Raw genomic sequence first — 118,111 nt, 5'->3', positions numbered from 1 at the left:
ATAGTATCAACTGAAGGGACGTCCTTTCATAAGTGGGCCCAAATTCTTCGTAAGCGGACTCAAATTCATTCTTGTTACACACCTCTAAAATGCGCAACTCCATTTCGGGCATCCAGGTGCTGCCTAAATCCTGAATCACTCAATTCTGGGGAGTCAACTCCGTTATATCGAGTTTCCGATAGTCAGGCCCAGGAGAGCTCACCGCCTCGTTATCCTATTCTACTGCTGTCCATGCTTCTTCAGCTATGAATATCCAGTCATAAGTCATAAGGTTGTATAATTATGAAAATTGCAAGCTGAATATGAGGCACGTTTTTATGATGCACGTTTGGCATTGCAAACGTCTCACCTTCTGAACCTTCTCAAAAAACAAAAAAAAAACAACTATGACGGCGGATGTCAAGCAGCGCCAAATAGAAGTCTTCGCTCACTGGAGTGCTGCAGTGACGTAAAATTCAAGTGCAAGAAAAAAGAAACGCCAGGCCTGCGCTGAAACCGCAGCACAGTCACAGCGAAAGCTGGAAGAGCGGCGTTTCTAGAGCCGATTGTAAGCTACTAATACAAGTAGCTTCAACGCCATAAATACAAGCAAGATACGCACTACGCCATAAATCACAATTTTTGTAAAGTTGGGAAGCACCTACTAAGCCATTATTCGTCATTCTGCGGAGAAGCGAGGCACCAGCTACACGTCTGTAAGGCATTATGCGCACTTTGTTGACGCGACGACTGATGACAATGAAGAATTATGGCGCAGCCCTTTGTAATGGGTTGGAAGCTTTAAACGGCCCAACAGTTATGCAATTTGCATTGGGTGAGGCCCAGTCGTTATTTCCTTCTCCCGTCATGCTGTATAACATACGTTGACGTGGGAGCGTGAGGGGGGGGGGGGGGGCGAACTTTACTGAGACCCCGAGGAAATGAATCATGCGCTTATGGGCTTCCTTGGCAACCAATACAAGTGAACTTGCGAGGAACCCACTACGCTATAAATCAATATCATTTTTGAAAAGTAGGGAAGCAGGCACTATGCCATTTTTCGTCATTCCACGGAGAGCCGTGGTGCCTGCTAAACGCATGTAAGGCATTATGCGCTTTGTTGATGCTGTGCCTGATGGCGATGAAGCATTATAGCGGAGCCCTTTGTAATGGGTTGGAAGCATTCAACAACCTACTCGTTGCACAATTCACATTGTATGACGCCTGGTTACAGAATTCGCGTTGTGCGACGCTTGGTGCTTATTTTACTCTTCTACCACATTTTATTGCATATGTTAATGTGGTTCCTTCCCGACATGAAGCCTGTATAGGACCTTTTTGCAAAGCAGTTTCAAGGACCGGCATGGCTCAGAGGTTGAATGCTGGGTTCCCACGCAGAGGGCCCAGGTTCGAACCTCGTTCCATCCTGGAATTTTTTTCTTATTTATTTCGAGCGACAGTGGTTACGGACACCGGCGGCGGCGGCGGCGGCGGTGGCGGACAACTACGGCGCCAAAAACGGCCGCTGAAATAATCTCTTAACAGCTTTCGTTGTAAAAAATGAGTTCCTTTCTCGTCACAGTGTCCAACTGTTATTTCTTGACGCTACATCTATAGCTGTATTTTCTATCACAAGTGCATCTCTTCATCGCCGTAGCCCATGCAGTAAATGTGTTCCCCGAACCATCTCTTTTCACTCCTATCTAACAATGCTCCCTTTAAGCGTTGACGAAAGCCTCTTGGCTTCTCGAAGGTTTCTATTGTTTGGCCCCTCTATGAACAGTCTGAAAACCATAGCAATCTCGCCGATACCACATTGATAGATAACTCCAGACCACTCTACACCGTCTCTCAACAACACAATTGCCTCGGCGAAAACAACGGTCGCACTTCATGATTAAGGGCCCCTACCAGTCCGTGCTTGTCCCAAACTCCAGCGTGTATTGAAGTGTTGAGGACGCGAGTGCGAAGTTTGCAAGATGAAACTTGACGCGGGAAGCTACTTGAAGTACAACCATTATCCCAGCCAATTAGACGACGACGTCTTACGCAAAACGCGCTTCCAAAATCCCTTGACCAAGGATCAGCAAGTCCTGGAGGTTGGGTGCGGTACCGGACACTTCGCACGGCAGTACCTTCTACCTCACTGCCACCCATGCAGAAGGATAGTGGCCACAGATCTGCAGCCAGACATGGTCGAGGTTGCGAAGGAGCACTTTTCGCACGACGACATCGTCCACGACGTCCTAGACATCACCACTGCCAACTTGACTCCGTTCTTGGAAAAGTACGGAAAGTTCGACAGGGTCTTCTCGTTCTTGGTGTTCCACATGATTCGGGACCAAAAGGCAGCCTACACGAACATCGCCAAGTTGCTGAACCACGATGGCGAATGCCTGGTGGTCGCTTACTGCAGCTTCGATTTCGCGGACGTGTGGGACGCGGTGTACAAGACGCCCAAATGGACAGGCCGTATACCGGTAAGTTAATCACCCGATAGAAACCTTAGCTGACAGTAGCACACGTCTGAACGACTACAATGCAAGACTCGAAAATTTAACGTTGCGCAAAACACACGAGGACTAGAAAGGAGCACTTGAACAGACAAGCACTTGTCTGTTTAAGTGTTCCTTTCTAGTTCTCGTGTGTTTTGCGCAACGTTAAATTTTCCAGTATGCTACACCAACTCGCCCACATCGAGCTCCTTCTACAATGTAGGAACCTATTTGACCTATTTTTTAACTACTACGGCGTCCCTCATAATCATAGGGGCTTTTAGCTTGTAGGTATACTTTTATACGTTACCGTGTTACCGGATACCGAATGGAATCTACGCATGCCCGGGCCTTTACGGAACGTAGACGTGCTATCACGGAACGTGAACTACTCGCCGGATACGTTTATAGTTTGCGACCATAGCTCGCGAATTCACTTTCGTTCTTGGCTACACGCGATACCCACTTTTTGGAGACTCCAGCCGCCGAGTCGAAGACCGACCACGTTGTTTGATCCGGATTACCGAAGCTAGCGCGACCTAGAATACCGAAGCCGTAAATGTGAGAAACCTCAAACCTCTTAGAGGGCGGATAGGTGGTCCCATCTAGCGGGGCCGCGATGTACCAGGCAACCGCAAAATTCCCTCTAGTTAGTGCAGGCAGCTCTAGAAGAAAAGCTGTACCGAAAGAGTGCCGACCACAAGAACGCCATTACTCAACCGATGTCATTGTTACCTCCGCAATTATTTACAGATCGGCTACAACTGGCGCTATTCAGTGTTAGTAATACTGGCAATATAAATCAAACACGGGCAGTTTGACATATTAGAAACATGCAGGCAGTGTTTACTGTTCATTCAGAAGATTTCTCGGAAAGATTCAAGGCCATTCAGGCGGTTTACTGTGCGCCGAACTCGCGGCGCAGGAAAATGCGTTTGCAGGCACTATTGCTAGGTGGCGCCACATTATCCACCTGAGTTCGAGATCGTGGCCGATAACACGCCTTTGGACAGAGTTGTGACAAGGTATATGTAAACTGGTCACGAAACTTCCATAGATGCCCATGTGTCAAGCAGTTGGCAGCTCGTTGCCACCGTCGTCATCTACGCATCGCGGGGACAACTAACAGCAAGCAAAAAATAAAAAAATATGACGTCACAACAGGAAGCGGTAGCGACGTGGCTCATTTGCAATACATGGCGCGAAATTAATTTTTTTTAATGCTGACCTTTTACATGCTTTTGTTATCTACGCGATTTTATTGCGTCATTATGGCTCGCCAATTGCGTGTGCCAGAGAAAAAGAAGAAAACGAAGCCAATAATGTCCTGTACTTAGAGGCAAGATTGCCCTCTCTTTTGTGCAGATTTAGGATACTAACGGTACAAACTTTTCTAAAGATGTACGAATATCGTATAAAACTAAAAATTATTTTCATGTCTCACCCAGCGTTATTTTTTCAATCTTACTGGCCTCGGTTTCATACACCACAGGTGGGTTACGTACAAGCACTTATTGGACCCTTAGATGTTAAACTGAGTGAAGTTCCTTCCATTGACAAGGAAAGGCACAACCTTAAAATCATTTTTGACACTATATATCCAAATCATGCCAAAAATTTGTCTTACCAGATATTAAACGGCCTACTACAAAGGCATTTAGAGGGGATACATGCGACAAATATCATAGCTACAGATGCCTCACAATCCGAAGAAAAATCTGGCATTGGTATTTTCTCTGAGACCTTCAAGTGGTCATTTTCGTTAAGACTTCCTGATTTCTTAACAGTATCTTTGGCGGAATTTCTAGCGGTAATTATGGCTTTACGAAAGCTGACCCCATCAACCTCAAGAGTTGCAATAATTACAGATTCATTATCTTTGTGTTCAGCACTCGCTGCAAATAGCGAATCTCAATTATCACGTACTTTTCATTTTCTTGTTCCCACCCACGTAACTTTAATTAGATTAATCTGGGCACCGGGACACAAAGGGATAAAAATGAATGAAATGGCGGACTCTCTGGCGAAAGCCGCTCTCAGTGATCCCATATTCTCAATTATTCCCATAAGAGCACTCATAATTCGTGACAGATTTAGAAGGCGTGCCATAATTCAAGACTCCGGCAAAACATTAATCACTCATCTAAACGAATATCGACACCTCTTGTTCCCTTGGCCTAGGAATTTCTGTTCAACAAGAAAAGATGAAGTTATTTTTACTAAATTACGATGTCGCGTTCCAAAACTAAACTTTTATATGCATAGATCTGGTCTGGCTCCCTCCCCTCTTTGCTCGTTTTGTAACCAGGACGAAACAGTTGAACATTATTTCTTATCATGTAACCGTTTCAATTTACTAAGGAAAAACATTCTCAAAGCAGCGTTTAATCGAATTAGATTGGATTTCATTACTTCTAATATTCTATCCTTGGGAGCCTCCTCATTAGGTCATTGTCACCGGGATGTCTGTTCCGCTGTACAAAAATTCTTAATTGAATCAGGGCGGTTTTAATCCTGAATTTTAAATTAGCATTATGCATTTTTTCTAACTACTCTATATTTCATTAGTCATAGAAATCGTATGTGGCCACTTCTACCTAAAATTAATCGTTTCTTGGCCAATCCCCCAGAGTGGGTGTGAGCCATGCATAAAGGAAATCATCATCATCATCATCAAGATGGGGGAAGTAAGCTTGTTTTATTAGCCAAATAGTGTACTTGAATGTACACCAAAATACTTTGCGGATGAAGAAATTATGATGCAATGGCTCACGAGCACAATAGCACAATAGTTCCAAAACTCACGTTGCTCAATCGAGGAAAACCACTGGAGCGAGACCGCAGTCTTGAAAGTATCACTATGGCAACCTTACAGTACAGCATATCTTCTTAGCGTGCCGCATTCACCGCTCCGAAAGGCGAGGACACGCCGGCCGTGCGCAAGCGAAAGCAGTCTGCAGTCACAGGAATGGTTATCTACACATTCTGTGAGCTAGCTTAGCTTCTCTGAAGTATCACGCCAGTAAACAACACATAAAAAAATAAAAAAACGTATGGAAGATACGCATGAAACCACCGCGCAAAAGTGAGCGATGCCTCGTTCACCCGACACTGCGCAGAACTGAACTAAAGCCCACGTAGCAGACTGCTCGCATACGCCCCCCATTCATGGCACTCGACCAAAAAAAATGAGGCAATCAACTATTTAGCCAAGTGTCAGATAAGCCGTAAAGTATATTTCTAGTTTATGTTGGCATATATAAAATTAGGAGTATTCGAAAAAAATTCAACTGAGTTCTTGTTTTCCTTGTTCGTCCCCTCCTCACCTAGTAGCTCTTCAATCGCACAGCGGGCGTTGATGACTGTGGCAAGAGGTTTTCGTTCCAAGTTTCGCGACCCATATAATTTGATCATGGTTGTGAGTCGCAGTGCGTCGTCGTCTGCGCTTTCTGTTGACACGTACTTACAGCTCTGCTTCACGAGAGTCCACTTTCTCTAATTACAATGAAAATTAAATAGCACTGTCAAGTCTAGCGTGTGCTTCAGGTTCTGATAACGCTCGCATCCTTGGGTGATGGCAGCGTCCATGTGGTCAGAGATTCTAATGACTCTATGGAAGATTGTTCCTGTAGAAACGTGGTGCATTCTACTTCTGGTGTAAATGCCTTGAAGTGGCGTAATTACGATTGAATTGCCTTTTTATTTTGTTTTTCCCTGGAAAACGCTAGGCGAAAACAAACGTGTTCATGATTGTGGTTGCATGAAGCATCACAAGATGTCGACACCGTCGTTCGGTAACCCAGTATTTCTACACCCTTTTGCGTATACCGGGATACCGTACACGCTAAAAACCTCTATATTGCGATCTTGCGCAGCGGTGATTGAATCTTATCTAAATTAAATATAGTTTGAATGCAGTTATCATCACCATTTATTGGTTTGCGCAAACGTAAAGGTATACGTTCCCTTACGGAAACGTTTACCTAGGTACGCAAACGTATACCTTTAGGCTTGCGCACCTAGGTAAACGTTTCCGTACGGGAAGCTAAAACTTTGCTAAAACATGGGTTCCGGCAACACGGTAAACGCAATCTGGTAATAGGGTAATACGGTAACGTTAAAAAACATACGGACAAACTAAAAGCTCCTCATATCATGGTTGTGGGACGTTACACCCCAAAAATTATTATTATTAAGGCGATAGCCTTATATGCCCCCTCCCAAAACACGAAATTCGACCGTCGACGTTCCGCGTCGTCGGCGGCGTCTCGCGTCCTACGACGTCGGGGACGAGTGGTGCAAGAAATCACCATCATCACGTAATGACGTCATCACGACGTCACCGATCGCGAAAGTTAGGTACGTCATCATGACGTCACAAAATCTAGCGTGACGTCGTATGACGTAACGCCACATAATGCCGTTGTAGCGCCCTCATTTGTGAGGCGAACAAAGCCGGAGAGCGCACGACCTCAAGGGAAGAAAATAAAGACGCCGCTTAGCAGTGGCACGTGAAGCCACGGCTCGTCTTTCCTGCTGGCGTCAATTCTGGTTCAGCCGTCTCGTTCCTTCGCTCCGGTGGCATAAGCCTACACCATCATCACATGACAGCTTAGCTTGGTCAAAGGTGGGCTGATCACGGAGGCATGCTAAACCACGTGAGGTGCCTCCGATCCTGGAGGCAGTGCGAAACTACGCTAGGTGCACAAGGCTTTCAGAGGGTGGCGGGGCAGGGTAAATATATCTAGGGAGCCTACATGACCGGCTATTCATGTAGGCTCCTAATACAGCGACTGAGAAAAAAATGGCTTTCGCCTTCGAGTCGTCTTAGGTGAATGCACAAGGGACCCTGTGATTTTTATTATGAATATTTTTCACGTAAATTGAAAGCCTCAATGAGAAAATCGGTCTTTATGTGTAGATAAAGACACTGTTGCCATCACCTCGACGTTATATTATTTTTATTTCTTACTTGTCATTACTTCATCATGATGAAGGTTACAGCACTTTGACTTATGTGTTGTTGGTCTCAGAACACCCCTCCCCCCCACCTTGGTTGCGCCAGTGATGTTAGCCAAGACGTCTATTCAGCTGATGCCACTCTCCCCGCTAGTGAGATTGGGTCCGATTGAAGTTCATGCGATGGCACTTCGGCAATCCTCATAACCACTTAATTGTGGGGTCATTTACAATTTTTTTTCTCGTACAAATAACAAAGTTAACAGGTTTCTAGACATTCGATGGACTTCGAATATCGTGTACCACATCCTTGCGCCTCAGCGAAAGCATGCCATTCTTTGACACCTTAGCTGTATGTATACATCTACATGCAGGATCCGCGAATGGTTGCCAACTCTTCCTTCGACTTCAATCGCACCAAGTCGGCAGACCAGGTTGAAGCCGAAGTCAGGAACACATTATGTGGAACTGGGTTGCAATGTATCTCTTGCGAAGTTCGTGAGTCCTCGTGGAAGTTCGACAACATGGACACTCTTCTTGGTAAGTTGCGCTTCACGACGTACATAAAGAGATATGCATGTGACAGATGCAAAAAGTTCTCCAGTGAATGCCGGTGATGTTTGCCTGGCCACGCACGTAGCATCGTTCTCAAAACGAGTATATGAAAAAAAATCAAACAGTATAAACAGTTCACCAAAGATGTAGAACATGCACAAGACACAACTACAATGCTCGTCAAATTGTGCGCTCGAAGAGACCCGGACGTTTAAAAGCACCTTCGTTGCATGAAATGCACAGTTAATACAAAGATACAGCAAGTGTCCCCTACAGTTCTCTTAGCTTCATTGTCTGTTCGTTTCATCTGGAGGTGTCTAACTTCTCTTTGTGTTTTTTTTTTTCCTGTTCGCTCCTCTTTCCAGACATGCTCCTAACGATCGCTCCCTTCAGGGCAACCGTACCCGCCGAAGATTGGCCGGACTTTGTCGATTTGTGGGCGGAACTGATGCACCGGAAGCTGTCAACGCCACCGGGAGAGCCATTGGCATTGAAATTCGTCCTCTACGTCGTGCACGCCCGTCGCAATGCGGTTTGAAATAAAACGAGCACCACGAACAGCAGTCATCAAGAATAAACATATAATTCCCTAATGCACAGTACCAATAGGTGGCGTACTTTCTGGGCTATTTGTTTTGGACCTCACACGACCTTGTAACATATACATTTAAGGCTTTCACCTTGAAACATGTCACTGCATATGCTAGATGAGATACAGGAGTCAGAACCACCTGAAGGCGCCCAGTCGTATGTTGGACAGACTGGCCGCTGTCCTAAAGAGGCGCTGACATCGATTTTCGAAGGCCAGTTTACTCTGCCATAAAAATCTCGTGTAAACAGGGACGGCTCTGTGCAAGTGTGAAGCTCAGTGAACTCTGATCAGATAATTTATTTCGGCATTAAAGTGTATTTGCGTATGGCGCACCTATTGATATCAACACTATCGTGACGTCAGGCTACGGTGTCAATCCTGGTGACTTCACGCGCTAGATGGCTAGTTGTGAAAACGTCATGCACTAAAACATTCAAAATGGCGGCTTGTGCGTCACCAGTGAAACAACGGAGTGGAGCGGAGGTGGAAATGTCACATCTTGCACGAGCACGGGACGAGAAGCTCAGACCTTGTTGTGACATCAGGGTACAGTATGAACCCTAACTAGTTTTTAAAAACATACTTTGTTCAGTCATTCATGGTGCCCTCACACTTAGCAGTACAATTTCGAGGCTCTTGAGGACTCGGCCTTTCATTTGACGCAAAAAAATGAAAATGTTCGTGTCAGTACCTTTTTTAACCAACGAACCGGAAAACATCATCTAGATCTAAAGAACGAAAATTACATCCAAAAACACTACTGATGCACGTGAGTATGGGAAACCAATAATACTAAGAGACATTAAGTCGGCATTCTACATTGTCTTACATCCTGATGTACTCCTTTGTAATTTCTCACGAAAAGAAAGGCATCAAAACTGGATGATCCGTTACTCTTAAAACTTCTTTTTAAACTATGAAAAAGATGCATTTCGGAAGTTTATAAGTACTGTGATGAAGATGAGTACACCATCGCACAGACAGCAGCATCGAGCTTGCAGCAGAGGCTCGATGCTGCTGCAGTCAATGATTCAGTCAATCAAGGGTCTTCAACATAGGGTTCTTCAACATAGGGCGCAGGGTTCTCTAGTTCGCGTTGGTTGAGTTCGAACGAAAGGGAGCTTCCTAATGGATGCAAAAATGAAAATGAACCGATGAAATGCTTCTCGCACGCTTGCCTTTCGTATCCGGCTTTCTGGCCTGCCTTTCGTCCCCTTCTTCTCGGGTGTAACGCTACGAAGTGAACAGGTCTTCGAATGCAACAAAGCTCTTCAGCCACCATTATCGCCAAAAATCTGTGTGGCACCATTATCGCCAAAGATCTGTGCCGCCCCCCCCCCCTTAAACCTGCCCTTTAAAGGAACACTAAAGAGAAAAAGAATATTACTCTTTCACAATTCCAAAACTGCGCTTGCCGCGAGAAGTCGCTAGGTCAGCGACAAAACGTACAAAAAGAAATGCTGGTGGCGACGCCACGTTCACATTCCCACAGCAAACGTCGTGACGCCATAGATTTTGGAGGCATCTCCTAGGTGCCACGTAATTCCTAATGAGTAAAAATGGACTTCACGCACCAAGATTCAGGGAATTTCGTTGAGCCAATGTCACCAAAGTACGAAAAATGCACCTTGAAATCCGTGCAGTCGCGAGCGGCGATATCGGTAGGAAACTTAAAAACGAAGCTTTCGTCTTGATTTTACCCTCTATTAATCTTATGATAGCGCAATTCGCGACATTAGAGTTATCAGAGCGCAATTTATCAATCTAAACAGATTCAGTGTTTCACTTTAGTGTTCCTTAAAAAATGACAGGACAGGTAAGACAGAGTCAAGGTATGGAGCAGACTTCGCGGCTCCCTGAGATGACTAGGGGTGGGGCCGCCCCCCCCCCCGCCTTTCATGTGTGTGCACCTATGGCCTTGAAAGAATACAACACACTTTAGGCTTCGCATTATTTCTGTTAAAGCGAAAGCTTTAGATGCCTCATCAAAGGCGCAAAGTGACCGTCGGCGTCGGGAATAGCATGAGTGATGCAAAAAATCGTCATGACAGGATGACGTCCCCATATGACGTCATCATAGCATCACAGATCCAAAAATGTGTGCCGTCATCGTGACATCACACATTCTGGCGTGACGTCACGTGACGTCACCACATGACATCGTAGCTTCCTCAAAGGTGTACCGATCCCGGAGGCAGTGCGAAACCAGGTGAGGCGCCTCCGATCCTGGGGGCAGTGCAAAATCACGGTAGGTGCACAAAGCTATCAGAGGGTGGCGGGGCAGGATCAATGCATCGTGTAAGAAGAAAAGGAAGACGGCTTTCGCCTTTGAGACGTCTTAGGTGAACGCACAAGTGACCCTGTGAGTTTTTTTTGTTTATTAGTACTCTCCAGCAGCGCGCATGCTGACGATCAGAAACACTCTTATCTGGAGACTCAGCAATTCTCCTTGGCCACACACTTGTTGTCGCTCTTCCTTCGGTAGAGTTGACCATTGCAGAAGCATGCAAACACGAAGTCTTGGTGCAAGGCTTGAATCCGCTCTTGGGGTCTCCGCATTTCTTCTCGCCACAGCTGCTGCTCACACCGACCTTCCAGACCTCACCCGTACCGCATTTTTTCCCTTCTGAACGACGAACCACGTAAACCACGTACACGTTCTCATACTTGACAGCTTATCTTACAGATGGCTTGCACTGACGTCACAGAAACAGCCACGTTGGAGCACCAACATGGTGGGACGCGAACTTTGTGATGTCACGTTAGCGTTATCAGTACATGACATGCAGGTTCCTTCGTTATTCGTGCACAGAGGCCTAATAACGCTCTAGCGACGTCGTTATCACCCTGAAGCCGGTTAATCGCCGCGTGCTTAGAATGCCTCAGCGTCATCTAAGCCGCCATGTTGGAGCCATATGCGTCCATGACGTCACGTGCAATCTATGAATGCTCCGTTTCATACATCACATGCAACGCCATGTAAGCTAGCGAGACTTGAGGCTGACGCATTCTCGCGCTATCTCACCTTTCCGAGCAAGTATTTGCCAGCAGTTCATCGTGATCATCATCAGCCTGCTGCCGTACACCTACTGCAGTGCAAAGACATATCCCGTGTTTCTCCTATCAGCACCGTCCAGTATTTGCTGTGGCCTCTTTATCGCCGCTAACTTGTTAGTCTCATCTCCCCACTTAACAGTTTGCCTCGTCCTGGCGCGCTTGCCTTCTCTTGGAATAAAGTCTGTTACTCTCATTGACCGGTGGTTATCTTGCCTTCGCGCTACATGCCCTGCACATGTCCATTTGTTTTATCGCGATAGCAAGTATATGGAAAGTCTCGACGGGCTTTAGCGGTCGCCGTAATGTCCCGTTTAAAGTCCAAATTGATTAGATCCCCCCTCGCATCGCACGTTCTACCGCGGGTAAAAGCACGCGAGCGGGGCCGACGAACACGGCCGAAGCAGAGATCAAACAAGTCGGCCCATTTCCGTCGCTCGGAGGGCGCGTGCGATAACATCACCCCCCTCGGGAGGCCTGCCTTCGAAGTAGAGAGGAAGCGCCCCACCCGTCTAAAACGAGCATGAAAAGACGCGAGCGAGGGGGGGGGGTCGCGCGAGCAGCAACTTTGAACTTTGATTCTAAACGTGCGGCCGCGATCGCGGGCGCGCGCGCTATCTCGACAGCCGTTACAGCTGGAGGCTTGTAACCCATTCTACGTCATTCAACTTCACTTGCACACGCGCTGCACTTTTCCGCTTGTATTGTAAAGAGCCTTCTTTTTTTTATAAACCGATAAGCCCTGGCACGGCCTTGTTCATGCATACTAGTGTGACAGGTAATTTTGTTCCAAAGGTGCATTGCAAGCAGATTGTGATTTTGATTTACGTAACACGAAATATGTCGGTACATGCGCTGAGAATTTCGCGCCAGGGGCTCACACAAGAATGCGTCTGTCAGCGATTATCTTTCGATTTAATAGAGCCCACACCTTTCCGCGCCATGCATTCCTACTCATATCGCTTCTAATCAGGAATGCGGTTGAAATAAGGAGGAAATCATTATTAAAGGCACACTAAAGCGAAAAAATGAATCGATTTGGATTGATAAATTGTGTTCTGAAAATAATAATCGCGTTAATTTCACCATCATAGGTTTATTAATGGGGAGAGAAAAATCGAGGTCGACGATTCATTTTCGAATTTCGCGCCGTAATATTTACGCGTGACGTCAAAATTTTCAAAATGTATTTTTCGCGTTCTGGCGACAATGGCTCAACGAGATTTTCCGAACCTTGGTATGGTAAATATCTGGCCCTCTCAGAAGACAATGCACTGCGTTTTTGACGGTAAGAACTTACGTAGGCACTAGTAGACTCCCTCAAAGTCTATGACGTCACGGCGATTGGTGCAGGAATTTGAAGGTGGCGTCGCCACTCACATTTTATTTTTATTTTTTCGCTATTTCTTGCTTACTAAGCACATTCTCGCGCCAATATTGTGAAAGAGTAACTTACTAATAGGAAAAAAGTTGTTTTTCTCTTTGTGTCCCTTAAAGCTTCATGTAACTGTCTGGCTGCATCTGAGAAGCCAGTTTACTAATTCAGTTATTTAGTTAATCAGTAAACTAATTTGGCAGCTATGTTTCAACGACAGGAATGTGGACGTTTTCGCACGAATGTTCTTCACGTGATGAGTAAATCGCAGTAGTGTAAAGTAATTGTATAATACCCATTGCAGATTTGACGCAGAAGCAGACAACGCCTTATGAAGTGCAACTTTCATTAGGCTTTGTATCATTTTTAGGCGATAGCCTTAGATGCCTTATAAAACGCGAAAATTGAACGTCGGCGGCGTCCTCGGCATCGGTGGATTCAGCGTCCTGCGGCGTTGGCGTCAACACGAATGATGAAAATATATCATCACGTGATGACGTCACCACATGACGTCATCATGATGTCACAGATCGACAAAATATGCTATGTCGTTATGACGTCACTTTGACGTCATCAAATGACGCCGTCGCTTGGTGAAGCGTGGGCCGATCAGCGAGGCATTGCTATACTAGGGGAGGGGGAGAAAGCGTGCGATGCCTCCAGTCCTGGGGGCAGTGTAAAAGCGCGTTAGGTGCAGAAAGCTTTCGGAAGAGGGCAGGCGAGGATCAATACATCGACTGAGAAGAAAAAGAAGATGACTTTCGCGTTCGAGTCATATTAGGTGAATGCCAAGAGACACTGTGAGGTTTGTTTTGTTCTTTATTGGTACTCTTCAGCAGCCCGCACGTTGACGAGGAGTAACACCGCTACCTGGAACAGCGTCGTGACTCAGCATTCCTGCAAGCGCACGCACTTCCTGTCGCTAGCTCTCCGGAAGAGGTGGGGCTGGCAAAAGCACGCGCTGGTGTAGTCCAGGGTGCAAGGCCTCAGTACGGTCACTTGCTGTCCACACTTGTTCTCAGCACAGCTGCTGCTCTGACCAGTCTTCCAGACCTCGCCCTCGCCACATATACCCGTTCTGAAACACGGACCACTTTAGCCTACACACTATCACACTTGACAGGTTATCTTGGTTCTTGTAAAGAGTTGCACCGTCAAAGACAGGTACAGAGTAACAAGAAATAGTGTAGTAGGCAAGGCAGGGCAGAAGCCGCACCCGCGTTTCTCTGATTAAGCAGGTTCTCTGCTTTCTGCGACCACGTTATGCCCGCAAACTCTTTAATCTCATCTGCGCACTTAACTTCCTGCCTCCCCCTCGCGCGCTTGCCGTCTCTTGGAATTCAGTCTGTTACCATCAAATACCAGTAGTTATCTGGTCTTGGAAGCGCGTATGCTTGGGCATGCTGGTAATTCATATTCACTAAAAAAGTGCACAGGGTTGCCCGGCTTTCTTGCTACATGCCCTGCCCATACCCACCTAAACTTCTCGATTTCGACTAAGATGTCCTTAACATGCTAGTGGTACTGTGCGAGCATATACGGTAGGCTTCTCGCATCATGCTTCACACAAACTCTCACACTTCTGCTAACAACATGTACGATAACCAACTTGTCCAAATGTACATGCTTTTCATATTTCTAATCGCTTAGTGCATGGGTCGGCAACCTGCGGCTCACGGAGCAGTACTACACCGCCCCCGACACGACGTCAACCACCCTCCCCCTCTTCCCTTATCACTTCCTATCTGAAGGCCGGCATGGCAGTTTTGACCTAAAATGGGATTTTCACTTGTAACTTATGTCTAATTGTAACATTGTGACATGCGTACTGAAAATAAACATGATTTCTAAGCTATAGTTTTGTAAGTTATTATCAATTCGCTGAATTCTTGCTATTTGCCTGACAAGCACCCCCTCCCTCCATCCCCCTTCGATTTGCCGTCCGGTCCCCCGCTGTGTCGGCTTCATGCAACTTGTCCCTCCGCCTGAATAGGTCGCCGACTCCTGACTTAGTGCATATTCCGTCTTGGTTATAGCTTCACGTAATAATTTTCATTTACTAGTTCATATCACAACTTATACAAATCCCCAAATGTTCTCCTTTTATTCTGTCCGAGAAACGGTCCTAAGAAATCCCCATTTACTTCCGATATAATGCTTCGCGTGCATTAGCATCTAAAACCGCAAGAAAAAGTGAGCTATCAAACTTTACAAATGATGGAGTATCTTACGGGCGAAGACGGTCTGCAGGACGGCAAGCGCCATTGCGCAAAGCAGAACGGCCTTCATGGTAACGTCGTCCAAATTGGAATAACACGTTTCTTTAACACGTTTCTTCGGTACTTCCTCGCAAAGCTCTCTGATCATATGCCGCTAGTGGAGCGCCGAGTTGGGTCTGTTGGAGAGAGCTCATCTGCGCACGTGCTGTGCCGTACCTCTTCTATTGTAAACAACTTTACCTCAGTTCTTGGCAGCGCGAACAGTCATGAAGCCGTGCCAACTAGCCCCTATAGCAGCTTTACTTAAATGTAAGCAGCCTTTATTTTTTAAAAAACATAAACCGACCTTGGCATGGCCTTGTTCAGCATACCAGTGTGGCAGGTAATTTCGTTCCAACGTGGCATTGCAAGCGGATTCCGAGAGTGATTTATGTAACATGAAATATGTCACTACGTGCACTGAACATTTCAGCGCACCTAAATATAAGCGCGTCAGGGGATCATGTGTTGTTCGTTTCTTCGTGTGCCCCTTTGTTTACGCTGCTTCTTACCTTCCAACGTACTCATACAAGAATGCGCGTGCCAGCAATTATCTTTAAATATCATGGAAGCCACTCTTTTCAGCCTCACGCATTTCTGTCCGTATCGTTTCTAACCGAAAATGCAGTTCAGATAAGGAAGAACTCATTATATTTCACGTCACTGTCTGGCTACATCTGATAAGCAATATCATTATCCAGTTATTCAGTTATCATATGAAGTATTTAGCTGTTACATTGCAACTAGACGAATAAGGACGTTTCGTACGGACGTCATTCACGGGATGACCATAAAGCAGCAGTCGGAGCTGTTTATTTAATACAAATAGCAGATGTGATACACAAGCGGACAGCCTTATAAAGTACTGACGTTAGGACAAAAATAGCTACCTGCACAAGATACAACAATGCAACTCACCTGAGTGCTGCTGTGTCATAAAAATGAGTATGTAGGTCACATTCTTCTGGAATGTGTAAAGTACGCAAATGGAAGTAGAAAGTTAGAAAAGACTAGCGAGTTTGAACGAACGCCCCTTCGCATTAAAGAAATTACTTGGACCGTGGCATGAAAAGCATCTTCAGGAAAACATCTTTCTAAAGGACTTCCTAGTGGACACTGAACTACATAAACGCTTGTGATGAGCAGTCATTTGCAGCAATACATGAAGTGATGTGTCATTCCGTATGCTCTGGGTAGAACATGGACAGAAATGTGTGCGTGTGAACGTTCTATTTAAAAGTGAACTCCTGCAAGTGAACTGGTCATTGTCGTGTTATTTTATTTATTTGTTTCCATTCCCTGCACATATTTTCTTTACTTGATCATTTTTGTTTTCGGGTAACGCTTCCTGTTTTTTTTTTTTATTCGAGCTGCAGAGCGTAGTGAAATTTAGTATTCGAGGTATTATACGTCAACCTCTCCACAGCAAGCAAGTTAGAACAGAACAGAACAAGACGCGAAGCAAATAAGCGAACTGTCAACATTATATCCGAAAATATTCGAGTAGGTGTACAAGTCTGAGCATGTTAGACAGGTTTTGATGTGGCGGGTCCCAGGCCGTACAGTCGTACTTATAGATGGCTATGTTAGGTGGCTAAATTTGACAACGACCATTCATGACCAAGTTTACTTCCATATTGCGTTTGCCCATCGATTGAAGTATGCCACGATGACCCGAACCGAACGCATCGATGTACCAAATGTTCATGTGCGTTGGCTTTATATTCTGTCGTTATTGTTGCAATAGTAGATTATATTTTTTTGCAAATTGCTCTTAATTTTCACTGTTATTAGTGATACGTAACAGAGCGTAAATGATACGTACCAAAGCAGTGTAAGTGTAACAAAGTGCTACGTAACAAAGTGTAACAAAGCGTGATACGCAACAAAGCAGCACCCTCGTTCGACGGCTCCTTTTCACTGGAAAGGGTAAACGTGTTCATACACTACAAACTCAGGGAATTGTGCCATTGATGCAGGTGTATAAAGGAAGCTATAAGAGTGAGCAGCATTACGTGTAGTGTTATAGTGTAGAGCACCCTTCGGGAAAGCTTGCGCGAACATAAATGCAAGAACATCGCAGATGCATATTTTTTCACTTGAGATAGTTTTAGAAATTGAATAAGTTGTATTTTATAATGTTACAACACTGTTACCAACCTCAGGCAACGCTGCTATAGACGGGCAAATACGGTAACTGAATTAGATCAAAACTGAGTTACTCCATTTTACTGATTGCGAATACAAAAGGACTAAGAGGACATTCCCTTCAACTTCTCCAGCAGGTAGTTGAAAGAGTGAACCGCGGTCAATTTGTTGCCCATCGGTTTAGCAATATTATTCAGCAATTTAGCAATATATTTAGCAGTAATTTAGCAATATTATTCAGAAACTGCTGTTCACGATGTTAAGCCCCTTGAATTGAACAATCAGTGGTCCTGAAAGTATACAAAACCTCTTCGGATCAGTGCTTTTTCAGTAAGGCGAAAGCCTCAGATGACTCATCAAACATGAAAATTGACCATCAGCGTGGGCGGTGTCAACACGAATGATGCAAGGCATCATAGTTTGATGACATCATCATGGCGCCGCAGGTCACCAAACTTGCGACGTCATCATGACGTCGCCATGACGTCACATCGTGTCGTTATCACACGACATCGTCGCTTGGTCATGGTGGGCCGATCCCGGAGTCACTGCAATACTAGGTGAGCTGCAAGAAGCTTCCAATGCTTCCGATCCCGGAGGCCACACAAAACCACGTTAGGTGCAGAAAGCATTCGGGGATTGGGAGGTGGATCAATACATCGCCTTAGAAAAAAAAAAGATGATGGATTTCGCCTTCCAGTCGTCTTAGGCAAATGCATCAGTGAGCGTGTGAGCTTTTATTGTTTATTGGTATTCTTCAGCAGCCCAGCATACTGACGATGATACACACGGCTATCTGGGACAACGTCAGGACTCAGCATTCCTCCTTAGGCACGCACTTGTTGTCGCTGCTCCTTCGGTAGAGGCTGTCCTCGCAGAAGCATCGGCTCACGTAGTCCATGGTGCAAGGCTTGAATCCGTCCTCTGGGTCGCCGCACTTGTTCTCACCGCAGCTGCTGCTCTGACCAGTCTTCCAAACCTCGCCCTCGCCGCACTCCTTATTTTCTGAAATATGAACCACGTTAAGCTACACGTTATCATACTTGGAAGCTTATCTTAGCTCTTGTAGAGAGCTGCATCCTCGAAGACTGGGACAAGGCAAAGCACAAAGAAACAACGAAATGTATCTGAAAGTCCCACATTAGCAGTACGTTCACGACTCGGCCAACAACTCTAATACTAGTTCCAATAGCAAGCGTCATTGCTATTAGTGACTCCGGTACCTTCTATTATACATGCGATTCTGTAATTCCACAATTCGGAAGGTGTCATTTTGGAAAAAAACTAAGTGCCTTATCTGGTAACGCATCCAAATAAATTTCGCTCCATTTCTTTCCATATTTCTCTGTCAGGGAAGAATTATTTCAGTTCCCGAATCTAAACGGAGAGGTAAAAATAAATAACGTGAATGAAAACAAGAAATTTGAAGCAGTGAATTTTCTTGCGCCATCGCTCACTTCTCAGAGACACAAGAAACTGCGCTAACGCTATGAACGCAATTATTGACCGCAAGCTCGCTTTCTACACTCCTAAAAGAATCGCTAAGAATATCACAGACGTGCAGAAATCATCCCCTGTATACAATGAAGCTGAATGCAAGCTAGAAAACTTAATTCCGGGAATTGAGCAGTAACAGAGATAAAATGTTGAATTCTTATTGAAGACTAATGATCTTCCCTAGTCTACCGCTTTTTATGTTACTCCACGTTATCGGAGGCACCTGGAAAAAATATACACAACTAATAGTTGGAGAACTTAAGTGGCATTGAAAGAATTTGCGGCGAATTAAGGGGAACTATCCTATATGTAGTCTTTGAAGCAATTAGTAGCGCCAGGCGGAGACGTAGTACTATCTTTAAGTAGAATGAAAAACTAATGCGTGCATTAAGAAAGGGAAATGGACAACCACCCGTTTGTAGCGCGAAGTCACAAGGAAATCCATACGGATACCTCAGAAAGAAACCTTCTTAGTCGCCGAAAAATTCGTTCTGCTCCGGGGATCGAACCCAGGACCAACGCCTTTCCGCGGCGGGAAACAAACTGGTGGTTGTCAGTTTCTCTTAACACTTCCGCCACTTTGCGAGATTCCGCAGAACCGATTTGTAATGCATGTATTATTTCACCGCATGGTCATCAGAGCGCATGCTATACTATGCTTTGCATTAACAGTCATTGCAGTGGCCGATTAAACTGTACAAATGGAAAAATATCTTACGGGCAAAGCTGATCTGGAGAACGGCGAGTCCCACTGCGCAAAGCAAAACAGCCTTCATAGCCATGTTGTCGATGCAGCTCTTCTTCGCACAGCTCTGGGAATACAAATCGGCAGCCCTGGCATGGTCTTTTTTATGCGGGCCGGCGTGACAGGTATTTTCGTTCCAACGGCGCACTACAAGCGGATGTGACTGATTTACGCAAAAAAAAAAAGTAGTTCCGTACACTGAACCTGCAAGAGCAACTAAAATAGGAGCTCTCTTGGCGTCAGTGGCTAAAACAAGAGTACATCGGCCAGCAACTATCTTTAAATAGATTGGAACACTGACTTTACTGAGCCAGTTATATATGCGTGTCTCATTCCCAATCAAGAATACGTTCTAAATAAGAACACATTATTAAGTTTCATTTCACTGCATGGGTGCATATGATAAACGCTATTACTTATCTAGTTCTCCAGTTAATTAACAAACTGTTTAACGGTTGTATTTGAACGGCACTAGCAAAATGTTGTGTAAGAATGTTATCAACATGAAGAGCAAATCATAGTCATCAAAGTTAGTTAACTAATACACACTGTTGCATGATAATTGATGGTAGCGCAGGCCAAAGACACGGACAAAAGAAGGCACATGAGACACAGCGCTTCAATAGCGCTGTGGTGTCTCATGTGCCTTCTTTTGTCCGTGTCTTTGGCCTGCGCTACCATCAATTATCATGCAACCATACCAACAAGCCCAAATCGCCACCCTCATTAATACACACTGTTGACTCGAGGTTCAAGTAGACAGTGCCTTAACACGATAGCGTTAAAAAGCTCGTTTCGCAGAAATTCCTGTGTCGGCGTCGGTGTCGGTGTCATTGGCTGTGAGCGAAAAATCAGCGTTGTCCTCGACCAAAAAGTCGAAAAAGGTGCAAATGAAGTGAATAATACAAACATTCGGTTCAAGCGAGAATCGAACCCCGGTCTTCTGTGTGGCAAGCAGATGTTCTAACACAGAGCCACCTCATTGCTTGAAACATATCCGGAAAAAAACACCATATTAATGTCATGTAGTGGGAGGAGTAGTGATGCGGAACTATCGGTAAACTGACTATCGATAGCATCGATAGTTTCTTTCAAACTATCGATAGTGTAAACAAACTGTCGATAGTGCTACTATCGATAAACTATCGATAGTCGAATCTGTACTACCATCGGTAATATTACTAGTGATATTACTGCCATGCGTGTTTATTGCTTTGTTTTGGTGTGTTCGGGTTTCACCCACAGACTGTTAGCAGCATTTCACGGTGACCGCGCCGCAATGTTTGAGAACCTTCGCGATTGTTTGACATTTTAAGATTACGCAGCCGGACGCGAATATTCAAGTTTATTCGCGAGCTTACATGAGCACCTAGCGATAACGCTGCAAGATTTGATGACTGATGCATAAAAGGCGAAGCATACCACCGATTATCAGATTACTCAATGGCCGGCGACTGTTCTCGCCGCTATCAGTGCGCAGCGTGTATCGCTTGTATTCTGAGTTTTGATTTTCTGGGCACAAGTTCGACCAAATAAAAAGCTTCGTATTTCCCAGTCTTGCTGCAGCATTCTCCACCGTCACAACCACGTGTCGAACTATCCATAGTGGTGCGAATAACGATGCTCTTGCTGGCTGGCCAAATTGCCAAAATATTCGCGATAGCCTACCATCAGCTTCGCTTAATTTATGAGCAATTTTTTGGCGAGAGAAATTATTTGCGCAGTGAAAAAAATGGCGGCATATGTCCATCAATAAGTTCACATTTAAAAGCAACCAGTTCCACCTTAAATTAACAAACTTATTTCTCGATAATTTTTTAAATTTTTAAATCATAAAATGCAATATAAATCTGAAGCCACGCAGTTCCACCCCATGTAACGCCTTCCTTTCCGCTACAGCTGAACAGTTTGACTTTATGATCGTGGGTCAGCGAAGCACTGGTGAAGAACAATGGCATGTTTACTTTCTTGCCCTTCAGCCTGCTACTACGTCTCCACTATGTACCACGCGCGCGGGGAACCAAGTTTATACTGCAATGTGTTCGCGCTGTTGATTTTAAACTATCGATAGCGCTATCGATAGTATCTTTTACCATCGATAGTTCAATAGTGACTCAGCTATCGATAGTATCGATAGTACCATCGATAGTTCTGCATCACTAGGGAGGAGTCTCCTGAACGCGTGTAATATTGCGTGGAAGAAGCATAGGTTCACGCCAGGCGTCAAAATATGTGAACTGCGCAACGAGTGGGGGTCTTAAAGGCCCACCCATTACAAAACGTTCAGACATATTTAATCGACATCAGCAGCAAAAGTATCAATAACGTGAGCAGCTGCGTAGGTTCGCATGTTGCCACGGACGTGTAGTGGGCCTTTAGCTGATTAGCAAAAGGAAGAATTATGCCACAGGGGCACTGCGCAGCTGTTCATTTTAGGATAGTTTCAAACGGCCAATGTTACGAGCACAGATGTTCGTTTCCTTGCGACATGGTTTAGGCATGCACCGAGAACCGAAGCGAGGCTAGCAGTTGAGAAGGCGATGAGCACGAGGCCCGATTACGCTATCGCGTTCTGCAGAATAAGCAAATAAGCAAGCTGCCAACACCATGACCGAAAATGTTAGCGGTAAGTGCTTGCAGTGATGTTTGACATGTTGAAGAGAAAAGTCGCTGTTTCGCGTCAATGGCGAAGCAACTAATGAGATAACAAGAAATTGGAATGTCAAAGAAAGAACGACAAGCTGCTACAAACTTGTTGCGCGCTGCTCAAGCACAAAGGATGCAGGAAAAGAAAACACACAAGGTGAGTGCGAACCAAAAACTGTCATAGCTCGACACTTGCAGCGCGCTCCTCCAACACAAAGAAAGAGGCACGAAAAGAACGCACATGTATACAGAGGACAAGCGCGAACTGTCACAGTTGTTACTTCGACTAACCGCCACTTTGGCTCTTCTAGCTATCAGATCACTCCTTTCGCAAACGCGGCCGCTGCAGCGAGGAGTGTGACCTTCGTATGGTCTATAGCTTCACGCAAACTTTGCGGTGAAAGCACAAAACGTACAAAACTCGCCCTCAAGAAATAATTGCGCGAGCACGGTGGACCACGCCCTGCATGTCAAAGTACAAGTCGAAGGCGTACATCCCAACTCCGGCGAAACACTAGACTGTTTTAGAGTTAGGGACCCAAGAAATTTGCGAGCCGCCAGGACGCATGCGCACAACGCAATCCACTCTCGGACTCTGGCGCTCGCGTTGTCCCAAGACCCTGCAGCTGCTTCCTTTAGGCGGCAACAAAACCGCAGAGCGCACGACCTCAAGAAAAGACAATAGAGACGGCGGTTGGCAGTGGCACGTAAAGCCACGGCTCGCGTTCCCTGCAGGCGTAGATTCTGGTCACTAAGATAAATCTTCATTTGGCTCTAGTTGGTTCATATTCCTGAGGCTAAAATTACAGCGCAAATCCACTTCTTTGTCCTTCTTACTTCTTCTTTACTTCTTTGTCCCTGCACCCATCTGAGCATACCTTCATGTCTCCGTGTATCTAATACAGTATCATCCTTGTTACACGTTTTGGTTTAGAGCTATTGTTGTGCGCACATGTGCGGTAAGTTTCCCTTGGCCATATATATGCGTTGGTTACGAAAGAATAAAGCAGTTCCTAGTCAGCGCTCGGGTCGTACGTTTCTTTTCTTCGTGGGTGTCTTGTTCGTTGGCGCTGTAAAAAATGCCTCATGATTCTGGTCATGGTGTAACATATATACTGTGATTCTGATTCAGCCGTCTCGTTTCTTCCCTCATGTGGCGTAGGTCTACAAGAGCCAAAGCGATCCCACTAGCTCGCGCCACCACGATCCACGAGACGCTCTTCTTTTTCCCTGGCCGACAAGCCACGAGTGGCGTGTCACTACAACCCCAAAATGGAAAACTAGCGTGGGTCGCCAGCAATACGACGCACACGCAGCGCCGGCGACGATGCAGCATGGCCCGCGACTCGCATAATTTTATTTTCGCCATATGTGGGGTCCCGTGCATTTCACCCAACGCCGCGTGCGCTTGTATTATGCCGTTGGTATTCCGGAGAATGATGTGCGCGGTTCGCAGCAATAACAGGTCATCTTTCCATGAACTAAAGAAAAAAAATGAGGCATGGCGTAATTGTCAAGGGCAGCGAGCTGCGGAGCAAGGGGTCGCAGGTTCAAAACCTCGGTCGAGCGCTTCGGACTTTCTTTCTTCTGAATTATTTTTATTTCTATATATTTTTATTAATATACAAATACATATACATATCCGGTGCATGACGGCGACGGCAAATGTCAGCCGAGAGTGTCCATATAATTGCTATCGCAATAAAACCGACGACGCATCAATCATGGCACACCCGTCAAACAAGTCCAAGAGGAAACTTGTCGATGCAGAGTCACAAAGGGGATGAGCGCCTGATTGTTTATTCTCGTCCGGTCTGGTGTGTTCTCGTCCGGACTTTTTTTCCTTTTCTTTTTCTTCTTTTTTCCGCGCTGTTACGTCATGAGAAGCTACACTCGTCCAAAACTGTTAGGGGACAGTTCCGCAAGGACGAGCTGTGCTCGCCCAAAACGGGGAAGGGGATCAAGAGGCCCTAAAAATTTTTGCCAAGTAATCGTTGAATGGCCTCAGTATCGGAGTTTGTTGCCTTTCGAATCAATTGCCGAGAAAACTCGTATACATCAAAAACGAGCGAGTTACGGGATTTGCGGCACGCTCTACAGCACTTTCTCTCTTGTCTCATTCCGACGAGCGCGCTGGAAGTTGCACAGGGAAGAAAGGCAGGGGGAGAGAAGTTAGCGAGAGTCACGACCTTGGACGCGCGTGATGAAACGCGATCGCTCTCTCCCGTTGTGATTCCTGCGCGCGAGTGGGGCTACTCTAATGTTAACCGACTATAGCGACACCGGCACGTGGCGGCACCCCGTGGCAAGAAACGCATCTGATCCAAACGCCGTTCTTTATTTACGTAGGATGTTGGCTAATGTCATGTTATCTGTTGTGTGGCGTTAAACAGCAGGCGCCGGCATCTCTGAATAAAGTGAGCACAGGAATCCGTATCAAAATAGGGCGTCTGCGAAAATGGCAACTTCGCACTCCGCTTCTAAACGTTCCGTCTCGCGCACGACTGGCTGAGCTGTTCATAGCAGTGTCTGCTTTCTCAGAATGTGTTTTTATTGAGAAAGCAATTGTATCGGTGCTCCCGGCGGGTTTTTGTCATTGCCTTTGGCGTTGCTGTCGCCGTCACGTTCCATATAAAGTCAAAATCGATAACATTCCCCCCGCGCATCATATGCTCTCCTGCGGGTAAAAGCGCGCGAGCGGGAGCGATAAACGCGGCTGAAGCCGAGATGAAACGAGCCCACCCATCTCCGTCGCACGAAGGGCGCATGCGATAACATCCTCCCTCGTGTGAGTCCTGCCGTCGATTGCTGCTCAAGCAGAGAGAAAACTCCCGGCACCTTTCGTTCGAAGGAGCATGAAGGAACATAGACGCGGAGGCGGGCGAGGGGGGTGCATGTTTCGCTCGAGTAGCAAATTTGAATTTTGATTATAAGGGCGCGGTCGCAGTCGCTGGCGCGCGCGCTATCTGGGCAGACATTCGCAGACGGCTCGTACGTGTTGTGCTCTAAGCGCAATGAGACTGCGAAAACCGCTTCTCTCTCTGAAGTGGCTGTATTCTCTTACACCAGCGTTTTGTAGAGTTGCGCGAGACCGCATCAAAAAGAGTTAGCTCCCAGCTTTACTTCGTATAACATTACAATTTGTTGCTATCGCATTCATTGTTTCGCACTTGTGGTGAAACTGTGATTTTCCCACCAAGCTCGAGGATTGGTTCATGACCCTGTGATTCAACAGCAAATTCTCTTGAAAGAAAGCAAGACTATTTCGCTTTTGTGTTGTTTTTCCTGTTTATTGGTGTATTTTCTTCAGCAGCCTTCGTGCTGGCAGTCAAAAGATGGCTGTCTGGAACAATATCTTGCCTTATTAGCACTCCTCCTTGGGCACACATTTTTGTAAGTCCCAGCTTCGGTACAGGTTCTCCTTGCAAAAGCATCCCTCGACGAAAATGATGGGGCAAATCCTGGGTTCATTCTCCGGCTCGCCGCACCTGTGCTCGCCGCAGTTGCCGTGCTGATCGTACTTGTACACCTCCCCATCGTTGCATCCTTCATCGTCTTCTGAAACATCAAACCTCACCGAGCCACAGGACCTCGTGCTCGGCAATTCATCGTACTACTAGTATATACTTATTTGCGATAAGAGCTCCCATATAAGTCGTCATCACCACCTCCACAAACTCGACCCAGACATGCACGTCAAGATACTGGCAATCATGATTCATGAAAATGTGCAGTAAGAGCTTAGTACCCAGATGACGACTAGGCGTGGCGTTTACTCGTCACTACCTACACCTCACAGGCCGTGCAGACAGTCCGAACTGCGAGGTATGTGGCACTCCTGAGAACACTGAACACCTCTCGAGCGTCTGCACGCGATATACCACACAAAGAAAATTGATCGCCACCTTCTTGTTGAAATCTGTCAAGCAACAAGTATCAGAAAAAATTGGCTACGCATCTACGTGCTTCGCTGCAAATGTCATCGAAAGACGATAGTCTTGTGCCGTCCGTACTACACGAGTCATCCTCCTCTATGTTGAACCGCTGCATCTGGCTCATAGCGTCGCATTTTCAGCGCAACCTAAGAAACATTAGGGTCTTTCGAATTACTTATCTATGTATTTTCTAGTAAAGGAACACACCACCTAATACTTACGTATTGATGTTGCGTCTCAGATATGCGTAATATTTGTTTTTTGATCGACAATGTTCACAAGTATGAACGGCGGTACCAGCTCAAGAGATGGCTGGCCGTTCAGAAAGTGGTTAAACTTTGGCCGGGTGGCTCAATCGGGTGACAGACAGACAAACAGAAAGAAGGACTGACAGACAGACAGACCAAAATTTCTGCGTTTAAGTTCCCCAAGAAAGACTATCGTCATTAAAAGTTCCGTTAGAACCTCCACCTCGTCATCAGCGCAATATTCTGAACGCACTGAACAAGTTTTTGTGCGAGACAGAACTAGACAAGAGAATGTAAATAGCTTTTGGACATTCAAGCTTTTGTTTCATCGCGGCCTTCCTCCTCATCATCATCAACACCTTCTCTCTCCTCTCTTTTCAACCTCTTCTCCTTTCGTAACGCTCAGTAACAGGCCAAGAAATTGATTCAGGCCGACCTCTTAGCTTTCAACTCACAGTAAACCTCTCTCTCTCCCATTTAAGTTAGCGACGTAGAGGCATCTTTACGGGCATTTATTTTGTGTACGCTCCAGGCCCGAGGGCATTACAGAGGGGAGAGGTAAACGGGACAACAATAGAGTAGTAATACTACACAGCAACAAAGTAAAACGGTCGTGTAGTAAAACAACACATCAGTAAAGACTATATATACAACGTAGTTAAGTGATACTCTGCGCAAATGGTTGTAAGTACAAATGTGAAGAAACGAGGTAACAAGATAGTAATTCTTGTATATACAATATTAGTGAATGTGTGCTGAAGAACTAACAGCAAAACGATGAATATAACATGGTAAAATTTCCTAGTTATGCAGTGCTATCTAGAGCCTTGCGAAAAAGTTTGTCATCATTGATGGCGACGATGTCATTAGGAAGCTGGTTCTACTGCCGGGATGTTCTGGCGCAAAGGGAATGACTGCAAGAGTTAATATTTCATGCTTGAATTCTGACATTGCGGCGATGGTCGAACCGGTGCGTTAAGTAATCAGGCTGTGAAATGAAGTCATTTTGAAGAGGTGGATGATGACAGAACATGGGAAACAAGGTTAGGCGTGCTATTTGCCTACGATATGCTAGCGATGGAAAGCAAGAGAATCGTTGAAAAAGCAAGCTTGCTTCAGATTCTTTTCTTGTTTAATATTACATCAAGGTCCTAGAACCACGTGCTAATGCGCTCCGAAGTTGTGCGACAAAAAGCAGAAAATTTGCCACAATTAGTTCAAGGTTTTTTTTAATCAAAAAATTAAGAGCCCTACCCCTATCGCAAAAATATGGGCAAGCGAAGCTTGGCGTGAACGTGACTGACATACTTACTTTCTTTCTTTCTTTCTTTCTTTCTTTCTTTCTTTCTTTCTTTCTTTCTTTCTTTCTTTCTTTCTTTCTTTCTTTCTGTCGCACTGCGCAATGCTCCCTCCTGACTCTCTCCTTCCTTCATGCCGGTTATTGGACCTTCACCAATGCACTTAACAGAGCAACACTTCTTTTGGTAAAGTCAGCAATGACGGTAATGCGTGAAACAATGAAACACAACCATGAAAGGCCGCAATGGAATGTGGCAGCGGGAAATGCCAAGTGGCCTCGATAAAAGATTAGATTGCCACATCAGCAGATCGCCGACGAGCGCACGATCCAGAGAGCACCAGTTGTGGGAAAACGGGGCACGCACACACGTGTGCCTCCAGCGCACTTTAGGGGCCCTGATTTGTGCACACCCGCATTTCGGTTCGCTCGTTGGCTTCGTGCATTTCACGAATTATGCCTCCGCCGACACCGAAATCTGCAGTTCATGGGAGCTCCACTCAAAAAAATACTCTTTTTTATATGTGGGCATCTTGCATCCGTGGTGCAAGGCGGGACTATATATATATATATATATATATATATATATATATATTCTTATTCATGTACGTGCAACAACTACTATGAATATAATGGCAATTGGACTAGTTGGTAAGTAATCACTTCTACTAACCGTGCCACAGAATTAGGCGAAAACATGGTTTCCTTGTTTGCATAACCGCGTGTGATTATATGAATGCGTTGCTGATAAGTATAAACACCGGTTATTCTGTGGTCCCTCGCCGAAGAAACGAACAATAAACTTCAACAATAAACTTGGACTTCCAATCGAAGTGGCTCAATGCTTCGATCGTTTAATGCCTGACAGTGCATTCAGGAGTGTGTAGGAGTCGTATATTATTAACAAAACCTTGTAAAAAACCTCCGGCTAAGTTCAATGCACACTGATAGACGTTGCAGTCCCTAAACAAGCTTGCATAGCGAAAAACAACCAGCTGCGTTATTTCAAATCGGACTTTCAGCTTATTATAGCCCGTCGCAACCTCCCCTCGAGCCCCCGATGTCAAACTGTTCGAGCGTTGACCCATAACAGCTTTGTCGGCGCATGACATGAAAACACATATGTGCTAGGAGTAAAAACACGTGCTGGCTTTATCTTGCACCTGCTTTCGGAGCATAGGTTTTCCCAGCAGAGTTGAAACTAAGCGAACGTCTGATGCATTTGAAACACACTGGCAATCAACTCACACCTGGTCTTCGTTTTCTGCGTTTCTGCAAGCCCTGCAAGTTCGAGTTTATTGTTCTTTCCCATAACCTCACGTTTTTCAGTGGTTGGTGCTACGTTGAATTACCGAACTGACATTATTTGCCAAGCTGCGTAAGTCTGCGCGGGTAACAACAACACGTCGTCTGCCTGCCCACCCGACTGCGACATGAAGTGGAAACCACTGCCCTACTCCAGGAACGACGACCATCGAAGTCAACTGAGCGAGGCAGCCCTGAAGAAAGTGCGCTTCCAGAATGAGTTAACCGAGGAAAGACAAGTGATAGAGATAGGAGGCGGCACGGGATACTTTGCCCGGCAGTTCCTGCTACCTCACTGCCGACCCTGCAGAAGACTCGTGGCTACGGACTTGGACCCGGAGATGGTAGAGTTCGCGACTGAACATTTCTCCCACCAGGACATCGTACGCGACGTCCTGGACATCGTAACGCCTGACTTGACACCGTTCTTGGAGAAGTACGGCAAGTTCCAGAGGGCTTTTGCCTTCCTGGTATTCCACGTGATCCAAGACCAGAGAGCTGCCTACGAAAACATCGCGAAGCTGCTGACCGACGATGGTGAATGTCTCGTCGTAGCATACTCCAGCTTTGACCTAGTGGACTTGTGGAAGGATGTTTACGACATTGGCAAATGGAAAGGAGTTATACCGGTGAGCACATCGCATCCATCGTTCCATACTGGACCTCCGTTTCCTGCCATCTTTCGTCTTAATATCTTGCATGGTTACTCATTTTCTAAGTACTATGCCCGGCGAGCCCAAGCTTGCGTTCTGTTGCAAACACAGTTACGCAAAGAATTGTTAGCAATTGAGCGAGTGTTTTTTGCGATCCAGCTTTCCGATGTGAGCAAAGAGACACCTCCTTAGTTAATGGTGGCGTTCTAGCGCCTGCTGTGCTATAGCGCTACGGAAGTTCAGCTACCTGAGCACCTTTGCATTCCGCCATACTAGGACTCGGAACCATGACCTCGTGTTCATATTTATTCAGTGATTCTGTGCACCTCATTTTACAGCGAAAGCTGTTATGAGATCATTTCACCGGCTGTTTTTGGCGCCGTAGTTGTCCGCCGCCGCCGCCGCCGCCGCCACCGGTGTCCGTAACCAGTATCCCTCGAAATAAGAAAAAAAAACGAAATAAGAAAAAAACTCCACCATAGAACGAGGTGCGAACCTGGGCCCTCTGCGTGGAAGCCCAGTATTCAACCTCTGAGCCATGCCGGTTCTTGAAACTGCTTTGTAAAAAGGTCCTGTACAGGCTTCATGTCGGGAAAGAACCACATTAGCAAATGCAATATAGCGTGTAGAAGAGTAAAATAAGCACCAAGCGTCGCACAACGCGAATTCTGTAACCAGGTGTCACACAATGCGAATTGCGCAAGGAGTAGGTTGTTGAATGCTTCCAACCCATTACAAAGGGATCTGCCATAATTCTTCATCGTCATCAGGCACAGCATCAATAAAGTGCGCATAATGCCTTACATGCGTTTAGCAGGTACCAACGCTCTCCGTAGAATGACGAAAAATGGCACAGCGCCTGCTGCCCTACTTCTCAAAAATTACAGTGATTTATAGCGTAGTGGTTTCCTCGCAAGTGCACTTGTATTGGTTGCCAAGGAAGCCCATAAGCGCATGATCCATTTCCTCGGGGTCTCAGTAAAGTTCTTCACCCCCGTCTCTCTCCCACGTCAACCAATGTTATACAGCATGACGGGAGAGGGAAATAGCGACCGGGCGTCACCCAATGCAAATTACATAACTGGTGGGCCGTTTAAAGCTTCCAACCTATTACAAAGGGCTGAGCCATAATTCTTCATCGTTATCAGTCGTCGCGTCAACAAAGTGCACATAATGCCTTACAGACGGGTAGCTGGTGCCTCGCTTCTGCGTAGAATGACAAATAATGGCTTAGAAGGTGCTTCCCAACTTCACAAAAATTGTGATTTATGGCGTAGTGGGTACCTTTCTAGTGTACTTGTATTGTAGCCCCAAGAGAGCTTAAAACGGGCTCTAGAAACGCCGCTCTTCCAGCTTTCGCTGTGACTGTGCTGCGGTTTCAGCGCAGGCCTGGCGTTATTTTTTTTTATTGGCGCCAGTATGACCTGCAGCGTAAGTTAAATAAAAAGAAAGAGTTCAGTTTCGCGGATAAAGGCCAGGAGCGGTCGATGCAAAGGCCCGTGCGTCCAGCGCGTTAAGTCAGTGAGTACGAAATGAGTCCCAGAATTTGCTGGCGTGACGTTATGCGCTGCATGGAGCAGAGCTGTCGTCTTCTACCAAAGTTTCGGCCGCTGCAAATTGTTCAATTTCAATGCCAAGCTGAAGAAGCCTGAAATGGCCCGATCGCACGTGCAGCTGACCACGGTACTAAATCGTTCGCCGGAACGCAGATGTTCGAGCAGTAAGCAGCTTGTTACGTCACGGATCGCGAGTGCGCTAGTGTTGCCCGACTCTCAGGCCACTTGCGTCTTTATAAAAATATTCAATTATAAATTAAGTGCTAAATGCGCTGAAATTTCGCCATCTCGTTTGTGAACGCACAAGGATTAACTCACATAACACAGATTATGATCGAAAACTGGGCATCATGGCCCTTTTGACCAGCTCATGGTGAATTTCATTGGCACTCAGGCAGTGAGCTCGCTGTCTTGTGTTTGGGTTGCCATCTACCTAGCGTTCACCTTACATCATCTGTCTTGCTGTATCCATCTCCCTGTGAACTTGTTCATTGCGGTAAACCATCGCTGCTTTCCTTGCTAGCTTAAAGAAACAGATCACGCATGGGACAGAATACCGCCACTGATGAATTCAATGTATTTCATGTGACTGAATGCTGTCGTTGCCATCTAACCCTCACGCTCCTCCTAGTGGCAGATGCATTACCATTGTCAGATCTATCGCTGCTACTGCCGTCAGTGCTATCGAAGATGAAGACATCAATACTGTCGCTGACGTCACACAACATTACGTGACTTAGTCGCTGTCTACATGCAGAATACACGCTATCGGCGATGTTACACTCGCCATTTCACTTATTACGCTGACATCCTTAGCATTAACGTAGCTTCGTCTTCTATAAATTCGGCGATCTGCTCACTCGCAGGACCCGAGAAGCGTTCTCAACGCCTCTTTCAACTTCAACCAAATCAAGACGACGGCTCAAGTCGAATCCGAAGCCAGAGACACAGTACGTGGTACCGGGTTGGAGTGTATTTCCTGCGAGGTGTACGACACTCTCTGGAAGTACGACAGCCTGGACACCGCCGTTGGTCAGTGCTCTCGCCGAAACAAAGACACGTTTTTTTTTTTAATGACTGAAGGCCGTGTTCTCACGGGTCGTTCTGCAAAGGGCTGTTTAAAAAAGTAATACACAACTCACACAATTTAGTCATTTTACTTAAATGAAGCGAATGTTTCCGTTGTAAAGCGGATTCAGCCAACATTAGTTAACAGTATGATCAACCACACCGCAACTACCGAAGCAAGGCTGATGAGAACAAGGGTGAATAAGGCGCTAACTTACAACTGGTTTATTTTGTTCAGAAATGAGCACATATTATTTATTTATTATTTATTTATTTATTTATTTATTTATTTATTTATTTATTTATTTATTTATTTATTTATTTATTTATTTATTTATTTATTTATAGAATACTGCGGCCAAAAAGTCCAAGCAGGGTGAGCATACATGATACACACTAAATAACAGAATGAAACAAGGTTGCAAAGCGTCTTTTACACAATTTTTTTGGACATAAGACGGAGGGTTACGACTTCAAAAAAAAAGAACAATTGAACAACTTGGTCATAATGCAATTCTAAGGAAGTCATGGAAGAAGAGTATTTACACAAATGGTCAAAGGCGTTGGGGAAATACTTCGGTTAGTTTATTCCAATCAGCTATTGTTTGTAGAAAAAAGGAGTACCGAAAAGTGTCAGTCTTTGCGGAGATTGGCGTTAGGGAATGAGGATAGTGGTGCCGAGTGAGTCTGCTTAACAAGGGGGATACGTATGCTGCGGTGTCTAAGGATAGCCTCTGGTTTACTATGTCTGAAAGAAACTGTAGCCGACTTTTTTTTCTTCGAACTTGCAATAGTTCTATACCATTTGCCGTTAGTAATGCAGTAGGGGAGTCGGTTGACATAAATTTACTATAAATAAATAGTACTGCTTTTCTTTGAATTCTTTTAATTCTTTCTAGGTTTTGAACGTTAATTTTTGTGTGGGGATCCCAAACTATGGAGGCGTACTCAAGTTTTGGCCTAATTAGGGAAAAGTAGGAGAGGAGTTTAACACAAGGCTGGGCAGTCTTGAGCTTGTGGCGGAGAAGACATAATTCACGGAAAGCGGCAGAGCAGATGTTATTTATGTGCAAATTCCAGGATAAGGTACTTGTTAACGTTAGGCCTAAGTATTTATAGGAGGCTACTTTAAGTAAAGGTGATTCAGCTAAATTGTATGCGTACTCTAATGGGACTTTTTGCGCGTTATGGGAAGATAGACACATTTATTTGCATTAAGAAGCATTCCCCATTGTCCACACCATTTTGACACATTGCCTAAGTTAGTATTAAGGTCACATTGGTCACTAAGGCAGGATACATCTCTAAGCCAAACACAATCGTCAGCAAATAGACGAATTTGTACCGGGGTGTTAATTACATCGACAATGTCATTAATGTAGACCAGAAACAGAAGGGGGCCTAGTACGCTCCGCTGCGGAACGCCAGAAGTCACCGGAAGTGTGAGCGTCACCGCTCACACCGAGAGAAATCGCGGTGTCACCGAGAGAAAAAATACAAAATGGCAACAAACGAAACGGAGAAACCACATATTAAACCAGTAAAAGAGGAAGCCAAGCCATTAACCGTTATCGGTCCACGCATTGTTAAGATAGTTTAACTCTTTCTTGCTGAATGCTATTGATGTCATGCTTACACTCACCAAGAAAGAGTGAAGCTGTTTCATAAGAGCACGGGTCGACAACGGTTAGTGCTTGGCTTGATCTTGTGCGGGTTTATCATTAGGTTTCGGTGTTGTTGTTCTTGTTGTTGTTGTTGTTGTTGTTGTTGTTGCTGCTGTTGTTGTTGTTGTTGCTGTTGTTGTTGTTGTTGTTGTTGTTGTTGTTGTTGTTGTTGTTGTTGTTGTTGTTGTGTTGTTGTTGTTGTTGTTGTTGTTGTTGTTGTTGTTGTTGTTGTTTTCTTCGGGGCCGCTTATATATGCGCGTTTCTGAAGAAAATCAGTTGTAAGACAGCGCCCTGTTCGTTCTCCTTCTTATCGGTCTTGTCTGAGTAGTTGCGCTGTGGTTCATCGCGCATCACCGACTCGCACAACTTTTGACGTTACTTAGTTAACAGAAACCAGCACTCGCCACTACAAGCCCACACGCAAGTTTAATGAGTGTGGCTTTGTCTTCAGAGTCCTGTGTAGAAATTAGCGGCGTCTGTTAATGCTGTTTCGCTTTATTTCACTTTCAGATATGTTCCTAACCGTCGTTCCTTTCAAGGACACTGTCCCCGCTGAGGAGTGGGAAGAATTCCGGAACCTGTGGCTGAAAATTGCACGCCGAAAGATGTCCCCTATCCCGGGAAAGCCTGTGGAAGTGAAGCACCAGCTCTGCGCCGTTCACACTCGTCGCTCCAATACAGACACGGAGTAAATTGTAATAAGTGATAGCTTCTTGAGCAGAGCTCATGGTTGATAACTACTATAGCAACCAGGGCAGGACAGTATCGTGATACAAGAGTATCGCGATAGCATCTGAGAGATGCTTTTGAGTATCTGTATTTCTGTATCGAGATACATTTGAAGAATGTATTTGTATATCAGTAGTTAAATACTTTTGCGAAGTATGGATTATATCGCGGTACTTTGCAGGACACGGGTATGTCGTTACTTTTTCAACGCGACAGTGCTTGATGCCGGGGTCCACCACGGCTTCACTGACGTATTTCCGTCACGGAAGTGAGTCGGTAAAACGCACACGAACAGATGGCGAAGAAAAACGAGACGAAAAGTCTAGTTCAATTGGATCACCTGGGAGTCTAACCCACAACCTCTCGGTCGGCGACGATAGGCGCTCTCCCCACTGTACCACCGACGCACGTGCACGAGGCTTCACAAACGCGCCTTATATCTCTCACACCTTCTCCCTCTCACAGTAGCCTTGATTGGTTAGAGCGCTGTCCCCGTATGGGAGTGGTGAAGTAAAATACTGCATGATGACCCTAACGAGCGCCGACAGGGAGCGCTTCGGTAGTTTCCGCGCAACGATGGCTCTTTGTGCATGATTGAAATGCACTGGACTCCCGACCTTTTTCGGATGAGAAGCTTTTGGGTGCTTGGGAGCATGCAGACCAGGCCCAACGAAGTTTAAAGTGCCTGTTGAGATTTCTAAGTGATACAGGTTTAGATACTCGTCTTTAGAGGAGGAGGTGGAAAAATCTTTATTAGAGGTATATACTGGGAGTAAGCGACATGTGCGGCATAAAGACTTTTGCGCGTGCCCTGTCCCCGTGCAAAACAGTGTGTACAGTGACTCATTTGCCATACCATCGTCGCCTATCATCCCACCTCCCTCTTTCTCTTTCTTTCCCCTTTCCTCTTACCTCCCTGAGGAGTAGCAGGCTAGAAACCCGCTTTCCAGGCCGACCTCTCCTCCTTCTTCTCATTAAAAGCATCTTCTTCTTCTTGAAATGCGATAGCACATACTAAAAAATTACACCATCTCCCGCTAAAGGGGACCATGAGTAGATGCGAAGCCGGAGCACTTGCACGATCGCGTTCCGTTGGCGTTCGTTGGGCATGCTACCGAGCTCGCGTCGGGGAACGCGAAGAGCGACGCTACGCGCGTCGTATCTTCCATCTAGCCTTGCCGTTAATTCTCACAGGGCGAGCGGGCAATGCGGTCGACAGGCGGGCGAGAGGGGGCAGCGTAGGAGAGGAGAGAGAAGGGGAGGGGACGCGCATGCGCTCGAGCTCATCGCGGCGTAGCGCAGGAGAGAATTTCGGCATGTCTAGCCCGCGTTTCAGAGGAAGAGTGGAAAGGGGGAGGGGAGAGGGGAAGTGGAGAGGGGTGTGGGAGAGGGAAAGCGGAGGCGAAGGGGAGAGGGTGAGTGGAGAGGGGAAATGGGAGAGGGTAGATGACCGGGGGAATGGTGAGGGGGAGTGGAGAGGAGGTGTGTGGAGAGGGCATGCGCATGCGCAGTAAGGGTGGTCACGCCGCACACCACCACCGGATTGAGCTCCGCCTTAAGATACTTCGCATCTAATAAAACTGCTGCAATAAGCGCCACAGAAAGGCAACGACGTCGACGGGCGAATGTCGCGCAGTCAGTGCTTTGGTGCAGCGGGAGACACGCCAGTGGGATGTTGAACGCCTTCGCGCGTGCACTGCTCAAGCTACAAACCCTGCCTCTCGCGTTCCTGGAGTGGTGTGTGTTATATGCGTGAGCACAGGCGTAGGTTACCCTATTACTGGTGAGCGCACACCTTGGCGTTTCTCTCGTCAAATGACGACGCTTTTAATGAGTGCATATCAACTACCAGTGCTTATTACGTACTTGATGATTCCATCTTTGCGCGGGATTCAGCGTTTGCTGTGTCCACGTGTAGGTCAACTACTTCAGCTACCACAAGGATTGAATCATGATCGCGAACGTTAGTCGTCGGGATGGAGATGTACCACTAGGCTTCAACGTGGGTGCATCCACGTCAAACAGTGCTATAGCTGCAAAACACCAATACCCACTGTGCAAGCTCTCATATAGCAACACTGTACAATAAACAGTCAACTACTCCTGTGAAGGGAATTGAGCCCCCAACCCCCTCTGGCTATTCCAGTCGCACCAACACTCATTGATTTTGGTATAGGTACTATGCGGTGGCGCTGTCTATGAGCTTTCTTGTTTTGTTTTTTGGCCCATAAAAATACATGCAACCAGGAGGTTTGCGGTTTAATTTTTCATAACGTAGCATAGTTATTAATTCCATAATGTGTGAGCAATTCCATTTGCATCTTACAGCAACATTTCAAGCCAGATATATTTCTAAAAAGGATGTATAGCTGTAGGAGCATGCAACCAGTACGCCCCCTCATTGAGCTGACTTCATAATTCAAGGACATTTCATATATATTTTAAGAATGACAGACAAGGCAGCCATCCCGTCAAAAGCTGCGCAGCGCATGTCTTAGAAACTTTTAGGGTATATCAACTTTAGGACAGCTGATGGGGGGGAGGGGTGATGTCACAACACTTTTAGTTGGTATAGGGACTAACGGAGCAGAACATGAGTCAGCGCGTTGCGTCATATAATATGTGAATAGCGCCTAATTCCTGGCGCTATTCGCCAGAAATTGGGCGCAGCACCACTCTACAGGAGTCTGTGCTCCTGTAGTCGTATTATTCACAGGGCGGAGCACCACACACAAAAGAACGACATATCACTTGTGAAACCATTTTTATTCGACCTTGTTTTTCAAGACACTGAGGCAGGTGTCGAGCGCTTCTTCTTTACCACTCTAGACATAGATATTCTTGAGAATTATTAACACTACGCCAAACCACAAAAAGGCTTTGTACCGTGGACCATCCCCGGTAACGCACCCCCAGCCCCCACCCTCCCCAACTCTAGCCACACCAACGAGCTTTTAAAGAGAGCCTAGGCCAGCTCCAACCTCAACGATCTTAAGGCTGGTCTCGAAGACCCAGGACACGGCCCGAGCTCAAGGCTTCCTGGGCTAATGAAGCCTCTCCTGAGCTCTCTTCTGAAAAATGAAGTTGTTCATTTTTGCTCTCTCTCTCTGTCTCATGATAGCCTGCATGCTTCAAGGTTAAAGGGGTACTGACACGAAGTTGCCATCTTCTTGCGTCAAATGAAAAGCCAAGCCCTCAATAGCCTATAAAATGTACTGCTAAGCGTGAGTGCACCCTGGAAAAGTATTTACAGTGTGCTTTTAAAAGATAGTTTCGGTTCCTAATGTACCCTGACGTCACAACACGGTATGAGCTTCTCATCACCTGCTCGCGCAAGATGCCGTGACGTCTCCACGGCCGCTCCGCTCCGTTGCTCTGTTGGTGACGCACGAGCGGCCATTTTGAATGTTTAGGTGACGCACAAGCGGCCATCTTGTTGGCCGCTTGTGCGGCCATCATGTTGTAGGTGGATTCATCCTTTATGCTCTAGCACATGCTGGCTGCGGGCAAACACGAATGCGCGGCCAAGCACAGCACGCGCGCGAGCGCACCCGACCAAAAAAAAAAAAAAAAACGGCGCGCGGCATGGGAGAGGAGAAAAAAACCAGCGCGCAAAAAAAGGCACGTGGAGTGGGAGGGACCGGGGGCGAGAAGCGAGCGGCTGTTGTTACTGTTGCCCCGACGACGTAAGCAACGTAATCGCTACTTCATCGCCGCCATTGCCCGGCGGCCTTCCGCAAGGGCCGTAACTCAATGGGGATTTTGGCGCTCTTGGCGGAGCGTTTGAATTTCGCGTCCCTGCGGGAGGTATGCGAAGAGACCCACCCTTTATGACGTCGCCATATGACGTCATCATGACTTCATAAATAACTTCAAAATTTGCTGCGTCGTCATGACGTCAATGTGACGTCAGGTAACATGGCATCACATGATGACGTCAACAGATGACTACGTCGCTTCGTCAAAGGTGGGTCGATCACGGAGGCCGTGCGAAACCAGGTGAGGTGAAGAACGCTTGCAATGCCTCCGTTGCTGGAGGCGGTGCAGAGCCACGTTAGATGCAGAAATCTTTCGGATTGGGACGGGGAAGGATCTCTAGATCGACTGAGAAGGAAAAGAAGGAGATGGCTTTCGCCTTCGGATCGTCTTAGGCGAATGCAAGGCACCCGGTGGGTTTTATTGCCGTTCTTCAGCAAGTGCATGCTGACGGGGAAAAAGGGTTTTCCGGAGCAGAGTCATGGCTCGTTTTAGCACTCCTCCTTGGGCACGCACTTTCCGTCACTGCTCCTTCGGTAGAGGTTGTCCTGGCAGAAGCATCGACTCACTAAGTCGAAGGTGCAGGACTTGATTCCGTCCTCTGGGTCGCCGCACCTGTGCTCGCCGCAGGTGCTGCTCTGACCTTCCTTGTACACCTCGCCTTCACCGCATTTCTTGCCTTCTGAAAGATTAAACCCTGTTCAGATAATGTCATCATGGTCAACCATACACGGTTACAAACAAAAAAAAAGAAAGACAATCTTGGAGGACGTTTGAGCTTGGCCTTCAAGAGAAGAACGCGATAGCGTAACCGGGCCCCGTGCTCATCTCCTTCTTAATTGCTAGCCTGGCTTCGGCCCTCGGTGTATGCCTCAATCGTGCCCTAAGGAAACGAACGACTGTGCGCGTAGCATTGACCGTTTCGAGCAATCCTGGAATGCCTACTGCAAGTATGCTTGTTAAGTGCCCACTACGCGATAATTCTTCGTTTTGAAAATTGGCCATCTACCCACTACGCGTCCGTAAGGTGCCACGCACACCCTCGCAGCTGCACACTTTGTAATAGGTGGGCAGCTTTAAACCACCCACTCGTTGCGCAATTCACAAGTTTTGACGCCTGGCGCGATTCTACGCTCCTGTCAAGCAATATTACATGCGTTGAGACTCCTTCCACTACATGATATTCATATAGTGTTTTTCTTTTTTTTTCGAAGCACTTGCAAGCAATAACGTGGCTTTGTGGTAGAACACCTGCTTGCCACGCAGACGGCCTGAGTTCAATTCTTACTCGAACCTACGATTTCTATTGTTTATTTATTTGCATCTTTCTTGAATTTTCGATCACGAACAAGATGATTATTTTTTGCTCACAACCAGTGACCCCGACACCGACGCCGGAATTTCTGTGAAACGGGCGCTTTAACGCTATCGCGTTGAAATCTAAGCTCCACCCAAACAACTGCGGTGCACCTGCCATTCACTTGTCAAAGACAGTCGTAATAATGTTGGGGTTTAACGTCCCGAAACCACGATTTCATTATGAGAGACGTCGTAGTGGAGAGCTCCGGAAATTTCGACCACCTATAGCTTTTTTAACGTGCACTTAAATCTAAGTACACGGGCCTCAAGCATTCTCGCCTCCCATTTCATTCAACTAACTCCTAGTCATTCTGTAGCATTTTCATTACATGATGCTCAATTTCGAGCATTGTTGTACCGTTTCAAAACTCAGCCGCTTATAGCGCGATCGGGACGTCATCAACCTTTCCGACTCATTTTCAGCCGAGCGCTGAATACAACCATCCGATATATCTGTCAGAGGCAAAATTTAATTATATACCTAGCTAATGGTATTCGGTACATGGGAGGTAATTACATTTTGTCTGACCCTGCACAGCACGAACTAATGGCTTTGGCGTGTAATAACGATGAAGATGCGTGAAAAGTATGAAATAATGGCACGTGGAGAACCGACGCGTAAATGCATTACTTATAGTTGTGCTAGTTGGTGAAACATAGCTATTAAAAGAAAGGCTGCATAATACGCCATATGTCCTAATGTTCGCAACTAATTTAATAGCTGTACTGCAGTGCTTATAATCAATCTACTATTTGCATGCATATAGGAGTACGTCTATATAAATCATGCGAGACAAGACATCATGTGAAACCTTGAATAGATGAAATCTGTTAACATTACTCTCGTGTCCCGGCTACAGAGATTAGCTCGTTGCAAAGACGTGCAGCGAAATCCCGCAACGTGGCAGAAGGGTTATGAAAGGGAAAATTGAAATCTGGCATGAAGTTACAAGGAAATCCTTGTGGATTTCTCAGAAAGGGAAGCTTCTAACTGCAGAAAAATTGGTCCTGGTCCGGGGATGAAATTTCTAGCATCCTGGTTGGCTCATTTGGTAGAGCACCCGCCATGGTGGGCTCGTGGTTATGGTGCTCGACTGCTGACCCGAAGGTCGCGGGATCGAATCCCGGCCGCGGCTGCCGCATCTGTGATGGAGGCGAAAATGCTAGAGGCCCGTTTACTTAGATTTAGGTGAACGTTACAGAAGACCGAATGCTCCAAATTTCCGCAGCCCTCCACGACGGCATCCCTCAAAATCATGTCGTTGTTTCGGTACTTAAAACCTCAACAATTATTATTGTCAATTGGTAGAGCAACCATCTCGGAAAGGCGTTGGTCCCGACTTCGATCCCCAGACCAGGACGAATTTTTCTTCAACTAGAATCCTTCCTTTCTGAAAAATCCACAGGGATTACCTTGGGATTTCCTGCTACAAACGGGTGGTTGTCAAGTGTCCCTTTCATAGTAACAGGTTGTCTTTGGAATATGCAAGTAAATTTAACAGAACATTCATGCGTAATGTCAGCGCGAACAAGTAAACAAGGCATAGAGTTTCCTAAAATTAACTAGAGGGAACTCTGGCGCTGCGATCGTTCAGCCACCATGGGAATGATGGGTAGTACACGGATTTGCCTAGTCTTCGTGCTTGTGGGCTTCGAACGCACTTGTGGCTTTGTTTATTGCTATGTTTTGGTTTTCTTTCGGATAAAAGAATCGATCGTTGTGAACTTCGTGACCAGATTTGAATCGGTGAGCCAGCCTAAAGAAGTTAAAGTGGTGAAGTGAAACTGCTGATTTTTGCTGAACTTTGTTTTGCGACAAAACAGATGCAGGCGACGCGGAGCCAAACGGAGCCGAAAGAACGAAGTTTAGACAAATCCGTGTACTACCCATGATTCCCATGCTGGCTGAAGCGCGATGCATTGCAGCTCCCATAGACACTAGCGCCAGAGTTCCCTCTAGTAAGTATTGTAGGAAACTCTATGAAACAAGGGGCACGTAAAAGGCAGACAACTTGAATCGGTCAAGGGCAGTCAAACAAGGGAAGTCACTGGCGCAGGCAGCCCTGCCTCAAGTATTTACTATTTTCAACTAAGTTTTATGTCTTTATAAGTTACGTATGTGGTAATAAATAGGGTGTTGATTTGACGATGGATCAAGCGGCAATTCTTACGTCGTTAACACAGGGAATTTCGACGATTCAGTCGAAACAAAATCAACTGTTTCGATGCCAGATAACAAGACACCGTTTCTTCCCTAAGACTAGAAAGTGCAGCAAAAAGTGAAGAAGGGTGTTCTCGGAGTCTTAAAACCAGTCAACAATATAAAAAACGAGACCAACTCACGGGCAGAACTAGCGTGAAGAACCGCCAGCACTACTGCGGCCACCAGAACCGTGTTCATGTTCGTCCTAAGCGATATTCTGTCTGGCAAGATGGTTTTCCTTTTCCGTATATGCTGGACGTCGGGCTTCTTAACAGGCACTGGTGACATACTCTTCCTTTTTTTTTTCTTTTTCTTACGAATGTGTGTATGCAGACTTCATACAGCTGCAGTTTCTTGTTATTACGACAGACTACATCCGGAGGGAGCGAGAGCGATACCTAGCACCACCACTATTTTTTTTTTTTGCCTCTTGTCGCCGTACGAGTTGGAGGCAAAAAAAAAATGGGCCAGACCACAGCAGCCAGTCAGTTACTAGGAAGCCTCGTCACGCAAGCCTACGCAGACCTCAAGAGCACGTGTCTACAATGACTTTCTTTAGCACTTGTAATCCGAGAAGCATCTTGCAGCTGCATGACGTTAGATTCGCTCCTACACTCACAGCTGCGATGGAATTACATTCTCAGATGAAACCGCCAAATAAATATATGCGTTAAAGAAATCAAGGAAAGAACGCGTTCATACCGACTAAATTGCAACTGGGGAGTCTGTATGAAAAGTGTGAGGAATGCAAGTTCCGCGCTTAGAAGGCACATTTTAGCTTGGTCGGGAGCGCATTACGTTTGGTTGGTTCAACGTGGAGTAAGTGCAACAGTATGCGGCACAGTGTTGGTCGTTTATGAGTTTGTATATCATTGGCGCGAGAATATGTAGCTATTCCATTTCTTGTTTAATTCCAGCCGCGTTGCGTAAAACTTACCTAACCACAAGCGCAAACGTGGACGGGAACCGATGGAACTTGGTACAATCTTTTGCAATCTTGAGAGTCACCCCGTGTCAAATACTCTCTTCCTTTACAGGATGTCCATTTTGCTTCGTTTCAAAGTGAATACCATTGTCTAATGTGATTACTTTTTTTATCTGGTGGGATGGAAAGAGGCGGAAATTAAACGTCCGTTAACCAGTTTAGTAATTACTAAGGTTAAAGTTGGTGTGAAAGCAGAGATCGTCATCACGACTTTAAATATCGTGGTATGTGATACAGTTGTCAGTGAATTGTCGCATTCTAGAGAAAATTTCTGTAAGGTTTGTCGTTATTGTAAATTATAAAAATTAAACGTATAGTGCACCACCTTGCTGTAAACCGGATGTGACGTAGTAAAAGGACGAAGCGAAATTATGTGCTACGTTGACCTTAAAAGCCCCCTAACCGCATACAGGGGTTCCAACACGCTTTTCGAAAAACACAGGTAAGCCAAGACGACACAGAAACCACCGACAGCAGGGTAGCACCCACCACCTCCGTTTTTGTCAAAAGATAGCTAGTTACAAAACTATGACCGCATTAGGGAGACTAATGACAGAGCAAAAAGTTTAGGTATGAGGCGGCGAGGAGCAATGCGATCGAATGCTTTGCAGTAGTCTATAAAAATGCACTCAACTTGAAGGTTTTTATTCATAGTAATGTGAAATGCAGCGGCGCATGCTAGTAAATGCGCACATCGCAAAAAGCTTTTTCAAAAGCCATGTTGAATAATAATGTTTACTTGACCCGAGGTAACTGTAAACTTTAGATGTAGTAATGTGTTCCAGAGCAGCAGCAGTAGCTTTGCAGGTTGTTCTTAAACAGTCGGCACCCACTCCAGGAGTGTAGCCAAGGGGGGGGGGGGGGGTTCAAACCCCCCTCGAAATTTTTCAGTTTTGCTTGCGTATATACTATACACGCACACATACAAACGCACGCACGAACATACATAAAGTATTGCTGAACCCCCCCCCCCCCGGAAAAAATTTCTGGCTACGTCCTTGACCCACTCTAATGCAGCAGATTGTTCTTATTAATTCGATGAATCCTCTATCGAATCTCCCTGTGATCTGTGATGTCGACGTGAGCTAAACCAGTGTTTCGTAGGAAGAAACGGGGGTACAACGCAAAACAAATAGCAACATTCGCACCCCTCTGGACTTATATGTAGCCCAGTCAACTACCTTCACAGCTGCACTTATTGACGACTCTCTTGTGCAAATAAGCAGTGAGGCGACTAAAGGTACCTTATCCTCAGCAAAACAAACACACGTGATAAAGAGCTGAATTTCTTTAATAAAGCAATGCACTGCAGAACTCCTTTCTCAAGTTCCTGTTTTGGTGCTTCTCCGGTCTCTCATCAGTGAAGTGTCATTCAGTAAAGCACTGCCTCCAGGACATTCATCGCCCCACAGTTTCTCATCGCTTCGAGCCTCTATGTTCGCTTAAACTTCTGTCTCGTTGATTGCCGCAATAAGGAGTTTCTTTCCTCAATTTATTGTCGGCGTTTCCGAGGTTTCGTGGTCCCCAAAGCAACCAAGTGATGACCAAGAACATCTGCAATCTGTATGATTGAAACGCACCGGGATGATATGTTCACGTAGTGCCATGCTTTTGTCCGTGGGCGTGCGCCAGGGACAGAAGTTCTTAGTCCCTGGCCTTAGTCCCTGGGCTCAGTCCGTGGTTTTTTTCCCTGGGCTCAGACCATGGGCTTAGCCCCGGGTCTTAGTCCTTGGGCTTAGTCCCTGGGCTTAGTTCCTGGGATTAGTCCGTGGTCTTTGTCCCAGGGCTCAGTCCATGGGCTTAGTCCGGGGGCTTAGTCCGTGGCCTTTGGCCCTGGGCTCTGTCCATGGGCTTAGTCCCTGGGCTTAGTCCATGGTCTTTGCCCTGGGCTCAGTCCATGGGCTTAGTCTGTTGTCTTTGGCCCTGTGCTTAGTGCATGGGCTTAGTCCATGGTTTTTGTCCCTAGGCTTAGTCCCTGTACTTAGTCCTTGAGCTTAGTCCCTGGGTTTGTCGCACCGCGCGAGAGGCACGCAAATGCCCAGGCTGTTTCTGTACAGGCCGCGGTCGCAGAAGCACTGGTAGGCACAGTCGCGCGTGCACTCGTCCGTTGGTTCGGGCTGCGAGCAGGACAGCTCGCCGCAGGACGAGCTCTCGCACTCCTTGAACACCTCGCCAGGTCCGCATTCAGGAAACGTTCCTCCTCCGCTGCTTTCATCTGCGGCTGAGAATATTTCATTATTGTTTGATATGTTGAGTTGAGTCGAATGAACTTTATTTTCCCAACGGTTGTTATCGTGCCCGGGGCTAGGCTGCCACACAAACATACAAAGAAACAAAGGAAATAGGAAGAACGCAGGCTAAGAACATGATAATGGGTACGTAACTCAATGATTGTATTGGCATATATTGGGGCACAGAACCTCCAGAAGCATTCGAAACTTATCGTCAAGTAATTGAGACAGAAGAATAAAGGAAAAGGCAGGGAGGTATTAATATCTTGCTTCCTACCGTGCTCTGTGGAAAGAGAAAAAAACAGACCAAAGGATAAAGGAAAAGTAACAGATAGTGGAAGTCGATCAAGGAGTAGAAAACAGGTGCAGTAAAGCAAAGACACGTACATGTGTGCACCCGTACACCCAAGCAGTTTTCTGATACGTTAGCGCGATTTCTTTTTTGTCCTCATAATCGGACACACCACCTCTGGAATTTCTGGACATGGATTTACGGTAGTTCGCGAATAATTCCTCTGCTCCAGCAATGCCAGGTGTGTATTCATTGAGTCCAGCACATCGGAGGCGCCAATTACGGGGTAGGCAAGGGTGCGTTCGTCCGCTTTGAACATGAGCGTTTCTGGAAGGTGGACGCCTACTACGGATCTAGCTGGGGGAGAGCATCTAGGCATTTCATTATGGGGGCTCTTCGATTTTCGGACTTCTGGCAGTTCTCTGGCAGCCAGAGATAGCCAGAGGGTCAGTCAGCAAGTTCCGGTCGGGACAGGAAGCAGCGTCTTGGTCACATGTGTGGGAAACCCGAGACAACCCGAAGCTGCCCCAAGATTACAAAATCGAACGCTGGGACAGCCAGCGTAAACGTAAACAAACGCTACCGCCGTGGCAGCAAACGAAACTTTGCGCCGCGTGCGCTTTCGTTTTTCTGCATTGCCCGCTTGAAAATATGTTGCTAGGTTTGCTGAAGAGCTGCAGTGATATTCTCGAGCATACGGATTTGAGATACGATCACGTACGTTCGCAAAATCGTGCGCAACTCGCCCCGTCCGCGAACAAAACAGCCAGCTGGCGCACGGCGCCACGAAAGCGATGCAAGGTGAGCTACCGCGCCGCTAACGGCTTAACCAGCTCACGTCTGCTTAGTACGTGTAACAGTCGCTGCACAACACGACGCTAAAATCTCGCGAAAGTGATCGTGTCCCCAAAAGAGCTCGAGGATCTATCGCGTACTACGTCGCACACACGCGTTGACCAGCTTTTTTTCAATTGCGTTTTGTCATAACTTGAGACATGCGGCGGTATGGGTACCACGAGTGCGCGTTATATCTAAAATAAACTTCTGTGTGACGCGTCTTCGACTCGTTTTGGCAGATGTTGCCTGAGCCTCTTTTGCAATCCTAAGTGGCACTCCAAAAATCTTATGTACTAGCTCAGCTTTTATTTGAGCTACTAGGTGATAACCGCGTACATACTTCATGGAATTATTACTAAGAGGTGGAAAAAGACAAAGCCGACGATGAAATAAGCAACAAAAGGATGTATACATTTCTTAATTCATCTTCGTTTTTTCACATCGACGCGTCGTAGCATAACATAATACCGTAGATCGAAGTACGCTCGCACGCCGTTCGCGACCAACGAGGATCACACAAAAAACAATGTCGCGATCGCTTTTATTCGATCAGTGCATTTTATCAACATCGAAGACCTAGTTGAAATAGTTAAGTTCTTACGGGGTTCACGCACACAAACATACGACGGAGCGAAATAGGTAGTTCGATCACAATCGTCTCAGCTAAATGCACATAAAGCAGACACGACACCACAATCGAATACTACCACGAAAAAATAAATTCGAAAGGAGTCTCCATGCGTTCGCACGAACGTGTACATAACTTTTGGGACATGTGCACGACGCAGTTAGAATGGTTAGAACGCGACAGTTCGCCGCGTTGTTCACGGAAGGAAACTTCACGGGACACATAAGAAAAGCAATAAACATTAGCTCCAAATGCTCGCCTCCACTCGTAATCGTGCCATCTCGCACGGCGAAACGGCGCCGAGCGGCCCGAGCGTAAGGACAAGCAAAGGTGTAGTCCGCAAGCGCCCGCATTGCAATCCGTCGAGTCCTCACAAAGATGGCCGCGAGCGCGTATCGTCTCTTTTCGGCGTCTGCTAGCCCGAAACCTTCCAGACAGCTTCCTCAACTAAATTGTCCTGGAAGGTTCTGGCGACCCTCGGGCTCCCCGCGGGTCGCCAGAACCGTCCAACCCGAGAAAAACGAACGCCAACCGGAAGTGCACCGCGGGGGGGTCGGAGCAACCCGAGAAAAACGAGCGCGCTCTGGCTGGCTCTGGCAGCCCGCGGGTAGCCAGAAGTGGAAAATCGAAGAGCCCCATGGTTTGATGAGTAGTTTGGGCGGATTTAAACGATGTGTCTAAAACTTCCGCAAGATTTTTTTTAACATTAACGAAACCAATTTTGTTGCAAAATATTTGTCAAGGCTGTATACCTACAATTTTCGCACGTCATTTTTTTAGAGGAGCACAGGGATTCCGTAAGAACGTGCCTTATTAAAGTGAATAACTATATTCTCGCTTCTGCATGAAAAACATATATGTACGATTTCTTAATGACATGCATCTTCCTTTTTCCAGGCATTTCTACACAGACATAGACTAACAACACTGAGTGAAACTTATTGTCCGCAATGTCCTACCAGACAGCGTCAGCAGCTGCTACAAGGGTATCTATAGACTTTCTGATGAGTAATGCGCTGGACACTAGGCTTCAAGGAATCCACGGTGTTGCGTGTTATTGTACATACGCATCACGTCTTCCTGCCCTCATCATCATCTTCGTCACTCTTTCTCCCCTTTTTCTTCTCCCCTGTGCAGAGTGGCAGCCCAGAGCGCGCAAGCCCAAGCCGACCCCTCTGCCATCTTCTAATAAATGCTCTCTCTCTATATAGGCAAACAACAGCATTACCAGCATTCCACTCCAAACATGTGGAATCGGCACGCGGCCACACAGCTTAAGCAATTTCCACTACCCTACTACTTAGCTAGAGGACACTGGTTCGATCACGCACACTGCGACCGCATTTCGATGGGGACAAAACGGGAAAACACCTGCGTGCTTACATTGAGGGTCACCTTAAAGAACCCCAGGTGAAATTAATCTGCAGTCGCCCAATACGGCGCACTCCATAACCATGTTGTGTTTCTAGCCCGTGAAATGCCAGGATTAAAACAAGGCAGTAGTTCAAGTGAAGATGTGCGCATGAAGAGATGAAAAATCCTTGAACAACGAGTGTTGCTGGAGACAACGTTTCGAAATGTAGTCTTGTCTTCTTCAAGGAAGCAACTACTTCGCTGCCTCAAAGTTGCAACTTTGTAGAAGACAAGACAAGACCACTGGTCGAAACGTTGATTCCAGATACACGCCCTCTTCAAGAATTTTCATCTCTAAGAACTTAATTATAGAAATTCACAAATTTCCGCTGCATCATCAACGACAAGAAATATAGCCCGCCTGTTCGGGTCACTTACCAGGCAGTGCGGAGACATCTGAAGCTGTAAGTACCGCCAGCAGAACCAGGATCGTCCAGATGGCCCTCATGACGCCGTTCTTCGCAAGCCCTTGCCTTGCTCTTCAAACCTTGGACCAAGCGCTCGCCTAAGCCTCCACTGGTTTCTAAACGAACTCAAGATCGTAGCTTTTTGAATAAGGCTTTCGAAGATGCATTCGACACGAGCTACGCAGTAGATTCCCTTACAAAAAACTGCGCTTCTGAATACTGCGCTTCTTCAGCTGTTGCGTTAAAGGAAGCCAATAGCTCCCTTCCGTCACGGCAACGCAAACGCGCCAATGCACGCGATCTTTCTCCGCGTGTGCATGGACGAGGCCAGATAAAAGAGATATATGCCGAGACGATTGTTTCGAAGTCTTCGAGGAAATCCCGTGCCCCCCCCCCCCCTCCGAGTTAGTTGTTTATAATTGAAAACACATCCGTCTTTCGTGCCTCGGGTGCGTAGCGAAAGCTGTCGATGGCTCGAGCGAAGAAAATATCTGGCTCGCTGAGCATTCGAATGCAAGGTCAAATGAAGAGCATATAAAGTGAAGAGAGTGTGAGAGAATGTGACATTGAAGATGGCATAAAATGAAGCGAGAGTCAGATAGTGTTACATTAAGTTGATAATAAGTGAAGAGAGAGTCAGATAGTGTGACATTGAAGATTCTATAAAGTGAGCAGAGACTGAGAGTGAGAGAGTGTGGCGTTGAAGAGCATATAAAGTGAAGAGAGAGTGAGAGTGTAACATTGAAGATGATATAAAGTGAAGACAAAGAGAGAGTATGACATTGAAGATGATATAAAGTGAAGACAGAGAGAGTGTGTTTGTGTAACAATAAGATCATATAAAGTGAAGAGGGACTGAGAGAGTGTGACATTGAAGATGATATAAAGTGAAGAAAGACTGATAGTGTGACACTAAAGAGGATATAAAGTGAACAGAGAGAAAGAGAGTGCGTCATTGAAGGTGATATAAAATGAAGAGAGAAGGCGAGAGTGTGACATTGAAGAGTGGTGCGCGTTTTGATGCCAACACGGCGCAGTCACGAGCGCGCAGGAGACCGCTTGGCAGCGATAAGGTTGTCGGAGAGCTTGATCGAGGGTCTATAAGAAATTAATGAGCCTCTTTACGGCGTGCCGCTGTCGGCTATGGTATTGCAAAAGGGAAAGTGTTTTCTTCGCTTTTTTGTTTTTTTTTTTTCGTTCTCTTTATTTGACGCTTACTTTTCGCGTTCTTGCACGTACGCAGATACACGTACCAGGCTGATTATTTGCGTGCGTTGGTAGTACGTGTATGCATGCGAGCATGAACGCGTGTTTCAGGGTAGTTAGGAGGCACAGACGGGTAACGTGCGTGTTAACAAGACGTCAGTCGTAGTTAAGCTTAACAAAAACTGCAGCAGCTAGTCTGTTCCCGTCATGCCAAGCTGTCGCTAAGCAGGAACGCCGTTGGGCTTATGTATACATTGCGTGCGCACAACACTGACGTCAATGGCAGAGGGCCGCTTTCGGATTCTCCGAACGCGTAATTATGTTAATTTGTTGTGCATTCCTCGACTGAAGGTATGGCTGCACTGCATTAATCTTTGACTCCTTTTGGCTGACAGCATAGAAGTGTAACGGCGTTAACCCTTACAAATGTCGTAGATGCAGTTCAGTTGCATTCAGTCTATTGAAAAGAAAACAAATGTCAACTAAAGGAGATCAGAATAATTATTAAGACTTTTATAAAGGTTGGCACCACTACGCTAGCGTCATCGAGGTGATTTCGCGTATGCTCTGGCGATGTGTCAACTTATATAGCTACGTTGTTGCAATTAAAGTTATATATTGTGATGTTCTTACGCCATTTCTGGCTTAAAAGCATTACTTCGGCTGAAGTGTCATACATATACTGTGAGTGGTCGCGAAGTTTGCAAGACGTTCTGAATTCGTTTATCTTTATTTTTTTCCCCAACTCTGTGACTCAAGGAATGCACAGTGATCAAGCAGGACGCACTTGTACTGTAAAACGTTAATATCGTCGCTTCGACGTGCTACTGCAGGAAGCGTGTGTGCCGTGAATGATTATCGTAGCCGTCTGCCTATATTACAAAGTTGTCATGTTTAAATGTTATTGGTGGTAATCGTTTCTGATATAAGAATTTTTTACGTACGGATGTTCATTATTCAATCAATTTTATTATTACATAACAGGTTAATTACAAGGCATAAAATATACAGACGAGAGTCCCAAAATACGAGACTGCAATGGGATTGATGTTAATTGTATCCGATATAACATTCTTCTGAACACACATCTGTGCTTACCTTAGTAGTATTTCGTCCAGAGTGGTTCTAAACACTGTTTTCGGGCAATAATCTTGTTTTTCCTTTCATAAGCCTTTTGCTCTTCATCATGCGATAATTTCGTTCATCGCATCCACTCTACTCTCCACAGTGTGTGTGTGTGTGTGTGGTGTGTGTGTGTGTGTGTGTGTGTGTGTGTGTGTGTGTGTGTGTGTGTGTGTGGTGTGTGTGTGTGTGTGTGTGTGTGTGTGTGTGTGTGTGTGTGTGTGTGTGTGTGTGTGTGTGTGTGTGTGTGTGTGTGTGTGTGTGTGTGTGTGTGTGTGTGTGTGTGTGTGTGTGTGTGTGTGTGAACGAATGCTTCCTAAAGCAGAGAAGAAAGACACGATGCGTTGATGATAGGCCCGTAATTCCGGTTTTATTCCTTCTTGAACCAACAAGACGGGACACTTAGGAGCAGAATGCCCTGCGGACACAGCGCCCGGCACTGTTCCTGAAGAAGCCGTTGGAGCAGAAGCAACCCGTGCGGCAATCGTACGTGCACTTGGTAGGCGGTCTCGGATTGGCGCAGGTCAGTTCTGCGCATGTGCTGCTCTGACACTGCTTCAACACCTCGCCCTGGTCGCACCGCGGCGGACTAGGAAAGCCCGGAACCGGCACTGCAAATGGTGTAAACGCTTGGGTAAGGTGCTATTTTTCTCCTTTAAAGGAGTACTGGCAAGACAATTTTCATCTGTCGCTTTCTTACGTCAAATGAAGGGCCATGCCTTAAAAAGCCTAGAAAATCTACTGGCACGGCCGCTGGATAGAAACGCATGCGTTTTTTTTTTCCATCCAGCGGTCGTGCTACTGGTAAGCGTGAGTGTCCGCCCTGGAAAATTAATTACAACATGTTCTGAAAAGCTAGCTTCGGTCCCTACTGCACCCTAAACCGGCACTGCAAAGGGTGTAAACGTTTCGGTGGGGTGTTCCTGCGTCCTACTGTGTTCCTGCGTCCTTGTCCTTTATTGCGCTGTTTTTTCCCAGCTAAGCATGTACCAACTCGCCCAAATCAAAGTCTCCCTTAAAGTAGTACCGACACAAAAAAATTTTATCTGTCGCTTTTTCTGCGTCAAATGAAAGGTCATGCCTTCAAAAGCCTAGAAAATGTACTGGTAAGCGTGAGTGTGCCCTGAAATGTTAATTACGACATGCTTTTAAAAGCTAGTTTCGGTTTCCACTGCACTCTGACGTCACGACACAATATGGGGTTCTCGTCAAGTGCTCTCAAAAGATATCGTGACGTTTCCACGGCCGATCAGCTCCGTGGCTCCGCTGGTGACGCGCAAGCGGCCGTTTTGCATGTTTTGGTACTTGACGTCATCACAACTGCATGGTGCGTAAAGTCACCATAATTGATGCTGTAGACTGACGTCACGCTAGTGTCGATGTCAGTAGGTGCGCCACACAAAAATTGACTGTATTGTCGACATAAAGTATCTTATCAGCATTTCCTGATCTTCACACTTGCTCAGAGCCGTCTCTGTGCACATGAGATCAGTATAGTGGAGTAAACTCAGCTTCGAAAATAGGCGTCAGTACTCCTTTAAGGGAGTATCCATAGAACTTTTTTATATTTACACTTCAAAAAGTTACACCCTTTTAGGAGTACTTTTGCCCCACAGAAATAACAGTCATCTGGCTTGCCAGCGTTTCCTTTTCTTGGAAACTTGGCGCTACAGCTACTGCCCTACGAAGAACGCTAGTATGAGCTCCTGAAAGTATGCTGGTCGCGCGGCGACAACGCAAGCAAAGGAACTCGATATACCGATGCCGATTGTTGTTGCGGTGCATAATGACGCCCCCAATTATGCAACTGCTTCTCGAGTGTATGCCCCGCCGAGGTGGTCTAGTGGTTATGGCACTCAACTGCTGACCCGAAGGTCGCGGGATCGAATGCCGGACGTGGCGGCTGCATTTTCGATGGGGCGAAAATGTTGAGGCCCGTGTACTTACATTTAGGTGCACTTTAAAGAACCCCAGGTGGTCTAAATTTCCGGAGCCCTCCACTACGGCGTCTCTCATAATCATATCGTGGTTTTGGGACGTTAAACCCCAGATATTATTATTCTCGAGTGTAAGATTGCAGCACCATGATAGCAGTACACAAGCGCTCCGTCACGTGACTTTTTTTCATATTTCGCGGGCTTTCTTTGCAACGCGGGAAAAAGGACTACGCGAGAGGTATCGTACTGGAAGCAATTTAATCGGTGGTTTCTCTATGCGCTCCAGAACTCTACGATCATACTTTGGGTCTACAGCCAATCATTAAAAAGTTGAGTGATTAAACATAATTAATGAGTTAAGGGGCCGGAAAATAAATGAATAGCCTGAGTAACTATAGGCTAGTGCTAACAGGTTGCTCCTTTTAACTTTAAACTTATGGCTATAGTTACGTGGGACAGCCCTGTATAATCCACTCGTCCAAACAAGCCCCCCTCTCAAGGCCATGTGCTTACCTTGCGCATGGCACAACACAGTTCCGGCGAATAATATGACTACGGCTACGGCCAAGGCTTGCGGCTTCATGACGGGACGCTGTCGCGGTAAGGTTGCAGATGTGCGGGTCGATGTTCAGCTAATGATTTGCCTTTTATAGGCCGGCCATGGTCCGGTCCCAGTGGAAAGGATTTAGTGCACGCCAAAGGCGACAGATTCCGGTTGTCTGCGCTCCTGGTGTTATCATTCCGTCAAGCCACTGACCCTGTAATGGCAGGACCGGTTGCAATGGCTGAGTTTAAAAAAACAAGAACCTTACTGAGACTTTACGAAGAAGAAAACAAAGGCCCCTTCTTTCCCGTCTACCCGTATACAGTGACTTCCACTTACGGCCTCCTGTATAAGCGCATCTAAAAACGTTTCCTGCCGGCCCAAGATGCGCCTGACTGCTTGCGCCGTATGGTGCCCTCAGCGTACCTCATCCAGTGTCACGTGACCCTGCTGTCGCCTCTCCTTTATGGTTGCTCTATTCAGAGACCTTCACTCAAATCGCGCTTACAACCAGTTTGCTCGAAAAAGAAAGAACGAAAGAAACAGAAAAAAAAGCGTGCTCCATGCATTCCGTACGCACTCATGGTTTGTGCAGTGACTGCGAGATTTCTCAGAAAAAAGATAGATTGATGAACATTGCACATGATGATGTGTTGTCCAGAAAAGTAAGTCTACCGCTTGTAAATCTACCAGCTATGCACAAAAACCTGATTAATGTCTGCTCCGAAAGGATAATGGTCAACCGCAGATCAGCAGGGCACTCAGCTCTCTCCTGCAGATGTTAGAAAGAGGGACACGTGTTTCCGGCAACCTCCTTGATTTCCGGAAATCATTCGTGATCGACATTCCTTATTGGATCTCAACACCTACACATAGAGCAGTAAACGTTGCCTAAAAACGCTATCTACTACCTGCAATCACTTCTGCGAGGACGTGCAATTATGAGAAATTCGCGATACTCGTCAGTATTAAAACGACTTGGGAGACGCCGTAACAGGCTGCTTGAGCTCAAATCCTTCGCATGTGAGCATAGGCGTCCGCAGGGCTCTCCAAAACGATAAAGGGGGATGGGGGGGGGGGGGGCAATGTTTTATCGCTGCCCACCCCCAACCCCACTGATGATGGAGTCAAGGAAAGCTTCACAATAGACGCAATAATGAAAATGGAGCGATGTCGCGTTTCTCACAACGGCCTGCCTTTGGTCCCCGGCAATATGGCGTGAAGTTGGGAAGTGAAAAAGCTGTTAGAATGGAACATCAGGGGTCTTCGGCTGCCATTATCGTGGAAAACCCGCAAAGCCCTGCAAAACCACGCACATTAAAAAATGGTGGGGTAGGTGCGACTGAGGAACGGCACGGGGCAGCGCTGGCGCCCCTCTAAGATGACTTAGGGAGAGGGGGGTGACGGGGAGAGAGATCAGGGCTCTTAGCCCCCATGTTAGCCCCTGCACCGCGGGAGGCAGTTTTTCACGCACGCGGCAGGTTGTCGGCGCGTTTGTTTTCAAAACACCCGCGACCCCGTTTACGTCAAAGAGCATGTGATTTGACGCCATCTAAAAATGGTGGCCCTGACGAGTGCCCATAGTAGTGCCTACATGTGATCACTGATCGGCTTTTACAAACTCACAGTCTTTCATATTTGTGACTATTTTTTATAGAAACCCGTGGTTACGGTGCGAGCCATGCAATTCCGCTCTCGGCAACCTCCTGTGAGCGTCGGCGTGTGCGCGCCGATCTCGGAAGCTAGGGAACAGCCGCTTTTCTAAGCTTGTTGCCGGGGCGCCGGGATGCCCGTTCATATTGTTTGCGTCACAAGGTGGTCTTAACGAAGAACAAGAACGAGGAGTAGTAAACATAATGGTGAATTACGATATATTTATAGTATAACGACTTGATCAATCGTGCATTGCTAGGGGAACGCTAATAAACATTATCATCCGATCAAGTGTAAGTCGCATGCTTCGTGCGGTGCTTGAGATCTTGCACTCTCGCACGCGTTTGTGCCGTTAGAATAAAAGTATTGGAGCTCGTGACTGGAAATTTTTACTTGTACAAGCAGTACAACCACACACAACAGTAGTGCCAGCGCACGCTTGTCGCGCGTGGTGTAGTGGATAGCATCGCGGGTTCGCGCCCGTAAGGTCGTGGGTTCGAATCCCGTCATTCACAATTTGCCGTTCTGTGCTCTTCGTTCTGAGCTCAGAGCCTTTCCCTTTGTGATATAGAACGGGTATTGTCGCATGTTCATAGTGAGAGCTGTCATGTGGCTGCTCCCCGAACTACGACATCACATTCATTTTTTGCAACTGAAGTTTTCACGGAAATCGCATTTTCACAGTGCAAAAAATCTCTATGAAATGCTGATTGTGCGATAGTTTTATTGCTCGCACAGTGCTCCTCGGGTCTGAATGGCCATGCGTTTAAATCTCGTTCACGTTCAAGCAACTATCCGCTAATTTTTTTCAGTAAGCTTCAGAGCCTCGATCTTTACAATGTCATAAACGGAAAATAGTGGAGGCCGTCGAGGTGTGAGTTCGCCTCAGAAAAACGCCCCTACATTCTTTTTTCTTTCTTTTTCCTCGTACGTACTAGTTTAACTCTTTCAACGTCTTCATGACATTAATTGAAAATATAAGGGAAAAAATTAAAATATTGTCTTACGCACGTCATACAGTAGACTTAGCAAACGTCCTTTTCGTCTAAACTGCTTGAAGTTTAGCTTAGAAGTACACGCCACAGTTTATTACTATCCTTTCGACGATGCTGCAGTGCAAATTTTAGCCTTCGTTTTCTACTGTAGTAACGGCCTCAGATTGAGCAGCCGTTTATGGTCTAGGCATTCTCTGCTCTAGGGTTGTACAACATGGGCATGATTTGCAAATTATCTTGATGATCGAATAAATTACTTATCTCACCATCCACTGCACCAAATTTGATAATACATGCTGTATTTAAAGAAAAGGATTAAATCTAGCGATTGCAACGAGTACATTTTTAATTCGGGCCATGATTGCGGAAACTCGGAAAATTTCAAAACAAGCCAAGCCCCATTCCACTCAGTGGTGATAAATAACGATATGACATCGTAATTTTTGTAAACTGCGGCTATTTAGAAAGCTTAATGCGCGAAATATCGTACAAAAACTCTGCGTCTAAATGTCGTGAAACGGGCGAGCGCGAGGGCAACTGGCGAGGAACTTGCAAACTAACAATGGCTTTTGCTTTAGCAGCTGTGAGATGGCATTAGTGAACAATGCGGAACACGTTTGGTTCTGATGCACGCAATTCTTGAAGAATGACGCCAACTCATGACAAATAAGGCGCAAAGTGTTTAAGGCGAACTTGCGAAAATTAACTTGAAAACTGAACGTCAACGCTTTACAGCCTCCGAAACTTGTGCCAATGGCGCACGCGCGCACGTGCACTTCTATCTCAAAGGACAATCTCAGTTGCTTTGCTGGTCGGTAGGTGGCGACGCTTGTCCTAAGCCGCTCCTCTGAAGGTTGATGCAGTACTCGCAGTACTCACGCGTACTTTGCATTATGATTATTCAGTGCCCTATCGATAATTTGGAGTTTGCCAAGCGTTCCAAGTTGCTAAAGCTTATCATTTGAGTGTGATTATGATTAGTCTGAATGGACACAACCGTACACTAAAATGTGAATTGAGGAGGTCCGTCGTGGCGTAGTGGATACCGTTGCAGTCTCGCGATCAAAGGTCTGCGAGTTCGAATCCTGCATTCACAACCAGCTACCCTGAAATCTCCCAAATGAGCTCAGGGTCGTTTCCCGTTGTGATATATTACGAAGTTGTCGCTATTGATAGTGGGAGCAGTCTTTCCTTACTGCTTCCAAGAAAGTGGCATAACATTTTTTTGTTGAGGACTGGCCTAGACGATAGTGGGCTTTCCTGGGGTGCAATCCGCGGAACGATGCTATTCCCGATTCCAATGCCATATTCTATGCTATTCTTATCATGCACCACTCGCGGCTGGCTGATCGCGTTGATAACGCGGACGGACCGTCGTTCTGACCAATGGCCAAGCGCGAAAAGCACGAAAAGCATTGGAATAAAAAATAGAATCGTTCCGCGATAGCACCCCTGTTACTACATTTAATACCATAAGCGCCGAACAAAAATCTGCGCTTACTATTTTTCGATCACAACAGCATGTTGCAACCTATGCAATAAAGTCAAGAAATTATCGGCGCATTCAGGCAGTTCTTCAGTGGCGTAGTGGTTCGGGTCTCCGCGTTCGCACGTGCAGGTCGTAGGTTCGAACCCGGTTCACGTCAAGCAACTCGGGAGTTTTTCTTTACAAACTTCGGAGCTGAGTAGACGTGATAAAACGTTTATCTGTCGGAAGTAGTGGGGGTCAATCGCTGTGTTTGATTTCTCCCAAGAAAAACGGCAGAACATTTTTTGCTTTCCTGTCCAAGGCACTTTAGGTTAAAGATATTCTTGTTTTAGGCGTTTTACGGGCCATACCGGACGTTATTACGCGATGATATTAATCGGAAAGAGAAAGCGATCGTTAAATAACGTTCTTCCGCGATTCGAGCAGTTCTCGCTTGGACGTCTAAATGTTTTCCATGTCTTGCATTGTAAAATATGGCTCGTGTGTAGTACACCCAACACAACATAAGCATATCATTGTGCTCATTTGCTGCTTGAGCATTATAAATTGCTTGAGAATACAATACATGTGTAAAATATAATACGTGTCTACTGCAGTCGATGCAATACATGTCTAAACTTAATTCGATTAATACTTTCTTTTTCTACCATTACAGATCCAATGATATGCTGCAGTAAAAACTGCAAAGGGACAAGTCTTGCGGGCTCACGTCAGAGCTGTATCAGTGCTGAATCAGCCCTGATGTGAGCCCGGCACACTTCTTCCTACCCTCAATGCTCAAGAGAAGCCAAAAAAGTCACTGTTTCGACGGCGTTCTTGCCATCGAACGTGCTGTCACAGTCTGTGAAAGAGGTCACGGCAGCTGACTTTCAGGGAGCCTTTTCAGCATCAGAATCGTGTTGTAACCGGTGCATCGACGCCCGAGGAAGCTATTTTGACGAATTTAAATAATATGTACCGATCGGATCAATAAATTCTTTTTACCAGACCCAGTCTGATTAACTTAGTCAGATACTGTATATAGGTTCATGGTAATTATTTCTTCACAAGAGTATGTGTCAACCAGATACCTTTTTTTCCAGTAGTTTACACTGTTGTACAGTGTGTGTACATTGGCGTACGAATACTGTATATAGAGTGTACGGGCCGTGTGTGCAGAGAAGGTGCTTGAGAAAGTGGCAAGTTTGAGCTCTGCTTTCGAACTCTCCTTGGACGAGGGATGGATCCCTTTAATCGTGTGCTTATCTTGTAGCAGATTATAATCCTTTGTGACACAGTGTCTTCATTTCGAGACTCAACTTGCTTTTGCCATATCTGTGCACTATTGGCAACGAAGAGACTGAAAACACTGAGCTAATGGTAAATTAAGCATTCTTGCTGCGTGAGGTGCCTTTGTATCACTTCCGATTGAAATATTTTGCTGCACATGACCACTTTGGTGAAGGTAGTATCGTGTTCAATAAGGGATTGGACGTGGGGTGGTTTATCAGGAATTTCAAAGTATCTTTTTACCTTTTTAGGAATGCTCGCTGCCAGCAGATAATTATCGCATGTAATTTGTGTGCATTGTTGAATTCAGTTTATGAAGAAATATAGCATGCATGACTGACTGTACAATAATTAGATAATTGTTTATGTTGGAATTACAATTAATCACTCTCAAACACATCATTTATTCTAGCTCTTCCGCTTGCTTTAAGTTTGGTCTCCAGAACCTTGTCATCAAATTGCTATGTACATTTCACGCATTTATAGACAATCGATCATCATGTGCGTCGCAAAGGGTAAAAAATGGTCAGTTTTTGCACTTTGTACTGGTTTTCACAACATTGCCAATTTGCAGTTCAAGCCTTTCATTAGCTTAAAAATTCGAAGTTGAGGAATTCGAAGAAAATTGCCAAAATATAGTAAAAATATAAATATGAGCGTAAGCACAACCAAACCAATCTTTTAGCCTGTCGCATGGCTTACATGCCCTCTAGAAGAGCGAGCACGTATTGAACGCAGTCTGTGCTGTCATCGTCTAGGACTCCCGTCTCAGGAGCAACAAAGGCCATTGTTCTGTCTACCTGGTGTACGCCATGTTGAGAGATTTCTTGTGCATTGTAGCGAGCGCAGTGGACACAAAGGAGATGCTGGCTACTTGCGGCCATGTATGTCACAAGCACACACGTGCCGGACATTTGAAATTGTGAAACAAATACGTATTTGCAAACGCTACGGAAACTCGCAAGCAGCACATACGGTGCCGATTCAGTTCCTGTTAGCTCACACGTGGATGACGCAGTTGTAGATGCAGATAACTGTTACGCCAGTGCATGTTTTACTGCCTTTGTGTGCAGTGTTGTCTCAAACTTATATCATCACTGCAGGCGATGTAAAATTGTTGCACTCCTCTTCATTCTTTTTTTTTTTTGCGACATAGACTTGCTCTTAAGGCATAATATTTGTTATGTATATTTGTGTTAAATGTGCGCCGTTAGGCCGGTCTTGTGTATGAAGTGAAGAAGTGTCTTGTGGAATGTGTTGTCATGTATCCATCGGTCATAACTGTTTTGTCACTGTAGCGAAGACCAGCTTGCAGGAGATGACGGGAGCGTTCCAACTGTAATCCTTGGCATGTCCATATAAGGTGGTATGCATCTGCTTGCATCACTAGAACAGGCACAATGCCCTCCTAATACAGACCTCCCATCTATTCCCCTTCCATCTCCTCTTCATTCAGGCGCTAAATTTATGTTTATTATGAAAACACCGCAATAAAAGAACTTTTATTTAAACGTCACCATGCAGGATGGTAGGAACTGTAGCAGAAAGACATTTCCACAATAGTTTCCAGGTATCACTTCAATATTTCATAAACAATTAGAAAGAATCGTCTAAAACAAAAAATGGCACTCGATTTTTGCTGAAGATAGTTTAAGATGTTTAAAACTGTGAAAGTAAGGCTGCTTGGTTCTTGTTTATGGGGCTTAACTTCCCAAAGTGACTCATGCTATCAGAGACAGCATAGTGGAGGGTTCCAGAAAATTTTGTCCAGTTCTGCACTAACATTGTTAAGGACATAAGCCTCTAAAATTTTGCCTTCATCGAACCATGCTTGTTTTTAAACTCGTGTCATTCTGCGGAAGTATTGTGAAATACGTGGGGACAGCATGTTACTGGGTGCATGTTGCAAATGAAAGAAACCAACACTACAGATCAAAACGCTGTATAATATCAAAGCGAAGTCATTGTAATAACAGATTATAGGCTTAAAGAAACCAATAAATATGCTGTAAGCATCACATGATGAGGGTGAAGTGGCTTACTCAGTGCTTGGCAACATTACATGCTCATTTCACAACTACACTGAACCCTCCACACTTTCACTAGTACACCATGTTTCAAGGCATCGAGAAATGTTTTTTTCAGTGACAAGCTCCCGTTTTATTTATAGAGTTCCAATTCACGCAGTGCGACTCTACACTGCACAAAGGTAGCGTAGCACAAAATGCCCCAGAGCCATAACAAAGCAACATCATCCTTTGCTAATGACCGAAAGGAAACAAAATTATGTTGCCTTGTTGCCTTACATACCAAAAAAAAAAAAAGGTGGTTATGATGCAAACCTTAGTGGGAGACTCTGCAATTATTGCGACTGCCTGGGGTTCTTCCTTAATGTGCAAGTAAATCTAAGTACACATGCACAAATGTTTTCCCCATTTTTTCCCCCATCTAAATGTGGCCGTCAAGGCCAGGAATCAAACTAGCAACCTTGAGCTTAGCACCACAAGGCCTTAGCGGCTAAGCTGCCCTGGCAAGTAGTTGGTTTGTGTTCATAACAGTGCGCTATGAGAGAGCTGATAGTCAGCACATTTTCAAGGCTGTCCACCTGTACTCCCATCTGCACTGTTTCACAACGGTTATTCGTGATTTACTGTCAGCATTGTAAAAGTAGGGATGAAAAAAATGAAACAGTTGGGCTATGCCAAGAAACATAGTAATATTGCGGAACCGCATTTGAGAGCCACGCATTTGAGAGCCACGGAGAGCCAAACACGGTTGGAATTTCTAAGAACACACAAGCACGCTGTCAAAATGGACAAGGAACGTGAAGTGCGAACAGCCGAAGCAAACGCGCACAAGTACCACAGGGCTGAAGACTGCCCGGCCACAGCGTCGGCCGCGACCCATTCCCCCGCCGAGTCCAGCTGAAGCCTCGTATTCTTTCGCGACATCCGCAAAATCTCGATATGTAGGGTACAAGTCATTGACATAGCCAGGGATTAAACCCAACCCCAAAATTTTTCATTTTGCACATCTATATATGTAAGAACAAAAGGACACTCAAGCCACGCTTTGTGTTTAGTTTTTTAATTTAAAAAGAAGTGTATACATGCACACTTACAAATGCGCACATCAACATATATAAAAGCTGGTTGAAGTTGAACCCCTCCCTCTGTCGCAGAAGAAATCTCTGGCTATGCCCCTGGCAGGAGTGCATTCACACACTAAGAGAGAAAAAAATTGAGGGACACTCTTAATTCTAAAGTGTGTTCGGCGAAAGCCTGTGAACATTCGACTGACTATGCCATGGTATCGGGGGAATCCGCATTCTTGGCTGTCACGCGTTGACGGGTAGATGCCACCGCATTGTGCAATAGTTGCGCAACTGTTGCGATGCGCCGCTGTGCCATCACATGATTGCTGAGAGAGTGTGAGAGGCCACAGCTGGCACAGTGCCAGGGTGAATGGGTGGACGCCGCGAGTATGAGACATTAAAGGCTTTCGTCATCATAAATACGCAGTTCCACAGTGAACAAACGTGGTGAATGCAGCACAGAAAGTAAAGCAGATTCTTTTTATTCTTAAATAATACAAAATGCGAGGCTATATATGGTGCTAGCTGGCAGCGCTCTCCGATGGCCTGAAATGGTGGTAGTATGCCTTGGTGAAGTCTGTCATCAGGTCTTGCGTGCACTCGGGGAGTTCTCCGGTAAACAGACCTACGAGGGAAAAGAACGGACGTGACGGCACTGGCGTGGCAGCAACGAATGCTCGACAAAAGCCACTCTTAGTTTCATACATCCAAATCAAAGTGACATGCCAAGTTTGATAGCTCCGTACAGGGACGTAGCCAGGATTTTTTTTTTTCGGAGGCAGATGTGATCGAGCGTCAATTTGAGCTCTGTATGCCATGGCAAAAAAAAAATTTCGGGGGGGGGGGGGGGGCACGGGCCCGGTGTGGACCCCCCCCTGGCTACGCCCCTGGCTCTGTACGACAAGATACAGACTTTGGTCGGTTAATTAGTTTCATGATAAAAGACGCTAGGCGGGCAAACGCAGATACGAGAAAGAAGTCAGGACAACACAAATGCCGACTAACAATCCCTACCAAATGGTTGGCTTTCTGTGATTAAAAGTCGAGCAGTTTACAGTGTTTAACGTCCCAAAGCAAGTCAGGCTATAGAAATATCTAGTAAAGGGCTCTAAAGCAGCGGTCGGCACAGGCCACGCCGCAATGTTTGGGAAGCTTTGCGATTCTTTGAGATTAGTTGCGATTGCGCACAGGACACCAATAGTCAAGTTTATTTTGGAGCTTACGCAAGCACCAGTGATAACCCTGGAAGGTTCGATCACTGAGGTATAAAAGAAGACGTGTTCCGCCAACGATCAGAGTATCGACGGCCAACGAGTGTGATCGCCGCTATCAGTGTACAGCGTGTATTGCTTGTACTTTGACTTTTCATTTCCTGGGCACAATTTCGCCCAATAAAGTTTTCAGCTCTATCAGCTTGTGTTCCGCATACTTCATCGACACAATCATGTGACAATATGTCACACCAACTAATCCAGGAACCCACTACTTTTGGAGAACATAATCCTTCTTCTGATGCCTTCATTAAGCAGCATTAAAGTTGTTAATGCTGTTCGTACAGCATGCAAATGCTTTTTGCATTGCAGGTGGTGCCTGTTTCTGTGTGACATTAAAGGGACCCCGAAATGGCTTTGACAATTCTGTATAAATGCATTGAGCCAGTAAAGCAATTCTAAGAAGCATTTGCAGACCAATTTAAGCTATCTGTGCCAGCTCTGTAATTTCTCACAAGACTTTAAACATGCGAATCACTGCAGATGACAGCGGCTCAGCCAAATTAGTTTTCAACATCCCGCGTCCTCCTTACGTAGCACCGTTTCTCCTTAAGGCGATGCTCCTTAAGCAGCACTGGCGACCGATCCGATTGGATATATCCAGTCTGCGTCACTGAACCTCCGGAGGGCAGCAAGCGTCATCTGCCTGTGTTACAACATGCTCCGTGTTGACGTGAGCCGCCTGACAGCGTTTATCTCGAGGCTTCTTTTCTCGGACACCACGCATTGCCCTAGCTGAGTTGTGTGCCACAAACCTAGCGATTGGCAGCTTGTAAAGCAGCAACATCGTGTAAGGCGTCTGGCAAACAGAGTCACTTCAGCTCATTGCTGCAGTGAGCGCTGGGCTTTTGCCAGCCAATCAACGCCAGGATCCAAGCGTCTGCAGCTGCAACTTCACCTCTGAAGACACAACCACATTGCCCGAGTTTACGCCTATCAATGATCATCTCTCAAGTACTTTTTGCTTGTCTGCTTGCCTTTGCAGATTGTCGCCGTACAGGAGAATAAAATAAGAATGGCTGGTAGCGTGCTGGCACCTGGCGGAGCAGATCTCAACCACTCCGCTCTTTGTCTCTGTTGCCCGACTGCGCACGCTGCCGGGTGCACTCGACCCGTCGAGTGCGCTGTGGTCACCAGCAACATCTGGGTGTTCAGTGAGTTGAGGAGGCAAGACAGTAATGAGAAAGAGAGTAGAACTATAATTGCCCGTAGCTACCTTGATACACGGTGCGTCGCTTAATTCATGGTGCAAATGATTTGACGATGTTGAAGCCTAAACGCCGATAAAATTTCAGAAAGAGTTTCAGGGTCCTTTTAAGAGAAACGCAAGCAGCCAGCCATAGCCTGGCTGTGCTGCACAAGATGAACTACAGTGCAACTATTGAGACAAGAACGAAAAGAAGGACAAACAGCGCCTTGTCCATCATTCTTCTTTGTCGTGGTAGTTGCCCTGTGGTTCATCCTGCATTACCAACTCGCCCAAATTTTCACACATCGCAACAAGCGAGACCCAACTTGCCTGGAGACCCTGAGAACACGGCAAATGCTGGCACAACGGTCTCGGGCGCCAGCACCGTGTTGTCCTCGATCATGCAACAGTCTTTGAGCACGCTTCGCCGCCCCTGGAGAGAACGAGCAGATTTAAATTAATTAAATGGATAGGGATACAAAAATTGCCCTTTGTTTTTCTTGCGTCAAATGAAAGGTCAATCCCTGAAGAGCCTAGAAAATGTACAGAGAAGCGTGAGTGCGCCCTCGAAAATTAATTACAATATGTTTTTAAAAGCTAGTTCCGGTTCCTACCGTGCGTCAACGTCATACCGCAGTACGAGCTTCTCACGGCCACTCTGTTCCGTGGCTCCATTGGTGACGCACGAGCGACCATTTTGAGTGTTTTGGTACCTGACATCATCACAACTAGCCATACTGGTACGTGAGGTCACCATAATTGATACTGTAGTCCAACGTCACGATAGTGTTGATGTCAGTAGGCGTACCATGAAAAAATTTACCTTAATGTCGACACTAAAGGCAAATATTAAGTCGACGTTGATTGTTGAAATAGCGGTCCAGAAACCTCGTAGCGCTGCTTTTGTGCCAAGGAAGTGCTTATTTTGAAATAAAATGACGTTTTTAGTGGTCCGCATCGCGTTAGCGCGCTTCAAATCTCCCGCCTGAAAATACGACTCTCATACGTCACTGCTGCCGTGCCCAACGTTGCCCGCTTTTACTGCGCGGCCGCCGACACTAGTAGCAGCCGAGCGGAAGTAGCGGGACCCACAGTAGCAACAACGGCGCTGCGGCAAAGACTTGCTCGGATGGGCACATTCAAAGCCGTCACCAAGTTGCGGTTGGTCTCGTATTCCTCAGTACGAAAGTGCAACGAGCACACACGCAGAGGTTTTGACTGTTTAGCACACTGGCGCAATGGCATGACACTAAGCCACTTGGAGCGTAAGGGTTCATTCCGCGGCACCCAGTGAAAAGACACGCCGGTTTCCTTGCTGCAGCACTGGCGTTGTGCACCATTCGGGCATCCAGCAATATCACACGCATGCGGCATTTTGTCGAACTTTCTGTCAGAGCGACTTTCACGAGCGCGCAAAACACGCACGGCAGTACGCGATCCCGAAACTACCACTGAGACGGGCGAGGCACAGTTCGGCGAAAACGGAACCTTTGAACCTCGCGCGCCGTTCCCCATGGCAACGCCACGGAGGTTTTGTTTTCCATGAATCAAGCGGAAACGGACAAACAGCATTTTATTACGTCTTTTGATGCTCGGAATGTTCTTTTTTTACTGCTGCTAGTTTGATTACTAGTGATTTATTGTAGGCCGACTTCCCTACGTCATCGGGATCACTTCGAAAATGTCCCACTCGTGGCGCTCATCATGTGATACATTTAGCTTAATTTCTCGGTAAGTAGAGCACTGCTGTTGATAATATTGCCGTTTTAGAAGTTGTCATACATTGGGCTTTCACTCTGACATAAATTGTTATTTGCCTTTAGTGTCCCTTTAATGTCGAAATAAAACATCTTATAAGCATTTGCCAAGCTTCACACTTACTTAGAGCCGTCTGTATATTCAAGAGATTGGCACGGCAGAGTTAATTCCGCTTAGAAAATTGGTGTCGGTAACCCTTTAGCACTTTACTGAAAAGCTGTGAGCTTGCTAGCATTTTTGATGTGCGGCACTCTGATTAGACACAATGTGGAACCCGAATAAAGCAGCTCAACTTCGTAAGCAGAACAACCTTGGGCAGACCAGCACTCACAATGACACAGTTCTTCCCAATGTAGACGAAAGAACCGACGTGACCCGCATTGACGACAGTGCCTTCACCGATGAAGACGTGGTCCCCGATGTGAAGTGGAAAGAAGGCCACACTGTAAATAAGATAGACATAGGCCATAAATGTCGATTTTGTCACAGTAAAGTGTGAATACATAGAAGTTCCGGTGCAAAATACATGAAACTATATGAAGGACTTGCCCACTGTTAATAAGCACAAAACGTTTGGAGGAGAGGACATGGACAGGCGCTAACTTCCATCAAGGCAGCTGAAATGCAATGCGAGGGTAGTAATTGCATAACCATGACCTCCTTATCTTTGACCAGGACGGAGATGCCTTTTGTAGAGGGGCACTTGATATAGGTGACTAATTAGTGGACACGTGCCTGTACACTACCCCCGTGTGTGCCACGATTCATCTGGTTTTTTTATATATATAACATATATATAACTCTCCTTGAAATAAATTGTCAGTTGGAAGTTAGCGCCTGTCGTGTCTTTTCGTCGAAACATTTTGCGCTTAATGGTGGCCAAGTACGTACTACCAACTAACCTAAACTAACACGTTGCTATGTGAGGAAATTACAATAAGCTAATTCCCATCCACATGTTGGGAGGGAATTGCGCTACAGTTAACTGGGACTTAACAAAGCTAGAGTACGGACGAACGGAATCGACACGACAAGCGCAAACTATCAACTGAAATTTATTGAAAAGAACATTGAAGGGCGAAAATATTCTATGAAAGGGGGACAACAGTCAATCTACGAATCTGGAGGGCGTTACATTCTTCTGAACTGGTATCTTGCGCCACACGTGCCTGTTGTGGGTGACGTCAATGGTGCTTGTTTCTTCTGATGAAGTCGATTTCTTGTGGGGTTAGTAGAATGGAGCATGAACTGACGCATGCGCTTTGCTGGTTAGTTATATGGTAGGCCTCCCATATTTCTCTGGTCGTCTCGTTCTTTGATTTGGCTAATACTGCAGTTTCTTCAAACTTTGGGCTGCACCCGCATTCTCTGCAGTGCATTGACAGGTTGCCTGTTATTGCCGTTTGTTGACATGCGTAGCGGTGCTCTTTCAGCCGTTTGTTCACACAACAACCCGACTGTCCTACGTATGCTCTGCCACAAGTCAGTGGGATGGAATACACAATGCCAACTTCGCATTCTACGTATTTTTTGGCATGACGATTTCGGCATTCTTCTTTTTTCAAGTCCTGGTCGTTTACTCTTTTGCACATACTTTTCAGCTTGACCGGGGCAGAAAAAACAACGTCCAGCTCTTGCCTGGCTCCTATCTTTTTCAATTTGTGGGATGCCTTGTGCACGTAAGGGACAACCACCGGTTTTTTGCCCTTCTTCGTGCGGTCTGCGCTTTTCCTTCGCTTCAATTCTTGCAACATGCTCTCTCCTACGGAGACCAGCACGCTGTCCGGGTAACCACTTCCTTGTAGGCGTTGTACTTGCAAGTTGAAACTTTCACTGCATCTGTGCGCGCAGGATTTTTTTATTGCTTGGAGCATGCATGCGTTAGCAATCGCCCTCTTCACTAGTTTCGTGTGTGCAGAGTCAAAGCGAAGAATGCCTTTTTCACGTCTCGTTTTGTACATGTAGCACATGTGGCTCTCTTCTTGCCTTATGTTCAGATCTAAGTAGTATTGTAGGGTACTTTCGATGGGAACTTCATGGGTGAACTGCAGACCTTCGTGCGCTTCCGTAAACATCTTGACCACTCTTTCCACGGCGGTTGCCTCTATTGGCTGGTTTACACACACGAGGTAGTCGTCGACATACCTGAAGCATCTCACGACGTTGGTCCCTTGAAACTGTTGATGAAGTGCTCTATCTCCTACCGCCAAGAACATGTCCGAGAATGTAGGGGCCAGACACGACCCTATGCAAATACCATCAACTTGCTTGTATACCACACTACTGTGTTCTATGAGCAACGCCCCTAAGTACACTTCCAGAAGTTTCATGAAATTTGCTAAGCTTATCCCACATTGGTTTTGAAATCTAACATTTCCGAATTCTCCGATCGATTCTTCAACTGCTCTGAGGGCTGCCTTTTGCGGAATGTTGTAATAGAGGTCCTTAACGTCAATCGAGAAAATTGAAGTGCAGGAACTTGTTTCAAGGAATTCAACAACACTGTCCGAATTCCTGATGAGGAAAGGATCATTGATGGTGAGCGTTTTCAGGTGCTCCTGTAAAAAGTATGCCAGGTTGTTCTGCCAAGTCGAGCGGCCTTCTACGATGAGCCTGAAGGGGTTTCCTTCTTTATGCGTCTTGACTGCAAAGAACGGCCGCAAGCTGTCTTTGTCGTTCTTTTTGATGCTCTTTGCATGTTTTTCAAGCCCCAATTCAAGGCATAGGTTTCCGGCGTCAGCGCGACGTTTCTTTAGGCTCTTCTGATTCATCTGCTTGTCTTCTACAAAGTGTTTGTTAAGTGCTTCTATTGCTTTTTTGTTGTACATATCCTTGCTTGTTGTCACAAACACTCCAGTCTTGTCTGAGATGAGCAGACTCAACGACATCCCTGCAGATGCTTGCTTTTTTTCGCGTTCCTTTCTTTAGGTCTATTCCCTTGAGTCCTTCCATGATGCCGGCCAATGTTGCCTGCTCCGGTATTTTGTCGGTGACTGCGTGTACCATTCCTACGTATTCTGCCGCGTCCAGGCTCGGTTGTAGGGCGAATTTGGGTCCTTTGTTAAGTGTGGTCACTACTTCAGCTGCTATCTTATGTTCAGACAAGTTAATGGCTGCTTCTTTAGTCTTCCCATCGCTATACGGGGGTGCAAGGATAGTTTGCGCTTGTCGTGTCCATTCCGTCCGTCCTCTAGCTTTGTTAAGTCCCAGTTAACTGTAGCGCAATTCCCTCCCAACATGCACAACCAACAACCCAATTTCTAACTTTGCTCCCATCCACATGTCTTCAGTCTTATCATGTTACATCGAAATGTGAACCAACTAGCCCAATAAAGATCGGTGATATAAAAATGAAACTGAATTAAATTCGGAAAACAACAATGCCGTTATGAAGTACACCGTAGTCGAGGGCTCTTCAATAATGCTGATCACCTCAGGTTTCTTTACCGTGCACCAAAATGTTAGTACGTAGCGCTCTTGCATTTCGCCAACATTAATATGCAGCTGTCACGGCTGGGCATCAGACCCACAACCTCAGCAGAAAAACACCGTGGCCCCTGATCGACCATGAGAACAGATGTAATACGGGTACTTTACTTCTGCTGTTCATTAACAACGATCTAAGGATATTTGCAACGGATTATAGCAGGTGTGCAACTGTTTGATCTATAATGAAAGTATGAAGAAAGATCGTAAGGCTTGTTCGCAACATAACGTAGAGGAATTGTACTATTAGCATTAGCCGTGACTCGCGATTGTTCTTTTCTGCGACTTATTAGTTCCCCGATAACAAAACCAGCCTCTCACTCTTTTCTCCAAGTACTCTTTCTCGTGCACATGATCACACAATTCACCACAACGATCACTCGACAGAGAAACATGACCTATCTTACAGTGATCGCTCTCAGGCTGATGGTGAGGCATCTTTGGAACAAACGTTAAATTGGTCACACGTATATGAACGCACGTTCAATGGTCGCTGTGCACATCTAGGTGTGAAACTTGTCGACTACCAACGCGAACAAGTTATCCGCGAGAGAAACGCAACAGGTTCATATGCAGACGTACCCTTTGCTGAACTTCTTGAAGGGAGGCCTGATGACTGACCGGCTGCTTATGACACAATGACGGCCAATCCTGACGTTTGCAAGGTCCCCGCGTATGATGGATTCCGACTGAATGATTGTCTGCAAGCGACCGACATGCCGAAGTACATGTCATGTTATTTGCCATCGTGTCGAGGGAGCATTCAGTACGTCAGGGTAATCAATGCAAAGAAGTACCTTTCCGTTGAGAACGATGTTGTGGCTGCCGCAGAGTACGGAGTTCCGGCTCACTTTGTTCCCAGAAGCCTGGAACACGAACGAAAAGCACACGGTAACATTTTCATCCCCTAGAAGGAACAACAGTCAAAAGTCCATGCCACACGAAAAACATTGGGAGGAGCGTCTCACCGTTTCTATGTAGTCTTGCTTGTTGTACCACACGTCAACGACATCCATTGCAGTCGCTACGTCTCTGATGCTTTGTCTTTCCAGTTAAACAACTATCGGTAAAAGGAAATCGGCGAGAATGAACTCTTCCTAAGACGAAACTAACCGCCGCCCAGTTGCGCTTGGGAATGAAAACAAAACCTAGGCGGCCATTTTGTGATTCATCGATCTATAAGTCCGAGCCAAAGCCGCAGCCAAGAATGAGTGAGGGAGGTAGTGTTGTCATTTCTCTATACGTGTGCTGCGTTTTGCTAAATGAGCTAAATAAATATGCAAAGCGATGCACGCGAGCTTTTTTGAAAGTCAAAGAGCGTTTATTCGCCTTAAAAACGTTGAAACAATGTGCACTTGTGTCTATTCGCCATAGAGGAAGCCAATGAAATGATAAACATTGCCATATGACCTCATTTTCTCGGCGCTGTTTAGCACCGTGATTAGACGTCAGCTGGTGCTACGAAAACAAACCAGGTAAGAATGAACGACACCGAACTATTAAGGTGTTTAGCTGGTTTAGCTACAGGCTCGCTAAACAGTAGCGTTGGTGCGCGCTTTCGTGGAAAGCGCCCGTTTAGGCTTTAATACCGCATCACGCGAGTTTGTGCTACGTTCTGGCGCGTTAACCTCACGAGCGCGTTCGGGAAAAATGCTACGTTCGCAATATTGAGCGTTAAATAGCTTAAACGCTCATAGCGCGTTCAACGCGCTCCAATAGTGTGAAGCCTGAAACCCAAAGACACAGTCCGGCATTTTTACCGAGCGCTCAACGGACGCGACCCAAAGCACCTGCTTCGGGCGTTTGTTTACAAACACGGCACACTTCCCAGTGTTTTGGAGGCTCGAAGACGGAAGCGGAAATGGTCCCACCGTGGCGAGCCAATGGGGAAACGGCCAGTGATCGCGCTCCACCAATGGCAGCCTGCGTAGCTGCCGTGACGTCACGTTGACGACCCCCCCTCGAGCGAGGCGAAAAACGGCGCAGGAGGTGGCTGGTCGGTCGGGGTTGGTGTCAGGGATTCCGCAGTTATGGATTCCCTTCGCGAGCAAGTGATGATTAATCAGTTCGCTCAGGCAGCCGGATGCGCGAGGGACCAGGCCAAACAACTACTTCAAGCTGCCCACTGGCAGTTCGAGGTAAGTCCGAAAGAATCAATCGTTTCACCCCCCCTCTCTCCCCCAACTTCCATATCAACATGGCCACGGGGAAGCTTCCTTCATAACTCGCTGCGACCCCTTTGATTTCGCAGACGGCGCTCAGCATTTTCTTCCAAGACGCGGCTGTGCCTGGCTGCCATCCTGCGGGACACTTTAGCTCGGTAAGCGGCGTGGAATATCTGTCTTTGGGAACTTTTTTGATGACGCAACCGTGTTTCGAACCACGAGTTTCCTTTCCGTGGTCGCAACCGTCGGCTGCGTTACCCGCCTCCTCTCGCTTTTCGGGCTCACCCTCGCCTGCTACTATCGACGTACCAGCCTCGCCTCCTCAATGTATGGCTCGCCCTTTTTTTTTTCTCTCTCATCGTCTAGGCACCACCGATCCTCAATTCATTCGCTTGCCAGCTGCCGTTATAAAGATCACAGAACTCTCAGCAGCGTACCCGGCATTTCTGCCGAGGTTCCCTTTGCCCGCACCGGTTTTGTTATCAGTGACTCGTTCCGGAAACCAAAAAAAAAAAAAAAAGACACTGGTGTTTGCGACTGCCACAGTCTGTCATTCGCCAGCCACTTCGCGCTGATAATCAGCGACGCTACGCAAGCGCGTTCTTGTCTCTAAACGCCGTTTAGTATGTCCGCGTTTAGTACAGAGGCATTCGCTTTTCACACGCTAGCTGGCAAGTTCCAACCGGCAGTGGTTAAGCGCATTACCGCTGAACCGACGCAAAAGCGCTTAGCCGTTGACAAAAACAAACAAAAAAAAAACGACGTATGGGGGTTAGAAACAAGCCGTCGCGCACTCGTCTCGTGTCGCAGTACCGCCGATTTCCTGCTGTGGCTGTCGTTATTTTTTTATATATATATATATATTTTTTTTTGCGGTTTTGAAATCGCAGTTGGCCAACAAGCCGGCCGGCGCTTTCGCGTGTTGCGACGCTTCGTGTATGTATGGTAAACAGTCGCGGGGTTTAGGTATATGTGTGTGCTGATACTTTCGCAAAAAAATCGGTGTGCCGGCGGCAAACGGTACTCTCTGAATCATTGCGGCACCCTTTCCGTCGCTTTCTTTTTCGTTGGCAGCCGCGCTGCTCTTGTTACCAACGTGTGTGCTTTTCTCTTTCTGTTTACATTGACGAAGCTAGCGGCGTCTTTCACGCCTAGACAGCGTGCTTTCATGACCTTGTGCTGCTCCCAGCCGCTGTGGAGGGTGAAAGCCTACGTTACGCAACTCTCGCCAGACGCGATTTTGATGCTATCTACCTCGCTGCGGCTGCTTGTTTGCTTAGCAGCTTCGTCGTGGTGTTTCTCGCAACGAAAGAACACACAACGGTAAACTGTCCACGAACTGACTGCGTGGTGTCGAGATTGTCGGGCTATCTAAGCTAGCATAGCAGATCGCCTTGAGCCGTGTGTTGCACGACAGCTGGAAACAGTACTGAAATGGCGATCGCAATGCAGCTGTTTTCGTTACTGCAGGGCTTCTAATGTTTGCCCCCATCAAAGTGTGACTCATGACAAGGTTGTTCCCTGCTTGCTGTGACAGGAAAAGGCGCACTGCTGTTTGTTGGCCAACCGACATCCGTCTCTGTCGAAAGAGGTTTGCGCTTGTTATCGGCATATATCTGGTTAGTTACCTGTCGGAACTGTCGTTTTGCTCCTATTTACGTAGATTCGGCTTGCAGGCAGCTACGCGAGTACCTAACGGGGAGGAGAAAAAAATGTTACTATCTGTCCCTTTGTCTTTGATGCGTGCCAATTTGCAGTTATACGCTTCTTGACTGGGGGATGTGAAGGCCCTTGCCTGTTTCCACAGCTGTATTTCAATGCCGGTACGCCGTGTTTTGTCAGCGTTTTTAGCAAACAAGTGCAGGACTCTGAAATGAGCCAATCGAGGCTTTAGGTTGTCTGACATTGTATACGTATGCCAGATGTAAGAGTTGATCCTATTTGGCCGTCAGCTCGGTGTTTGGAGTACACAGTGCTGGATGGTACAGATGTTTATGAAACAGAAGTTTTGGTCAATTTCATTCGTAGAGTTAGTGGCCATGGTGGCCTATACTCCATTCCCTGTGTAGCAGTCAATGCTGTGGAGTCTAGCGACACTTCTTGCCGCGGATGTGTTCGCACCAGGAAACAGTTCATTCTTGTTTCATACCCACAGCGTGATTTCTTAGTTTTATGCAGCTTAATAAATAAGGGGTTTTTGTGGCTTAGATGAAGAACTCTATTATACAACCGTGAATATGTTGTTCTTTAACTCTTAGCATTTCATTGTCTTCATTTCTTTGTTTTTCACGTGCATCAACAATTGACGTGCGTGCCTTTGCTATGCTCACACAAGCACTTGTGACGACGAAACACATCTATGAGACGCTCGAAGTTGTACATTTTGCTAACTGAAATGCTTGCGTAGCCCCCACAGCATTGACTGCTATGTATGGAATGGAGTCTTGGCGTTACAGTGCTCGGCTGCTGACCCGAAAAATGCAGTTTCAGACCCGGCTTGTGCGGTCATGTTTCAATGGAGGCAAAATGCTAGCGGCCCGTGTAACTGTGCGATATCATTGCATGGTAAAGAACTCCAAGTGGTCAAAAATTATCGGGAGCTCTCCACTATGGCATCACTCATAACCAGAGTTGCTTTCAGATGTTAGACCCCATAAACGAACGAGTCATTATTAGAGTTCACTGCATAAGCAAACTAGATGGGTTACTCTTAAGCACGACCAGTTCATCAGCAAGGCATTTCAGCACAGAAACCTGAGAGTTAAATCATTCTAATGACATGTCATTATTACGGACATTGTTTGGGAAAATGTTGTACTCAGTCATGTATTCAGTTGTCGGATAGTATTTAAAGCAGTATTGAGGCATGTTCCCGAAAGTGGGCTGTTCAGGGTTGGGAATAGTTTTAATGTGTTTGACTTAAGACATACTGAACAAGGTCTCAAAATGATGTCATTGACATCAACGGGACTTCATAACACATAGCAAGATTTCCTGCCACCATGTCACAATTAGGCTGTACATCACGATGCAGGTCATTAAATAAAAACTGTGTGTATCAGCTTGGTAGTTTTATCTGACGCTTTCATGTGGTTTGCACTCTGTCACGTGATGCTGATTGTTCAGAGTGCTGCACTCCATCACAGTTTTATTAAAGATGTTGCTACATTGCAAGCTTCTAAAATGCTATTACAAAGCTATTACAAAAACCAGCTGCTGTACCTATGTGAAAGTATTGTTCTGCTGTTTGCAAGGTAGTGAACTGGTATAACATATGTGGCAAAACAGAACAGCCGACACGGACTTAGAAGCTCGCACAGGTGTTTATTGGCGTCCGCATGAGCCCAGATTGTAAAGATGGCTACTTCATTCCTTGGCTGAGCGTGCAACATGCTCGCTGGCACAAAGCTCCTCTTCTTATTATTACAGGACGAACGTGGGAAATCAACAGCATACAACACAGGATTCACAGCTGCAGCAGTGACATTTTAATGGGATTTGCTATACAAGATATTATTATCAATGTTCATGATTTATGTTGAGGACTGTGTCTCCTTACTGACCGAACCAGAAGACGCCAAGCATACCATTACCATATTTCGTTTGCCACTGCCAATCACACACTAATGTTCTTGCCAAACAACTGAATGTACAGTTCTGACAAATTGAAATGCGTCATTTTTGTTTAGCATAATGACCAATATGAGCAGTTGCTCGTCGCAATTACTGCTTCATGTCGCTGCAACTCTGGCCACTAAAGGTAATGTTGGCTGTGATGTAAAGGTTTAAGTCAAAATTACGCCATCAGCGACATGAACTGTAGACGCTGGAAATGAAAGTATGTGAATCACTTGGCCCTAAATTCTCGTGTTTCAATTGGCGAGTACAGTACACACTAGACTGAGTGATGTGGAATGGTCACAAACCTCTATAATGAATTGACCTGTAATGCGAAGAATTTCTTACTTCCTCAGCTACATGTACTGCAAGTGAATGAAAGAAGGGGAATTTTTCCCAAGGGGCTCGTTTTTATGTTCAACCAAATGAATCGAAATCGCGATTAGGCAACGGAAGGCATAGGAGACATTAATTGTTGTTCTTAACTGCGGTGTACTAATTGCAATATAAATTGAAATTACCTTGTAGGTAAAAAGGGTAAAAAAATTACCCTTTATGTGTAACAGGAAGGTTGTGGGTTCTAATCCCACCAAACGGAAAGGGTTTTTTTCGTCCAGGTAATCTCAATGTATGTCACAATTAGTACACCACAGTTGCAGACAACAGTTAACATCTTCTATGCTTTCCCCGGCCTAATTGTCTGTTCAATTCATTTGGTTATGTACTGCAAGTGTTACCGTAAGTAACTTTTACAATAAACTGACCTGCACGATGAAGTATTTTGTAGGTGCCGTACACTTTGTCAGTAAAGCTCACGCTGAGGAACGCTGCATTATTGCATCTCGCAGATGTGCACGCCTGCCAACACACCGGCGACGCCGCCCAACTTTCCGGAGACTCTGATGTCTCTGTCCAAGCTGTCGGCCGCTACCCCTCCGACGGCGCCCAGCCCAATGCAGGGCTCCGCGCTGCAGGGCGGCTACCAGGGCTGCATGGGCGCACCGAGCCAGTACGCTCCGCAGCGGAGCGGCGGAGTGCCCTCCCACTCTTCCCAGGGCCGCTGCTTTCCAGCGAGCACGTCACCTTCCTCGTCCTCCATGGAAGCTCAACGGTAGATCGTCCTTCGATGCGGAGGAAGCAGCCTGTCCCCTCGACGACGCGGAAGAGAACGGGCCTGCGCGGTGCCGACGGGATGCACGCTCTGCGTGGCTTCGGCACAGTCTGCAAGCACAGCGGAGCGTGTGTCTGGACATTCGATCGGCAATGCTGCAGGCGCGGAGCAGGGTGGGGTTGTGAATGCAGGGGATCGGCGTTGAGGTACGGACATTTGGGAATGGTAATCGCTGAAAGTTGAGGTGGTGCGTTTTCAGTTTGGAAGGAGGTCTCTGTGTGTGTGGAAAGCATGTTGTTTGAAGCCATGCCCTCCCTCCCAAGGGTCGGCCAGGTTGTGCTGGCTACTGCTCCGTTAGTACCATCCACTCTCTGGTGGGCTCAATTAGCGTGGCACTTCGCCGTCTCCAGATGCTCAGAGACACGTGTTGCCATAGTCTAAGGCTTTGAGGGGAGAACCATCTGGCAGAGTAGTGTTTCAGCGCAGTTATTATAAACCTTGTCAATGAACAACAAGCCAAGAGATATACTTAGTAAGAACTTGTTGCCAGGCAAGCTGGTCAATACTTGACGACGTGTCGTCAGACAAAGATGTCGTCAAACAAAGAGATGTTGTTTGTGGGTCATTGGCAAGATTTACAATGGCTGTTCCAAAGCTTTCATTAGGTGCGATGTTTGAATTGTACCTTTCATCATCTTCCAGTTGTAACCTGATGAATTTGTATCTTTTAGGGGACACTAATTTAGGGAGCTTGTCAAACTAGGACTTCCCCATTTTGGTGATCTGGCGATGCTCGTTCGTAATAGTGGCATTGGAGTTATTCAAATATGGGCTGCGGATCTACTCTTAGGCTCTCGTAACTTGCAACATTCTAAAGAGGTCTTGCCAAACCCAGCCCTCAAGTGTCGACGCGGTCAGAAAAATGTGCTTCAAGAGCCTCTCAGAAGCACCGTTTGTTAACTGCTCGGTACTACGGATTCCTGTCAAATCTCTGAAAGTACCTTAATCAGCCGAGGCACTTCCTACTTATGTTCATTTCTGTTGCCTGTCAATAAAAGCGCGCAGCCTTCTGCAAATGTGCACCCAGCACGTTGGCATGCTCACGTCGGGGTATCCTTGAAAGCACAGTTTTTTTTTTCTTGACAAGACATGGTATTCCTTAAGATCTGAAGCCGAGGAAGTAATTTGGTTCTGTCCCAGCTACTCTCGCTGGTGGTTGATGTGGGTATTGCGAAAGCTACAGCCCAAGCGTAGAAGCAAGGTGTTCCTCCGTAGATGGCTTTCATTTGTCAAATTGAACTCCCTGGTGCAATGTTCTCAGAAAGCGAGTGTTGCATTGTCATCCTCTTGAGCAGTCACAGGCAATTTAAGACGTTAAATCGAAAGGACATGCCATCGCGCACGCCGTGTACTTTGCAGGCAACCCATGGATGCTGTCGACTGCAGAAATAAAAACGAACCTGCTACATCCATATAAAGCTAATCTTTTTGTTCATCATCCCATTTGTCATTCTCATTACTTGAAGATTTTAAAAGGAGAAGACCAGACATGAAGGATGACGTATTAGATATGGAAGCTAGCGCCGTCTGGAGCGCATGCGAGAGAGAGTTTGATGAAAGGTGGCGTGTAGCCGAGATGCGTGTGCTTGTTTGAAGTTTCGGTAGAAAGCCAGACTCCCCACCCCACCCCCCATTCTCGTCCCCTATACCCTTTTTAAAAAATACGAAAAACTTCAGTTCGTCATTTTCTAGGATCTTTTGCTCGGAAAAAGGAGAAAAAATGACCGTGGCTGCACAACGCCCGGCTTAATTTCGTGTCCATCCATTGCAGCACTCGTGATGGGTCGGGGACGGCTCTCTAGATCGGGAAAACGGCAACAGGAGGACGATGCGCATTCATTTTGCCTTCTTTTTTTTTTTGTCCACATGTGTGCGTGTTTTGTTTCCGGTGTGACAAGAGAACCGTACTCGGTCACTTTACTTTTTGGGGATACAATCGCTCTTTTGTGTCTGGCAGCAACGTAGTATGTGAAACTATACTGTGACATGAATGATGTCTCTAGATTGTGCAAAGCATCGAGGAAGAGGTTGCATCCCCCAAAGTGAACCATTTCTCACATTTCTTATTTCGTACGCTGAGCAAATGAAGCCGGCATCCATTTTCAACAACAAAAAAAAAAATGGGCAAGAAGTACTGTTGTGCCTGCGCGGTTTTTTCTTTTGCTTGTTTCACCAGAACGGGAGTGCGCTGTGTTGATTTGAGCCCTGTTTTGTCGAGAAATCTTCAACGTAGGGCGATTATGTGTGGCATGCTTTTTCGTCAGTAGTGCATTGATTCTTGGGAACATTCTGATCATAGCGTGTGACTGTTAGGACATTTGCCTTTCAATAGCCTACTTGCCAAAGTGTGACTGGACTTGTGATGGAAAGTTGGCTCACAAACGTAAAGCCACTTGCTACCGAGCTGTTAAGCAAAGCCTCCCGATCGTTGCCACCTTGCAGTGAAACAGGACGAAACACAGTGTCGTTTACATCTGTCAAGTTGCAAGCCAAGCAGGTATGACTGGAGTTGTGCTCATCAAGGGAGATTCTTTTGTCTGCATGCTGTGAATTTCATTCTTGAGGCTCACATTTGTTATTGTCAGCGTAATTACGTAATGGTATTTTGGTGCACATTAGCAGTGCCTGCTAGCTGTGTTGACTCGATTATTTTGTACAGCTGGCAGTAACTTTATTTATTATTCCTTCCTCCTCAAGATTGTTAGATTCTCCCATCGGGCAGTGGTGAATGCGAACGTCGGCACGTCCACTGCGTTCCTTCAAGTGGCTTTGTTCCACTGGGCTAAAACAGACTTGTCAAATGATGGCGTGATGAAATTGCCGGATGCTGGAACGTGTCTGGCGCTGGTGTCAATGTGGCTTTGTGGATTTCTTGCGCCGGATTGTGGTAGCGGCGAAGTTGCAAGTGTCGGGCGTTGCGAGTTCAGTTTGTTTTCTTTTTTTTGACCAAAGGCATGTCGCAAGGTGGCAAGCAGTTTTTCGCAGATTTTCCTCACGATTGCATTGCGCATGAAGAGTGTTGGGGGGTCGCTCGCAGTTCGCCTACAGAGTTGCTCACTAGTGCTTCTATTTTAGTTTTTCCTTTGCCAATTCCTTATCGCATAGCTTTTATTTTTTTCGCCGATTGTTGTGTGCCACTCCCGAACCCAGTGGTGTTATCTATTCTCCTCTGTGCTAGTGGGAGCTTGTTGTCTTGTGCTGCATAGGTGTCTTTAGGGATTCCCCACAGCTCGTTGCAGATCCAAGATCACCCAACAGCTCAGTGCAGATCCAAGGTAACCCAACTGCTCTTGGTGTGCGCAACAGCTCATTCATATTAAAGGTTACCGGACAGCTCTTGCTCTACGCAACAGCTCGTTGAGTATTGGATCACCGAACAACTTGTGCATATTAAAGGTTACCCGACAGCTCTTGGTATATGCAACAGCTCGTTGCATATCCAAGGTTACCCAACAGCTCCTGCTATACTCAACACCTCGTTGCGTATTTGGAGTTACCCAAAAACTTGTTGCATATCCAAGATTACCCAACAGGTCTTGGTGTACGCGACAGCTCTTGGCATATGCAGCAGCTCATTGCGGATCCGAAGATCACCAACAGGTCTTGGTATACACAATAGCTCGTTGCTTATCTAAGATCACCCAACAGCACTTTGGGTGATCTTGTTATGGCCACATGGGTACATTACAGCTGCTCAATGCATTTCCAAGAGTTCTGCAATTCGTAATGTTTACTCCTCCTAATAATGCTGCAGCGTGGCTGACACTATAAAAATACGCCCTATCAAGATCAAAACTCCAAAAATGCTCTTTTCGGACATGAAAGGTGTCTGTTTACTGATGACATTGTATTGGAGTAATCGTAAGACGTCCCCTGTGTTAGAGAGCGGCCTGCATGTAGTTATGTCACAATTGCTTTAAAATGGAATTGGGTATGGCAACTTTAGCAACTGCTTGTCCTTCGGCCGGGGATTTGTGAATTCGAGATACTTGGCATTATCGTAATGACTAACGATGACATTCATGTCTGTACATCCTGTGCAGTCCTCAAAAGACGACGGCATAGTGCAACCTGAAGAATTCTTTTCTGACGAGGCCGCACGATGTATAAACTTGGAAAAAGGTAGAGGGGTGCCATCCGCGTGGTCTACGCGTTGTTGAACTGGTGCCGCGCCTGCACTGACCGGCTAAAGTAGCCACCTCCCCCCTGGCAAAATGTGCAATTCTCGTCCCTCCCCCTGTTAACTTCTATTCTCTTCTCAGTATTCTGGTGTGCTTATGTGCCTTGGAGCTCTTGACAACCATGACTCGCGCAGCTTTTTTGAAGAAACTTGTCGTTGTGTTGCCCGCAAATCGTCTCTTCAGCTGGGTTTGTTGCGAGGTTTTCGTAACCTTTCTAGGGCAAGTCCAGGTAAAAAATATTGTTCATACTTGGATGTTTTTTGGAGTAACCATGGATTTACTTGCATGAATGGATGTTGCAACAACCAGTGGATCTATGTGCGAAGCAATATTGTGTGTCTTGATATCGACATATGTATAATGATATATATATACGCATAGTGTACGTAACTTGCGTGATTCAGTTATAAAATAAGTATAATTGACCACCACCTCAGTGATGCAGATATTTTATTGAGCTGAACTCTATTTTGTGTCCAGTGAAACATAGTCATACCCTATATAAAAAAAAGGACTGCTACGTGGCAGTTTGACTGTTTTAACCTTTTTTCTGTTTCTAGTTTTTGTTATTGACTCGATTAAGAGTCCATGGTAGGACAAGGGTATGTTGTGCCGGTACTGACGTATGCACGCGTGTTCATTGACTGAATAAAGTCTTGTCACCATCAACTTGAACACCACGACTGTCTTTTCTTTCCTTTGGTAAAATATGAAATGTAGCCACTTGCGTGACTTTGTGCCTTTGAAATGCTTTGTTGGCTTTGAAATGATGGGCCTGCTGTTGAAGAACAGCAAGTACCAAGCTGAAGTTACAATCATCCTGCCGAACACAGTTAAGTTGCCTTGAAATAGCACAACCTCGTCGATTTTTGTGGGATACCACTTGCAGTCCAAGCAGCAATGCTTGCTTTTGGGAACATACCATTTTACTTCAACCAGGATGCCTGCATTTTGTCAGACTTAAAACGTTGATTGGTTGGGACGTGCACAAGCACTCGCTGTACCTCAGAACCAGCACGTGATGCTTCAGGTGTGAACTGCTAAGTCCGATATTTTACCTAAATAAAAAAAGGTGGCTGCGGTTTTGCATGCTCATCATGCAGCACAATTTTTATTTGGCAAACTTTTCGCAACTGTGGCACCAGAGATTGCGCGCATCAGCAAGGTGTAAACTCCGAGGCCACGTAATAGATAATCTTGTTACATGGCCTCTGAGATTACGTAATCTCGGGTGCTGCAGTTCAGGCGCCGTCTGCAACAAGTTGCCGCTGCAATGGAGCAAAATTTAAAAAAGAAGAAAATGGGGAGGGGGCCGAGGGAGAAATGACAACGCAGTGTTGAAATAAATATAAGACAGAGAAGCTCATTCGTTTTTGTTAGTGACACATTACACTAAAATGCGAGTTTTCAAAGTTTCTTTGCGCAAATCACGCTTATTAATATAACAATAAAGTTATATTTAATGATTGCTTGTTTAATATTTGTGTTGTTAGCTACAAGTACTTTTATAATTGTTCAAATCATCCCACTAATGTTATGCGTAAACTAGCGCCATCTGCTACAAGCGTACAAATGTGCTTCTGGTCTGTGCTTACGGGGATTGGGGGCTATCAACGCTATCAATATGGCGGCCCCCATGCGAGCGTAAGCAGCTGTCGTAGACAACGTGTGTGCGTGCGTCGTAGTTCGCATCATATTGCGCGTAGCTCCGTATATCTTTGTCAGCGCATAACACAGCACAGCATGTCGGACAAAGAGCTCGAATTCCACGAGATGGGCCTGGACGATCGGCTGCTCAAGGCGATCGCCAAGCTCGGCTGGGGCAAACCGACTCCCATCCAGGAAAAAGCGGTGCCGCTCATACTCGAAGGCAAGGACGTCATGGCACGAGCCCGCACAGGCAGCGGCAAGACGGGAGGCTTCTGTCTGCCTATGATCCATCGCCTGATGCAGTACCGCGTCGACCAGGAACCAGCCACGCGAGGCATCATACTGGCGCCCACTAAAGAACTGTGCGGTCAGATAGCGCGCTGCGTTTCACAGCTGTCCGGCAGTTGGCTGCGTTGCGTCGACGTCTCAGGCACCGCCGACCTTGCGATTCAACGACCGCTGCTAGCCGAACGTCCCGCCATAGTCGTCGGCACGCCATCGCGTCTCCTGGCCCACTTGAAGGCGGGACACCTGACCCTCAAGCTGGAAATGCTCGTCATCGACGAGGCAGACCTGGTCCTGTCCTTCGGACACGAACAGGACCTCAACGAACTCCTAACGCGACTCCCCAACAAGTGTCAGACGATTCTCACCTCCGCCACTCTAAGTCCCGAGGTTCTGAACCTCAAGCGCCTAGCGCTTCGCAATGCAGTTACCCTCAAACTCCAGGAAGGAGAGCAGGACCAGCAACGTCTGGCGCAGTACGTCATCCGCTGCGAAGAAGACGACAAGTTCGCCCTCCTGTGTGCCCTCTTTAAACTACGTCTGATCGTGGGCAAGACCCTGATCTTCGTGACCACAGTGGACCGGTGCTTCGTCGTCAAACTCTTCCTAGAACAGTTCGGCGTCCGCTGCTGCGTCCTCAACTCGGAGCTCCCCCTGGCGTCGCGCGCCCTCATTCTGAACCAGTTCAACGAAGGCCGCTACGAGATCATGGTCGCGTCGGACGAGAAAGGCGTCGAAGTCCAGGACAAGGCACCCAAGAAGAGCAAGAAGCGAAACCAGGACCCGGAGTACGGCGTCTGCCGGGGCCTGGACTTCCAGAACGTCGCCAACGTCATAAACCTCGACTTCCCGACGACCGTGCAGGCCTACCAACACCGCGTGGGCCGGACGGCGCGCGGTGACCGCAAGGGCACCGCCTTGTCCCTCGTCAAGGACCGAGAGGCCCACCTTCTGGAAGCCGTCCAGAAGGTGCTCCCCGAAGGCACCCTCAAGCCGTACCTGTTTCGCATGGAGGAGATCGAGCCTTTCCGGTACAGGAGCAAGGACGCCTTCCGCGCCGTGACGCGAATCGCGGTCCGCGAAGCCCGACTCAAGGAGATCAAGACCGAGATGCTGTCGTCGCAGAAGTTGCAGTCGTTCTTCGAGGAGAACCCCAGGGAGCGGCAGCTCTTGCGTCACGACAAGGCACTGCACATCATCAAGCACCAGCCGCACCTGAAGCACTGTCCAGACTACATCATCCCGCCCACGCTCCAGCGCAGTCTCCAGAAGGAAGGTGCCACCAAGGTGCCGCAGCAGCCCGTCAAGCGGCCCATGACGCGAGAGGCGAAGAACCGAAAGTACGGCAAGAAGCCCCGAAGAAACGATCCGCTTCAGACTTTTAGTTGTGACTGAGGTGTTGTTACAGAGTTGATTTAGCTTGTTGCGAGTTCATTTCACTGATCCCAGCTGTACAACTGGCAGATGACATTGCGACGTCTTGCTGAACCATGTCGATTGCCACATGTGGCACATGCAGAGCCATTGTTGTCGGTACAGTCGCGAGAGTCTGCTCATTCGCATTCAGCTCCCTTCTCTGCTTGTGTACGCCATTTTCATCTGGCCACATTTTTTTTTCAGTCTAACTGTTTCCAAAGAATGCAGTTTGACTGTCAAAGCGAGTAATAAAAAGTACCATGAAAGTCTATACATATTGACACCGGGTGATTTTTTTTTTCAATATTGTAGTCTTCACAGTGCTGCTGTTTGCATATCCAGGTGAACGGTTTTAATACCAGTCTCACACAACCATTTTCAATCTCTATCGAGGCTGATTGAGATCAAATTTTTGGATTATCATTGGCGCCTTTCTGCTCGCTGCTCAAGTGAGTCAATCATGGTTTAGAAATTAGATCCTAATCGGGCTTGATCGCTACAGACAATGCACCGTGTGGCACCTTACTAGGACAAGATGGCTGAGGCCATTTAACACGCTGCTGTAGACATAGCAAGCCACCATATTGGTGTTGTGCGAAACATGTTGCCGATGCATGTGTCATGTATTGGTAGAAAAGAGAACTAGTCCTGTGGTACAAATATTGATGTACATTTCATCACGTCAACTTTCTACCTCTGAGTGCCTTCTCGTAACATCAAGTCAGTATTGTTGGTACATCTGGCAAACATAAAAGACAACAAACAAACAAGGTCCATATAGTTTCACTGTGTCTGCATTTCAACAGGTCTTCAAGGGGCACCAGGTTTCAGCCGATGCCTTGCCATGGTGGTGCACCCAGGTCAGGGCAAGAATGACTGCCTTCCGAAGGTTGAGAGTCATGTGGACCTGAGCTGCTTCCGACATTCTGGAATCCGGTTGTTGATCGGCACCGAATGCCGGACGCTCGACCCTCGAGCCAGAACGTGCGCATGTCTCCTTTTCCCTGCAAGAAGCACACGGAAGTGTGAGCATGAAAATTAACGAAGTGCAGTCAAGATAGAGCATGCAGACAAGCGATTCCTGAGGTCGTGAACACATTTACCACAACCGAGGCCGGTTTTGAACATTGTACAGTGCTCACGGATTGAAATGCGACATCAAGACATTTAGTACAGCAATTGGTATGGACAATTACTCGAGATAACCGCATCGCATTGCGACAAATTTGGCCTCTATAGGTAATGTTGGCTCTTATATGACAGAAGTAAAAATTACACTGCTACGACACTAACTGGACGCAAAAGTATGTCCATTACTTAGCCCTAAATTGTTGCATTTCAACCCTTGAGTACTGTACATTGTTTATCTGCAAATAAGAATATGAAATTTCCTTGGGTTAAACAAGAACTGAAGGCTAGAAAGCTTGACAAGGTCTTGACCCCCTGAACAATAATACAGCGTGCGTGAGTTGAAACAACATAATATGCATTTCATCAGGCACATCTTATTTGCTTTGTTTTACGTTTTACCGTATTCATATATTTCTACACGTATACAGTGGAAATGTTCTATACACTCGAAATGCACATTTCTACGTACATATACATTCAAGAAGTTCTAGATACATCGAACATTCAAAAACAATTGGATGGAATCGGGCAAGTGTGTTGACAGTAAGGCACCATCTTTCTTGCAATGTGTGCTATGACATCGCGTTCGCTAAAATATAGTTTATTATGGCCTTCAATATGTGTGCAGCAAACATTTCACACTATAAGCATGGTGCTCGATACTCCATACGAATTGCCCAAGTGTGGGTGTTGTGCAGTACCTCTATATTAAGCATGTCCATTATCACAGAGGCATGACTTTACTCCTGGCAGCAACAGTATTTATCAATGTTCTGTTTTTCTTTGCTACATGATAAGCTGTAAGCTAAGGATGAGGCAGCTAGACATCATATTAGAAAGGGTGATGAAAAGACAGACATTGCAAATGTGTTTACAAGCTTAGTTGCGGTCGCAGTAAACTGCCCTACTGTTCTTCTCGTCAGCGGCAACCCGCTGATGTTATTGCGATGCTACAAAATTTGAGGTGTCCCACGGGGAAGATGATAACGTACGCAACAGATTTTCCCTTGATGTGAGCTGTGCAATAGTTTTTGTTAACTAGCAAACCTTGTAAATTTGTGAAAAGTTTGGCAGATGCCGACCAAGGCGAAAATTTTGTAAAGGCATTGTGAATAGCATTTTTGATTGTGCAACTTTATGCACATTATATTTTGGCTAGTGCAATAGAGAAAACAGCAACAGGATAGCATATTCTACAGGAACATCTTACTTTACAAGGGTAAGGTTTCTGTTAATATATTGTTTAGCACTAATTATGATGTGTACACTCTTTGAAATGTGCAGCGAGAAAAGATTCTATGTCTTAGACTGTGTAGAGACAAATTTGTGTTTTCCATAAATGTTATTTATCAGCGGTAAACTAAAAAAAATGGAATATTATGTCAAAATAGAAAGTATTGCCTTGATGTAGACTAGCCCCCGTTCCTCCAGGATGTAGCCTCCTGCTTTTTCCAGGAGCTGCTTGCAGCTCTCGCTGCAGTGGATCTTGAGTGCTGCAATGAACAGAATGTGCCTTAGGCACAGACAACTATGCAAAAGTCATTTTCACCAAGTACAGGTGTCGTGTGATAGGCAAAGTGGCTTCAGACATTGGCAAGAAAAAACAGACCATTTAATCAATACTTTTCAGTGCAAAAATACCGATGCTCAGAGGCTACTTTATTTATTTATTTATTTATTTATTTTGAGGAGAAGCCTATTGCCAAAATGTCTGTATGGGAGAGCCAGGCTAGTTAGTATGTTCATGTTGTGGAACTATGCGTCGTGTCTTGGTTTCCAAAGTTAGTGTGCTTGTGCTTCCATGCCACAAGTAAAGGAAAACTAGAAATGTGTTTATAAAAATGACGCTTCTTAATGAAAACCTCATGCACATTATATCCTAATGTGTCTCCTCGATGTGCTTTTTTTGTTTCATTTCATTTTTTTTTTTTTGTGCAGATGCTATTTTAGACGTCCTTGTAGAGATGTGCACTCAATATCGATTAAGTGCAATGCAGTAAGAAGCATATTTATATAGGACTATAAATACATACTGCAGTGCTAGAGGCACTGTTAGCGGAAACCTATTACTCACAATAAAATAACTCGCGGAGATAAGTATTAGCTTCCAAAATTTCTCGTCGCATGAAAAACTTACGTGTTCCTGTGGACTCCATCCGCGAAGCAGTGTTGACCGTGTCGCCAAAGAAGCAGTAGCGAGGCATCTTCCTGCCTACGACACCGGCGCAAACAGGGCCTGCAGTTCGCAAGTTGTTACGCTTAGCTCCATGTGCAAAGTTTAAAGGCACACTAAAGCAAAAAGAAAACTACATTAGTTTAGACTGATAAATTATTCTTTGAAAACAGTCAATTTCGCGATCATAGGTTCGTTAATAGAAGAGAAGTATCAGAGTTTGTTTTTGTTTCTTTTTAGAGCGAAAGCTCTACTACGATGTCTCCCAAGGTCATTCATTGAGTCGCAATGACCTTGAGCTGCTGGAGCGCAAGTGCGGCAGGCGTGACGTCACGCCACGTGATCCACTGCGGAGAGGCGTTGCAGCTGTGCTCGGTCGGGGCCTCGCCGCTGCGGTACCACGTGACCAGCCGTAGGCTACCAAAAATATATTCTTAAGCGTGACTTCTTAAGTCTCCGTTTCCCTTAAAACATATATGTAATTCATTTTTACCGAAAGATACACACCACAGTGCTGTGAGCAATAGGCAGAGCTAAAACGACTGCATGATAGAGTTATCTGATCGAGCATTTTACTTTAAGCTGATTAGTACAATGTCAGCTGTACGTCTTATTTGATGAGCCGATCAGTTTTGCAGAAATCTGAAAGGGGCTCCTTTTGGTACGTTAATTCGGGCTGTCCTTCATAGGCGTGCGCACGAGGGGGGCAGGGGGAGCGGCTGCTCCCCTCCCCCCCCCCCCCCCCCCAATCATCTGGGTGGGGCGCCAACTCTGCGCCATAGCTTTACTCAGGCGGACCTGTCCCGCCATTACTTAAAGTGTAAGGTTATGGCCATGCAGGTTTTTGACGATAATGGCGGCCGAAGACCCCTGATAAGTTGCATTGCAAGAGCTGTTTACTTCCCATTTGGACCCCAGGAAGCCGGCGACTAAAAGTGCAGGCCGTTATGGGAAGCACGTCATTTCTTAATTTTTCATTTTTGCCTCCACTGCAAAGCTTGTTTACTTTCAATCTCGACCAGCGGGGGGAGGGGGGGGCTTCGATGAGACTTCGCCCCCCCCCCCCCCCAAAAAAAAAAAGAACGGGGAACACTGCCCACGCCTATACTACCCTTGTAGTACGTGTGTGCATGGAAATAATTTAGATCACTTTTTTTAACGTCGCCTATAGGTGCTTGTAAGTTTACCGTCTTGCGAGGTTGTCAGTGAAACATGAGTTGTTATATTTTATAACCATTTGAAATGCGAACCCGTTCGCTCACCCTCGCGTTATTGGGCAGAATCACGCTTTGCTCACTAAGAGAGCGCTTCTGGCCAGTCACGCGAAGGCAAGTGAACGCTCTTTCTTTTCGGACCGCTACAACATTACATGCCCTTTAACAAGATAGTGTCCATTGGCGTAGCCATAGGGGGGGGGAGGGGGGGAGTGTTTAAGCTACATCCTCCTCCCCGAAATTTTTTAATTTTGCGTGTGTATATACATACACGCATACGTACAAACACACACAAGAACATACATAATGGTTGGTTAATCCCCCCCCCCCCCCCCAGAAAAAAATGTCTGGCTACGGCCCTGATAGCGCCCCTGTTCAATTCTAGCGTCGCTCACCTGAATGCATTCCCACCCGAAGCATCAGCATCTCTTCCGGCCTGTGCCGGATGCGGAAGTGACGCACGCTCCTGAGCAAGTGAAGCGCCATGGACGCCACCTGGGAGGCGTGCGCCACGTCCGGGTGGCGCGCCAGCCCGCCGACCACCATGTAGGCGTCCCCGATGGTCTCCACCTTGTACACCGCGTAGTTCTCGATCACCGCGTCGAAGCACGTGTACAGGTCGTTCAGGAGCTCCACCACCTGTGTCGCGCATGCGCGGATGATGGCAAGTGATGACAAAATGGAGCAGTGCTCAGTAAATCGAAACTATACACATATGCCCACAGAATTCAATGGAGGCCTGCCATTGAAAGCTTTTCTTTTCATAAAAAGGACCACACAAATGTAGTTGAAGTGAATATTGTCTTATAGTAGTGGACAGCCTACATTAGTTCACATTACACGCCCTTTAGCAAACGCATAGCAACACTAGAAGAGATTTGCCAATATAAGCCAACATAGGCGTGCGCACGAGGGGGGAGGGGGGGGGCAAAGTATGCCGCATACTTTTACTCCGTAGGACCCGTCCCGTCATTGCTTAAAGAAAAGGCTTATGGCCAAGCAGGTTTTTGACAATAATGGCGGCCAAAGGCCTCTGGTGTTGCAATCAAAGAACCGTTAACTTCCCATCTTTACTCCTGGCCAAGGGGCCAAAGGCACGCCAATTTGAGAAGCGCGGCATCGCTTCATTTTCATTTTTTCATTCATTGTGAAACATGTCCTTTTGACTCGACAGACCGAAGGGGGGGGGGGGCTGAGATGAAACTTTGCCTCCCCCCTCCCAATGGGGAACTCTGTGCATGCCTATGGTTCAGATGATGTCGATAAACCAACCTCCATGGGTGTGCTCTGTGCCGAGAGTCTGGTGAACCCTACGATATCGCTGAAGTAGATGGTGACCGAGTCGAAGCTCTCCGCCTCGACCTTCTTGCCCCGCTTCAGCTGGTCCGCCACCGTCCTGCGGTTGAAAACAATTAATAGTCGCTTTAGTGTGCATTGCAATCGCCATACATGTATACTTCCAAGTACACAACTTGCAAGCAAGATGCATGCTAGGACGAAGCAAGACTTTCAGGTCGTGTTGGTAGATGACATAACGCAAAAGACGTGTCATGTACAACATATCACTTGCCTGGGCAGCATCTCGTAGAGCAGTGCATCTGCGCGCCGTTTCTCCTGCGCCAGTTGGTCTGTACGCTGGTCCACCAAGGCCTCCAGATTGGTTGCGTACGTCTCCATCATGGAAAGCATGTTGTCAACAATACTCGGCTTCCTGGAAAGACCATAAGTAAGATAAAAAGAGTTTCAGGGGCCCTTCCTCTATTGGAAAAATTGGGGCAGCGAAGCCTGGCGTATGCGTGCCTGACGTACTACTCTTATTTATTTATTTATTTATTTATTTATTTATTTATTTATTTATTTATTTATTTATTTATTTATTTATTTCATTGTTTCTTTCTATCTTTCCTTCCCTCCCCGGCGGAAGCGAAACGCCTCGGACTGGTTGCGGGAGAGGTGTGAGGGGCGCGCCTACGCAGTAAGCATCACGCCATGACGTTCTGGTGCCGGAGTTCAGTAGAACAAGCACAAGAAGGACTGTGCAACAATGAAATGTGGAAACGTAAAATGACAAGTGAACTCGATAAATGATCACAGTTGCCAAGTCAGAAATGGCTGATCGCCGATAAGAGCTTTCGTAAGTTACTTTCACTGTAAAACAGTAGTGGGAACTGTCACAACCTCGCGGATGTGCGGCGCATGTCCATGCGCTGTGTATAACGCGCATTGTATTAAGAAATGATGAACGTACAGTCCACGACGCATGTGCCTCAGCCTGGCGCGGACCGCCTTGAAGTCTGGTCGCTGGTCGGGCGCCTCGGCCCAGCACTCGGTCAACAGGGTGCGCACGTACTCCACGTCCCACGGCTCGGCCAGCTCACACAGCGGGGGCCTGAAGCAGTCAGACTCCTGCTTCTCGCTGTCCGGCACTGATTGGTGGAGGGTAGGGTGTCGGACGCGCTCCAAGATCTCTGCGCAAACATGGCGCACGCAACAGGACTCTCACGGCCCAACGAGCTTTTGGCTTGTTCGCACAGAGACACAACAATAAGATGCGGACACAAAAGCCATCCGCAACTTTCCCATGTTGTGCTAACGTGGTGATAACCACATAGCTTCCTACCTAAATAACTTAATGGAATTCTGAGGATGCAGTCGTTCTCTTAGTACTCTCATATATGTACAGATGGCATGCATTGGTGTCACAGAGACCGCCGTGTTGGAGCACCAGCATGTAGGGACGCGAAGTTCATGACGCGACACTGATGTTATCACAACACCACATGCAAGGTCCTTCGTTATTCCCGCACAGAGGCGTTCTGCCAGTCGTTATCACATTGAAGCAGGTTAACCGCAACTTGTTTAACATCAGAGCCGCCATCGTGGAGTGCCTGCGTCCATGACGTCACGGGCGATCTATCTATAGGAATAATTTGCACGTATTTGCCTAATATGCGGATTTACATAATATTTATAGATTATATTGACCCAGATGGTTGATGTTGTCGTCGTGTTGCTAATATCGCGCTTTAGTTTTTCAGTTATAGTTGTGACATCATATACTGAATACAGCAAAGCAACAAGTCACCGCGCACTCGCATATAATCATTGTGATTTGTCACACTTTCCGCCTTTCTTGACAAAAAAGAATCACTATTGTGACGCGTCGCGTTGGAAATCAAAGACAACTCATCCGTCAAGACCAGGCCGCTGCCGGAAGCCATCTGGTGCCGGCCGACGTCTAGAGGTGGTGTACACCATGTGTACACGGTGAAAGAGGGAGCTGCGTCTCACCCCGACCACCCATACTCTCTGGCCGGTGCAAATAAAGTGCTCTCTCTCTCTCTCAACAGAGCTGGAGGATGAATACTTAAAATGAAGGCGAAAGAAGAAATTAAGCTCACCGCTAGGTGTGAGCGTAGTTTTGCCGAAAGGCCCCGACCTGGCGAGCATCTCGAAGAGCACTACGCCGAACGAGTAAACGTCGCCGCGTGGCGTCCCTTCCGGTGGTGAGTCCGGGTCACGGAGCAGTTCAGGAGCACGCCAAAGAAGTTCTGCATTTATTTTTTAAGAGATTCCCGGATCAGTAAATCAATCATTCAACCATTCAATCAATCAATCTGTATGTCTGTCTGTGATCTATCTATCCTAGACAAAAATTGGGCGTTGATGTCAAAACCGAAAGGCGATATCGCGCAGGGGCGTAGCCAGAAATTTTTTTCGGGGGGGGGGGGGGTTCAACCATACTTCATGTATGTTCGTGCGTGCGTTTGTATGTGTGCGTGTATATATACGCAAGCAAAACTGAAAATTTCGGGGGGGGGGGTTGAACCCCCCCAACCCCCCCCCCCCCTTGGCTACGCCCCTGATATCGCGGTTACCCGAAAATGACAGATATAATCCGCCAACGCGAAGCGGTCGCCATGGTAACAGCATCCAGTCACATCCAGTACAACTGGTCATAATACCAATTGGTTTCCAGTTGGCTTTTAACTAGAACCAGTTGATCCTAGTTAACACCTGTTGAAACCAGTTGGATTCCCAGTTACTCATTTTCACCTGGGAGTTCTATGCTTACACCGAGTGAAGAAGTGCATGGAAAAAGTTGTGTTCAGTATAAACGGGTATTTGTACAAGAAGGTGAAGATCAATGGTGTAGTCAGAGCCTGGAGTAGGTTCCTGACTATGCCCCTGGTGGGGATGTCTCAATTCGTTGTCACCGTTCTGTAATAGAGCTTCTCTTCGTTAAAGACTAGAGGGTAGTCCTTGGCGACGTTATAGAAGAGGACTCTTTGAAGGCCAATACGTAAAGTGCAGGTGAGAGTTCGAGTAAAGTGGGGAATGGCGTCATATGCACTGAACGGTACGGAAGGGCAGTACACCGCTCTGCACCGGGCTAGCACATTTTTTCCCCTCGTTATTCCATGCGTGACTCTCATATGAGCAAATGCCACTCAGCTGTGCTCCCTAGACTGACTCTGGCCGCTTCCGTGTTGGCCGTCGTCGCCTGCGCTGTGCTTGATCTGGGCCAATCCAAAGTCGGCCACCTTGAGGACCCAGCGGCTGTCGACGAGACAGTTAGCAGAGCGCAGATCGCCGTGGCTGCGCACTGGGCTGTCGTGCAAGTACAGCATTCCCTAGGACAAGGAGAGAGAGGACGAATTGAATGTTGATGGGTCATTTCACAGACGATCCTTATTTGACCGAAACCAGTTTAAATGAGGTCACAGCCCGTTGGAGCCGCAAAGGCAGAACCTATCTGTTTTTCAGTGAGGCCGTATCTCGAAGACTTGTAGGACCCTTCACAAAAATTGATAAGCGGACATCGCGAAGTGTCAATTAACTCAGGTTACTGTAGCTGTACATTAGTAATACACGTATCAGGCCCGTAGCCGGAGGGGGGGGGGGGGGGAAGCCCCGGCCTTTGCCCCGAAAATTTTGACGAGGGGTGGGAGGTGTCATAATTATTCAAAAATAGGTGCTTTCCTCAAATAGTCAAGGCCTTCAACATTTGCCCCCCCCCCCCCCCCAAAAAAAAAAAAAAGAGATATTCCTGGCTACGGGCCTGATATGTATAGCTCACTTTATATCACACTGAGTTGTCGAATCTTCGGCCTTAAGTTTTCTTCGAGTGCCCTCGTCTTCGCCACGCGGCTTGAGACTTGTAAGATCTCGAAGTAATTCGACGTCATCGAATCGGACGCGTGCAAGATTAGTGACGTTCTCGACCACTGTATTTGTCAACAGCTATAAACTTTGACGAAGCAGGTACACCTAATTAGAGATGCGTCAACATTAGCTCATTGTCATTATAGTGCGCATATTTTCTAGCTTCACTGAGCATATAACGGTGTAAACATGATGCGTACAATTGGCACCTCCATTTGCGATCGGTGGCAAATTAAAATACTTCCGACTGTGAAGACAAATAACAAATTAAGACAGATAAAACGGCGAGCTGAATTTGAATAAGAAAAAATGGTATACTTGACGTTGCAGATACCTTAGTGAAAAGCAATGAACGGTTTACGTTTATATAATCCAACCATGCTTATATGTTTATATGCCTACAGGCGCGGTGCCAGGAGTTTTTAATTGGGGGAACCCATGACAATAGCTGGGAGGCGTTAAAATTATGCGTTGCGCTTTGACAATGATTGCTCTTGGGGGGGGGGGGGGGGGGCTAACACTTCCGTACTCCCCGCAGGCGTCGCCCCTGCTGTCTTAGCGAACTCGAAGGCTGCAGTTAAGACTGGTTAGTCTTGGCGCTCACCCTAACGAGGTCGTCAACGAGGGAGGCGATGAACATGTTGTCCAGGCGGATGTCCTCGTTGTCCAGGAGGTCGCGGAGGCTTCCCCGGCTGCAGTAGTCGGTGACGACGCATATATTTGGAGGCTCCACGCACACGCCCACTAGGGTGCAGAGGTTGTCGTGCCGAAGCTCGCGGAGCTGTTCGAAATGGATCGGATTGTTCGGTTGCTTTGGTGTACTTTACGTGTCCCAATTCATGGCAACTACATGATATATGTAAGATAAAATTGCAAACGGCTTCGTACTGGGCATTATAAAGTGAAACAATAAATTAGTTTAACTGATAAGCTATACTATAAGAACTCTAGTGTCCTCAATTTCACCACGAGAGATCTATTAATACATGAGAAAATCAAAGTTAAAAGTTTCTCCTTTAAATTTCCCGCCAGAAGCTTCAATGGTGACGTCACAAACTTCAAGGTGGTTTTTTTTTTTTCGTGTATTGACCCTAATTGCTCAACGAAATTTCGTTATACCTGGAATGTTAAGTCTCTGGCTCCCTTAGAAGACTACGTAGGACGATATACATAATAATTTCTTATATGTGGGTTCCATATATGCGGGTTGACTGCATAGACAACACGTGACGTGCCCTAATCCGACGTGTTCATTTTCCTGTGCTGCCCTCTGCCATTTTGGTAGGGGCTGGGACAACCGGTATTGCCAGAACCAAAGCAGCCTCCGAGATCAAGATGTGTTTCGTGACTCTTCCGCTTAAGGGAAGGGCGCATGCGCCGTGGCAACGTGAAAGAGGTGGATTGCCTCACCAAGTTGAGCTGCTTCTTGAGTGTTCGCGTGAGCAGGAGATACTTGGTAGTGGATCTTTTTGACGGCGCACAGGCGGCCCCGGTAGACAGCCTACGGGAGCGTACAGTTGCTGAGTACCGGAACTCGGGGTGTGACGACAGCGATAATTGCGATGACGTCGGCACCGGCATCAGGCCACCGCCACTCTTGTCTGAAGGACCGCTACCGCCGCCATGGACTCTGCGAAGTGGTGTGTCAGTCAGGAGACGTCGCAACGCGGAATGACTGTCAATTGGCCTTAGTGCAAGGAGGAACCTTGAGATAATAGAAATATTGAGATTGACTGAAAGAATCACTAAGTTATTGCAAGCAGAGATGACATGTACAGGGGGAATGGAAAGAAACGCGAACACAGCGCGGCGCGCTGTTTTCATCACGCTCTGATCTTGGTGGCAATAAAAAGATACTAGAATGGTTCTTGATTGTATCATGGATGACTCTAGTGGCTTTTAGGAGCTGGCTCGCCAGGTTCTTAAGCTGGGGCAAAGTCCCGCGCCGTAAGCGTAATCTTAGTTGCAGAGGCGACTGCTAAAGGCGTAGCTCGCGCGATAGATTCTGTCTTCTTCCTCGTGTTCATCGAGGCCCTTGATGATGATATTAACGCAGGCAAACCCACATATAGCATAGCCAACTGTAGCATGCGGCACTCGCTCCACTCGGGCAGTGCACTTCGATACTAATAACATGAACGAAGACAAGACGGCGGAGCGGGGGGCTCGCAAGGCTGCAGCATCGCGGGCTCGCCGCCAAGACCCTGCGGTGAGAGCTCGCGAGGCCGCAGAGAGACGTCAGCGTCGTGCGGACCCCCAGATTCAAGCCCGCGAAGCCGAACCAGCGCGGAAGCGGCGGCAAGAGAACGTCGAAGAGGTACACGCACGGTATAGCGGCCAAGCGCCGAAAGCGGTCGCTACCTGAAGTTGGTGGCGCCGACGCGCGCTTCAAGCGCGATTTCCTCGACCACACGTTTGGCCACAGCTGCAAGGTCTGCGACCGCTTGTGGTTCGACAACAACCTGACCACAATCGCTACTATAACAACGTGTGACGTCTTTGTATGACAGTAGATGAATTCTACGGAGCATTCACGGTTTACCCGATTATTTCCGAGCCAGCTCCTCAATCATCATTCACTTTGTGGATATGGCGTGATTTTCTTATCACCATCCAGGCTACAACCGCTTGAATATAAATGCGAAACAGCAGAGAATGTATACAGATGCCGCATGTTCGCGTTTCTTTCCATCCCCACTGTGCGTCTGGAGTGTTACTGGAGATAAGGGACTTTCCTCATCAACATTTATCTGCTTCGGCGGCACTGCAAAAGTACGTATTGCGCCCTCCTCCGTCCTGCACACACTCCTTTCAGTCCACCGTTCAGCTGCACAAACGCTGAACTTACCGCACTCGATGTTGTCTGGCAGCCTGCTGATGCGCCGTGGGACCTCCTCGCATCTGGATCTCGTTGAAGTCCAACTTCCAGAGCAGCCTGTCCAGCGCCTGCTCGTATGCCCAGTACCTGAAGAAAAATCGAAAGAAATGAATTAGAGAAGACAAATAGAAATGGTTTAAAAGAAGGAGAAAGTAGAGAATTAAAGATCGAATGGAGAGCAAGAAGAAGGGGGAGAAAAGAGAGGAAGTGTAGTGATAATTCAAAAGCCAAAGGTGGACACTCACCTGTACGCTGCGAAGCCGACTATCGATAAAAGGACAAGCACTCCACAGGACACGCTGCCTACTATCTTCCACACTTTTTGCGGCGTCGTACATGAGCAGAGAGAGAGAGGGAGAGACCGAGGTAAAGTTCGTTTCAGTGTTGACGTAAACAGGACAGAGAGAGAGGGAGAGAGAGCGAATATAGGGAAGGCAAAAGAGGTTTCAAGGGACCGACAAGTGGCAAGAACGTGGGATTAGATTCTGGTGGAAATGAAAAGAACGTGAATCATGGTGATAGATTCAAGCATCCTTTTCGCGATCTGATTAGGATTTGTATTTTTAAATCGCGTTTAAAAGTCACGAAACACTTGTACGTCGCGCGGACTAGCGGAAGAGCCTTGAAGCTGGATTATGGAGTCGTTCATCTTGCTGTACGTAGACTGAAGTATTCTGATGCTTTTATCTACACCATAATTAATGCTCAGTATTAGTGTATGTATATTTATTACCTATCCCCGCTCTATCCTGGGCTGCTTACGACGCAAAAAAAAAGTTGCACGTTGAGAAGCGGCGCTGCCTTCGCGGCAACTGGTGGAACATGTCGAGCCGGGGCGCATGCGCGCGGAGTGTACGCATGCGCAGCAAACCGCGGCGCGCAAACGCGAGCCGCTCTTAATTGCACTCACCTCCCAATTTTGCAGCATGTGTTGCGTGTATACGACTCCATATTTCGCAGATAGAAAAATTTTATGATAAATGTTTTACGGCGTTTTGCACATTGCCATTCCGTGATTAGATACTTTGACCGGCAAGCTTTCCGTTGCGCTAAAGAAAACAGGTACCATAAAGTTTGGTTGACGGCCCCTTTAACTAGAGTACGATCAATCTATCCGCCTACGACTTGTGCTCTCGGGGCCGTTTCGTTTACCTGATATGTATCAAAATTGATAAGACATGACACGAGTGTGTGACGAACATTAAATGACAGGCCTAACACGAAAACTCATGATTTGCATGACAAGTACGTCATGATTTACATGACACGGTCTTGGTGTTTTCGAAGTTCTCTCATTTTTACCTGTTAATTTTTTTTCTAATAAGATACAATCTTTGTTGGTTGCTATAATGAGCTGCCTTTGAGAACTTACGTATGCACTTCTCTCCGCTGAAGCCGCACGTAGGTTCGTCCCTTGGTGGTCCTCCCTTGATCCATTCGATTGTGTCGAAGAGCTTCAGGACCTTTCGAAGAAGAATTAGTGGAGTAAGAAACGCACAAAGTTCAATAAGGACAAATCCGCAGAACGTGGCTCGACACAAACACCGTGAGTGGTATTCTGCTTACGGGAGTAATGGCACCAATTTTCGAAGCTGAGTTGACTCCGCCAGCTCGGTAAATGCTGATATGACATTTTATTTTGACGTTATTATCGATTTCCACATAGCGCACCTACTGGCTTCGACACTAGCGTAACGTCAGGTTGTATCATTTCTGGTGACTCACGCACCAGAGTATAGCTAGTTATGACGACGTCAGGTCCCAAAACATGCAAAATGGCCTCTTTTGCGTCGCCGACGGAACCACGGAGCGGAGTGGCCGTGGAAACAATATCTTGCGCGAGCATGCGACGCGAAGCTCATACCGCGCTGTAATGTCAGGGTACAGAAGGAACCGAAACTAGCTTTTAGAAACATAGTGTAATTACTTTTTAGGAGCGAAGCTCCTTAGGCCCGCACCCCGCCGTCGCCGTCGAAGCTTCCTGCAACATAGATGCGGTGCCGGTGCAAAAAGACAATGAAACGCCGCGCGTGGCGCAAAAAAGAAAAAGAAAAGACAAGACGCACAGCGGTTCGGCGCGCGTTGCGCAAAAAAAAAAAAAAAAAAAAAACAAGGCGCGCGGCGCAATGAACAGTTTCAAAACGAACATAGTTGTTTTGCGTGCCATTTCTAAGGAGCTTCGCTCATCGGTTGTACTCGTACACGGAACAACTGCTGATTTCCAGGGTGCACTCACACTATACCAGCACATCTAGACCCTTGAGGGCTTGGCCTTTCATTTGATGCTAAAGAAAAAACGACAACTGAAGATTTTCGTGCCGCTGACTCAGCGTTCTTACCGGCAAAGTTGATCCGTTGCCAGAGAGTTCAAAGACTCCCACGGGAAAGAGACCATAATGGCTTCCACTCTGGTCGTCGTATTTCCTGCGCGCGATGAGAGTGTAGTTTCCTTCGGCGTCGCCGTTGTTGTCCATGCGAACCATGTAACCCATGGCGCCTGTAACCCAATTACGACAGAAGTCATGGAGTGGCCGTGATACGCAAAGGACACTAACAGAAGACAGACAACACACCCGATGACCAACGCGGGATCGATAACCAGTGAACTGCCGGCATAGGCAGAAACTGATTTCCTCGATTGCACGATCGATTCCTTAGTAGGCCATTAACCGATGATGTCTTAGGTCCTTGGCCTGACGCCAACAGCGCAACTTAATTTGGTTACAGAAGCGGTCATAGCCTCCCTCAAGCTACTAGACTGGATGCACGAATTTAGATTTGCCCCAACGTGACGGGACTGCATATACTATAAGCCATACTGATAGTTGGGCTAGTTGGTAATGTATTTCTGTTCAAATTTGTGTGATTTATTATCCTGCTTCACTGTCCCGCCTCCCCGGTGTAGAGTAGCAGGCCAGAGCAAACTGTCACTCAGGTCGACCTCTCTTCCTTTCTGTAAATCTCTTTCTCTTCCTCTAGGCAGCCCACCCACATGCTATGAGAAAATTGTGTCTAAATGATGTCTTCAATCAATCAATGCTATAAGTTGTTGGTGTCCTCCTGTCGTAACGCTGCTCCATGATAAATTACTAATTCGTATCCAACGGTCAATCCTTCTCAAGAAAGGTGGGCAGGGGAAGACCTCTCATCAAGTGATGAGAGGTCGTCGAACGAGAAAGGTCACGTGAACCATCGTTTCGACAGGGCGACCCGTGCGCTGTTAATTCTGGCCAATAGTGTGTCTCTACACGTTACTCACTCTGGTACGATCGTCCCCGCATGTGCTCGAACAGGTGCTTGCCGTTCCGGAAGTCTCCTCCGTGCTCGACGCACGCGTTGACGGCCCTCGCGTACACCATGACGGCGTCGTACAGGTAGGCGCCCTCAGACGGAATCTGCGTTCAGGTTGCAGTCCCACATTGACTGAGTTCAAAGTATACAGTACTGCTTTTTGTGTAGCATGGCAAGACTACCGGAAGTGAACATCCTTGTTGTTTCTTTCATAACGCGCTGTTGTCCGCAAGGACAAGTTTGAAACAATACGGTACAGCACACCACCCAGGACACAGTCCGTGTGTTTATAAACAAAGTTATGGGATAATGAAAGCGGTATTTCCCCATATCGCGTACTCAATCTTATTCTCTTTAAAAAGCTAAATTGCTCCACCTCAACCACTCTGATGGCATTGGGGCCATTAATTACTGCTACCCACTAAACAAAAGTCACAGTTTCACCGCAAGGACGAAGCAGTGAATGCGATAGCAACAAATTGTAGTGTTACACGAAGTGGCTGGCAGCTAACTGTTTTGTATCCGATCTCGCGTAACTACAAAACGCTGGAGTAGAAGTTACGGCCGCTCTAGGGAGAGATGCTCTCCGCATAGTCACTTCGCGTTGAGAGCGCAGCACGTAGAAGGGTATACGAGCCGCCCGCTGTGATGGCTTGCGAGATAGCGCGCGCGCCAGCGATCGCGACGCGCACTTAGATTCAAAGCTCAAAGTGGCTGCTACACCCACCTCGTGTCTTTTCATGGTCGTTAAAGACGGGCGGGACGTTTCCTGTCTGCTTCGACGGCAGGCGTCCCGAGCGGGGTGATGATCGCCTACACCCTCCGAGCGACGGAAATGGGCCGGTTGGTTTGATCTCTGCTTCGGCCGTGTTCGTCGCCCCCGCTCGCGCGCTTTTACCCGCGATAGAACATACAATGCGCGGGGGGGTCTTATCAATTTGGGCTTCATACCGGAAGGACATGACGGTGACGGCGACGGCAAAAACCCGTCGAGACTGTCCATATAATTGCTTTCGCAATAAAACGTTCATAGATACCGTCATCAGGACCCAATGCACGATGCACATTTACAGCAGCCCATAGCTGATTATGGCGGCGTTCAAGAAGCCCTCGTTGGAAAGGTGCATAGAGACCGACCTTCTTTCTTCCACCAATGGTGTCGGCGGCGTTGACGATGTTGAAGGGCGGCCTCTGCATGTACTCGTTGACTGCCACCGAAAACTCCTCGAATCCCGAAGCCGGGCTACCCACGATGCCGAGGTAGGAGCGAAAGGCTCGCACCACTGATGGGTCTGGTTCCTCGCGAAACAGACCTGTCGTGGAGTGACAGATAGAGGGAGAATGATATATTGTTGTCATGGCTGCTGCGCCATTAAGAAACTGGAACTTGGACATAAGAAGCAACAAGCACTGTGTTAATCATCAAAGCACCACCACTACCATCACCGATATCATCGTCATCATTACCATGATCACAACCTAACTGCAGGACGAAGGATTTTTTCAGTGATTTCCAATGTATTCATAGTTATAAAGCAGGACAAGAAAGACGGCGCAGGGAATGTAGTGCTGAGAGGAGGTTCACACTCTTCCAATATCAGAATGCGCCTGGATGCCAGAAACTTATAGGAAGCCTACGCAACCTATGGTTTAGTCGCAGAGACATCTAACCTCCTCGTCTGTCGAGGCTATCGATGGCGCGCCTTTAAAATGTGTCCCTGTGTGTAGCATGGATGCCGATGCACCACTGTCGCGCATATTACTTGCTCAATTCCAATCCCATGCCTGCAACATTTTTTTGCAATCTAATCGAACCACCTCATCCTCTGATGTTCTAGACTGCGCATTCTCGACTACTAAATTTCCCTTCCACACCTTTGTTAATGTCGACATGATTGATTATACAAAACAAATATTATGCCTTAAGGGCAAGTCTATGTCGCAAATAAAAAAAAAAAAAAAAAATTAGGAATGAGCAGAAAGGACCCGTTAGGTATGCAGGTTTTTCATGCATTTGTAACAAAGCTGTGGTTACATTTGTATTTATTTGTATTTACTTATATATCTCTGTACTTAGTTGCCTTGTATTTCAACCACTTCTGTTAAAAAAGGGCCCCTGCCAGAACCCTTGAAAGGACCTGTATAATAATAACCGGTCATTGTATGTATATTACCCCCTTCAGACACGCATTATGATACACTGTCTGCAAATGCGTCAAATTCGCATGGTATGATTCCAAGGTACTCAGTATTACATTCCAAGGAAGAAAACGAAGGAATGTGTTGTTTTGTGTGAGTTTCAGTAACAAATGTTAATTAGCGTGTAACTAAATATCTAATTATTCTGCCATCAGTCAGCTTCAATACTTGCGCAAAAAGAATAAAGTATTAGGCCCGAAAAGCATGCACATCTTTTTTCTTGGTTGTATTCGTTTCGAGCGGAGAAAAAAAATACTCTTGACGTTGGTCCTGGAACACGGCACGTCGAACGATCGTCTAACACGGTAGTGTCTCCAGCAAAGTGATCCTCTGCAGCAATACGCAGGACAATGAAGTTAAATGACCGCTAGTTGTCCAATCAGGAAGCGTGCACGAATGTGCACACTGAATTTCAGGCCATTTGAAGAAACACGTGGCGTGGGACGCGCCTCCGAAGTTCGCGTCCCCAAACGAGGACGCCGTGTCGCAAAGGGTTACACAAGAAAAACTGATTGATTGATTGATTGATTGATTGATTGATTGAAAACACAGAATATTTATTTATGATGTAAGAGATACACGATGCCCCAACGCGAAAAAAAAACTGACCAGTAAGATAACGGGTGGGGCTCTCGACGTCGTACTGCTGAACGTCGACGCCGACGACAAAGTACTCTCCACCTTGCAGCAGTCCCCGGGCTTCCAGGCTCGCCATGAGACCGATGTGCTCGAAGTACTGGCCCAGCACAATGAACACTGCGCATGCACCCAGTTGTATGTTGCGCATCTATAGAAACCTTTAGCCAACGGCTGCTACCATCGTCTTCGCTGGTTCGGGAACGTGTACCTACTTTGAACGTGCTAGTTAAGGGACATGAAATGAGCACGAACACCGCAGGCCTTATATCATACAGCGAGCACTCGATAAAATGGAAGGCATAACAGATAGTACCGGGGACGTTAAAGGACCCCTGACACCGAATTTGGAAACTCGAGATGCTTGTGTTGTTTGATAGTCCTGCATGCGGGGGCACTTCTGACCGATTATGAGTGACGAGCGTTGCCTTTAAGATATTTTAATTTGGTTTTAAAGTTAGCCTGAGTGCTCATCTGAATTTTGAACTCTTATCAACATAACCACTAGTATGACGTAGACGTAGGCCCCTTGTGACGTTGCAGAGGTAAAGCAAGTGTTGTCGACGTCACAGACAGAAATATGCGCGGTGCACTGTGGTATATTGCGAAGCATGTTTGCTCTTTGCTCCTCTCACCTTCTCCTTCTTCGGTACGTGTCGGCAGGCAGCGTGAGCTCTCCGTGTGTGTGTTCTGCAACTGGCTGTTCAACAAGCGTGTGGCTGACGTCACCCAATACTGAGCGCACAACATCACGCGTGCCCCGAGGCGCGACCGCCGCGGCGCGGCGCTAGTTTCTTATCCTCTTTCGGCGCACGTTTTGAACCTATACTAAAAATGACCATAATTAACGCTGCTAGGATTATTTAGACATCACGTTGGAGGATTTACGGTGTCATTCCGTGATCACAAGACCTAGACCTACTTATTACAACATAAATGTCACAAACAAAAAATCGGCTGTCAGGGGCCCTTTAAGGCCGCATGCTAAAACGCCCGAGTATTTCTTAGGCGATTGTTCAGCTGCCGTGGTAGGGATGCTTAGTAGATGGATTTTTTAAATATCTGATAGCTAGCAGATGGACTTGCCTGATAAGGCATGCGCCTACGACCTCGTACCAAGAATCTCAGGTCTCTCTATTGAAATTCCTGAGTTCAAATCCAGCCGTCATACGTTTTGGCTACGTTGCGTTTATTTATTTGCTTACCGAAAAATGCCCAGCACCTCCACCACTTATAAGACGACATCTGGTAAGACGGTACGATGCTGGCATTTTCAACACTTACAAGCGCGCCATCCAAAGAAAGAACACCCGGCGAGACAAAAGATGTATACACATATAAAGATGATGTAGATAGTCAGCGCTCTCAATATACATAACATCACGACAACGGCGCCACCAACGGCGAGTGCGAAAAATCTGCCTGACAATGTTCCAATAATTGCAGTCACAATAAAAGAACATCCTGCATGTCTGATATAGCAGGATTCAAGATGCGCATTCCGTTGTGGCTGACGGCCCACCTCTTGCCTTTGGCGCAGCATCCTTGAGCATCGTCTCGAACGGGCTCGGGCCGTAGCCGTAGTGATAGGTCTCGTTCCACGAGCTCACGTGACGCAGCCGGACGCCGTGCGACCTCAGCGTCGACATGACGCTGTCGGCCACGTGACCCAACCGCGAGGCGTAGAACAGCGCCACCTGTCGCCAACCGAAGTGGGCGAGCAGCGCCGCCACGGACTTGGAGATGTGCGTCTCGGGAGGGCGAGTGCGGGCGAAGGTCGGGAAACGCTGCTTGTCCGAGGTCTCACGTCCCAGGCAAAACTGCAGGGTGTAATCTTCACGTCTACAGTCCTTGTCAAATAAAGTAAAGCCAAATCAGTGGAGCACGAATTTGCTGGCAAGCCCCTAGTAACAATCCGTTTCGTATTTTATTCTCTTCGCGCTTCGCCATAAATTTCCACGCAAGTGGCACGCCACGTGCGGTGCCGCTGTTATCTGTGGAAATAGGCCACTCGCAGCTACTCGTGACCACAAAGACATGCGTAATGGCAAATATTAAAGAATATAATAAAATGTAAACTGTATGGGGTAAATGCTCCTCCATCAGTTATAACTGCAATACTATTTACACGGACAGAATTAAACGCCCCACTAGAGATTTCACGCTAACTTCTTTACGCTCACGGATTACCTGACTACCGGAGGCGTAAACGTGAGCGACCGGACTGGTAGCGCCCCCTGGCGGTGCAGAGATCAGCCAGGCAAGCACAGAAACATAATTGCAGTAACTGAGTGCATTATACTTCTTAAATTGTAGGGTAAATGGTAGGAAGCCGTAAATTGCTAGTGAGCTGTCGTCTAAAATGTTACTCGAAGAGAACACAGATGGAAAACGAAAACCTGATGCCTGATTGCGGTCAGACGAAACGCCACAAGATGCTGTCATCGTATTGTAGTCCTGCAGTACGCAAAACTTCATTGCGCACATCGGAATTGATAGCTTGCACGTGACGTCAGTGGTACAGCTTCTGAGCGTACTGGTACTCCAAGATGGCGGCTTTGATGACGTCAAGACAACATAAACACGTTGCGACTAACCTGCTTCAATGTGATAACGACGCGGCAGGAACATTGTGGCCTCTGTGCATGAATAATGAAAGAACCAGCATGTGCTATTTTGAAAACAATAATGTGACATCGCAAACGTCGCGTCCCCCATGCTGGTGCTTCAACACGGCGGTTTCACTGACGTCAATGCAAGCTATATATACCACATTATCTAAAGCTTTCTGTTAAATAAAGAATTGTAATCCGCGCAGAGAACGCACGTACGTAGGACACCATGGGCAGATTGAGTGCAGCGGCCAGGAAGGCCTCGTGGACGCACGTCTCCTGGGGCCCGATGAAGGCCGAGACGTTCTGGCGCCAGAGGCGTGCCGTCTGTAGCACGCTGTGCCTCTCTCGGCCAAAGGTCTCGGCGATGAGCACATCCAAGCGTCGGCCACCCATCAAAGGAGCCCGCAAGTTCACCTGCAATTGCAGCGCGTGCTTCAGCATGCCTGCAAGATGTTGCAGGGTTTTAGCGTTCTTGCAACATTTTACGGGATACCGGTGTATCGGATGGCATCAACGCTAGTTGCGAGATCTCAACTACTATAATCGGTCACAACCTAAGAAAAAATTCAGGAGCTCTTCTCCTATGGGGGAAATGGGGGCAAGTCAAGGGCGTGTTTTATCTGCCGCTTTTCTTTCTTTTTCTTTCGAGTCTTTCTTTCTTTCTTTCTCTCTTTCTTTCTTTCTTTCTTTCTTTCTTTTTCTTTCTTTCTTTTATTTATTTATTTATTTATTTATTTATTTTCTTTCTTCATTTCTTTCTTTCTTCTTTCTATCGCATTGCGCAATGCTCCCTCTTAACTTTTTCTTCCTCAGTGCCGGCAATTGGACCTTCATCCACGTTCTTAACAGCGCAACACTTCTGCTGACAGGTAACAACTACGGTCATGCGTTCATTTTCAGGCAACAATGACAATGAAATGACAAGTCACCTCAATAAAAGGTCAGACTGTCATATCAGAAACGGCTGATCGCCATTAAGCCCACGATCGAAAGTGCATCAATTATTGGAAAACGACTCATCAGGGGCGTAGCCAGAAATTTTTTTCGGGGGGGGGGGGTCCAACCATACTTTATGTATGTTCGTGCGTGCGTTTGTATGTGTGCGTGTATATATACGCAAGCAAAACTGAAAAATTTCGGGGGGGGGGGGGTTCACCCCCTCCCCCTTGGCTACGCCCCTGCGACTCATACAAACACGCTTATGACGGGCGCACCTTCGAGGGCCGCATTTCTGTACGCTCGCCAGCGCCGGTTTTTTCGTGTACGATGCCGCCAGTGAAATTTGTGAGTTGTAAAAGCTTCGCTCAATAACAAGTTATGCGATGTGAAGTTACCTTGTCGACTGCCAGAGTCAGCGCCCCCGAGATGGCCAGTCCTGGACGCCTGTAGCTCCTGTCACCGGGGAGTCGCTGGGATCCCGTCAGGTAACCGAGGACGATAGTTTCGTTCGTCCTCGTATACGCTGATCTCCGAGAGAGAATGACCAGCAGAATCGCGATAGCCCTTTGAAGCATCCTGGCCAGTCACTGAATTCAGCTTGAACTTGACGAGTGCGACCGAAGCCGATAAATCCGCTACGATTCCTCTTTGGTTTGCATTGTCGATGGGTGCTCGACTGAAGACTACAAAAAGTTTTGTGATGAAAACGAAGCAGTCATCGTATACCTCAACCGCTACATAGCGGCATAGGAGTAGATGTAGTCAAGAAGGTTCTTCAAAGACGTGACCACCAACCGAGCTATACTGTAGAGAAGCCACGGTGCATGCGGTCAAATCTCGAACTTCAGCACTGCTCAACGTTCATGCTGCTGCGAAATACCGATACAAAAAAGAAGAAACGCTGCGTTCCAGAACTGTGTTAGTAGTTCAGCTGTGAGCCAGTCATTGATAGAAACGTGAATATAAGTATAGCTACTGGTAAATGATGTCACGCCCTGGCTCGGCTTCGAGTCAACTACGACGTCAACATCATACGAAGAAAAGCTGCTTCCTTCAGAACGGCGTCAAGGCAATATGTCAGAAGGAAATATCTCCAGAAGACTGGAGCGGCCTTTGCCACGATGTCACCACGATCACCTGCCATGAATCTTCATGCATAGGATATCAAACGTAACTTGACATTGATCCCTGTGACAATCATACTGATTTTATGGAAAGCATTGTATGTAAGGAAATAAAAAGTGAATGAATGTATGTGCTTCTTACGCTATGCAGCTCAGAAACTCTTGTAAAATTAAGGGAGTAATGAAACTTCAGTGCTCCTCAAAAGCAACAACACCTCACCGACGTTCAGACTTGCAGATGAAGAACACAGCGCGGTCGTTCAGATGTTGAACACGGAATGGGGTTCTCCATGGATCTCGTGCCTTGCACACTACAACCAACCACTCCGCTGCGTGTAACACAGACGAGAACCGTTAAGTCGCACCAGCAGCGCTATCCGAACGTGTGAACACCGAATATGTGTCGCCGCCCACATAAATACTCGCTTCCGCAACAGCCTGCATATGCGGGTAACAGAATCAACGTTCATGGTGCACGTGGGTGCATCGCATTCGGTACCCCGCAGAGGTGCGTGCGGGTCATTGACTGTCCGGGACTCCAGTAGTGACGAAGACATGGAATTAAGCGTCTGGCTAGTTACAAATAAGAAACAACAACTGAGGTTGTATTACTAAATTATATACTTTCGCAGTAAGTGAACGACGACTGTGACAAGCTGGGAAAGATGCAATCTACGAAATTACGCTTTTGCTTATTATATTAGGGGGAGGCGACACCCCTTGTTCACGACTTTTTTTTTATCTCTTCAGGCTTCCATCTTCCCTTAAATTCTGCCTTTTTTTTTTGCCTTTTCCGCCGAGTCCTTCACTGCTAAGATAACTCATGTGTCTCTTTTTTTTTCGTTAAATCAACCTATCGTGCACTCACGCATATGGTCCTTGTCTTCCTAAGTCCCTGTTAATGTTATACACTCGTATTGCAAGTATCACTAACATGTCGTGGATGCCCCCCCCTCCCGCCCCCTTAGTAAAGGGGGAAGGAGGGGGATGCCCCCCCCCCCCCCCCTAGTCACTTAAGAGGGGAGGGGGGCGCGAAGTCTGCCCCCTCCCCTCTTCACTTCGCCCCGTACTTTGACTTAACGGGGGGGGGGGAGCGCTGCGATAAACCTTCGCCCCCCCCCCCCCACCTGAAGGGGAAACCTGCGCACGCCTATGGGCACAGGTACGAAGAAACACTAAACAGAGAGGGCTTACCATCATCGGCAGGATATTGTCTTGTGGTGGCTTGTGTAGGGGACGAGTGGTGTCGCTTGGGGGAGAGGGGCGGGCAAGTGCCCTGTTCAACAGGGCACTTGCCCTTCCGACGCCCATGGCGCTTACTCTTTCTTTCTGAAACGCATATAACGTTCCTTTAGACGTGAGTAGTCTACCAGGGCTGTGGCCGAAGGAGTCAAGACCTTCGTCTCGTCCCTGGTAGGCAGCGGGTTCTGCTTCACTTAGAGAGGGTGTAGGCTCGAGCAGGTGGAAGACAGCACCAGCGGCTCGGGACCTCCGGCTGTCGGGCTTTCTTGACGCGACGTATGACCCGTTGCCGGGGCGGGGTTGCTGCCTCAACCGACCTACTGAGGCAGGGGCCTGCTGCATCAAGCAGGACTGGAACCCTTGGCGGGGGTTAATCCAAATCTCGCTCTTTTGTTTTTACGGCGAAGCTCTCTGAGTCAACACTGCGTCGTCGTAGTAGTAGTAGTAATAGACGTCACGCAGGTCACGTGACCAGAGGAGGGAACGAATGGTGGCGGTGGTGAAACTTAATTTATTGCCTAAAAAGGGGTCCTGAAGGACACTCGGCTAGGTGCCAGGTGCAGAGGGCATCTGCCGCGTCGGGACAGAGTGCCCGAAGCTCTCCGCCACCACACGAGCCTCCTGGACAGCCCATAAGTTGGTCTTCTAGTGAAGCACTTTTCAGCACTTTGTCCCGCTTTTTCTTGTTCTTCGCGCAAGTGTTACTCGATGCACAACTACATAGCATATGGTTCAAGTCTACACGTTCACGACACTGTTATAAAGGAGTTAATAAAACAAATGATGATGATGATATGCTCTAGTAGATGATGATGGTCATGATGCTTGAGATGATTTACGTTGGATTTACGACACCACGTGATCTCGCTAGCCAATCGCATACATTCGAGCGCTCACAGCTTCGCTCTATAACGGTTTTGCAAGGCGTGGAACTGCATTTACCTTTTTTTTTAAATCTTGGCGGCAGCGTCCTCAAACGCAGGAACCCTTGAGCCTTTGCTGACGTTGTTCCAACCTGGGCTGTTCCAGCCTGGGTGACCAGCTCTAGCTGGCCATCCAGGTTAAAACGATAGCCAAGTCTTCCACAGTTCTTCCAGTTCCGTAGGTCGGCACCCGCCGTGGTGGTCTAGTGATTGTGGTGCTGGACTGTTGACCCGCGGGTCGCGGGATCGAATCCCGGCAGCGATGGCCGCATTTTGGTGGAGGCGAAATGCAAGAGGCCCGTGTGCTTTGGTGAAATAATCGAGCATCTATCGCTGCTGCGGAAGGCAGAGAATCGCTAATTGCCACAAAGAAGTGTGCGCAGTGAGCCGATCAAACTTTTTTTTTCACTATTCTCTTGACTTTAGTACTGTCATTCTTTTCTATTTCTTCTTTGCGCGCAGCTCTGGAGACAACGACGACGATGATGATGATAATGAAGACGGTAGCGCCCCTGGGATGAATGGCACCTATCCACTCAAGGGCCAAGAGTCGGGCTGGCCGCGTGGTTTTAATTTCAACAGCGAAACGGTTATAGCCAGCTGTAAAATGACCACGGTCATCAGAAAACTATCATCATAAACGGGTATGTGCCACAGAAATTGGGTAAACTCCCACTACTCACCACTGGTCCACTAAAGATGAAGAAGGCAACAGTTAGCCCAAGAAACTCGGCCAATCCCCTGCATTGGGTGTGAGCCATGCACAGAGGACAACAACAACAACAACAACAATGGCTGCGAAGCGACGGCGGCCGCAGCCATAGAAAGATAAAAAGACAGAAAAACGTAGATAGAAAGAGAAAGAAAGGGAGAGAGAGAGAGAAAGTGAGCGATAGAAAGAAAGAGAAAAATAGAAATAAAGGTAATAAAGACATAAAAAGAAAGAAAGACAGAGAAAGAGATAGAAAGAAACAGAAAGACAGATAGAAATAACGATAAACAAAGAAAGAGAGAGAAAGGGAAAAAAGAAAAGAAAGATAGAAAGAGCGAGAAAGAAAGAAATAGAAAGAAAGAGATACAAAATATAGATAAAAGAAACAGAGAGAAAGAGAAAGAAGAAAGATAGAAATAAATAAAGAGAAAAAAAAGGAAGGCCACGCTCTTCCTTCAGGCTTGGCACCACCAGTGCTAAGCTGCCATAACTTTTTCTTTCAGAATCATCCTACTAAAAGTTACAGCGTCAGTTATAAGTGCTATTCTTATTGAATCCCAATATTAGACTACTGAATAAACCATGTTGTGAAACCACTAAAATAAACAAAAGATCATTATGACAGGAACCCATAAGCAAAAATTATTAGCGATTTATGTAGCCGTTAAATCGAATCGAATCACATATCAACTTCTCTGCGCCACTCCGTAATATTCTCGTCCGAATGTCCCAGCACAGAATGCCCAAATGACAACAATACAGTCGAAGTAATTGGCAGACCTGGTTGCCGCATTATAATTTCCGTGGTTCCTTTTCTGAGGGTTGAAAAACGTCGGCAGTCCAGGAAAAAGTGTTAAATTGCTTGATTGCAGAAGATAAAATAAATGAGGCATCGCCAGACCAGCTCGGTGTTGTACACTCTAAGAACTGTGACTCTCTTTTTTATACATGTGAGAGTCATGTATAGCACTCCATTTAGAGAGGCACTTTGACCCTCTTTAGGAGAGTCGTGGAACACACGACTTTCCAAAAGAGAGTCAATGCATGACTCTCCTAAAGAGAGTCAACTTGCCTCTCTGAAGGGAGTGCTAGACATGTGACTCTCACGTGTATAAAAAGAGAGTCAAGGGACACTTTTTTTTCTTAGAGTGTAGAGATTTGAAGACACTTAAAATTGTCCGTTTCTCAGTCAATATCCCGGTAGTGGGCATGCGCCACATTGCGCGCGAACAAGAACAAGAACCAGGTCACGCGATCGTGCTTATCCACCTGAACAAGGTGATTCGAACGAGGACGCGACATCTGGATCGACTCGTCTTCGGCGTAGGAGTATAGCGGCTGCAAAAGTGAACACCGCGGCACAATGCGAGCTCAGGTTCCGCCCCCGGCTGCCGTCTCGAAAAACAACCCTCCGGCCGTGGCACTTCGGCCGTTGGACGCCGAACCGGTGCCTCCGCTGGGCCCGAAAGGTCAGTTGATGATCTGCGGTGCACTCTGATTCCATACTTCTTGCCGGTACTTAACTACGGAGCAGAGACCTGCAGAACCTTACGAAGAAGGTTCAGCTCAAAGGGACGCTAACGAGAAACAATGAATCGGTTTAGATTGATAAATCGTGCTCTGAGGACTCCAATGTCGCTAATATTACTAATCAAGGTCAAAGTTTTATTTTTAAATTTCGCACCGAAACCCTTGCACGTGACGTCACGGATTTCAAAGTGCATTTTGCGTGTTCTGGCAACATTGGCTCGACGAAATTTCCCGAAACTTGGCATGCTAATTCTATGGCCACCTCAGAGGACAATGTGCTTCGTTGATACCAATTAGAAACTACGTATAGGACATAGTAGACACCGTCGCAATTTATGACGCATTCGCCCAAGTCCACTCGAAGACGAAAGCTACATTGTTCTTTTTCATCACAGTCGATGTATTGATCCTCCCGCCTCCTTCCGAAAGCTTTCTGCCCCTAACGTGGTTTTGAACTGCCTCCGTGATCGGCCCACCTTGACCAAGCGACGATGTCGTGTGATGACGTCATCACGTAACGTCACGTTATGACGTCATTGTGGCGTCACAGATTTGTGCGGTTTGTGGCGCCATGATGACGCCACATGGTAACGGCGTTCATTGATGACAGTATGTTACATTGAGGTCATGGAACTTTCGGTACACCGTCGGCCCACATATATATACGTGCACTTGAGTATTATGTAACTTTTGACCGTCTCTCATTACTTAGTTTTTTTTTCATCATTTGCGCGTTGACGCCACTGTCTCGCGATGTCTCGTCCAATCTCGATATTTCTCGACACGTTCAGACATACAGGGCTTTCGCCTTAGAAGAAACGAGGGTGCTTCGAGTTGTCGATGAATTCGCCCTCGCGCAGCCAATTCTATAGCTTCCTGGTTAGCTCAGTTGGTAGAGCGACAGTTGGAAAGGCGTTGGTCCCGGGTTCGATCCCCAGACCAGGACATATATTTTTCGGCAAAGAAGCTTTCTTTCTGAGGAATCAGTATGGATTTCCTTGTGGCTTCGTACTACAAACGGTTTGTCAACCTCCCTTTTTGAAGAAACGAGCCCGCGTGGCAGTACACAGACTCTGTTAGATACAGCTCTAACCACCGTTAATATAGAAGAGCTAGGATACGCAAAGCTTTGCGTTAGCGTTCGTAGCCACTGCGCATGCGTCGTACGCTACGCTCTTGGATACCCACGTTAACTGACGAAAATAGCGTGCGTACGCAACGAACGCTATCTCTGCGCACCCTGTTCTAAAACTGCCTAATAACTAACAGACGCAAGAACTTCAACGAACCTGACCTACAGCTCTCTGTGTACCAGAACCCGCAGCAGTGTTTCCGGACGCTCCACCTCCGGCGGCACCGGGGCACCGCGACACGTCCGCAGCGGGCGATCAGGGAGGCGGCATGATGGGCAACTTCGGCGGCGGCATCAGCCCGGGCTCCCTGGAGGGCATCTCCCGGCTGCGCCTGTGCATGTACGTCATGGGCGCCATGGCAGTGCTGCTCCTGCTGTTCGCCGTCTACGCGTACGCCATGTTCGACGGTGAGCCACAAGAATCAGTCGCAGCTCTGTACGTTTCACTTAATGCTGAAGCATAAGCGTGCGCATAGGGGAGCGGCAGCTACCCCCCCCCCCCTTCCTTTCACCCAGGCACGTAGCCAGGATTTTTTTTTCGAGGGGGGGGGGGGGGCAAGGCCTAATTGTTCGAAAGAAAGTCTTTCCATGGCAAAAAGAAAAAAAAAAGTTGCCCGGGAATATAGAAGGCTGGACGAGTTTCGGGGGGGGGGGGGGGGGGGGGCCCGGGCCCCCCCTTGCCTACGTGCCTGCTTTAACCCATGTATGCCCAAACTAAAAAAAAAATGACAAAACAAACATTTTTTTTTTCATGAAAAGTGTATTTGTACCCTCAAAAGAAAGCACAAGTTCTTTATTTACTGGCAGGTAAACGCAACACGGCTTTTTCAACGCAACGGCTTTTTCAAGCCGTCCTATACATATAGGACGCTGGGCATTAGGGGTGCTATGTGCGGGTGTGGTAAGCCTTGAAACATTTCACGTGCACACCGACATTGCACTTCTTCCTCTCCATGACGACTTTCATAGAGAGCACGTGTTTGCCGGGAGAAAGCGGTCGGCATTTCACGTGCACTTCTTCCTCTCCATGACGTCTTTCACACAAAGCGCGCGTTTGGTCGGAGAAAGCTGTCGGCACGTGGCAGCATGAAAAGCAAGCAATGTCGAGGCTTGCACACGTTGAGAATGAGGCCTGCTTGAAGTGCTGTAGGTGGCGCTAGTCATCAGCTAAAGAAATAGTGATGTTAGAGTGCATCAAAGAAGCGTCCTATATGTTGGACACTGGGCATGTATGGGTTAATCATGTAAGGGGGACGTTAAGGCTGTGCCACACCTATGCAGGCCGTTGTGATACGCATGTTGACGCTTCACTTGCGTCGTCGCGAAGCTTAATTGAGTGCTTTTGGACTCGACAAACAGGGCGGGGTGACGAAAGTGTATCGAAAACGAAAGCGTGTACGAAAGGGCTATGCCAAACGAGAGAGCAGTCGCGAAAGCCAACTTCCCCGCATCAACGGTCTCATTGAGGAGAAGCCCACTTCTGAGATCCCTCTAGTACCGTTACAATATTTTGAACGCAGTCGCACCATGACATCAGAAGGCACCAAAGGGAGAAGGTGGGGGAGCGGCAGCCCCCCCCCCCCCCTTCTCCCAACAAGAGCAAACATTGTCAAAAAACATAACGCATAAGGGTACCGGAACAGGGTATCAGAATGCGCGCATCGTCCGCTGTAGATGTTGACGCTTGAATTCACGGAGGCAGGAAAAATAGGACGGAGCGTCGCGCAATAAAACTGAAGCAAAAACAAAAACAAAAAGTGTGTTTGCCCAACACGTCACACGCACGTCAGGGCGGAAGTTCAGTGCAGGCAGAACTGCAGCACGCACACACGCACAAACTCGGCCAATAGGATGCGTCTTCACTGACGCACAAACATACTCCGCGTATAGACCGTTTCACAGGAGAGAAAAAAACGCCGCCATGCTGGGCGCGCGCGGGAGTACAAAGGCCGAGGTCACAGCCTCGACCAGGCACGTAAGAAGGGTGGGGGAAGGCGAAAGGGGGCAGACCCCCCCCCCCCCCCCGCCCCGAAAAAAAATCCTGGCTACGTGCCTGGCCTCGGCAGTGCATTTTTGGGGGGTCACGCCTATTTAGCGCAGCCCAGAGAGGATTATGGCGGCGCCCAGGGAGCCGTGTGTGAAAAGGTCTATACGACGCGTCTCAGAGGCAGGGGAGTAGGCAGAAAGTTTCTTCAAGGTGGGGGGGCACCTGCTTTATCTGAAGTGGGGGCCGGGCAGGCAGATGTGGTCGAGTGTCATTTTGTGCTCTGTATGACATGTCAAAAAAAAAAAAAAAATCGGGAGGGGGGTGGGGGTGGAGCACAGACCCGGTCTGCCACCCCCTGGCTACGCCACTGCTCAGAGGTCCTGTGTTGGGCCGATACAGCTTCAAAGGCTCCCGTATGCAATTGCCTAAGACAATGCGGAAGCAAAAAGCCATCTTCCTTTATTTTTCTTCTCAGTCAATGTATTGATTGTCTCCCCCCCCCCCCCCCCTTCGGAAACCTTCTGCACCTAACGTGGTTTTGCAGTTCCTCCGTGATCGATCCACCTTTGACCAAGCGACGATGTGATGTGATGACGTCACAAATTTTGGCGATCAGCGACATAATGCACGGTGACGTCATCACGTGATGATATTCTTGCATCACTCGTGTTGACGCCGCCGACGCCGGTGAATTTCCACGTTTATGAGGCATCTAAGGCTTTCACTTTGAAGAGCATTCTATTGCCAAGGCTGACAGCGTGAACTGACACTCTCTCCTAACCAGCGGCGTAGCCAGGGGGTAGCACACCAGACCCGTGCCCCCCCCCCCCCCTCAATTTTTTTTGCCATGGCATACAGAGCCCAAAATGACACTCAACCACATCTGCCTTCCCGGCTCCCACTTCAGATGAAGGAGCTGCTGCCCTCACCCCCCCCCCCCAAAAAAAAAAAAAAAAATTTCTGCCTACGCCCCTAACTTTCGTCTTCCTCCATGTTTGCATTTGAAGAGTAACGCTCTGATGGTGCTGTTGCCATATTTCTCTACTTGTAACTGCCAACACACGCCCGCCCCGCCTCTTTCGTGATTTGTGCAGATTCCGGCGAGCCCAGGGCAGTGCCGGGAGTTGACACCGCGTCGGGTTTGGGCGGCAACGGTGATCGATGAATTTCCTGTCTTTTTAAACCACGCTGTGACAGCAAAAGGCTGCTGGTACTGAGCACATCAACGCGTGACGTCACATAAACATGCGTCACAGTAGTTGTGAGCAACCGTGATTCAGTCATCATAAGAGCCAATTCCGAAACAATTAGTTATAGTTGCTCATCTGATACTGAACTGTTTGATAAGCAACTAGCACATTTTAACCCAAATGTGGTTCAATGTAACTCAGATGCCTTCGTTTTATTACTTTTATATTCCGACTCGTCAGGAAAAAGAAAAATGTTCTTGGCATATTAACTCAATCAGAACATTACACTCCTTTGTTGACTTGCAGTGACATTCTGGTAAAGCCACTTTTTGTGGAAGCAGTATAAATGACAACTCTTGAGCATGATGATGATAATCAATCAAGCCACGTACCAGCCGCCTTTTATGCTGCCAGAGTGTTAGAGTAGCAAGCAAGCTGCCTGTAACGCCACTCTGTTCATGATGTAATTGCTCCTGGGCACACTGCACAACAGCAATTACAGCCAGAACATGCACACTGCACAAAGTTCAGTGACACTTCTCATGTGCAAAATTGCAGTTTAGCATAATAGTGCGTCTACGCATTCAACAGCTAGTGTAAAACAACTTCCATAGCCTCAGCCTTTGGGAACAACACTTATAACGAACCCTCCATTGAAATGGTTCCATTAGTACAGCGAGGCAATGCAAAGGTGGCTGATTACAGCAACACTGAAGCTAGTGCAGTGTGCAGCCCCAAATGCCATCTCTCGCTGTGATATCAGAGCCATGCTGTGAGCTTTGCATGTGTGAGTTGCATGTGCAATGCAAAGTAGATGCTAAGACAATGAACCAAGGAGCAACATCACCACCATGAGAGGGACATGACCACGCTGGAGCTGGAGAGACAACGGGACGTTCTTCTACCAAGAGCTACAATCTACTCTGGACATTGGATGAAAGACAGACGAGAGATAAAGTCCGAGGTAAGCACTACAAGGAATTGGTGTAGGTTACAGAAGCACTACTGGCTTTGGTTTAAAGCTTGCGATAAGAACCTTTCAGACTGGTGTGAAGCCCTTGACAAAGCTGTTACAGTTTCTCAAGGTTTCTCACGAAATCCAAGCTATAAAGCACTCACAAAACGATCTCGCACTATATAGTAAAAGCAATACAGAGTGTATTATATTTACAAGTATGCTATTCCACCTAGTTAACAGAAGCCTTAATCGATTATAGAGTCAAGCCTTGTCTAAATAAAACAAAATAGATATAGCCTCATCACATCGAATACTTCTTAACTGTATATGTGTTAGATTGGAATAGCAGTAACATCCAGATAAGATGGCTATAATTTTAGAAGGGCGGCGGCTTGGGCTAGTTCGTATGTCATGATTGCTATAGCGATAACTCAGGACTGGGACGTCTTCAGCTGTCTCGCTGTCCCAGTCCTGAGTTTGCGCTATAGCAATCATCAGCTAGAACTTTGATGCAGCACACTCACTGACCACAACATTGTAAAACATTGCACATTCAGCGTTCAAAATTTATTAACCACTGAACAGGATGAACATTTCGATAACAAGGGGCACACTGTTGCGTACTCTAATTTCAATTCTTCACTATGTATATATATTAGGTCAAAAGTCAAAGGGTATATTGTATGGTGCTACACGTTGTCA

At 46.8% G+C, this 118,111-nt stretch overlaps 8 protein-coding genes and 1 long non-coding RNA gene across 11 annotated transcripts; 4 read left to right on the top strand and 5 right to left on the bottom strand.

The window, feature by feature from the left end:
* Nucleotides 1-18,158: 18,158 nt before the first annotated feature.
* On the bottom strand, nt 18,159-19,714 carry LOC119400300 (serine protease inhibitor 2). The gene is made up of 2 exons (XM_037667321.2): nt 19,631-19,714; nt 18,159-18,420 (listed from the first exon to the last, which is right to left on the bottom strand). Exons 1-2 carry the CDS (start codon nt 19,692-19,694, stop codon nt 18,230-18,232), a joined length of 255 nt encoding a protein of 84 aa, XP_037523249.1. The 5' UTR covers nt 19,695-19,714; the 3' UTR covers nt 18,159-18,229.
* Nucleotides 19,715-28,968: 9,254 nt separating this feature from the next.
* LOC119400298 (juvenile hormone acid O-methyltransferase) lies at nt 28,969-36,107 on the top strand. Its single transcript, XM_037667319.2, has 3 exons — nt 28,969-29,717; nt 32,164-32,329; nt 34,541-36,107. Exons 1-3 carry the CDS (start codon nt 29,217-29,219, stop codon nt 34,720-34,722), a joined length of 849 nt encoding a protein of 282 aa, XP_037523247.1. The 5' UTR covers nt 28,969-29,216; the 3' UTR covers nt 34,723-36,107.
* Nucleotides 36,108-38,884: 2,777 nt separating this feature from the next.
* LOC119400299 (chymotrypsin-elastase inhibitor ixodidin) lies at nt 38,885-42,341 on the bottom strand. The gene is made up of 2 exons (XM_037667320.2): nt 42,218-42,341; nt 38,885-39,197 (listed from the first exon to the last, which is right to left on the bottom strand). Exons 1-2 carry the CDS (start codon nt 42,273-42,275, stop codon nt 39,007-39,009), a joined length of 249 nt encoding a protein of 82 aa, XP_037523248.1. The 5' UTR covers nt 42,276-42,341; the 3' UTR covers nt 38,885-39,006.
* A 1,762-nt stretch (nt 42,342-44,103) lies between these two features.
* Nucleotides 44,104-49,217, bottom strand: LOC119400296 (chymotrypsin-elastase inhibitor ixodidin). The gene is made up of 2 exons (XM_037667318.2): nt 48,842-49,217; nt 44,104-45,283 (listed from the first exon to the last, which is right to left on the bottom strand). Exons 1-2 carry the CDS (start codon nt 48,909-48,911, stop codon nt 45,057-45,059), a joined length of 297 nt encoding a protein of 98 aa, XP_037523246.1. The 5' UTR covers nt 48,912-49,217; the 3' UTR covers nt 44,104-45,056.
* A 2,196-nt stretch (nt 49,218-51,413) lies between these two features.
* On the top strand, nt 51,414-58,822 carry LOC119400295 (uncharacterized). 2 transcript variants are annotated; one of them, XR_005185045.1, is made up of 2 exons: nt 51,414-51,832; nt 58,472-58,822. It is a non-coding gene; the product is annotated as an uncharacterized LOC119400295 (long non-coding RNA). The 2 variants fall into 2 exon arrangements; XR_007416996.1 differs by lacking the exon at nt 51,414-51,832 and adding an exon at nt 52,080-52,110.
* A 3,831-nt stretch (nt 58,823-62,653) lies between these two features.
* LOC119400293 (dynactin subunit 5) lies at nt 62,654-71,081 on the bottom strand. Its single transcript, XM_037667316.2, has 6 exons — nt 70,852-71,081; nt 70,681-70,749; nt 70,466-70,584; nt 66,729-66,840; nt 64,970-65,072; nt 62,654-62,804 (listed from the first exon to the last, which is right to left on the bottom strand). Exons 1-6 carry the CDS (start codon nt 70,897-70,899, stop codon nt 62,701-62,703), a joined length of 555 nt encoding a protein of 184 aa, XP_037523244.1. The 5' UTR covers nt 70,900-71,081; the 3' UTR covers nt 62,654-62,700.
* Nucleotides 71,082-71,818: 737 nt separating this feature from the next.
* Nucleotides 71,819-81,687, top strand: LOC119400294 (UBA-like domain-containing protein 2). Of its 2 annotated transcripts, XR_007416991.1 has the most exons (4): nt 71,819-72,021; nt 72,135-72,203; nt 76,515-80,159; nt 80,234-81,687. XR_007416991.1 is itself a non-coding variant. In XM_037667317.2 (3 exons), the coding sequence occupies exons 1-3, from the start codon at nt 71,914-71,916 to the stop codon at nt 76,779-76,781; spliced, it is 444 nt and encodes a 147-aa protein (XP_037523245.1). In that variant the 5' UTR covers nt 71,819-71,913; the 3' UTR covers nt 76,782-81,687. The 2 variants fall into 2 exon arrangements, 1 of the variants encoding a protein (XP_037523245.1); XM_037667317.2 differs by having other exon boundaries at nt 76,515-81,687.
* A 956-nt stretch (nt 81,688-82,643) lies between these two features.
* On the top strand, nt 82,644-84,640 carry LOC119400291 (probable ATP-dependent RNA helicase DDX56). The gene has a single exon (XM_037667314.2). It carries the CDS (start codon nt 82,762-82,764, stop codon nt 84,346-84,348), a length of 1,587 nt encoding a protein of 528 aa, XP_037523242.1. The 5' UTR covers nt 82,644-82,761; the 3' UTR covers nt 84,349-84,640.
* Nucleotides 84,641-86,672: 2,032 nt separating this feature from the next.
* LOC119399175 (guanylate cyclase 32E) lies at nt 86,673-107,186 on the bottom strand. Its single transcript, XM_037665989.2, has 20 exons — nt 107,007-107,186; nt 105,889-106,086; nt 104,580-104,877; nt 103,031-103,177; nt 101,360-101,535; nt 100,191-100,326; nt 99,271-99,428; nt 98,304-98,394; nt 97,177-97,195; nt 96,902-97,018; nt 95,464-95,683; nt 94,658-94,834; nt 93,344-93,521; nt 92,289-92,438; nt 91,136-91,355; nt 90,458-90,598; nt 90,160-90,283; nt 89,283-89,526; nt 87,638-87,736; nt 86,673-86,993 (listed from the first exon to the last, which is right to left on the bottom strand). The coding sequence occupies exons 1-20, from the start codon at nt 107,184-107,186 to the stop codon at nt 86,878-86,880; spliced, it is 3,189 nt and encodes a 1,062-aa protein (XP_037521917.2). The 3' UTR covers nt 86,673-86,877.
* Nucleotides 107,187-118,111: the final 10,925 nt, after the last annotated feature.

Source organism: Rhipicephalus sanguineus, chromosome 7 (assembly GCF_013339695.2).
Source record: "Rhipicephalus sanguineus isolate Rsan-2018 chromosome 7, BIME_Rsan_1.4, whole genome shotgun sequence".
Taxonomy (NCBI): Eukaryota; Metazoa; Arthropoda; class Arachnida; order Ixodida; family Ixodidae; genus Rhipicephalus; species Rhipicephalus sanguineus.
This window is presented reverse-complemented; position numbering and strand designations above follow the sequence as displayed.

Bases quoted from the DNA above. Each gene is read 5' to 3' on its own strand.
- LOC119400300 (XM_037667321.2), bottom strand. From the start codon at position 19,694: ATGGCTATGAAGGCTGTTTTGCTTTGCGCAGTGGGACTCGCCGTTCTC. The intron at 18,421-19,630 runs GTAAGATATTTT...TTCATATTTCAG, and splicing joins TCTCCAGATCAGCTTTGCCC to AAAATAAGGAGTGCGGCGAG.
- LOC119400298 (XM_037667319.2), top strand. From the start codon at position 29,217: ATGAAGTGGAAACCACTGCCCTACTCCAGGAACGACGACCATCGAAGT. The intron at 29,718-32,163 runs GTGAGCACATCG...GCTCACTCGCAG, and splicing joins AATGGAAAGGAGTTATACCG to GACCCGAGAAGCGTTCTCAA. The intron at 32,330-34,540 runs GTCAGTGCTCTC...TTTCACTTTCAG, and splicing joins CAGCCTGGACACCGCCGTTG to ATATGTTCCTAACCGTCGTT.
- LOC119400299 (XM_037667320.2), bottom strand. From the start codon at position 42,275: ATGAACACGGTTCTGGTGGCCGCAGTAGTGCTGGCGGTTCTTCACGCT. The intron at 39,198-42,217 runs GTGAGTTGGTCT...TTAATCTTTCAG, and splicing joins TCTTCACGCTAGTTCTGCCC to AAGGCAAGAAATGCGGTGAA.
- LOC119400296 (XM_037667318.2), bottom strand. From the start codon at position 48,911: ATGAGGGCCATCTGGACGATCCTGGTTCTGCTGGCGGTACTTACAGCT. The intron at 45,284-48,841 runs GTAAGTGACCCG...AAATATTCTCAG, and splicing joins AGATGTCTCCGCACTGCCTG to CCGCAGATGAAAGCAGCGGA.
- LOC119400293 (XM_037667316.2), bottom strand. From the start codon at position 70,899: ATGGATGTCGTTGACGTGTGGTACAACAAGCAAGACTACATAGAAACG. The intron at 70,750-70,851 runs GTGAGACGCTCC...TTCGTGTTCCAG, and splicing joins AGCAAGACTACATAGAAACG to GCTTCTGGGAACAAAGTGAG. The intron at 62,805-64,969 runs GCAAGTTGGGTC...TTTCCCTCGTAG, and splicing joins CGTGTTCTCAGGGTCTCCAG to GTCTGTTTACCGGAGAACTC.
- LOC119400294 (XM_037667317.2), top strand. From the start codon at position 71,914: ATGGATTCCCTTCGCGAGCAAGTGATGATTAATCAGTTCGCTCAGGCA. The intron at 72,022-72,134 runs GTAAGTCCGAAA...TTGATTTCGCAG, and splicing joins CTGCCCACTGGCAGTTCGAG to ACGGCGCTCAGCATTTTCTT. The intron at 72,204-76,514 runs GTAAGCGGCGTG...TGCATCTCGCAG, and splicing joins CTGCGGGACACTTTAGCTCG to ATGTGCACGCCTGCCAACAC.
- LOC119400291 (XM_037667314.2), top strand. From the start codon at position 82,762: ATGTCGGACAAAGAGCTCGAATTCCACGAGATGGGCCTGGACGATCGG.
- LOC119399175 (XM_037665989.2), bottom strand. From the start codon at position 107,186: ATGCTTCAAAGGGCTATCGCGATTCTGCTGGTCATTCTCTCTCGGAGA. The intron at 98,395-99,270 runs GTAAGAACGCTG...CTTCTTCGAAAG, and splicing joins GCAACGGATCAACTTTGCCG to GTCCTGAAGCTCTTCGACAC. The intron at 90,284-90,457 runs GCAAGTGATATG...TTTCAACCGCAG, and splicing joins CTCTACGAGATGCTGCCCAG to GACGGTGGCGGACCAGCTGA.